This window comes from Metopolophium dirhodum, chromosome 3, assembly GCF_019925205.1.
Source record: "Metopolophium dirhodum isolate CAU chromosome 3, ASM1992520v1, whole genome shotgun sequence".
Classification (NCBI taxonomy): domain Eukaryota; kingdom Metazoa; phylum Arthropoda; class Insecta; order Hemiptera; family Aphididae; genus Metopolophium; species Metopolophium dirhodum.
The window spans coordinates 2,648,270-2,772,050 of record NC_083562.1 but is presented as its reverse complement, the minus strand read 5'-3'; the positions used below and the strand labels follow the sequence as shown (position 1 = coordinate 2,772,050).

Here is a 123,781-nt window from a genome sequence, read left to right as displayed (position 1 = left end):
AAAAATTCGCAGCCGAAAACGACGAAACGCGCGCGGCCGTCTCGACTTTAAAACCGTCGCGTTATAATAATTCAGGTAAACGCGGCCCGGGACTTCGGATACCTAGGTATACGCGGCCCGGGACGTCGGATACCTAGGTATACTCGGCCCGGGACATCGGATACCTAGGTATATATATACCTATCTAAATAACACGGTATCATATACGTGCACATAATATTATTTTTGTTCAACAGCCGAGGTGTATAATATCATAATGTCGTTTAAAAACGGTTTAAACCCGATTCGCAGAACGTAATCCGGCCGCGCTCCACATAATGCACGGGTACCTTTTACGTTTTAATAAATGCGTTCGGTTAATACCAACACGCCCGTGTGGTATACGGCGATCCCTTTGCGGATTTGTGCACGTTATAATGTGTTATATGTGTTCAGACGTTTTTGAACGAAAGCAATAACGTATAGTATTATATTATATAGGTATAGGTAAGTAATAATAATACGGAATAAGACTCGGGCACGCGTATACGATATTATGATAATCAGTTGATGTTATTATTATCGGCTACCCGCGTGGCTGTTATTATATTTTGTTTTAATTTATTTTTTTGGGTAAACATTGCGCACGGGGTTCTCAATGCAGTAGCTTGCGCGGCGGGTGAGATTAGGGGGTCATAATATTTCCTCCCTCCCCATTGTCAACGTTATATACGTCTCTTTGGTACTTTACCACCACAATATTCATTTAAATGTATCGTCACTTATAACGACCCCCCCCCCCCCCCACACCTCATCAGTGCACACACACACAATTAAAAAAATTCCCGGTCTAACCTATCAATACGTACCCGTTACACGTCCCGACTTGTATAAAAATATTATATTATATTATGTTCGATGATCGGTATACTCGGGAGTCAAGCAGTAAGTCCACGCACGCCGATGACAATATATTAGTCGACTTATATAATATTACAATATATATTATTGTGGTGGGTGAGTGGGTTGATACTATTATCCTACCCGCCAACGGCGGTTGCAGCTTTGTCTCTTATCGCGGTGTCGGGTGTGATGAAAAGCCACAAAGTTACCAACAGAATAAGTCTGTCATGCATGTTGGGCAATCCACCAAACGCGAAATATTGACCGCTCTTTCAGTTTCCATAAAAAAAAAAAATGTAAATACCACCGCCGTGTACCTATTGTCATTTTTTTTTTTTTAGTTTTACAATACGTAATAATGTGTTTGTTTTAGATTTTGAGATATCCTAAGTGTACCTAATTGCATATTTTTTTTACTGCTCTTACTTTTCAGCTTGACACGCGTACACATCCGTCTGAACTTCTGAATTCTGATTAATAACACTGATAGCCCTTTAACATAATACATCTGAGGGCATTATTTAGGAAAACTTTGGTTACACATTGGACGAAACGACTAGCACTGGTGAGATGGCCGCCCAAAGTGTCACTGCTTAAATATTAGCCACAATAGCTAAGGTACATATTTTTTGATAATACCATTGATAAATGGTAGGCATTAATTTCGATACCGGTACGGAGTTTTTATTATTACTTATAATTATTCTTACAATATAAAAATGATTTAATTATATAGTGTCTTACTGTATAACAGCCATGAAAAGATTTTAATTTTTGGGAAAAATTTCCTTAAGAATCTAAAATAAACATTGCACCTAAAACTAAAAAAAAAAAATAACAACAGTTATACTTAACTTAATAAATTAGGTAATAACTCATTTCACGGAAATGAGTATTGGCGGAAAAGGGAAAGGTATACTCTTGGTGGAAACGTGTTATGATGGCCAATTTGTGTATAAAGGGTAAATCGCCTCGGTGTTTGTCCGCGTCATTAACATTTTTTTTCTTATCAATATATATTGTGGTGGAATATGGTTTTCAATAATTATTAGAGGTTTGAGAGTCACGGCTCACGATGATTATTATTTACGGTTCATGTATACGTAATATGTAGCGTAATATGTAGTATAGTTTTTGGTTTACTTAAGTCTTAAGATCAAAATAATGACACGAAAATAGTAATAATAAGAATAATAATAATCTAAAAATCTAAGTTGCTAATTCATGAAACAGTAGGTACCTAATCTAAAAGTTGACTATTTACTAATTAATATTGAGTATTCAAATCATTTATACACTTTAATTTGATGTTATATGAGACGCACTGTTAAGAAAGGTAAAATATGTAGTAGGCGAACATACGACAGACATGGAGGACACATTGTAAAAATATCGAATTTTAATGTATTTCGTGGTTCTATAAATATTATGTAGATATCAAATGTATATGGTAGACATCAAATATTCAGTGGCGTCATTGACATTTTCAAAATTATTTTACCTACCCACCCACCGAGCCAAATAATAATAATAATTTCAATAATGCGTTTGATTATAGTTTAATGTTATTTTTTTTGTCTATACTACCTATACGTGCCGCCCACATAACTGAACTATTTCAATTTTGAATTTGTATTGGGAGTCAATATGATTATTACCTACTTTTTAAATTGTTGACAAATGTATGTAGTATACGTATACGATTGTTATTGATATTAAACACACGTCATTATATACAAAACTAGTGCAGCATGGAAATATTGTATTACTAAAATGGACTTTTAAATCTTCTTAAGGACGCCACACCCATTTGTGTTGTTTCCGTCTTACAAACGTACAACATATCAAATTGTACGTTAACAATAATCCATTTTACTCTGTTATTTATATAACTAGAGTGAATTGGCTAATGATAAAATTTAATTAAATGTAAGATCCAGGGCATCTCGGAGGATTTAATTGATATTATTATTTTTAAGTAAGTTATGATTATTTTAAAATGTACAAACATTGTACAGTTTTAAAAAGGTCGTAACTTGTTTCTTAATAAAAATATCAATAAAAGACTCTGAGTTTCCCTAAATAATAATCTTAGCTTTAAATTTTATAACAGGTCAATTCATTCTAATTTTATAATTTATAGAGTAAAATGCATTATTGTGAACTTAGAATTTGCCATGTTGTATAAGACTGAGACAACTTTTGCCATGCAGCTGTGGTGTCCTCTTAAAAATGTAGAGTTACGCTTCGTATGTGTACATTTTAAAATAATGAAAAAAATTACATGGATCGATGAACCTATCTCCGACACAGAATAGTAACAGTTCAAAAGGTTATCGTACGAGGACGGACGCGCCCAAACCTTCCTGCTGACGTGGTGTACTTATAGGATGAAGTTTTCCGACTCGATAGAGTAACGAAGCAGAAGCAGTTGATTTTCCAACTAATCTACAGTTTACAAGTTTTGTTAACTCTGAAAACTTACAGACTGATTCTGACTGAATCCTTTTCAGGTAAATCCCGGGGTACGTGTAAAAACCATCTGCGCGGATGAGATAAAGAGAAATTCGTTTTTTCATTTTTCACTCGACCCACGGGCGACGGAAAACCGGAAGCTATCGCGGGTGCATTATACCCGCTCACACTCGCTGTGTTGCCGAAAACGAAGTTTGAACAATACAACGTGTGTATATAACCCGCAGATGTGTCTTTCCGAGAGGAACTTTACCGGTAGCTTATACCGCGGTCTGGTTTGGTCAGGTATATGTTTTTCGTATTAATCTTACGATCTAGATGAAAAATCCAAAAGGCGCCGATGGTTTGTCTCGAAAAATCGAATACACATATTATACTACAGACTAAGATAAAATGCCGTATCTTAAACAATACTTACTTATTCGTTAATGCTTAGTATAATGATTTTACGGCGTTATTACCTAGTACCCACGAATTTTTCTACTACTTAGATACGGTGTTTTAGTTATTTGATTATTGATAAAAATTTCAGTATTTTGTAATATTTTAGACACAAAAGCCGAATTTCACATTAATTTTTTTCTTATTACCTCATTTTTAATTTTTTTGGGACTTACGGCGTTTTTGCTTATGACGGCAGTATAGGCACCTATACACATTAATCACATTCTTATCACCGCAGGCCTCAAAATTGAACACTTTGGTGTTTTTTTTCGAGTACTAAATATTTAGGCGTAATTTAAATTAATTAATATACAAATTACCGTTGGTATAATAAGTGGTATTTTTTTCTACAACCCTTTATAACGCACTCCTCGTACTTGCGAATCAGGCAGGTAATTATAAATACAATACTTTACAATAATATATATTATACACTGCTAATATTAGATTTACTCTCAAATAAACCATAAACATTTAAAAGTTTAAATATATAACCTATAATTAGCCGATTGAGTTGTATACTTTATAGTTAAATTTTAACAAGCCAAGTCGAGTAAAGTAACGAAAAAAATCCATCTGCAGTAGTAATAATGATGATAATAATAATAAAACATTATATACACGCTAAATTGTTTAAATTTAGGGATACTAACACTCAACATATTATTACAGTATGCAGTAACCATCTCCGATAAATTCTCCGAATTTTGGTAAGTACCCACGAATTAAGTTAATTTGTTTTAAAATATTTTTATTTAATTAGAATTTCACCGTCACGGGGCGTGTTGCGGTTAACGGTAATAACTAATATAATTATAGCAGTAGCAGTAGTAGTAGGTATAGTAGAAATAGTTATACAGTTTGAAGAAGTTATGGTATAGTAGTAGTAGACAGTAGAGTAAACATTAGTAACTAGTAGTAATTAGTAGTAGTAATTAGTAATTGTAGTCGTCTGGATTAGAGATATATAATTATGTATTTAACGGTGGTATTTGAGTATACCTATTGTACAATGCAGTCGTAGTTAGGCATAATATGCGAATATAATTATTATGACATTCCTACACACACCCTGTACAACAGTAGTAGATAGTGGTAGTTATTATTGTTTTTCGTTTGATGTTGTGTTTTTATTTTTCAATATTTTCGTTTCTTATGATATCGAACACGAGTTGCGCTTCGATCTCCCGCCACCACCTCCACCTCCACCGCCGCCACCGCTGTCGTCTTTGCCGCTCGCCTTTTTCTGGAGGTGCGCAAGTTGCGCCGGCGTGGGCACCATCGACCCCTGGCCCGAACCGCCGCCGGACGGCAACGACTGTCTTCGCGCCGAGTTCCGCCGCAACGACGGGCCCAGGTCGTACTTGATCTTCGCCTGGTTCAATAATTCCTTGAACACTTCGCCCACGTTTATGTTGTCCTTTGCGGACGTCTCCACGAAACCGTTTTCCCAGTCCACTTCCACCAGGCACGACGTCTCCTCGTACGGCACCTGTCGACAAAATAACGCGTCAACGTGTATTGTCATATATTACAATATTATCATACCGGGTCGGGTTTGACAATAATGTATATTATTTTATTTAATTATTCAGGGCTCGGATTTAAATGCCCTTTCAAAAAATACATTTATAACCTAAACATGTACTTAAAACGTCGTTAGCATATATATATAGCGTGTACCAGAAACACATCTGTAATAATAAATATGTAATTATAGTTTATACTTTTTGAAATAACGAATGGTTCGTGATAAAAGAATCACCTGGTAAAAACATTAGACTTATAAAGATTATACCTGTAATTTACTTATAAACTTTGGGGTGAACGAGGTGCATGCGAATAATGACGGCTTTTTATTTTTTCGTAATAATCACCTGTTGTATTTAAAAATATGTAATTATATTTCATACTTTATAGTTTATACTACTACAGAACTTTTGGTATTATATTAAAAAACCCACATTTAAGCATCTAACTAGGTACAATAATATTGTTATTTATTACAATAAATTGTATAAATTATTAATGCACCTAATTAAAATTGAATTTAAGTACTGAAACAGGTGTCACATTTTAATCATCCATACTGTCCAGTGTCCACGTATATTCGAAATTCGAATACAAAATGACGCAACTACGCCAAAAGCCTATAGGTATGTAAATAGGCTGAAATAGCAATGCAAATGAACAAATGCAAATGTATTATAAAAGTTAATGTGCTAATATGATGGCTATATGTAGGTACTGATTACTATACAATATAACTATATGATGATGGATGTTATATGTATATAATATACCTACTACCTATAGGCTATATTATATGTACAATTTGCGTACATAATTTATTTGATATTCTGTGTACTGCGCAACAGGTTAATCTGTCTATTGAATAATGTATTTATATCAACTTGTTGCATTGTCTTCTCAGGGCACCAAGTCACATAATACTACCTATCATCGGTCGGTTATGATTTTGTAGATTACCAGCTACTTATCAGTAGTTATCAGTATAGCGGTGCCGTGGTATACCATATCATGTTAAATGTATACAACTTTACTGTCGCGGACAATAAAGTATGAATATATTTTTTTCATAAAAATAAATGTTCCCTCTTATATACTGGGGAAAAAAATATAACAATCATGACGAGGACTCATTTATACGCACTCTCACCAGAATATTATACATACATGTCACGTTCACGCCATGCAATGTACACCGGCTGTACCTACGTACAGAGAAAAGAAGGAAAAATTACAATTTTGTTCGGCGAATTCCGAGTTGAATGCAAACGAAACGATTTGCATAAAACGTATATAATATACTATATAATATACCTAAGTACCCACCCCCTAATATATATAACAAACGAACATTTTACCCTGCAGGCTGTTGCGTATATATTTACATTACTTATATAGTTGGCTGACGGATGCACAATTTTTTTTGTTAAATCCCATCTATGAAACTGACATCAAATGTAGGTACCTACCTAAAGCGTTTATTATACGACATTATATGATATTATTAAAATATATGTGTATATAATGCAGTATTATACTATTATATATATAATCTATATCTATCTTATATATTATTATTATAGCTTTGTTAATTTTTAAGCAATTTGGTACAATAATTTATCGATCGTAATCTTATTTTAATACACAGAGAGGAAATTCGACGACATTGTGGTTAAATTGTAATTAAGTAGGTAGGTAACCTGCCTCAAAACACGATTAGGTACTTTTAAATTTTAATGTACCTATATTATGTATTATGCACCGATGTAAAGTGCAAACTATTAAATTATTAATTATTTTATTCTCTGCAGTTTAGAGGTATTTATATAATATTAAGAAATTAATTATATTATTTAAAAGTTGTTTCAAAACGAGTTTTTGTACTATTGCCTACAATGTTTTGTTATTCGAAATTTAGCGTTGTTGCTCACCGAAGTCTTTTCTTTGGTAGGTACCATATGTACCCGGTACCTACATTTCTACATAACAATAAATAATACATACCTATATTATAGATTTTATGAAGAGTTTTAGTATGTACTTATAGTCATAAGTACCTATTGTATAAACAATTTATTACGATAATTTTATACTCCATATGTGCAAAATAAATATGGCAGTTGTAAAAACATAGGTACCTTGCTAGTGTGCACAGTGTACACAAATTCTAAAATTGTTCACAGAATTTCCTTACATCTAATCGCATTAACCTAAGCAATATAAACGACATAATAAGCTTATATAGTTATTAGTTATGTGGCCATCAAACATATTACTTAGGTAACCTTTATTGAAAACAAAAACAAGAAACGAGAATGAAAATTATATAAAAACACTAATATAGTACATTAAATAAAAAATTTTCCGTTAGTTTCATAACTATCTTCCGTAATACCCTTTGCGTAAGCGCTAAAAATATTTAAGAAAGATATCAGAAATGAATAAAGACTTCATTCTTGTTCTACGCAATGCAAATAAACCACGGTTTATTCGGTCTATAACAACTGTGCGTATTGTTGTTTGCGGAAAAAAAATATAAATAAAAAAATACCGGCGAAGTCACTTTGATGTACCTAGGTACATACCTAGTAGGTAGCTATTATTGCCATTACATAGTGGATCACTTACTTGAATTCAATGATGAATCATTGTACTTACACACTAATAATTATGTGTAATACAAATATAATATAATGTGCAAGGTTCAAGGTCGCCGATAGGTAGTTATGACATTTTATCTATACGGACTTAGTTCAAAGATATTAAGATAATAAGTTGGACTCAATTAAATATCACCGCTTGTAACGACCTTCAATGAAGGAGAATGATGCATTTTTTTCTGCTATAAAAAGTGTCTTTTGACACAAGGGAAAATATATATAGGGGTAGGTACACATTGTAAAAGAAATATGCATTCATTGCTACCCTCTCGCAGAATTTACAACCTTTGAATAAAAGTCTGATTAAATTGAATTGAATTTTTGATTTTTTTTAATATCAAAGAAAACGTTTCTCATAGGAATATTATTGTTTGACTACCACGAATACTAGAAATATATTATTATTCATGGGTAACATACAATTTCTTTTACCTTTTTATAACATTGATGCCTAATGACTGTAGTTTGTGTTATAGTATTCGGGTCGATGGACATTTTATTAAACAGTGATATTGCAGAGAGTCGTCTATATAAAACACAGTTGCTGTAGGTGGCTGACGTTTTTATCATCTTCGTATTATTTAAAAAAAAATCAACGTGGTCCAACCACACGTTATAACTTTATTCACTTACACGGTGATGATTAGTGGATCGTTTGCAGTTTTGGGCATACCTAAAAATATATTTTAAATACCTATATATACGCAATAGAGCGTACCACGACAAGACGAAAAAAGTAACCCTTCGCGCTGTTGTAAGTAAGGATTTAATGTTGAAAAGCGACGAACACAGTACATAATATACTTAACGTCAATAATATACGAGGGTGATGTTGTAGGTGTGTAGTATACGTACTTACATTTTTCCAATTTTAACGAACACGTTTCGGGGCCGGCCACGATAATCATGAGTGACCATCATTATATTATACACGACGGTTCAAATAAAATACGTTTCCTTTGTTGTCGATGATCGACGTTTAGAAAAAAAAAACACGTGTTGCGTAAGCGATCAGTATATATACGCACCGCCATCACTGCAGAGAATGTCGGAAATTGGAAACATTATATATTATTATTTTACAAAGTGTTTGCACGGATATCCGACGTTCAACAATAATTTAGTACCTATGATGTGTACGACGAAGCAAAAATCGGTAAATGTCTGAGCATTTACCGTTTTGCACGCGTGGTATGACGTTTATAATACTTATATAAAACATAAAGTACCTACCTATATACAAAGCCGGAAATGTAATTAAAAATTAGAATGTACTTTTTAGACTGGGATTCGGATATTGTTTCTGCGATATATATATATCTTAGGACATTAGGTAAATTTATTTATATCATGCATGGTAATTTTTTTGTAAATCTCTTACAAATTATTTTGGTGTGATTTCATAGTTACTTTTAGTAATTATTATTTATTTTATTTTTATTTAATAATACTTACTTAATAATAAGAATTTACAATTTCAAAACATAAATTACCAACTAAGGATAACAGAAAATCTAAAAAATAATTACTATTCAGGTATTTAAACATGGTGTATATTTGTAGTTGTAGTTGCATCATATTCATATCAAAACCAGTGACATAAGTTTTCGGGTTATTTATTCATGTTAACCTTATATAGTACCAAAAGTGTATATTATAAAGGTCACTTTTATTTGTATAAATAACCTTTTTTTTTCTCAGTTTGTAACCAACGGCGCCGCGGGCTGGAGTACCTACCTAAAAGTACCTAAAATTTACCCAATGTACCTAGCTTTTTAAAATTTTTAGTTTTTACGTAATATAAGTTAACACACATTTTTTTCTACCTTTCAACGCTAAAATTTAATGTTATTTAATGTTATCATCGTAGTACACATGTTATTTATTTTTTTTCAAAAATCTGCAGGATAAAATTTAAAAAACGTTTATACGAAATTGCTATTTTATAAATTATTCTATAAATAGGTTCATATTCCAACCTTTATATTATATACTTGTCGCAAGATCATCCATGTAGTGTATACTCTACGTATAATGTACATATATATACAAATCCCACGGTGTAAATTGAAATGGGAGTCTGCAGTGCTGCACGGTTCACAAACTGAAGAATATATTATGGCCCACCATTATTACGGCGTCTATAGGTATATAATGATATTTCCATCGGAAAATATTGTTGAAACCATATTATTATATTATAGATAATTTTGTTTTCAGATCTTGCGAATTTGCATAATGGTCCACGCGCACTTATATGTATATGCGTGTTTGAACAAATTAAGGCGTGGTTGAATGCCGGCTGTATATATCGCCCGCAATTTATGTAAATTCCAATCAAATTTTCCCGGAGACGGCGTAAACCATGTTTATGTATTATATTTTATATGTAATAATATTTATATTGTATATATATATATGTTGTGTCTACACGACGGAAGGTGTATGCACGCTTTACATTTTTTTTTCCGTAAATTTTATAGAGCAAGTTTGAATTGTAATAAATTCAAATATATACGAAGATTTGTACAATAGGCATTCACGAAACGTATATATAATTCCATATAACATCCCTTTACGTCGATATTTATTTTTTTTCTCGTGTAGGTACATTCGAGTCGCAGACTTGCAGTTATAGTATTCACGTATAACATATGCTGTTGAGGAATACCTCATAAATACAAACTCGACAAATCACAATTCCACACATATATTTATCATCAATACGAATAAACATATAATTTAATATTTATATTACTTACATAATAAAATATTATATAATATATATTTGAACCATGGTAGGTATTAACGACTGAAAAATAACTATAGGTAGTATAAAAACTTGCAAATGTTGGTGATTTTGACAAATTTCATCAAAGCATGAACTTTAAACGCTAAAAAAAATTCGTGACCGTATTTTCGAATAGTAATTTTATCTAAAACTAGGCGCCGAAAATACTAAACCCCGACGATATGTGTATATTTTATTTCGAAGCACTAGCGTCTAATCAAAAATAAGTAATATCAGTTTTTTTTTTTTTAAGATAAGATTAAGGAAGATAACCAGTGTTAACACCCTATAAGTAATATCATTTAAAAACTAAATGTTGCATACGTATATAAAACAAAACCGTACACAGATTTTAAAACACCGGATATCCCATTACCGCGCACAAATTTAATTGTAAATTTTTCATATGACAAAAAAAAACCATAACTCGGAATTTTGACACGGAGAAATTCTTCGAAACTGTTGGACACTGTTATATAACTAAGAAATAATCTTTCAGTGGTACATATAACTGCATTAGTGTAAGGCGCAAGCTATCAAGTTTTACTGTATAGCCCAGTAATTCGCAGTTCCAGCCACCTCACAAAATGTATTTTTGATTTTCGTTAATTTTTGGTCTACCTTCTGAAAACTGGATGTATGGTCACTCTTTTATATACACGTGCGCCAAACCACAAACAGGGTTTAATGGTTTATATAGCATTATATGCATATTAAAAAATAATTAATAATTGTAGAAATATAATATAATAGTACACTTATAGGGCTGGGATTTTAATATCCTAATAAAAATGCTTTTATGCCCTAAAAATTCTGAATAATGCACTAAATTTTTTTTTTTTTTTATAATTTCAATATAAGTATGGTATAAATGATAATATTATACACTTTAGTATTATAACTCTGAAAAAAGTGGTCAGTTGAAATAAAAATTTAACGGCCACAGTTATTTTATGAGCGTTTGAACTTATAATTTTAAGATATTTGATATTCAGCTGTACATAGCTGTACATAGCTGTACATAGCTGAACGCATATTATTTTATACGTAAATTATAATAGGTATACGACGATGCATACAAATACATTTGTGTAGCGTAAATGCGAGTGATAAACAATAATTTTATTTTTCAGTAAATTTAGGTAGGGCATTCTGTCGTTTCTTCAAAAACCTATACCTATAGGGACGCATTGTCGTCCATGGCGATGGTATATTTTTGACTTTTGACGGAAAGTAAAATCCACCGTACCTATCTGAAACAAAATGTTGCAAACGCCAGGGTATATATACAAAGTAAAAACCACGGCTCATACGCACTACGCCTACACAGAAAATCGCAATTATTAACATACATAATATAATATTATAAATATCGATGGGTATTGTATAATGATTAATATCGATTAATTAGTAACTACAAACTACCTATTTCAATTACTGGCTACCTTTAAATTTTCATTTTTACCCACGAAGGCAGCACCAATGATTATATACTACTACGACCACTATCTATACAGACTAAGTGCTTCCGGATTTTCAGTAAGTGCCATAGACCTAATAATCATAGACAGAGCATTACAGGTTGGCGGCGGGTTGGGTGGAGCGGTCGCAGCCATCATTATAGCAGTGTTGTCATTTCTGACAGCATAAAATATGTTTATTGGCATATTAATTGTACAATATATTATTAAGACACAAAATTAAAAATGAATATTTAAAAAAAAATCATAATCACCATTATAATTAATTAATAATAAATCATATATTCAATAAATTAATGTATTATTCGTTTAGAAACAATATTATTTTTGTGTAATTTTCATCAATCCATTACCATACAATAATTGTTAAAACTCAATAACCGAACGATACCTATGAGTATATAATGGTAGGTACAAACTTTGAGAGCGATACTAATATGTTTCTGGAATCATTTCTGGGATCTTATAAAAGGTAGGTAGAAAGCACTTGAACGGTAGTGGTGTGTAGCATAATTTTTGTTGATCATAATTGTGCTTATTGTTATTCTTTTAATACAAACCATTGTAACATCAATATATCTATCGTTCCGCTCGTATCTAAATTGCAGATCACCTATAATATGCATCAGCAGCACCTACCTACTTTAAAATCACTTAATCTTAATCTCTTGAATTTTAATTTAAAACGGCGAACAATCGTTAAAATAATTAATTTCATTAAGTGGGAGTGATTTAGTTGTGATTAAAAGGGCAATGTCTATATGGGCGTTTTGTATTTAATTTATATTTTAAACGTCTGCAGAGATGCAAATGAACATTGTTGTGTGTAATCCGTTATCGCTTTTGTCGTGTCACCCGATCATTATTCATTAGGCACCACTACAATACGTGTTGCACGGGCGTCTAGGAAATAAACTTACTTACGTTGGACTTCACAAACGTTAATCAAAAACTATTTGTTTCACGAAAACGTCGTGTATAACTTTCGTCACTTTGCGTATTATGTTACGAGAAATTTTCTTGTTTAAATTGTATAAGCTTATCAAGATTCGTAAGTACCTACCATACATATAAAACATTTTTCGGTTATGACTTTACATTTTTCCGATCTTTCGTTCCGACTCCTAGGGGTAGGTATATAATATTATACTTTGCGCAATGTCAATATATATAATAAAAGGAAACGAAATAATAATTGCGAAAAGCTATTAGGGCTACACCGACGGTCCCGTGTATTTATTTGGATATTAACATCAATAGTATTAATCTTCTACATAATATAGACTTTTGCGAAATTTTTTATGCGTTCTCGTACCTATATTATAGATATAATAACAATAAGTGCCAGAATAGATATAATAATAAGTAGGACTCGGATGTAAATATCCTAAAAACCCGATAAAAACGACCTCAACAATTATTTAATGAAATAAAAAACACAAATAACGCCTTGTCGCCCTAAAAAAATGTATATGTTAATGACCTAAGTACTTGAACAACGCTCATAAAACTATTAAGGTTAATAATTTGTATTAATTTTAAAATTAAAAATTACAATTTATAAATATACGCGATTTTGATTTAAATTTAAATTTAAAACTGGTTAGAAAATATCTAGAAACAATCCAGAAAACAATCAAAATTTTGTTTTAAGAAATATTTTTCGTAATAGAAATGAAATTTGTTCGATAGGTGGAAAATTAAAAATATTATGATGAAAAATAATTAACTCTGTATTCTTCTATCAATTATTAAAAAAAAGTAAAAAATTAAACATCAAAGTCACAAAATAAATAAAAAAATAATTTTTTATCGATTTTACATATCATTGAACTCACAAAAATTACATAAAACGATAAAAAAATATAAAATACAAAAAAATCTTATAGATTCGTAATTCGTATGTTATTGAAACACATTATAAGCTAGTTATCGTATACATCGTCTATCATGTTACAAAAAAATATGCAAAAACCATCAACATCCGGGCCCTAATAATTAAATAATAATAGAATATCAAGTGCGTATTACTCAGACCGTCTTTGACTCGGGCCGGAAGTCCCGCGGTTCGTTACCAATTTACCTATACCTATTTCCTATTGCTCGTACAGAAAATATCGTAATATTATCTAATAAAAAATTCGCTTAGATTACTCTCATATTATGTATAATATTGTGTACATCGTGTGTGTAGGGGTGTTGTATACTTACGCTTAAAACGATTTTTATGCACCTAAACTTATGATGATACTATATACCATGTAGGATTGAATGAGATCATCATCGTGATGTATAGGGTCTTATCGAGATACGTCCTCTCGTTCGCCGCGGATGATAAGAGGCGGCTTTCGCGGCGGTGGGTTTGCTCTTGTTGTACCTAGGTATAGCTGCGCGAAATTCTGAACAGTCGCTTAAATGGAATTTTTTATTTCATCGCCTCGCGTAGGTATAATAATAATAATAATAATAATAATATGACGGCTGCAGCGAACTTTATTGCAAAGTGCAGGGGCGCGTGTGTCGCTCATACTGCTGTAGATTGTATGCAATATACATTTTAAGTGCACTCGTAATAACAATATTACATATCAGGTATATGGTTTATAGTGGCAGAGGTATAGGTATGTATAGGTACTATATAATTAATTGTATTATTGTGCGTAAATGTCGCGTCCACAAAATGAAATCGAAAATAATTTTCAGGATCGTACATTTTAACGAACATCTTGATTATACGTATGTCGACATACGATCGTATGTCCAGTACTGGCTCGCGCATGAAATTGACAGATATATTTTTCACAAACAATTAATTGTCGTCTCAGAATGAAAACGTTCTATAACGTAAGCTTCGTAATTGTTCAGGGGACCGTTTTTCAGTGGTTAGAAATAAAATAAATAACTTGTTTCACCGTAATAACTAAATTACGAAAATTTGATGCAGTAGAGAAGAAAGTTTCATATACAACACAACTTTAGCGGCAATTTGTTTTTACCCAGTTATTTATCGGGTAAATAATAAAAAACTGAAATTTAATTTTTAGAGTTAAAAGGTTTCACGTATAGAACTTTTTCAATCAGAAAATAAAAATTATTTATCTAGTTACCACCTTTTCACCCTGAAAGATATTTTATTGATTTAGTCAGAACTTTTTGATTCTGATTTAAATCATTTTTTCCAGTTATACCAACTTTCAAAGTATAAAATGAAAATAGGAGTGATGTGTACATGCCGGAATAATATTTTATTATTATGCCACAATAATAATTAGTATTGTATCATTGCAGATATTATTGTCCTTTGACGATACCTTTACTTTTTAATATGTTACATCTAATATCGTTTATTAGATCTATTACATCCTTAATTATTGTTGAGAATGTTTCGGTTGTAACTGATATGTCTTGTTCCTTATACTTATCATTCATATTTGTATGAGTAAGAAGTTACAGAACTTGGCCTAATAGTGCGGTAGGCAGTGGAGGATCCAGGGCTTAATTTTGGGGGGGGGCTTGATGAGGGGTGGGGCAAAAGTATAAAAAGTTCCAAAATTGGCTAAACACGGTGTAAAACAAAGGAAAACTACTTTGCCCTCCTTCTGGATCCGCCACTGGCGTTAGGTAGGTATTATAACTGCTCGTTTATCATTTCGTGAACTAGACGATGTCTATCTATAATTAAAGCGTATTTTGTTCATACTATCTCGAAAAGTTTCATAATCTACACATCTTGCAATTATTCATATTACAAGCGATCGATTTCAATGTTTTGGTTATATACATTTTTATGTCGTTACCGATTTTGTACCGAATTCGTTCTGAAATTAGAACTCGGTCGGAGATAATAATATAATATTATTATGTACTTACTACTTACGCCTGATCGCGGCGATTTAGCCGCATTTAGATCGCGGTGGTCGGAGTTTTACTGGCGATCATACACAGTAATATTGTACACAACAAAATCACTTCTATACATTTATTATAAGACGTACTACTATTTATAGGTTACAGCTGATATGCGATACTAGAACCGTTCGATATTATTTAGATGATCGCGATTGGATGTAATAGTGGTAATTATATGTGTACACTGTCATGCACCAGATGTGTGAAATCAGATTTAATGAAAAAAAAAAAACGAAAAAAACGTGCAAAAACAATTTGAGAAATATAATATAACATAACAAAAACGTAATATTTGTCTAGAAGAATGTTTAAAAGCTTTAAAACTTTCGCGGTAGGTACATTTTTCTCGATTTTATGAACCTACCTACCCATAATAATAGGTACCCACAGTTTGCCAAATGACGGTAAAATTTTTTCTAGTCTGAGTTTTTTTACTGGAATTGTACCTACTGCCTAATTATAACGTTTACGTTTAATATAATATACCATAAATTATTATAACGCGTTTTACGTCTGCATCAAAAGTGGTATCCAAACAGTTCTACGTCGTTTTCACAAGTAAATATTGCGCAGTATAAAATATAATCTGATCGTTCTGAACGTTATCAGATTATCTTATAGTATAGTATCGTTTTTTTTTTTTATTTTTTTTTTTATCTTATTCAGTTCTCAAACAATTGTATCGCGAGAAAAAGTTTAAGGCTTAAAGTTGTTGATGATGAAAAAATAGCGAAAAGACTATAACCGGGCGTGCAGGATATCTAAAGCAAACGGGGTTAATATGAGAGGTTAGAGTGGGATTTGGTCATATATTCAGAGGCTATGTCTGAAAGGTTTTAAATTCGAAAATTATTCAAATTTTTAGTTTCCCCGTGGAGAGAGAAATAGCTATTTATTTTACAATGATGAGTGTTTTTATTTGTCACGTAAAAAGTGTTGCTTTTTAAAAAAAAAAGTGCTCTATAAGTGTCATTATGAAGTAGCTCCTCTATCATAGTCGAATTTATTAGTATTTTACAAAAAAATTGTTCAAAATGGGCAAAAAAAACCACTAAATCTAAGGCTATAGACCGTTTTAATTATTGAAAATCAATTTTGCTTATTTTTCGCTGTTCAAGAAATAATATTTTGTAGAAACTTGAGAATTGTTCGTGAGTTATATTTTAGAACTTAATTTATTGTTATTATTCCATTATACATTTACATATTTTTGCTGCCGAGTACTATAATATAACCAATAGTTATTTTTTCTTCTATTGTCATTTCGTGTTGACTTTTATTTATATTGTAGGCGAATAATTACCAATACGTTAGTCAAATTTTCTTATTGCAATTTTTATTTTGTTAAACCTAGATTGTAAATATTTTTAATGAAAAAAAAAAACAATTTTATGTGCATGATATAGTTTTACTAAACTGTAAACGGTCTTAACTCAATTTTAAAACGAATACTTTGCAGGCGGCGACGGCGGACCGTTTGTGTTTAACACATTTAACACATTTTTACATTTTAAACTTAAATAATTAATCGACTAAGTACAATTTATCATACAAATGTGCCTCGATGGCTCGATCGATCCCTCGTACATATTGTGTGCAAATTAGAATATTAATTGGTCAAGAATCCAAATCGATTGCGACTTATTGTTGAAATTTGAGCTGTTTGTTTGAGTTTTGTTTATTTATTTAGAATTTATTTATAATATATTTCTTGGTTAGGTGCCTATAATAGGTATTGTTTTTCTAAACTATTATCGCTCTACTATTGAATGTTGGCATTATTTTTCAGTCGACAACCATCAAGTCAAGTTCAATTTTATTATTTTAATTCCATCAAGCTTAAAAATTCATTTAAGTATTCACTTCTGTCGTGTGTACTAACACATAAATGTATTTTTTTTATCTTTCGTTTGCATTTTTTGAGACAAGTTTTTTCAAAAAAACGTATATTGATAAGTTATTATTACATATTCCGATTTGGACGATATTTCGGTATTTCAATAAATCATTTCAACGTCAATAAAAAAAAAATAAAGAACTAATAATAGGTTAGGTTACGATAGATATCATCGTCTCCGAAGTGTTATGTTGTATGTGCGTAAGAGTGTTTCATCGTTGCATCAATATTATATTATAATTTAGTCTTTTCGTTGTTTTCTTTTTAAAATGTTGTTAACCATAAATTGTTATTATTTTTGTATTAAACACTTAAAGGGTATATGCCACACGACCATACAAACAAACAGGTGTGTTCGCATGCGAAACGTAGGCGCTCGAAACGAGCATAGTTCCCTATATACTTTATTATATATTTTAAGGGAATTTAATCCAACGAAAAACAACAAACAACCGTGATCGCGTTCTTTGCATGTCAAAGGACGTTTCGGTGGAGATGGGTATCCTCCTGGTTAGGACTTTAGGAGCGATCAAAACAATTGTTTTATATATTAAATTTCGTGTAAAATAATAAACTTGAGGTAAATACCTAAAGAATATATATTTGTGGTTTGGATACCCGTTAATTAAAAAAAATACGTGTGTGTGTGTGTGTGTGTGTCAGTAGGTAAACACCACAGAAGTGAATACTTAAATACATTTTTAACTTTGATTTGAATTGAAATAATATCACCGAACTTAACCGGAGTGGATAGTTGCCGTCTGTCGAATAATACTAACATCCAATAGAAGTGCGATGATAATTCAGAAAACCAATACCTTTAGGTGACAAAAAAAAAAAACGTATCATGACGAAATCTAAATTTACGTTTAATTTTTACTCAAACAGATAACTTTAGTTCAAACAATATGTTGCAACGATTACCTCGATTTGGATTCTGACAAAATATTCTAATCTTTCACATCATTTACAAGGGATCGATCGAAGCCCATTTTTATAACTGTACTTATTTGATTAAATATTCAAGACAAAGATGTAAAAATGCGTTATATGTGTTAAACGAAAATGATCCGTTGTCACCTATGAAGTACCTATTCACTTAAAAAGTGAAATATTGACTCTGGGCTATTTCATGTAAGCAACTATTTTATCCATGTAGATCAAAAGGTAATATTTTTTAAAACGTTATCTCGATAAACTGTTATTGCATTCAATCCGATAAAATACAATGCAATTACTACGGATTTTTTCCATGAAATAATTGATTTAATATAATATACATCAATACATCATGTTAGCTGTACCTAATCGACAAACTAAACAAACATTACTTAAACAATGTCGAATTTAACAATAAGTTAGGTGAGTAGGTACTCATTTGTTAATTTTTATAAATTATATATCTAACTTGTTTAATTTAAATTCTATATAAGTCCAGTTTATAATATTGTGTCCTGTTATTTTTTTAAAAAATGTTATTTGAAATACATTTCACGTGAAAAAAGTATATTGATTGAATTCGATAAATTCTCAATATATCACCCGATTCCATACTCTCTTTCAAACTTTCATTGACGTATAGACATTATCGAACTAAACTAAAATTCGGTGGGCTTTTATGAAGTAAACACACATAAATATATAATAATAAGAACAGTTGCAATAAGTCATACCTTCTTTAACATTTTTTTCTTTGGGATAATGCCAATCCATTAATCATTTTACAGAAATGACTAAACTTTTCATCGTCCAAAACATTTGTACCTATCCGAGGTCATAGATTTTCAATAATAATATAATATAATCAATAATAATGATTTAAGCCTCTTCCGCGATGAATGTTGAATCATTACCAACAATATTTTCACTGCTTCAAGCGCACCGATTTCAAAATCCATTAGAATACATTTTTTTCTACACAGATTTGATCCTCTTATCAAACGCACTATTCCAAAGCATATCGAAAAAGTTATTTTTATACCATTACTTATCAATAATACTTTACAGATTGTAGTCACCTATAATAGTGAAACGAAATTTTGATCAAGCACATATTTTTTTGTCGTCTAACTTGAGAGTTTATTAAATATGTTCATTAGACTACCCAACAATATACTACTAGGCTTTCTTAGAACAAATAACTGACTTTTAAAAATATATTAATTTTAACTTTTAATTCAATTTAATATTGAATTATACGTTTTTAAAAAATAGAATATTTAAGTATATCTTAAACAAATATTTTTTCGTGGATAATTTGTATTGATTAAAATTTGATTTCCTATTCGAATTAGTCGTCGATTTACAATTCAAAATACATTTCAAAATGTAGTGTACGAATTTTAGTAGAATATTTCGTAATATATCATCCAAATGACAAATATTTTAAAAAAACATCTACACAAATCTACTGATGAATAGTTTCGTGGTTGAAATTCGTATGCGAGATTATGCATAGTTGTATTTTCTATTATTTAATAATAAATTTAATATTATATATGTTCACGTAAATCGCGTTAATTAACTTACATTAATCAATTGGGTAATACGATTTGTTAGAAGAGTCTTATTCCTTACAGAAATCAGAAGGCCAACGAGAAAACTAATAATGTAGGTATTTTTTCTCTTTTCTATTGATCTAATCAAAAGAAGCATTACAGTGAATTTAAAGCAGACATGATTAGAGAACTGATCGCGAATTAAGAGGATATATTAGGTTTTTATAACCATCAGTAGACCCGGATTATGGGATGGCGACTAATTGGACAGTTGTTCAGAGCCCCATATAACAATAAGAAGACCCCCGCTAATATTTTATAACCTCAGGTTAATTGTTTTATACAATTTTAATCATTTAATTTAAACTATATAAGTAAGAAATCGTTGAAAATTGAACAATAAAATTAAATTACCGGATTTTGTACATTTTGAAAATAGGTAGGTATATATAGGTTTACCCGAATGGAAGTGTAATGTATTAACATTTTCCTCTTCTTATTATTAGTGGTTATTGGTTAATATTTGTTGTTAACAAGCCGTATAATTAAGGCGAATGATATATATATATATATTACGATTGTATATTTATAAAAATAATAAAAGTTTTAAGTTCAGTTAGACTTTGGCCGACGAGCTAATTCGTCTTGGGCTATATCGGCCAAATCAAAATCAGCGATTTTATGACGTGCTGCGAATATAAAAATGTCGAAAACCCAAACACAAATGCGTAACGCGATGCAATCATAAAACAAAAATTGTATAAATAAAAACATAAAAATACTTTTAACATGAGCTAAATTGTATTATGACGAAGTTAATGGAAAACCTAGTCAGGTCCGTTAAAAGTTTAAAACACAATACGAATGATCCTTTTTCAAATACTTATATAATGTATTATTATATGTACTGAAAACATAGGTATCCACATAATTAAATAATTTTGTTTAATTCTTATTGTATTGTACACATACTAAATTAACAGACATAAGTATATATGTTATTTATGTGATTTTATTTCAGCCGCACTTGAACACCCATATAGACACACAGTGCAACTTGCACTATGAATTATATTTATATTCTTAAAGATATCGAAATTAAAACGAGTCGGTGACCTTTTACTTTAAATATTACATTGTTACTACCAACCTACTTTTTACCGACACATAAAATAGTATATTATATACATTGTAATATATTTTTATGTTTCTATTTTATACTTTCTAAAACTAAAACAAATACATTATCATTAAATGGTAAAATGTTCTTCCCAGTTTGGTTTTTTAAAAAATGTATTTCACAGAAGTCAAAAGTGTAAACTGTAAAGTAAAAATGTGAATTAAAATATTATAGTCGACTGACGCCTAAACCATAAAAATATATCTGTAATCGGTCAAAATTGCAAGTATCAAGGGTTGTTATTTTTTTAACTATACAACGAAATGACAAAATTCGATTTTATGACAGACGCGTATCAAATCGTTCACAAGGGTTTTTTAATCACAAAATATGTGATCTGAATTCGATCAGACATTTAATGCCACGTACAACAGGTAGTATCTGCTGTGTTATATAATTTCACCTATTTACATAACATTGACAATACAATATTAAAATATTGCGTTTAATATAGTCAAGTACCCATATACCCTCAGACGTTCAGTGAACTTCGGTTTAACGTCAGCTGCAGGTACCTACATATATAGGTACGTCGTTCGCTACCAAATTATGGGATGTCAAGCAATTTGGATGAAGAATCTATTCTCTGGACGAGTTGACGAGAATCTTGTAATTTAATTACGCGTGTATTTGGTTGACACGGCTGTATACATTATAATGGCGTAAAAAGAGCATTTCCCAGTTTGGTGTTTTAAAAAAATTATTTTACAGAAGTCAAAAGTGTAAAGTAAAAATGTGAATTACAATACTATTATATAGTCGAACGACGCCTAAACCATCAAAATGTATTTATAATCGGTCAAAATTGCAAGTATCAAGGGTTGTTATTTTTTTAACTATACAACGAAATGACAAAATTCGATTTTATGACAGACGCGTATCAAATCGTCCACATGGGTTTTTTAATTACAAATGTGACCTGAATTCGATGAGACATTTAACGCCACGTACAACAGGTAGTATCTACTGTATTATAATTTACAATTTCATCTATTTACATTACGTCGACAGTACAATATTATAATATTGCGTTTAATATATTCAAGTACCTATACACGTTCAGACGTTCAGTGAACTGCGGTTGTACGTAAGCTGTGCCTACATTTAGGTACGTCGTTCGCTACCAAATTATGGGGTGTAAAGCAATTTGGACGAGGAATTTATTCTCTCGACGAGTTGACGAGAATCTTGTAATTTAATTACGCGTGTATTTGGTTGACACGGCTGTATACATTATAATGGCATAAAAAGAGCATTTCCCAGTTTGGTGTTTTTAAAAATGTATTTTACAGAAGTCAAAAGTGTAAAGTAAAAATGTGAATTACAATATTATTATATAGTCGAACGACGCCTAAACCATCAAAATGTATTTATAATCGGTCAAAATTGCAAGTATCAAGGGTTGTTATTTTTTTAATTACAACGAAATGACTAAATTCGATTTTATGACAGACGCGTATCAAATCGTTCACATGGGTTTTTTTAATTACAAATGTGACCTGAATTCGATGAGACATTTAACGCCACGTACAACAGGTAGTATCTACTGTCTTATCATTTACAAATACACGTTCAGACGTTCAGTGAACTGCGGTTGTACGTAAGCTGTGCTTACATATAGGTACGTCGTTCGCTACCAAATTATGGGGTGTAAAGCAATTTGGACGAGGAATTTATTCTCTCGACGAGTTGACGAGAATCTTGTAATTTAATTACGCGTGTATTTGGTTAACACGGCAGTCTATACATTATAATATAATGGCATCAAAAGTGTATTTCCTGTTTAAACACTCGTTTTATTCGCGTAAAACGAGATCCATTAAAATAACGCCGTTTTAAATGAAAAAAAAAAAATCGGTTATCGATCACTTCGATTCGATATGATATTATACTTAATAGGTAGTAAGCTCGCCGTTATTATTATTACTTCTCGTGGATATAATGTTATAATATATACAATGTGGGACGCAGGCGCATATACCTACGACACTTTGAAAATAAAATTATCAACGATGGATATTATCATATAACACACACACACATAACTTTAATCTCTCCCTCTCTCGAGGCACCTCCGTTCCACGAATTCTCCCCGACGAAAAAAAAGGTTTAAATAAAAAATTTCAAATATTTTCAATAAAATATCGGTACCTGATACTAATACTACCGCGTACTGCTCATAATATTACGAAAATATATTATACTCATTTATATATACCTACTTACTTATTATACGTCCGTGCTTGTTATATATTGTAAGCAAAGTTAGATTTATCGCTTGACTGGGGATAAACGTCTCTGTGGCAGTAGCCGTATCAAAATATTATACGCTAATCACTAGTCAAAATATCAGAGGACGTATACTTTTAATATATTACCATCATACGATATCATGCGATATGCATATTATGTCGCGAGCAAAATATTATTTCAAAACGATTAGGATTATGCGATGTGATTAATGGCCCCGTGTTGTCCGTGTTTTAATCCGCCGAAACGCTGAATTCTATGATATTATATTATCTACACACAATTATTCAAACTCTTCGATAACCACACGATTAAAGTTAAATTAATTCGATGCGCGAATCAGCGAAAAGGCGAATCTCAACGTATTCGTATCGTATTACCGACGAAGGTGGTATATAACCTATATAGATACCGATTCATCGTAACTACACGAGTAAATTTGGTATAAATTGTAAGCGCACGATTTACTAGTATAAGTACTTACGCGACAAAACAAAACCTTGAAACAATATACCTGAAAATGTACACAATATCATACACGATACATTTAACGATAATCGTCATATAATCGTAAATCAATTAATTTCACACGGTATATAATATATTGTATACTTTTTTTGTAAACGATTTAAAATATTTATCACTTTTTTTCCCTCGTCCTCTTATCCTTTTAATCCAAAACATAATATTATGTCATTTTTCGTACGCCTGCGCACGCGCATAACGACGTTGTATTAATAATTCTCATTATATTGTGCTCACGTGCCCACGTAAAGGACGATCCCGTATTTAACCTGAAAATTCGTCGAGGGACATAATTTTACCCCGAACCCGAAATGTCCGCTTGGCCGCCCGGACTCCTGTGTGGATTATATTATTATATGCTTTACAAAATCTAATTTATTATTTTACCTGCGTAATACAATATTATGTATATCTGTGGCCGTCCAGTCGAGTCGATAATGTTTTTTTTTTTTTTTTTAATTAATTTCGCTCTACTACGCCCCGCGGCTCTGCTGCCAAGACGACCGAAAGTTCCCGCAACGGACCACTGCACATACCTTATATCGTATGATTTATTACAGACGTCCCGCGAATCGAAATGAAATTGCAATATTGTTATTGCAGCTCTGCGTTGTAAAATGGTCGCACTAAAAACCATAATATATATACATCACGCGAATATGCAGTAACGGGTGTACCGTTTATATGCCAATGAACCGCGAATAAACTCAACTGTATTATATATTGTTATGATGTACGGAAGCATAATATTATATAGATATAACTACTTGCGAGATCACGATCTCCAACATATCCCGGGCTGGGGCTAGGCAAATTGGGTCCGCGGTGCTGAGAAGGAAAAGATTCTACGTCACAATATCCGAATCGTTCTGCAGGTGTGAGGAGAGCATTTTTTTGACTTTGATAGCAAATGCATCGTAACATTTTTCACGTTATCTTATATGAATAATGAATATAACCAACGCATATTGATGCATAGACAAACATAATTATTTTCGGGAGCATTATGAGTTTTAAGTACTATATATATAGGCATCGAGTATCGAAAAACTTAATAATAAAAAAAAAAAAACTAAAAAAAAAAAGTTCTTTTTTTAGAACCTTTTTAATCTTCCGAATAATAAATTGATCGTCTGATCTTGTATATGCATTGAACTTTTTGTTATTAAAAAAAAATATCTACAAATTGGCGGAAATTCAAATCGATAACTTTGTTTTTACATTCAAACTACAAATATTATTACGAAAATACTGTAGAAACGATATTATTGTAATTGATATTTTTATCGTATTTTCGACGCATCTTGTGTTATCGATAAAACTTTTTAATACCTACTAACCAACATTGAATAACACGACGACAGAACCTTTTCATATTCACATAAACTTATCAGAATAAAAAGGTTCTATCCAAATCCAACTAAAACTATTATCACGATTAATACATTTTTCATGACAAAGGGCCTTTTGATTTTGTGTATCTCACTAATTATTCCATGTAGAAAAACTGTTCAAAAGACCAAAAAATGCGCAGTTGAAAATATATGCTAAAAATAATTTTTTTTAAATAGTGGACACAGGCCTTTTCATTCTCAGCACACGAATTATATCAACTACTGCTACTGTTGTACATCAATCGTGTATCATAATAGTTGACAATTTGTTTTAAATTTTAATGAGATTCTAACAATATTAAGTTATTATTATTTTTTTTTTTTATTGTTTAACTTGCATCAACTGCAAGGTTTTAACATTAAAATTATTATTATATCTTGAATTTTCGACCATTACAATGTAAACTAAAATAATTATATTAGAGTAGTGACAGAAAAAAACGAGTAAAAATCATGACGTTAAATTTGTAGGCCTGTCTAAAATAATATTCTTGTCGAAATGTCTTTACAGTTTATTCTGCAAATCGCAGAACAGGTTATTATAAAATATATTATGACGCATAAATTGTTCTCATACTGTTTTTGACGTTTATCGTGATGTACGATGCGGTAAACGTCACGTCCAGGCGGTAACGTGAAAAATAAAAACAATGTTTTGTTTACTTAAAATACCTTGTCCAAGGGGCATGAACGGAGATGATTCGATGGTTAAAAAAGTTTAAATAAAACGTTTGTATAGTATCAAAAGTAAAACGAGCGCACTGCTGCAGCCTACAATTTAATAATAATTAGTTTACCCGAAAACGGCAGTGTTAATGTTTTGGTGTTAAGTTCGCGTCTTAAATATTTCAGTAATTATATATTGCAGTGATATAATATAATGTAGACTATTGCAGCAGCGGTGCCGAACTTACCGATACGCAGTTGGACTGGGCGGGGAGAAATCGGCGTAAGTCAAATATGTACCCGGACAACGTGTGATGTTGGGTATACCCATCCCGCAGTGGTCGCGGTAAGCGGTAATAGCACCGTACGTCAAGGCTGGGCAAATTAACGATTTTTTTTTTAACTCGTTAAGTTAAGTCATTTTAAAATAATAAAGTTAAGTTAAGTTAAGAGTTAATCATATTTTTTTCGTTAACTCGTCGAGTTAAAAGTTAACTTTGAAAAAAAAGTAACTTAACTTAGTTTAAAGTTAAAATTTTCTAATTTGCAAATACAAAAAACGTCAGACTCATAATACGGTTTATTAGATAGTTTTTCTTTATCTTTATGCTCAAGAAAATTACTTGAGAAATTTAAAATGATACATCAAACTAAAATCCTCATTTAGATACATTTGAATAAAATTAACTTGAAGTTAACACGATAATCTTAAAAAAAATAGTAACTATTATTAAGTTAAAAGTTAATTCGAGAAAAAAAAGTAACAATTCAATTAACTCGACGTTTTAATTTAATCTAAACTTTCAACTCGTTAATGCTCGGCCTTGCTGTGAGATGCTGTTGTACACTACCTATATTATTAATACCTACCTATTATTATGATATCGTTTCTACGCTGTACCCTTAATTTTCAATATCATTTTCTGAGATAGTATTTTTGTTTGTACGTTTGTATTGCAGACTGTGGCGGCGCCGAACTCTCGCCGACACGGTCGGGACACCACGAGGAGAAATCGGCGTAAGTCACATCTGTATCCGGACAACGTGTGATGTGTTGGGCACACCCGTCCCGCAGTGGTCGTGGTAAGCGGTAGGTACCGTACCTGAGATGCTTGTACAGAGTTATACATTTGGCATTATACCTACCTACCTGCCGTACAAAACAATATATATTATTATTATATATGAACATAGGACGTTCAAAACCGTCGATCCGTCGTAGTACGCCGCCACATGACGTACGTCTAGCAGCGTGCGTGTATATTATGTATCGTGCGGTCGTATTTCGAAAAGAATTATCTTTTTGCACACGCTGCCGATGGGCTGCAGGTCACGACGTATACCTACGAGTTTAATACGAATCCGATATTGAATGAAAGATAATAATAATATATTAAATGACGATATTTACCGTCAGCGTGAGCCGACTTATACGTAGCGTGGCGACGTGGCGTCAATAATCGAACGTAGTACTATAATACATTACGATATGCATATTGTGCCATGGTCTTTGGACGATTTGTCTTGACGCATTGTCCGCGCTGTATACGCGAGGTATACAGTGTGCCCGCGAAAACATGGTACAGAGAAAAAGTGAACTTGTTACGCATGCGCACAATGCAAGAAGTGAAAAGTGTAAAGTAAAAATGTGAATTACAATATTATTATATAGTCGAACGACGCTTAAACTATAAAAATATATCTGTAATCGGTTAAAACTGCAAGCACCTATCAAGGGTTATTATTTTTTTAATTACAACGAAATGACAAAATTCGATTTTATGACAGACGCGTATCAAATCGTTCACATGGGTTTTTTAATTATACAAATGTGACCTGAATTCGATGAGACATTTAACGCCACGTACAACAGGTAGTATCTACTGTCTTATAATTTATAATTTCATCTATTTACATTACGTCGACAGTACAATATTATAATATTGCGTTTAATATAGTCAAGTACCTATATACCCTCAGACGTTCAGTGAACTGCGGTTGTACGTAAGCTGTGCCTACATATAGGTACGTCGTTCGCTACCAAATTATGGGGGGTGTAAAGCAATTTGGACGAGGAATTTATTCCCTCGACGAGTTGACGAGAATCTTGTAATTTAATTACGCGTGTATTTGGTTAACATGGCTCTCTATACATTACATAATGGCATTAAAAGTGCATTTCCCGTTTAAACACTCGTTTTATTCGCGTAAAACGAGATCCATTAAAATAACGCCGTTTTAAATGAAAAAAAAAAAAATTTAACGTAGCGTAGCGTCAATAATCGGACGTAGTATAATACATTACGATATGCATAGTGCGCCATGATCTTGAAAAACAATTTCGACGATTTGTCTTGACGCATTGTCCGCGCTGTATACGCGAGGTATACAGCGTGCCAGCGAAAACATGGCACAGAGAAAAAGTGAACTTGTTACGCATGCGCACAATGCAAGCAGAGTTAAACAATTATAAGCCATAAGAATTTACACGAGTCTCGTGTCCTGCAAACAGAATATTCAAAAGTATGTACAGGTCACTGGAGTATAACTGAGAAATAGAGTGTACCCTGGTCCTGTGGACAAACGGTATAACCATACATTATATAAAATAGATAATAAAATAATCTCTGGTATAACTGCAATCGTGTCTTGTGGTGTTTATAATAAAATAGATGTGGCTTGGGGCGGCGTGTTGGTTGCTACCAGTCGCGGAATGCGACTGAGAGTAAGTAACGCCCGCTGCTACTAGTTCCCGGATGGGTGACCACCCGGGTTCGTAGTTGTAAAAACCTTGCCACACATACACGTGTTTGCTATTACCTACCGTAACAACACTTTACCGTACCAACCTTACCAACCATAGTTCATAATCCCCTACAACAGCTAATGACCATATAGTCACCGGGCTTAAGTTCAATAAAAAATAAAATATAGACTTACCATATAGTCGTACCAGCCCGCCTAACATTATAATAATATACGCACTTCTCTATATCGAGTACACCGCCGTCCGCCATAAACTTTCAGACATCTTGACTAACCTAACTGTTTGAATATACTTTATGGAAATGATAATAAATTATTCAGCTTTTAAAATATGTACATAAATTGGCTCGCGAGAATAAATTTTAATTCTTTTAATTACGAGTTTAAGTATACGCCAAAAACCCGCTATGGACTATATAATTTAATGACTGTGGCTCGTCTCTAATATTATAATGGTATAACGATCGTCCAAAATCTAGTCACAATAAATAACGATTGAGAAAAAAGGCAATTGACCGGTCCAGCGGGCTAGGAGACGATCGTCCCCAACCAGAGTGTTATTTATATGGGGCCCTAATTCGTTAAAAATAGAAAAATAAAATAAAATAACAGTTCAAGGGTAATAACAACATTTGGAAAATACACGGTATACTAACATAAAGTGTACTTATATAATATAATCACAGAATAAATTAGATTATTTGTAACCACTTATTCTGCTGGTTAATAATTTATATTATTTTGTACATTTTAATAACATCATAAAAATAATTAATTGTATGTGCCAACTTAAAACTTTATTGATTCATATAAATTATACTATCGACTATCCTGTTTCAAAATGTTTATATGATCTAAGACAGCAGTCCCCACTAGGATTTTGGAAACGGCCAAATATTATCTTTGAAAATTACTTGCGGGCCGCAAGTAGTAAATAAATTTAAATTTGTGCATAATATTAACCGAAGACATATTTTTTTCCCCGGTACTCGGGTGTAAAGATTCCTAGTTCCTAGATACTACATTTTGAATGATAATAATATTATAAGTTAAAAAGTTTAAAAAAATATGATTTAAATATAAGTATTTTATTTTATTTGAGTGTAGAATGTTTTGGTTTTAATGTGTAAAATTCAGTTTTAGTGCGGGCCGCACAAAATTTGTTAAAAAAAAGTTTAAAAAAATATGATTTAAATATAAGTATTTTATTTTATTTGAGTGTAGAATGTTTTGGTTTTAATGTGTAAAATTCAGTTTTAGTGCGGGCCGCACAAAATTTGTTAAAGTGCCACAGGGGGACCTCCGATCTAAAATCATTAATTGTTTACAACGTCGGGAAATAATTATATAGACGATAAAAAATAAATAACGGGTTTTTTCAACAGTTTTTCGCTATTTAGACATTGGTTTGCGACGGAGATGATTGTGGTGATACACTGGTTCCGGACTTTTGCGACACGCTGTATCCAGTTACGTAATTCGAGGGGGAACAAGATGGGTATATTTCAGCGTATTTTCACCCGTCTGATTTCAAGAACTACAGTCAAATTGTTGGTGAATAAACATCACAATATTATTTTAATTTTTAATTTTGAGCAAACACAATAATATTGTGTAGATAATAGTCAGTTATTATAAGGATAAATAATAATAATATTTATTATAGTTTTAGTACAAAATACGAACTGGTGTTGGTCTTCTGATACGATACGAGTTCCAAATTGTATAAAACAATCACTGCTATAAAATGTATCCACGATTTCTAAAAAAAACTTCTATAATACAGAAGGTATTTACAAATTTTTGATTTTCCAATAAATATATGTCGGGTTGCACGAACAATCGACAAACATCTAACAGCGAGGGCCATAACAGTGGGCCATGATGTTGGTCCATTCGATTTCACCAAACCATTAAATTATAGTAAATTTTCGTTCGACTCCTCTAGAAAAATGTACGATTTCGCCACCGTATATGTACAATAATTATTCGGATTATCCACGTCTTTTTTCCACTATAAAATGAGACTATTTTCGACTCGGATATAAAACAAAGTCGATGAGAATAAGGGAATTGTATACATATTATATCGAAATAAAATCGGAAATAAACTTCTGAGCCGTTTTTTTCGTTCGCTCGTAACATTATTGCGGACTGGTCAAAACTTTCGCCCACTCCAATTATAAACGCTGATGTGACGCCGCACTGTACCGGCAATATTATGTAGGCATATTATATTATTATCGTATTAATTCATTATTAGGCGCAAACACAGTGACACGTATAATAATATATTATTCGTTTCGTTTCGCGTAGGCCGGCGATAATATAATATAATATGCATAATAAGTGGACGTAGGTGGATATAATAATATCGTATAATAATACTATACTTATTACAGTGCAACAATGTATAGTTACACGAACACGGAACGGAACTGCAGCCGATCAATAATCGCGCGTGTGTGATCATATTATTTTGTATAGATAGCCCTGTTTTACACGTTCGAAAGCCCGTGAACGTTGTAAAAACATATTATTATTATATTACCATTATCTTTCGAGTCGAATGTCCGCGATCGAGTGTATGGCATTCGTTCATCGCGAGGTTTACAGCGATTTTAAGCGGGACGTGTATAAAATATAATGCCGCCCACCTGCAGCACAACAATGATATTATTATTATTATATGTTGATCATTATATTATGTGTTACGGGCGTACATATATACGTTGTACAGTACAGGCGTACTATGGTTGGACCAGACGCGACGACCGCGGTATATTATCTCTTTCGTATACCGTACTCCGGGTTCGCTAATACAACATATTATATATACCTCTCTATGCGTACATAAAAAGGGTTTCCTATCTTACCGGACATACGACGTTGTTATATACAATATATATACATGTATGATATATACACGCCGACGTATTTATAGGTATAACCTCTGTCGCAATCGTGCAGACGTATATTATATGCGCGTTGCGTAATTTCGTATAAATCCACCTGCAGGTCGAATAAACCTTATCCCGAGGTTAATTTTATTCGACTGCAGCGCGAAAGGATAAACAAGCATTCGCTATATTACAGTTTCCTTATCCTGCAGGGCTGTCTTGGCCGCGGTTTAAATGATAATATAATATTAACGTATGCGCGTGTACACTGCAGGGTTGTATTCTGCACCGACCATGCTCGTCCCCCTATTTTTCTTCAATAACGCAGCAGTTATTCAAAATCTGATTTTTGAAATTATCATTATTATACTTTTACTCAAACGTCGTATTTTCAAATGCTCGAGATTTTTTGTACGGTTCAAGGAGTGAATTATCATTATTATACTTTTACTCAAACGTCATATTTTCAAATGCTTGAGATTTTTTGTACGGTTCAAGGAGTGGAGATACAAACTCCTGTTTTTCAAACGAGAACACCCACCCATACAACGCTATAAATTATATGGTAGATAATTTTTCTGACATTTTTGACGTATCAAAATCAAAATTCGTAGGTAGGAGTAGTTTTTGAGTTATTTAACTCTGTGTTCTAAGAATAAAAGGTCCACGGGGTAATGGGTCTATAATAAAATATGAATTCCATATGGTGATTTGAAAATTTTAGTCATTAATATTAATCCATCAGTATTAATAATTTGTAAAAATGGCTCAAGTATAAAATAAATACTAGATTCGATTTTACGTCTCTTTTATATTTTCGTAAAACATTTTTAAACCTTAGTGCACCTTAGTAAACTTTAATCCTTAGTGCAAACATTTTAATAACTAAGAAACTACTCATTCAAATTTTGAATTAGGTACATTCAAATTTTCAAAAAAACTGAAGTTTGTATCACCACAGTACACTCCTTAATAGTAGTACAAAAAATTTAAGAATTTGAAAATATGGCGTTTGAGTATATTTAAAAATTCTAAAAATCAGAATTTGAATAAATAGTCATTATTAAAGGAAAAAATTGGGGTGAGCATGCTTGGCGATTCACCCTGTATATTATTATTTTAATACCTAATAGTCAATATAGATACCCTATTTCTGCGGATATAGTTGAAAAAATGTACGTTAGGTTATAATGAGAGTGTACGAGTGTACCACGCTTGGTAGTTGGTATACGTCACGTATGGGTGCCTACGATTACCTCGCGCATATGAAATAATTTATGTAACCATATATACCATACCATATATTATTAGGTCGATAATAAATATAAAACGATTTGTTCGATTCCGTTTCTTTCGACGACGTGTTCGCCCCGAATATAATATAGCGCAGGGGGTATATATTCAACATTTTTGGATCCACTGCTTTTCTGATTTTGAAAAACAATTTAAACGGATCCCATACCAAACGGTTCTTAATTTTTTTAGGCTTTTCGCGTAGGTCTATTAGTGGAGGTTTTTGGTCAGTTATTTTTTTTACCGCTACTACAGCATGTATCTCGCTATTTTTAAAAGTCAGTAAACATAAATTAATATATGCGAATGCATTAGACTATAAAAAAATAATCTCATATAATCTCGCCACCACCAACCATCTAAAATTCATAGCGTGCGAACACAATACAATTCAAACACGATACAATTACTATTAATATTGTCGTGTACGGAAAATATAATATAATATAGGTGGATAATGTGCAAACCAGTAACCACTGACGATTCTTAACGTTCGTTATTTTTTCAACTTTGAGTCGGACACATACACACCGAAAAATAATTTCCGACGTCTCGTCTGAAATTTATCTCCAAATACGCCTTCTCCAATTTATATAATAATAAATAATAATATAAATAAATAAATATTTCGATGTGTTATCTTAGGATTTCTGACAAGTTTGCGTTTAATATATCATATAATTGTCGATGTGAAAAAAAGATAAATTAAATACTATAGGTGGGTATTATGATATCGCGTATAATTAAATTCAGCTTCTGATTAAGTTTCGGATAATATTATTATTATGACCCTCTCGGACACCTCATAATTCTTTATCCGCCGCTGCAATGTACACATTTTAGCGTTCTATCGCGTTCACGTATAATATATTTCCGAGTGTAAAATGTAATCTATTAAATCGAGTGAATATATTTTCATAGTACGAATTACCTACCTATCTACTTTTGAAGGAGAGTTTTTTTTAATGCAAAATAAGACGTTAAGTATTTGGTTTGGCGCGCGGTAAATTTAATGGTTTTATTATAATTTTTTTTTTTTTTTTTTCACAGCGCGCTTCAAAGTGACGTTTGAGTAAACACCGTTTTTAGTCTTATTTGCGCTTATTTATATTCAGTGTTCAACTCAAATATTTATTCGGAAGAAGGTTAATTATTCCTGCGGGGCCGCTAATTTAATATAACTTGTTAATCATCAGCAGGTAAGTATATATATTATACATTGTACACGGTAATAGGTTATACCGTGTCATGCCACGGCATTTTTTCTCAGTCGTGGTGTAAAGTATTTATTTTGTTTTCGGTTGTACGGCGTATTAATTCAGTCTAGTTTAAAAGAATAATAACCGAATGGTCCATTAGAAGATAGTAATATGTCAAAACCGTTTGGTTTTAATTTGAAGTCGTACCGATGACGTATGTTTTCCACGTATAAAGGGTGTGGTTAAAATACACGCACAAATACCGTGAATTTCCCTGGCCAAGGGGGATTATGCAGCAAAGTGTGTATTATCGTGTATCGTGCAGGGCACGAATTAGCTTTAAAAATTACAATCCGGTAACATTAAAATAAACAATATTATATAGACATAATAATATAAACAATAAATAAAAATAAATGTATTTTATTTTTTGTTAGAACACAAGAGTCAACAAGGAATAAAGGTAATATATTTTTATTTTTTATTGGGTAACCCGCGGCAACATAGGCCATTGGGTGTGGGGAGGGCACTGTAGGGTTTTTATATTGGGTAGGTTGATACACGTGTGTTGTGTTTGGCAGAATTTCTAATGGGGCACCCGTAGGTTTCTGCCGTGCCCCGGGGTGGGGGGATGGTGGCACTTGTTCTCCGGACACCGTGACTTGCACGGAGAAAAATGCCACCCAGTGGTCGAGGATCGAACTCGGACCGGCTGTGCCGAATCCGTCGCGTTAGGCCGCTCGGCCACCTCGTCCCCCAAAGGTAATATATTATTATACGACGTCAGTAGGTACTTCACTGTTTATAATAGCCAGGGCAATATTATTATGAGTTTTTGAAATTTGTAATCATTATAGGTATATTCTTAAATATACTAACCATATTAATTTATTGTAATGAGCCGATTGTATACTGACAATGCATTATTGTAGCAACCCCTCCCCCCAAAAAAAATCCTGGTTGCGTCTCTTATCGGTATGCTTTATAGATAGTGTGCGCGAGGGATTTGTGACTTAACCTTATATCTATCTACAGCTGCGATACCGCGAACATGTCCTGTACCTAATGGATTTATCGGCAATGTCTGTGCGTAATAATATTTAACTAATCGATTTGAATAAATAGTATTATATACCTACGCAATCGGACAAAAACTTTCACGGCACAAAATTTCACACGAAAATTCAAAGGTCTTAAAATTTTCAACCATTTACGTCGAAGCGTTGAACTCGTACACGTGAAACGCGTCGACGTTGAGTACCTACCCTAATAATCAAATATTTTAGCCTCCCCCTCACCCCCAAAAGAAAAAAGTTTCTACGCACGTGTGATTTGGGACTTTAAGTGTATAATATTTAGGTATATATATATATATATACCGCAGCGCCGTGATACCACAATACCGCGAACATGTTCTAGGTAAAGGACTAATCGGCAATGTCTGTATAGTGATATAGTAAACCAATCGTCTCGGAATTGAAACGGCACAACATTTGAGACGACAATTCAAAGGTCTTAAAATTTTCCGTCATTTACGTTGCACTATAGTTGAACGCGAAACACGTCATCGTTGTCGGTTTACATAGATACCTATGTATACTTGCACAATTGCACGATTTTCATGCGCTCCGTGTAATAAACAATAATATTTACGATGCATAATATTATTATTATATACTTATCCCGAAATCCGAGCACACTACGTAGGTACCTAATGAATTATATTGTATAACAGGTAGGTTATATATTATGCTTAGAAACAATAATAACAATATAGGAGGTACCTCCGCGTGTAGGTAAAATGCAAATATTTGAACTGGACGGAGGATGATGATAATAATAATAATATTATATCGTCGGGCTAAGAGAAAAAAAAAACAGTCCAGCTGGTAATATATTATTGGATTAGATAAGTCAATATTTGAGGGCGCTTCGACGATATAATAAAGTATTATTATACGGACATATACGCGGCAGCCTGCACGCGCCGTGATTTCAATTATTGTGCCACGTGACGGATAGGTTCTTGTACGAAATATAATATTTCATAATATATATAAATAAGCTTAATATTTGATGCGTTTATATACCATATATTATTACGACCAACAGACTTTACGTGCTTATATTATATACGACAACATCGCCCAATAATTGCGGGCAGTAAAAATATTAATATGATATTATATATGGCTGGTACATCGATCGTGGAGGTGCAGGCTGGTGCGCATTGGACGAACCTCGCGACTTATTGGCACTTTATTTTATACAGCGCATAGCGTATTATATGTACAGACTATAACAGAAATACTCGACAAATCAAATAACTTTTGTACTAATCAATATTTTTTTTTATACATATATGGTTTCCATGATTACTAAGAAACCGCGGACCCCTAGCTAAAACTTAAATTGGTCCGGGAACCCCTCTTTTGTAAATACGTTTACTTTTCAATTATTTGAATAAATTAGTTATCTACCTTTTCCGGAGAAAAATACCCGGAATTCCAAACGGCTAGGTACGCGAATTTAATAATTTCACTGAAATAAAATAAAAACGAAAAATCTCTGCAGTACCACACAACCGCGGTCCCCCTGACATCAACACGTGGACCCCTGGGGATGAGTAGTACCACCGACAAATTTCGTATCTTATTAGGTGGGGCCGTGGGGGGGTACCTATGTTTTTTTTTTTTTTATCTTTCTTGCATATTTTCAGCATTTGTCGTATTACCATTATTATTATTATCTCTATATAATATTATAATCACGGCTAAAATACTGTGTCCCTTGAAAATCAAAGTGTGTCTTCTGAACGACAAATTTGTGTCAAATATTAATGTGTAAGGTAAGTGGTATATAAAAGAGGTGGGGATTTTGGGCGTACAACCCCCACGGGTTTTTTTTTTTGCTTTAGAAATTTGTCAAAGCTCAAAGGTCACAGTTAAATTAATAAGTGTGTCCCCTGAAATCATATGTATTTTAGGCCCTGAATCACGCCATTCTAAATCAGTATTAAAATATTAGTTGAAATTAAATTAATTAACCGTTGTGTTACTATATTATGTATAAATTGTTATGATATATTTTAAATAAAACCACTTAAAAAAAAAAACAAACCGTACAGAATATTGTTCAGTATTTTACTGCACCCTTCGTCTAGTTCTGGGGTCGGCAATAGGCGGCCCGCGGAAGGAAAAAAAATGGACCGCCAAAAATTTTCTTAATTTTCCTATATATCCTATGCATCACTCCCCCCCCCACCCTTCATAACAAAAATTAAACTAATATTGAAATCGATTTTATGAGGCGATGAGAAAATAATAACGGTTTATCATTATCTGTGTTGTTGTTGAACGTGCCGCAGTAATAATGTATTACTTTATAAATAATTAAATACTAAATAATTTGTCTTAAAATGTGTTTTTAATACAAAAATAAATACATTAATGATAAAACTATGTTTAAGATTTTTTTGGCCCTCGAAATTTTTTTTTTTAAATATCTGGCCCGCCACATAAATTAATTGCCGACCCCTGGTCTAGTTGTTCATCGTAACAACTGTTAATTGCAAGTCACTCGCTGTCTTGCTACGAAGCTATTATGTACTAACGTGTAGGTAAGTAAAAAATATATAATAATACGCTCGTACGTTTTACGCGAATCGTTAATGATTTTTCGCGCCGAAGTAATATTTTACAACGCGAACCGTTCGCTTCGATCAACGATTTCTATTATTATTATTCTAATTAATTTACCTACCTATATTAAATCGTATTTTTTTAGTGGGTGTGCATAAATTGGCGTCGATGTCGGTAAACCAGTTTCGGACAGTCGATCTCGGATCGCCGCGTAGAATAACACCAATTGCTGCGGTCAGAATCACAATGCTTGTTTCGATTAGTTGTCGAAAACATGATATACTGCGTTTGATTGTATACTGGTGTAACAGACTACATATTATATTTATTATACGTCTAGATTACCTATAATATTCCAAGATAAGCGAAACTAAGAAATGTCATTTAGGACAGGCCAATTAATGATAAAAGAAAATTCTAAATACAAAATAGGCTTTTGATTTTAATTTTAAATTCTATTAAGTACCTATGTTATCCAGTCGGTATGAAGTCAGTCCGCGGTGGCCTGGCCCGTAATTCCGTTTATGTATATCAATAATCATAGTAAAGCGCAATTTACATTTTATAACACCTCGTTTTTTGGTTCAAAATATTTGGTATAAATCTTTTGTGAACAGTTCAGTTTTTAAAAATAGGAATATAATATACAGGGCGATTTACCAAGTATGCTCACCCCCTTATTATCTTCAATAATGCAGTTATCCGAAATCTGTTTTTTTAAATTTTTAAAAATTTAGAAAATAAAATAAGAATTATAATTATTAAATAATTAAGAATGTATTTTCAAATCCTTGAGATTATTTGTACTACTTACATTTTCTGTGGAGATACAAACATATATTTTTCTAATGGGAACTCCATTTTCTACAGTAAATTATTTAGCAGATAATGAATTCAGAATTTGAATATAAATTGATTTTAAAGGATAAAATGGCGGGGAGCACGATCGGTGAATAACCCAGTATATATGGATAGAAATAAATAAATATGTATTTTGTTTTCCTATATATATGTGTGTGTGAATTAAACCCTAGGAAGTAGGAACATTTTATTTTATATTAGGTACTACCGTGAAAATAATTTAATAATAATTGTACCGTAGGTACCTAACTATATTTAATAACTATAGTTTGATCATATTATTTTTATGCTGTAGTTTGATGGCGTAATGCGTAGTATACGGGCCGGTAAAAGTGGATTCAATTTTACGGTTTATTAATTTTCTCACAAAGCTCTAAAACAAAAAAAAAAAAATAAAAACATTTTTTTAATTTATATTTGGCGTATTTTATTTACGGGAATAATCTGCTGCTCGGTCCTTTATACATCGCATTTTTAAATTGGCCATTTCAGCATCCACTGTTCCGAACGCAAGTTTCAAAATGTTAGCATTTTTCTTATATATATATATTATAACATACCTAAATAAAAAAAGTTGACAAATTTTTTATGTAAGTGATATTATATATTATATTGATAATATTGCCTTGTCTAATTTCAAAAATATCGAACATGTCTAAAGTTTTGGAGGAAAAAATTACATCCGAGTTATAGTCGATTATCTTGAAATACATAAATTATTAACACAATACCCTCGGACCCGGTTATTTATGCAGAACTATACTGCAGGTTACAATTACCTACTCATAATTACCTACTCAGCTGTAACTCGCACTAGGTTTGTCGTCGTATTTAATAATATTATACTATCCTGAGTGTAGTAATATTCTTAAATAGTATACTTGAGTTACCAAACGAAATGTACTACCTAGTCAAGTTTGTATTGATACTGTTCGTTTCAACTATTAATGGAGGCGTTTACAGCAGACACTATATTGTATTATAATCGACTATTGTTTACGCAATAAAAATAAATCGTATTGAAAATCATACAAAATTGAAAATGCCGTAGACCAGAGATTCGCAAAAGTGGGTCGCTTAAATGAATACATACCTAAATAAAAAAAAGGTGGATAAGTGGATGTCGCTCTGCTGTACAGTAGGTTACAAGTGGGTCACTGTAATGGATGGTGTTAAATTTGAATTCAATGATATAATATCATTGTATAAGAAAAACGATTCTGAGCGAAAACGGTCAGTCAGCCTATGATATTACCAAGTATATTTGATGATATTATTGTGAATAAAGTAATTTATAAATAACCTATTTACGTGGAGCCTTGTTTTCAATTTTCAATCCTTAGCTATAAAAGTTGAACATTTTATAAATTTTTAACTACAAAATAATTATTAAATTATAAATTTGATAAATTCTGTCCAAATTTGATCTTTAAATGCTTATAAAAAAAAATTGTGCCTATGTATTTTTAATATTTTTCATCTGCCTTTGAAACAATAACCTAGAAGCCTTCTATTAAATTTTCAAGCTTTTTTACCCAACAAATAAAATTTTATTGATATTTATAGAAAAAAAATTTAAAAAAACTGAAAACTGACAATGTCCGTAAACAGTTCAAAAAAAGTCAAATTATTTTCAAAATTGTATTGTGTATAGAAAATGCAAATATAAACAACCAGTGAAAATTTCATGCATCTACGGTCATTTGTTTTAGAGTTACACCAATAACCAAAATCGATTTTGTTAAAAATCGATTTTGCGTAAAAATTCCCGTTTTTTCCTTAATTTTTCTTTTGTTTTTCACATCGCTTTTGAAAACTACTGGGAAATTAAAATTTTGACCTCCCCAATGCACCAACGATATTCACTTTCCCATCGAACAAGATACTGAAGTCGAAAATCGAAGCATTATTTCGACTACTTATCGTGTACACAGACACAAAAATAAAAAAAAAAATAAAAAAAAAAAAATAAAAAAAAAAAAAGGTGGATAAGTGGATGTCGCTCTGCTGTACAGTAGGTTACAAGTGGGTCACTGTAATGGATGGTGTTAAATTTGAATTCAATGATATAATATCATTGTATAAGAAAAACGATTCTGAGCGAAAACGGTCAGTCAGCCTATGATATTACCAAGTATATTTGATGATATTATTGTGAATAAAGTAATTTATATATAACCTATTTACGTGGAGCCTTGTTTTAAATTTTAAATCCTTAGCCATAAAAGTTAAACATTTTATACATTTTTAACCACAAAATAATTAATAAATTATAAATTTGATAAATGTTGTCAAAATTTGAACTTTAAATGCTTATAAAAAAAAATTGTGCCTATGTATTTTTAATATTTTTCAACTGCTATTAGAACGATATATCAGGAGCCTTATATTAAATTTTCACGCTTTTTTACCCAACAAATAAAAATTTATTGTTATTTATAGAAAAAAAAAACTAAAAAAATTGAAAACTGACAATGTCCGTAAACAGCTCAAAAAGAGTCAAAATATTTTCAACATTTTATGGTGTATAGGAAATGCTAATATGAACATTCAGTGAAATTTTCAAGTATCTACAGTCATTTGTTTTTTAATTACAATAAAATAAGAAAATTGTTACATGAGAAATCGAGTAAATATCAAATGTTGTAAAAATATAAATTTCAGACGCTCATAAAAATTTAATTTAAGTTTTTTCTAGACATTTTTTTTTTGATAAAGGTAGACAAACTTATGAGTAATCTTATATTACATTTTCAAATCTTAGATTTAAAAAGAAAAATTTTTATGAATTTCAACTCAAAATAATTTGCTATTTTTCGTGGTTTTTCCGTATTTTGTCAAAATTTGAACTTTAAATGCTTATAATTAAAAACTGTGACTAAGGATTTTTAATTTTTTTTCATCTGCCTTTGAAACAATAACCTAGGAGCCTTCTATTAAATTTTCAAGCTTTTTTACTCAACAGATAAAATTTTATTGATATTTATAGAAAAAAAAACTAAAAAAATTGAAAACTGACAATGGCCGTAAACAGCTCAAAAAGAGTCAAAATATTTTCAAAATTGTATTGTGTATAGAAAATGCAAATATAAACAACCAGTGAAAATTTCATGCATCTACGGTCATTTGTTTTAGAGTTACACCAATAACCAAAATCGATTTTGTTAAAAATCGATTTTGCGTAAAAATTCCCGTTTTTCCTTAATTTTTCTTTTGTTTTTCACATCGCTTTTGAAAACTACTGGGAAATTAAAATTTTGACCTCCCCAATGCACCAACGATATTCACTTTCCCATCGAACAAGATACTGAAGTCGAAAATCGAAGCATTATTTCGACTACTTATCGTGTACACAGACACAAAAATAAAAAAAAAAATAAAAAAAAGGTGGGCAAGTGGATGTCGCTCTGCTGTACTGTAGGTTACAAGTGGGTCACTGTATAATGGATGGTATTAAATTTGAATTCAATGATATATCATTGTATAAGAAAAAACGATTCTGAGTGGAGACGATATGTCAGTCTAGGTATAAGACATATTATACACTTATCTATGGTATTAAAAAAAAAATTGACCTATAATAAATTCCAAATTAATCATATCACAATATCCATTAGGTACATATAACGCGTTATACATCAACAACAAACCGTGATACTATCATCATAATATATCGATGAAAATATTACAAATTAGAAGTTTCAAGTGCCCACGAATAATATTATACAATCACAACAAAATAACTAAAATAGTTATTCTAGGTTTTTATGTAATTTCGTCCAAATTTGAACTTAAAATGACTATACAAATAAACTGTGCTTGTGTATTTTTTAGATTTTTTGGTAACCGAATTATCTATTTACATGGAATCTTGTTTTAAATTTTCAATCCTTAGCTATAAAAACTGAACATTTTATAATTTATTAATTACAATGGTTGATAATTTTCGAGATTTTGATAAATTCTGTCCAAATTTGATCTTTAAACGCTTATAAAAAAAAAACTGTGCCTATGTATTTTCAATATTTTTCAACTGCTATTGTAAAAATATATCAGGAGTCTTGTATTAAATTTTTACACTTTTTGGCCCAACAGATAAAACTTTATTGATATTTATAGAAAAAAAAAACTAAAAAAATTGAAAACTGAAAATGCCCGTAAACAGCTCAAAAAGTGTCAAAATATTTTCAAAATTGTATGGTGTATAGGAAATGCTAATATAAACATTCAGTGAAATTTTCATGTATCTACAGTTATTCGTTTTTGAATTACAAGAAAATAAGGAAATCGGTACATGAGAAATCGAGTGAATATCTAATGTTGTAAAAATATGAATTTAAAACGCTCATAAAAATTTAATTTGACTTTCTTGTAGAAATTTTTTTTTTGATAAAGTTAGACAAACTTATGAGGAATCTTGTATTAGATTTTAAAATCTTAGATTTAAAAAGAAAATTTTTTATGAATTTCTAACTCAAAATAATTTGCAAATTTTCGTGATTTTTCCGTATTTTTTCAAGATTTGAACTTTAAACGTGTATAAAAAAAAACTGTGACTAAGGATTTTTAATTTTTTTCATCTGCCTTTGAAACAATAACCTAGGAGCCTTCTATTAAATTTTCAAGCTTTTTTACCCAACAAATAAAATTTTATTGATATTTATAGAAAAAAAATTTAAAAAAACTGAAAACTGACAATGTCCGTAAACAGTTCAAAAAAAGTCAAATTATTTTCAAAATTGTATTGTGTATAGAAAATGCAAATATAAACAACCAGTGAAAATTGCATGCATCTACGGTCATTTGTTTTAGAGTTACACCAATAACCAAAATCGATTTTGTTAAAAATCGATTTTGCGTAAAAATTCCCGTTTTTCCTTAATTTTTCTTTTGTTTTTCACATCGCTTTTGAAAACTACTGGGAAATTAAAATTTTGACCTCCCCAATGCACCAACGATATTCACTTTCCCATCGAACAAGATATTGAAGTCGAAAATCGAAGCATTATTTCGACTACTTATCGTGTACACAGACACAAAAATAAAAAAATAAAAAAAAAAATAAAAAAAATAAAAAAAAAAATAAAAAAAAAATAAAAAAAAAAATAAAAAAAAAAATAAAAAAAAAAAACACACATCATTGTAAAATCAATACATTCATCGTTTCACTCAGAATCTAATAAAAAAAAAAACACACATCATTGTAAAATCAATACATTCATCGCTTCACTCAGAATCTAAAATTAACAAATTTGTGATGTAAGTGATATTATAATATAATACATCTAATTTTAAAGATATCGAACGCGTCTAAAGTTTTGGAGAAAAAATTACATCTGAGTTATAGTCGATTATCTTGAAATACATAAGTTATTGACACTGTCCCTCGGACCCGGTTATTTATGCAGAACTACAACGGGCTACGATTACTGATAATTACCTACTCAGCTGTAACTCGCACTAGGTTTCTCGTCGTATTTAATAATATTATACGATCCTGAGTGTAGTAATATTCTTAAATAGTATACTTGAGTTACCAAACGAAATGTACTACCTAGTCAAGTTTGTATTGATACTGTTCGTTTCAACTATTAATGGAGGCGTTTACAGCAGACACTATATTGTATTATAATCGACTATTGTTTACGCAATAAAAATAAATCGTATTGAAAATCATACAAATTTGAAAATTCCGTAGACCAGAGATTCGCAAAAGTGGGTCGCTTAAATGTATACATACCTAAATAAAAAAAATTAACAAATTTGTGATGTAAGTGATATTATAATATAATACATCTAATTTTAAAGATATCGAACGCGTCTAAAGTTTTGGAGGAAAAAATTACATCCGAGTTATAGTCGATTATCTTGAAATACATAAATTATTAACACAATACCCTCGGACCCGGTTATTTATGCAGAACTACAACAGGCTACGATTACTGATAATTACCTACTCAGCTGTAACTCGCACTAGGTTTCTCGTCGTATTTAATAATATTATACGATCCTGAGTGTAGTAATATTCTTAAATAGTATACTTGAGTTACCAAACGAAATGTACTACCTAGTCAAGTTTGTATTGATACTGTTCGTTTCAACTATTAATGGAGGCGTTTACAGCAGACACTATATTGTATTATAATCGACTATTGTTTACGCAATAAAAATAAATCGTATTGAAAATCATACAAATTTGAAAATTCCGTAGACCAGAGATTCGCAAAAGTGGGTCGCTTAAATGTATACATACCTAAATAAAAAAAATTAACAAATTTGTGATGTAAGTGATATTATAATATAACACATCTAATTTTAAAGATATCGAACGCGTCTAAAGTTTTGGAGGAAAAAATTACATCTGAGTTATAGTCGATTATCTTGAATTACATAAGTTATTGACACAATACCCTCGGACCCGGTTATTTATGCAGAACTACAACAGGCTACGATTACTGATAATTACCTACTCAGCCGTAACCCACACCGGGTTTCTCGAGCTCGTCGTATTTAACAATATTATACTATCCTGAGTGTAGTAATATTTATTATATCGACTACTTTTTACACAATAAAAATAATATATCGTATTGAAAATCATACCAGAGATTCCCAAACTGTGGGCATAGCGACCCAAAAGTGCGTCCCAATTTTATGTTTGGCGAAAAGTATTGAAATATGTATTTATTTTTTACGATGTAAAATATTTAATAGGTACCTGACTATAAGCTATATAGTATAATATAATTGATATATAAAGAAAATATATATTTCGTGTGCATAAAATATTAACACGAGTATGTCATTATCAGCTATGATTCAGTATTTTCCGTGTATCTATATATTTTTTTTTGCGTTCTTATATTTTTAGCATATACCACCAAGGTCATTAGCTTATACAATGTATTTACGATTTTACATTATACAATACTGTACATTTCAATTTTTTTAAAGTGAGAAATTATGTCCGGGGTAACTTTATATACTGTACATATTTTATTACTTTGGTATAAACGCAGTTTAGTTCCCGTCACATGATTATCGAGTCGTCGTACCGTAAACATTTCGGAAATGTCTGGGGCAAAGGCCGTTCAAATTTATAGGTCGACACCGCAAACGAATGCAAACCACGATTTCACAGAAACTCGAGTCACTTGAGTACTATGGCGCTTTTTGATATATTATTATAATACATTATTATGTGGCGTTTTTAGATTGTTTTGCACACATATACTATTACTGCGGAAGATGACTATTTTTGGTATCAAGTATTTGCGCGCACACAAAACAATTTATATTATATTATACGCTGTTGTTATGAATTAATTTCGTAACGTAAATATTTATTATTTATTTTTGTAGGTAGTCTTATTCCGGTGTGCGCTCACACGGGAGCCCCCACACGGACGTGTTTGGTTGGGTTATTGTAATAAGTATTTGTTTGAATAAATAAATATCTTTTACATAATAATATTGTTTGCAGAATTAGAAGTATATAGGTAGGTGCTCAGATATAGTAAACATTTGAAAAATGTAAAATATATCATATTACCCATACTTTAAGTAGTTATATTATATTCAAGACAAACATTACAAACAAATATTCTTCTTCTTATTATTATTATTATTAAATCAATGAAATAATGACAAAATACTACCAATAAAAATCAAATACTGTATTAAGGTTTAGATATAATAATAATATACTGGCTATACTTCAAAACGTTTTAATAAAGGTATTTAAAAAATACCTTTATATTAATAATATTATAATATTAAAAAACACAAAATTGGTAAAAAGTAAATGCCCACCTGCAAACTATCCCAAAAGATGTTTATAAATATGCTAGTTATTATCTATATTCTCCTTTGGTTTCTATATACGTATTATTCAAAAAGTTACCTGAACTGTTATCGATTGTTATTGAAATAATATCTGTGTGTGTTTTTAGTAAGAAGTTTAAATTATTTTAATAGGTTATCAGGTTTTTTCTCGCTACTATTAAGTAGGTATTAGGCATAAGTTTTTGTATGCTAACACTAATAAAATTTTTAACAATGCACGAAACTTTAAATTTTCAGTACATGGTACGTATCTATCTATTATAAGAATAATATGCGTCATGAATAAAAAAACGAGATATTTTCGCGGTAAATAAATCGATTTTCTAGTGAGTGCCTTTTCTATACGTAGGCACATGCGTTTACTGTGGTATTATAGTGTATAATAATAGCTATAAAGTTATGGGCTATTATTTACTGGTTTAAAAAATAAATAATAATAATAATATTTTACATTTTTTTCAGCAGTAGGTATAATATGGTTTACCTATATATTATATTTCACGACGTATTTTATTGACATCCCGTTGCGAAATTCGGGAGCGCAAACTAAATTACAACGCAGCATTCGAAAATTCGTTTTATATTACCTATTATTATTATTATTATTATTATTATTATTACTTTATATATATATATATCGTTAGTAATTTTTACGTAATACAATATAATATATTATATTATTATGTTCACGGGGCGTATAATATGGTGGATATCAAGGGGATGGGGGGGGGGGGGGGGGGAGGGGCGGGTTTACTGGATCGTTATACTGTGTGCATTTTATTGTATTTCGAGGTCATGCCGATGTCAAACATATTTGTCGAATTACTGTATTATGTACGATATTATGTTATTATACTTACATTCTACGTTATTACATCCAGAAGTGCGTAAGAGGGAGAGTGTGTGTAAGTGTGAGGGAGTGTAAGTTTGAGTGCGTTTTTATCCGGACAGGCGATCGCGAAGAAAACCTATCGTTTTTGGATGTTATGTACAGGTACAACAAAATACGATCGTCCGGATAAATGCATAATAATAATATTATAGTGTTTGGGAGGCTTATTATCGTGTACATACTATATCTATAGCAGTTTTGTGATGGTCGTCGCCGTTGTAGCACAACAATGAGAACAATAACAACGATAGACTGTGGTTGACTTATCAGGATAATATATTTAATATTATGTGTATTAGGTACCTATATCTATATATTATGTACTTATAATACCATCAAACAGTTTTCGTTCAGCCGTGGCGGTGGGGAAAAAAAGTGCATCATATATTAGTATTGAGCACCAACACCCACGTCATAATTATGATAATAATTAGTGGGCATAATAGGTATATATTGTTTGCGTTCGCGTTGTTATTATTGTTGAACGATTCGAAACAACCATTCGTATCATAGGCCCATATAATATATGTATATTGTATGCGAAAAAAAGTCAAAACGTTTAACTGCGCAACTACTATTAAATCGCATGTACACATTATGGGCACTATTATAGGGCCGAACTTACCGCAGTGTAACGTTCAGTGGGCGTTCGGAGCAAACATTATATTGTAATTTAGTAGTGAAGCGTTTAAACGTGAAACTTTTTTAACTTTAGTCAAAATATTTCTACTAATATTACCCACCCACCCACCAACGATCCCTCGTCCATTTGTCCGCGGATCCCCTCCAAACTCATGTTTGATTAATACAACATAAGCATAACATTATACATTATTTTATTTTACAATAAACATGCTCTAGTATTTCCATATTTACAGTTTCCAGGGTAGGTTTAAATAAATAACACGTCTAAACCAAATTAAAGCAAAGATCTCAATTTAGGTTTCACATTAGATACATTTTGAAATATTCTAATATTAAGCGTTTTATAACTGTTTGAAATTCATAAAATATAAGTTTCTAAATCGTTTGTATTGAATTCAAAATAATCTGATGTAATCACAGAAGAAGACTATAAGTAACAAATTGTTACAGTTTAAAAAAATTATATTGAATATAGGTAGAAACAATATTATTTTTTGGAAATTCAAAGACCATTTTAGCGGTCGAAGTGACGAAGATCCTTAGTACACTCATTAGCCATGTGCGTTCAATTTCTACTTGTTTCACCGTGTTCTAACATTTTGTTTTTAATTATTAACTATTATTCAATTAATTGAAGGTTAATTAAGATAAGATAATATTTTATTGGCCAAAAATAAGATAGTTTAAATAAATACAATAATTAATTACACATAATTTGCAGGCCCAATTCACCACTGAGGTAGTACCTTGTGTTGGTGATATTGGAGTTTCTAGATCATAATATAATATAATACATAATACATTTAATTGGGAGAGAAAACAGACATACAGTAAACAAAAAAGAATATAATAGAATAAAGCAGAATAAAACAGAGAATAATTAAATACAATGATATAATAATAATATTAATAATGAGCATCATAATAGAGGAGTCATTTATTGTAGGTACGTCTTATCAACCATATTATATTAATAAGTTGTTTGTATTTATTATAGCTTTTGCAGTTTATTATAGATTGTAGTATAGTATTTAGTAAGTCAAGACCTATTTTTACAAAGTGTTGACTCGATTTTAAAGTTTTATAAGTTTGTAATTTTATATTTTCTTCCTGGCGTGTATTATTACTATTATAATCAGCTCAATACGTTTAATACGACACAATTAACCAGTGAGATTATCCAAGTCCTATCTTATAATCTCAAAAAACCGGACAACCCCGTCACTGTCGTATTATATTGGTATCCGTCAATGTGTCTGATCAAATATTGTTCTCATTTTAATTAAAATGATCTAAACCGTGAAATTTTTTTTATTCCGATTAAAATTAAAATTAAAATTAAAAACATCGCATTCCAATAAAATACATTTATTTAGTTACTAATACCCATCCATACGATTAATTGGGAATAATACGTACCTATCATTAATTTACATAATTTTGCGCCTTGCGACGACTGCAGACGAGTATTTAAATGTGAATATAGTTTCGAATGTTTTAATTTAGAAGTGAAATATGTAACAACACTTACCGGATTGTAAATGCACGCGTGACATTGAAGTACGAGATTCTTAAATAATATTTCGCTTTTAAGTAATGCAAGACGATTGGCGCGTATAGTATATTATGATAATGATATTAAAATATGTAGTCGTGCATTTAATAAAATATATCCATTTTATTTTAATTCAATACCAACCTCAATTAGTGTTCTAAAGTCTAAACAATAATCGAGGAAAAGTTTTATATTTAAATAATTCTCTGTAATCAAATTATGACTTAACGTTTGGGGTCCTATACGGCATCACACGTTCTTGCACAACGTTATACATTATAATATAGTCATATAGACCTACTTTTAAATATTATCACTGTTTTGAGTTATCTAATCAATGTTTATATAGATATTTACTGTTGAAAATAATTTCCGGGCATCACGTACAGCATTCACTTAAATCGGTTTATGAGTACGTTGATTTAAACTTTAAAATCCGTGGCGAAATCCAAAATTAAATATTATCACCATAAAGAAATATATCTATGGCGTAGGTATTTAAATTATGGTCGTTTCAAAAAACAAAATTCTGAACGAGATCGTTTATTGTTTTAAATATTGTAATAACGACTTGTTCGATTCATAGTTTATATACATACATATATTTACTCGCAAATACTTGAGTTAATTTTAGTTCGTCAGTTATTATAAAATCGGGCGGTTTTTTTATTTTATTTTAAAAGTTAACCACGCTACATTTCGGAAATTAGATATTCATCATTTTAAAAAAGTTTTTTAACTACGTCGTACATTGTTTTAAATATTATGATATATTATACTTTTATACCTCTTAAAACGTTCACAATATTTTTCTCGACGTTTCATTACTATAATTATTATTATATTTTTACTGGTGATACGCGATACGCCAAAATATAATAAATATATTTCAAGGTTACGTTTGTATGTGCTAATGTACGGAATAATTACGAGGTTCATTAGTTACAAGTTACACATAATAATTGAAACTCTTAACTTGAGTTATTCTTCGAAAGGGATGGGTATATATATTTCTGATGAACACGAGGAATGTTTGGTTTTATAATAATAAGTGTGCGTTTGTGTAATTTGTGTTTGTTTTCCGGCTTGTCCGAATATAGAGGTAGGTATTGTTCCAAAAATGTCGTGTCAAAAAAATTATTTAGGCTGTTACCTTTTCAATATTAAGTTATTTTTCGATTCCCATAGTGAAGTTTCTCTATAAGTACAATAAAATAAACTACAATATCAAAGGTTATAATATTTACGGCACATTCAATCAAAATTAAAATCTATTGCTGTAATTTGTAAGACGATGTTTCCAGGTAGCTAGTAGCTACTTAAAATGTCTGCTTATTATTTATTCAAGTATTTTATATTTATTTAAGTATTATCACAAATATTTGACGTTGAACTGTTATCTTGTTACAAAAGCAATATTTGTAATGTATTATATATTCGTATTATTTGCAATATCTTTCTCTATTCCTCCAATCAAATGTTAATACAATTATTATTAATAAATCAATCCGATAAACAAATAGTCCGATATTGGTAAATATCAAAATAATCTTTTTCAAAGTTATCATATTATAAATTTCAAATCAACATTCGTAAGTACAAAACTAATACTTATACTGTTTAAATAAATAAGAGGCGTGCAACAAATTATGAAAAAACCCACAGCGAACGGTGGGCGGTGGCTAAAATTGTTCAAAATAAATATATTAAGCAAAAAACACGAATGATAAATATTTCCAAGATACAACCGGGTTTACCTACAGAGATAATCGCATCATAATCTTACTGGATAAATAAAAATATCAAAATTTACTAGAATATAATATTCAATAAAGTAGAAAATAAATTCAATAAAATATAATATTATAAAGGTGTGTGAGATTGTTTGTCCTATATGGCTATATATATATACGTTTTACAAGTATATAATATTTAAACAACGAGACATTGAATGAAACTCATTTTGTTTGTATATGAATCTCGCATTGAGTTTAAATCCCAAATTTCCGGTTCATTTAGGATTACTACTTTTCTCAAAGAAAACAATAGAACTGATGAAAAAAAATTGATTCACCGACTTTCTCGAGAAGTGTCTTCATCCATTGTTTTGTTTTCCTTTTGGCTGTACCACTAATGGATCATACATGCGATGGGAAAACATCGTAAACCATTTTGTATTTTGGTAATTTTCTAAAAACAAATACACTCTTATAAATGCAATTTGTTTATAACAACTGGGCCGAGAATGTTTTCGCAAGTGTCGTCGGCCGCGACCGATCGGCTGCTATCCGGCACAATATACTGTGACTCCATACTGCAAAAATAATATCGAGAAAACCATCGTGGGTCGAATTATGATCGAAAAGAAGAAATCGCAGCAGGGCGCCGCACGTACCGACCGTTTTCTAATCGCGTTTATAATGGTAATTTAATAACACAACCTATAGTTTGTAGGTGGACAATTATAATTAGGCATACCATGTCAACTATACCTATTTTATGGACTATGATGAATGTTGAAATATTATGAAGTGTATTATTTTCGTTACTTATAACAATTTGCATATCGTGATAATCGATATACCTAATAATTAACATACGAGATCGTTTTTTATCTGTTAACTCTTTATAGTGACGATTTATAAAGCAGGTATACATAATATTATAATATTACGATGAAAACATTTTTTTTTAATATGTTCTAAGATAAATTTACGAGTAGGTAGTCTACTAATTTTCATTGTTACGTAAATACGAAATGTTCACACAAAACCGTTTGGCACGGAAAAGAACCTTGAACACTATACAACTTCAGTAGTATAGTGTTACGAAATCTACATTTAAATCGATCATCTGTGCCGAAATAAACAAATAAAAAATAACCTTTCGCCTACACCGAATATTATTGATCCAAAAAAAGTAAAACTGTACCTACTAGTTTTCAATTATCAATATATTTTTACCGTTTTATGATAAGGTACAAAAAAAAGACCGCTGCAATATATTGCGTGAATAAAGTTCTAATCTAAATATTCAGTTGTTTGTCTATAAGTATAGTAATAATATTATTTCACTTGCAGGAACTAACGCATATATTTTATTTCTGTGAAAATTCTAATAAATGAAGTATTTTGAAATATTTTTGTATCTACATATTTCTAAAACCACATTTTTCACATTAAAAAAATATATAGTATATATGTATGTCACAGACACGTATAACATTGTCCGATTTTCTGTTGTGTCATATTATACAGGGTGTAACAAATAGAACATGACAAATAAAAAAAATTGATACCTATAGTAGGTAAACGTATGACAAAAATTTAAAATTATGAAAATTAAATGGACATTAAACAATTTAAAAAATATACTTACGTCAGAAAATTCTCAAAAATGTATTATTATTTTTTTGATTTTATAAATGTTTTTTTTTATTCAATCTGTTTAAAATAGAACAATTAGAACAATTGATGGATTTATAAGAAAAAAAATGAAAGATAAAACAGAGTGTTGAGGTTTCTAGTTGAGGTACTACAGTACCCAAAAAAGTAATTTAAAAAAATAGTTATTATAGATACGCTTCAAATTAATTTATTCTAAAAATTGATTTTTCAAAAAATAAAAAAAATAAACTTAAATACATGTTTTTTCCATCAAAATTTGTCTTAAAATTAGACTTACAAAATGGTAATTTTGAATTTTTTCGAAAAAATTTAATAAAATTAAAAATGTTTAATATTAAAAAATAAAAATTAAAAAAGTTATACTGTACTTGTAGCGCAAGCGCTTATAAATTATATATACCTATACATACAAAAAATTGTTTGAATATTGAATAGAACAAAGTTATTTCATTTGTAAGGTCTTTCTGTTACACGCCTTTACACATTATATATTGGCACGTATACTGTCAATTTTAACAGAAATAGAAGTGCATGCGTTTATGAACGGCTATATTTTAAAACAAATTAAGTTTAATGTTTACATCATATTATTATATTAGTTACATTGAATCGTGACAAATTTAATTATGTTTTCGTGTCCCGAAATTAAATCGCAATGATTATATCATATTATGTTTGTTCACAGCAACTATACATCAGTAATTTTAATGTACATTGTACATAATACACAATAATATGACGATTCACCACTAATCGCTTATGTAATATTATATTTACTTAATCACAAACAATTAATCGTTGATTATTATTACGTTTAAAATTGAATTCACACGAGAAAAGTGTAATAGTATTGTCTAATTTCTGCTGTACGTGGTTCGCGAGTATTAATAATTATTGGTGATACACAGATCGGACAACAAATGACACCAAATGAAGGTCAAGTGAAATGTGAGCGAATATAATATCATATACGTTTTCAACAAAACATCGATAATTGTCGAATAAAACGAACTGTATCGGATGTGATATTATGTTATACAGTTTGACACGACAGCGTCGTATTTCCGACGAAACAATATATTTTATATCGTTGCTTTCTGAAAGATTAAAAATACACGACCGACCACAGAGTACCGATACTTGCGAAAACTGTCCGACCCCTGCAACATATTATATTATAACAACAAGCGATACAACAAGCGCACATATTCCTCACTCCCCCTTTTCATCCTTTAATCATCCATTTTTTTTTTAATCTTGGTTTTTGGAATTATCAACAATATCGAGAGACTTTATTTTCAAATAGGTATTTAGATTTTTTACAATTTAATGGGAGTCTATCGTGGCAATACAAACTTCATTCCGAATTATTAATCTAAATGTCCTAGTCCTGATCGTATTAAAAAAATATAAAATAGATAGTTTTAGTCTAGTAATGATATAATATTATACTGACAGTTTTGACCTATTATTTGACATTCTAGTAAACTATTATTAAATCACCTTGTGTAACGATTTGGATGCATCAACATTTTCAAAATAATCAACTACCTCACAATTTACAGTAGAGAGTTTTTCATTTCATATAAACAAATGTGTAAGGACAATCATTATAAATGGTATTTTAAAATATATGGTCTTTATAGTACTTGTGTATACTTAAAATATCCAAAAATCATAATTTAAATCAATTTATAATTAAAGGAAAAGTGGGAATGGAAATATAGTTGCAGGTGTATCAAAATGTACCTACCACCAGACCAATTAATTCATACATACCTAATAAGTTAATCCTAATAAGAAAACTTTTTTTGAATGGCAATCCATTTGTAAATATAGTTATATGTAAATATTTATAAGAGGTAAGCGTGCTAGAAACGGCTGATTAAGTTTTGGAGTGAGACGACTTCAAACGTTTCGAATGTTTCCATTTTGAAACACCATGCATACGGACACGGTCACACGGTCGTATTCGGTTTATACCCAAAAGTTTCACCAACTTATTTACATATACCTACGGGGTTAAATAAAAGTTGTGTGACCAGGCTAATTTCAACCAGATATACCTAGTAGGTACCTGCAGGTGGTTGATCCATGCATCACAGCTGCACGCGTTTTTCTCTAATCCCCGAGTTTTAAAACTGTTGTTTCGTGTCGTACGATAAACGAAGGTTATAATATGTATTTTGTATATCATAATTTATGGGGTACCTACCTCCATATCTTTGTCGTTTGTTTGTTTCCGATATTACTTTGTTTCTTACTCATAAAATAAAAATTATTTTTAAAATCATTGATATTGTTTTATCACGGACTACTGAAATGTTATTTATCCATGTCGACATGTCGTATGATTAAAACATTTGATATAAGTACCCTCACAAAGTTTTTAAAATAGTTGATTAATTATAATTTCCTAATTTCCTAATAATTATATATTATGATCATGGTGTGTGCATGCATGTATTAATAAACATATTATAGAGTTGTGAATAAAAATTTTTTTTAAAAATATATTCTTTATATGCATATTATATGTAGTCAACTCATAAGCCATAACAATGAATAATTTTAATGGAAATAAGTAATTTCACTTAAAAGAAAAACAAAAACGGTTGGATTTCAAATTGTAGCTATAACCTTATGGCTTTTATAAAATTAAATTTTAAAAAAATGTTGGTGGAGACGAACACAGTATTGCACAATGTCACATGCAATTGAAAGACTCTGCATTATAATTTATTGTTGATTTATTTAATATTGTATCGCTGCAGAGTTGTTTTGACAATTCTACACGAAAATTACCTTTAAAAATGTCGAATCCCTACGGCGTTGTATATCATATAACATTCTTTTTTTTATACGCCTCGCCATCTCGCATTTATTGATTTCCATAAATTGTTTGTATATCATAGATTCAATGTCTTTAATATATAATATAACGTGCGTGATGTACCCTTTGATATTTTTAGTATCTATAAAATGTATTTTTCAGTGTATTTCGTTAAAACTCTTTCTACCACCCGTCCGCTAATGACTCCCACCACCTTTTATTCGGCTGGGTTTTATTTTATTTTTTTCACTTTTTCAGAGATCATAAAAGAAATTTTCTAGTAACGTCATAAATAGTTATCGGAAGTATACATATATCTATATATATATATATTGTGTACATATACGAAAGATTTCTACGGAACACAAGAAAATGAAAATATAAATTCGAGGCGAAAAAAAAATGGTAAAATACTCCGTCTACATTTATTAACCTTTTTTCGTTCTATCTATCGATTTTGTATAAATATAAATATTTTACTCGTATAGGTATATAAATGTAGCACCTGTTTGTGTAACATCAGTTTTTGATATTCATTGAAAAATACGTAATTTTAATGTTGTACATATTATACTGTGTATAGTGATGGCTAAACCTATTGTATAATAACGTATATAATAACGTATATGCCAATAACGTACGAGGTTGAACATAAAATACATTACATTTTTTTTTATGAATTATTATGAAAAACTGATTCTATGTATGGTTATTATTATTAGGCTGGTGGTTATTTTTTAGTAAAAAAAAAACATGTCGACTGGCGATTTAAATGCACATCATCATACGACCTAACAACCGCGTGGGATTATAACGTATTATCATATAATTATCGATCACTTTTTTAATCCATAGTCCATCTACCGTGGTATAATAGCTGCGTTATTTGTCAAGCATCGAAAAAATTACGATTATCTGTAATTCTAATTGAACGTCGTATGTGGCCGGATTGTACGCACTATAATATAGGTTTGTACAATAATGTACGATCAATAATTATTGTTTTGAGGGTTCAGCGTACGACTTGAATGTGTTGATGCACTTTAAAGATAATCTATAGTATATAGTATCTACCGAATAATATTATAATCGTGCGCAGTTTTAGGGGCGGCAAACTTCGCGGGAATACTTGTTTATTATATATTGTAATACATTTATCGCCAAAACATGCCATGCTACAATTCATATTTTTAACTTCAATAACAGTAGACGGCGACTATTTAGTTAAATATATTATAATACATTATAAACAACAAAAACAAAACGAAACCGGTTTGTTTAAATGTTGTCCAGGAGCGTTAACCGTTTGACTCGAAACACGCCCATGTTGACCGGTGTTATTTTTGGAAAGACGCGAAGGCGGTACCTACATATACATATTTGCTACAATTTTTTAGACTAAATATAATATTCATAATATATCGGACGGTCAAGTAGGTATATTGCGTACACGTTATACCGCCAACGGATTTGGACGCTTTGTTGGAAAAATATAAATTTATAGGAAAGGTCAACTTTTGAAATCTTAAGCTATGACCGTGAATTAATTTTAACGATTCGCATGAATATATATTTTGACAATGATATATTTTATTTATTCAAATCGTGTTATATTTTTCACCAAATATCTGCACAGTTGCAGTGACAGTTATCTGGTCTGAAACAAAAATGTTGCGATGGTTTTTATACGTGATGTTCTTAAAAAGAAAAAAAGTCATTAAACCGGAAGAAGGAAGTACATTAGTATACAATATTACGATATATAGTTAAGCAAAAAACAGCTAAATTCGGTATATTATATTTTTTTTTATGTAAACGACGCACGCATAATACATATTAAGCTTTAAAGCTATTTTTAACCCTGTACGCGCATTGGCGATTAAAAATTCTCAATATTCCAATGTTTTAAACTATTCCTTGTAAATTATCTCGTTAAACCCTCTCGTGACTGTAGAAAAAAGAACGAAAAGCACGCGAGGGGCTGTTAACCTTTTCCGGTCTTTTGTTCGAAAACATTTCAATGACTTGACCACCATTGTATGTATTGCTCCATAAAATAAACTCTATATACCATATTTTTGATTCAAAGGATTTCTCTTTGAGCATTTTAGGCCGTTGTCGCATATGCGTCCCCTCGGTGGGATATAAAGAACATGCTCGACGAGATTGAATTATGGTACTCTTTTGTCGGGAATAATAGTTATGGAGCCAAAACCCAAATATAAGGAACAAACGTAAAAAAAACTGCTCTTTTCAGAGTTGTTGATATAGAAAACAAAATATAAACATGTTTGAGAAATGATCGCGGAGGCAATATAAAGTATCAATGACAGTACATATATTATTATTTATTATCTGTTGTCTGTCGACCATACAATTGACTGACCAAAAATAAATACTAAAATCGTTTACCCTTTACATTTTATTGACAGAAATCTCATAAGTTAATATTTTCGCCAATATAAACTATAATATATTATATTTGATGTACATAATATTTCCTCGATAAATAATATTAATCAACGTCGAATAATATTATATTTTAAAGCAGTAATGATTTAGAGTTTTAACCAATGTAATTAATATATATATTGAAAAACAATAATATTCGTCCATCGAGTGGGTGAGAATATTTATTTCGATTTTTATATGTGTAAATTATGCGTTGTAATGATTGATTGGATACAAATTGACGGAGAATCGAAGAACAAAACAAAACTGAAAAATGAATCAAATGGCTTTTTTTAAAAACGGATTGAAACGAATTACAGTTGTATATAAAACTGACAATGTAAATATTTACACCCATCGCGTATAAATATAAATATTATATCATCAGAATGTGATAATATAAAAAAAAGTATAAAAAAAAATGCTAAATTTTTTTATACTTTTTTAAACCTTCGTGTATTCTTACTCGGATATTATAATATATCTTGTGATTCATTTTTTTGTGTGATTGCGTTAGAATGATTTTCTCATAATATACATAGATTTAATGATTTAGGTTGTTATGATGAGCTTGTAATTCATATACCTACAACTTACATACGTCATACTTATATAATCTGGAAGTGGGATAAATCTTATAAAATAATATATTAATATATAATAATATCTAATTTAATTTAATGATTTGGTTTATCAAAATTACATTAGGTAGTTAAATGTATTGTCGTTGTAAAGGCAAAATGTACGAATTTATACCCGCAAAATAGGTCGACGAAAATGTTGAAGATTCGTTTCATCTTCTATAATACGACGACGCGTCTAAGAACACCCACGTCGGAAACTTTAATTTCCGTTTTATTTTTCGCTAATGCGTTTAGAACAAAAAAATAGCAATAACAAAGAATTGTGTTTTTATTTTTGTATAATACACGTCTCCAAGCGAGTTAGACTGAAATGTTTTGACAACTCGCAGTATGGGATCCGTCACGAGTGCATTGTGTGCATACTAACCCGACACCACCTGCACTGCGCATCGTGTTCACAGACATCGAAATCCGATATAAAATTTCAATTGATCAATAATTAAGACGGGTGATGATTATTTTTTTACATTTGCCATCTCGTATTACATGTCTTACATTATACGCGTGCGCCGGAGTAAAATAAAGAATAATAAAAATATCGCATAATGGCTGTATCGAGTGTATACACGATATAATATATTATAGCTGATGGAAAATAAAAAACAAAATCGTCTGAAGTCCACTGCTGCAGGAGTGTCACTACGACGCAACGTTGAGGTTTAAAATTCGATATATATATATATTATATAGCGATTCGTCGCAATAATTAATCAAGCGATGACGGTGGTAAAAAAAAAAATAATAATAAAAATAACCTAACCTAACCTAATACCGGCCGTAACATTCCTATCGTCTATAATCTATATAGTCGAGCGCAAGTTCAACAACTCGAAAATAATACGCAAAGAAGTTTGGTATAGACCGCCGGGGACCAGTTCTGCAGCCTCGAGCTGTAGTTATGCGTGTTGGTATATACCGCGGCGACCAGTCCTTCGCGTTTTGCGATTTTATTCTCATTTTTTCTATCTATAATTAACGACTATATATACATCACAAAAAATACATTTATACAACAACCTTGTTATTTATTTTATTTTTTTCGCTTATTTGGATCAATCTTCGTGCGTGCGTGCGTAAAATAAAATAAAAATATACCGCACTGTAATAATTCTACCGCTTTTTTTTTTCTTTCGCTACTGCCGAAGACAGCTGACGCGATGACCGCACCCTTCAATTTGAAACGACCGACTCAAGGGCAAACATTATATTATTATCTATTATATAAAACCGCCGACGACGACCAAGAAAAACGTGTTGGACAATAAACATTGATATTATAATGAATCCACGGGCAACCGAGAACCCGGCTGCGTACGAGTCGATTCACTGGCTATGTTTACCTAATTCCGGTGACCGGTGAAATGATGCCCGGGCAATTAATAATAAGAAATTATTTACGAGTCGATTCCTTTTTTTTAGATTGTATATCAGTGGACAATTAGAAAAAAAAAGTAAATTTATCGGGAAAATGATGCATATTCAAGTATATATACTTATATAAACTTTATACTATAGTATAACCAAATCATCATTGGCTGTAATTACTAATTTTTTAAAGCATTGTGTTTTCAATTATTACCTTCCCGTCAATATAAGTAGTCCCTAATATTATATTTAAAAAAAAAAAGCCAAAAATGACGATTATTGATAGCATTTACACCAGTGGTCACCAAATAGCAGCCCACAGACAAATTGTATTCGGCCCGCAGACAAGATAAAAAAAGTAAAACATATAATATTGTACCACAGAATATAACAATTTATAAATACTAGAGAGTGTTGTAATTTATAATTTATGTTCACCGACTTCAACAACAATTTCCAGATTCCTAATGTAGCCCAATAAAAATATGAATAATTGGTTACTCCTGATTTAGACGATTAACCAAATTTAATTACTAAAAAAAATAACTTTAGGACTCGTCAGACAACCTCCCCGCCGCCGTGGTGTCTCCTGGGTAATGCTATAGTTGACAGAAGTTCAGGAATAAACTGGTATGCGTGTGCTTCAGGAAATCGATTCATACGTCCCAAAATCAACTCGGGAATCGGTCAATATACATAAAGTAAGTCTCGGGAATCAACTCGCATCAACAACGGAAAACCCAACACTCTTGGTGGTCTTACGTGGTTTTAGGACATATTCCTGTTGTTGTGTAGGGCACGATTTGAAGTTTTCAAACATATCTTTTGTGACCTTACATGACATATACTCATATACCTGGTACCTGGTACCAACGCACAAAATATATATAACATATTATGTGACACAAACCCGTGATTTTTTTCCAAATTTTCCGAAATGCTCCGCTTTTTGACTGACTCACAGACTAAAGTCATAACATTGTGATTTATACCCACCCGACAATTTTCCGGGACCGTTTGTAGTCGATATGATATTATGTAAATATCAACTCGATTCCAATCTTGAACGAATAAAATATGAATAGCGATATATATTCCACCCTGAAAATGTCCCCAACAAAATAATCTACATATTATGTGTATATTTAACCACGTATTCCATACGAATTGGCGGCAAAGTTAGGGGAAGGGCTCGGGAGGAGGGATGTGCCAAAATACTGAGTCATATAACGGGGTGCCGGTGCTCGAAGTTCAAAATACTTATGATGAATTTTTATTATTACAATACGTTACATTAAAATACATTATAACTGTATACAGTTGAACATGTATATTGATCAAATAAGTAATACGTGAAAATAAAATAAAATATATAAAGTGAGTGTCAAAAGTAACATTTTGGCAGCATACTATAATTGCACCCAACAAAGATACTATACAGAAAATGTCTAAACCGAATTCAGTCCGAGTTTTTGTGCGTATAACGTGCGAGATTTTTCGCGTTATATCTGAGTAGTGGCCTGATCAATATATTTATTATTTTAAGATGTGTTCATCATATTATTATTATAATAGTATCGTTGACTGTTTAATAATGACAGTTACATATAACAAATTAGAATTTATAAAAATAAATATCAAACAGGTTTTTACCAGTGCCATTATAAAATTAGTTTTAAAAAAAATATATGGCAAAAATTCAAAAAAAATGTTTAATAAAAACTGCAAAACAACATTGTTAATCTACCTGTATTAATAATGCTACACGCTATGTCAAAATGGGAACGAAAATTAAGTTAACATGTAGGTAGTATTTATTTTATATTTTATATTTTGAATTAATATGTACCAAAAAAATAAGTGAGTCGCAATTCGTATGTACGATAAAAAAAACCTAGTCCACAATTCGGAAGAAATTTTTACGAAACGCAACTATAGTAACCACCCAAAATGTCAAAGGGGCTTAAGTTCTATGAACAAATGTATGATAAGACTCGTTTTGGGGCGTTAGAATTTGACAAATTATTGGGGGTTATTTATGATATTGTGGGATACTATACGTCATCTAGCACCTTATAATAAATTATTATTATGTCTATGTTATTAAATGTTAATGGAAGTTGTTAATGCTACTCCATTGTGTACCTGGGGCGTCATATTCTTAAATACACCACTGGTTTTACATAATATCCTGAAGGTTTAAATTTATATATGATTTATAGTAGATATAAAAATATACAATATTATATGTGTTATCATATATATTATGTTTGCTTGTTTCTTGCAGTGGTTTACTGTTAGTACTGTTACACATTTGATTAGAACAATAGTATTTAAACTAAAATTATATTAGAAAGTGTCATCGTTGATCGTGTGATATATTATATAATAGTAGTAAAAGACAAATGTATATTATATTAAAACTAGCAAATGCGTATCTATTCCCTTAACCTAAATTCTCCAACATATACCTACATCATTTCACCCGAAAATATGTTAGGGGCAGAACAACAAGATTAATGTACGTATTTAAAACTATAGCTATAATATTCGTGGAGGCAGAATTTACTGTAAGTACATCGACTCGTTTCAACTAAACACCATTTCGGGCGGAATTTAAATGCACAGTTCCCTCGTGTCATTTGTACGATCGTGAACATTCATATATATATATATATATATATTATATAGGTGAGCTATCGTACATTTATATTATATCCGGATTTGAAACATCATCGAACTATATTATAGTCTCAGTCTACCGCGAGCGCAAAGACTATTATCGGCAGACCATTACACAGTCGAACGGAAATCGTTACAATGGTATATTCGTCGAGGTACCTACCTGCCATGCCATCGTATATGGGCAGATTTCGGGTAACCAGACGAAGGGCTGTGTCAAAGGTAATCGTCGGAGATAATGGTTTTACGACCGCGTAACCGAGGAGCTGGTATTCGAGGCAATAAGCAAGACAGGATTGAAATGCTATTATATAAATTGTATCGATATATGCAGTGAGAGCACTCTCTGGTGGATGGGGGGGGGGGGGGGGGGGGGGAGGGATGGAAAGTGAGAGAAAGAGAGAGAGAGAGAGAGAGAGAGAGAGAGAGGGAGGGTATATCGCGAGCACAAATATGTATACCGCGGATATAACATATTATTATACAGACTGAGATTATTGTTTTTATGTTGTTCGATAAAACGCAGGTATTTCCATGAGCCACAATAAAATATGAGTCGAAAATTAAAATTTTGCTAAACGAAAATATTATTTTACGGGATCTCGTCGTACAACTGTATCATAATAAATGTACCTACGCGCAAACAGTGAAACGATCAGCTAAAACCAAAATAAAACACGAAATACTATATACTTATGAGTATAGACAATAACTCAGATAATGTAAATCAGGTAAAATATGTTAATCGCTTGCTTTACTTAACAAGAAAATTAAATTAAAAATAAGTTAATACATAGGTAGGTATCTCAAAATCGTATGTACCTACCCATCGTGTTGTTTCAGAGTTTATATATACGTTCCCTACAGGTACGTAAACATTATTGACGGATTAAATTTTAACTTCTGAGATTGTTAATTATGATATTATTTTAAACTATAGGTTGCTATCAAAAACAAATGCAAAATCCAAGTTAACTTTTTATGCGTTATAGTTCATACCATCTTGTAAGACGTAATCTGCGGTAGAAGGTATTTGATTTAAAGAAATTTAAAAAAAAAAAACTAAACTATAATATAGTATAACCATTGTGTATGTTGCGTATTTGTGCAATGTTCTGACAAAATCTTCTCTATAATACGATGACAAAAATTGTTTTCAAAGAAAAAAAAATATTATATAATTTACGTGCCGTCACCGTTAAAACTATATGTCTTCATATTATTCTTTAACACGATTCCCAAACAATTAAAAAAAATATTAAATTTGGTTTTGTCGTCTTTTATAAAAATATATCAACCCATAGCAATAATAATATTTTATTAATTTAATTATCATGTTTAATACGCATTAATATCCTAAAGGTACGTTTTCCCTGCAGCGTCAGACGGTCAGAAGAGACGCCGACCACGTCCCAGACCGGTGTTGACGCTAGACAAGTACCTATACAGACGCTCCAGGGAAAACGTACCTTAAAGGTTTTTATTCTAACAGATTAATATGCTAAATATACGATACGCAACGCTGATGAAATAATTTTGTGGTTGTTAGTGAGTGTAATATTTTCCCCGACTGTTGGTCGAAAATCGACTTTAAACCAAGATCGTGTATCTCGTACGTATAGTAGAAAAATATTTAAAGTATTAATTATCAAACCAAACCGTTCAATACTTAAACGATTAAATAGTAAATACGTATAAATAGACACAGTTTTACTTAAATAATTAAATATTATTCATTAGTAGAATAGAACTCTATTTTTAGAATTAAAAATGTTGATTAAAAAAAAGTATCATAATATCAATAATTTTATTAACACACGCAAAAAGATTTATTGTCAAATCTTGTAAAGAAAAACATATACATATTATTATATTATAATATTGAACTATTTAAGTATAAAATAAATGCACAATACTATTAAATAATTTTATAAAATCTAAGAAGAATTGTTTAGAAAACTTAAACACGAGTCACGAAGTACTCCAATATGTATAAGTATACAACATCCGATTGACAACGGTCGAAGAGTTCAAAAACATTCAAAACACATTAATTTTACTTAAAAGTTTAAAAGTCACGGGTTTAAGGGAAACAGATAAACATCTTTACAAAATCAATAGTTTGCTCTAGTTATTTTGAAAGCTATGGTCGCATATAGTCGACTACAGTCGTACACGTGCGTCATAGAGATATTATCTACAAATATAAATATCGTCGCGACAGTTTTTACGACATTTTATCACTTTTATTTTAATACTATATCGTTTTATATAAATTGTAGGTATATTATAATTATTTATTTGAACTGATTTCTAATCGGTAGTATTGTATACACTATATACCTACTAACGTCTAACACCCCTATTTAAGAAAAAAAAAACTGTCTTGGAGTAAACAATATTATGCTATACGAACTAGGTACTAATTACAGTTGAGAGTTTGAGACCATTACGCATGTGGTGCCAGCAGGACGATGACAAGAAAGATGGAAATAATTAGCTACTTTCGAACAAAAGAATATGTGGACCAATAAGAAACGGTAAAGTTGAACCAGGTAAGAACAAACCTAGAAATAGAAGAATTGCCAGTAGAGAAACAAATATATTATTATAGTTGGGAATCTAGAAAAAAAAAACCAGGAAAGAAAACCCTAAAATAAAAATATGGTAAAAAAATGGTTAAAAAATTGTAAAAAAAGCCCTTTACTAATACAAACACTAAACATGCAATAATTACGCTCTAAATATTCCAAACTTCCAATTGTTATACGAATTATCAGAATAATTGTTATTGGTATTATTTATTAATCAATAATTATGTAACACTGTTTTAAACCTAATTTATTGTCGTGCTTTAAGTAAGTTTAATATGATTATTTATTTTTGTATTATTCTATAATCATATTATTATTTAATAACAATAGGTAAGTACACACATCATTGTTTGTCATTACCTAATCATATAAAATATGTATGTCCATGATATATATAATATTATTAAACCTTTTGTAAACTATCATATGAAATAAAAATAAAAATATAAAACAAGAAAATAGCCAATAGTATATTAAAAATGTATTACTTACCTAAGTTAGGTTGTTAGGTAAAATCACACATTTGCACTTAATTTATTAAAATTTTTTTTTTTTTATTTATTCTTCAAGAAGATAATGGTCCCCACTGAACATGTTCGTAGCCCATGAGTTCACAATTTGAAATATAAATACATTAAATAGTTCTTATAAATTTAATAATATAAATAATTATAAAGAAAAAAAATGACATCTAATATAATATGACATTAAAAATAACTAATAAAGAATAATAAACTACGTAATTAAAGGTAATTTTTTCCGGGGCATTATTTTCCTATACCGGGGCTTTTTTTTTACCGTATTTTTATTTTAAGGCTTTTTTTCCTGCATGGGGCTTTTTTCCTGAAAATCACAGTCAGAGTCCTCGAGATCAGAAGACTATAAGTTGGCCCGGCCATGTTTGGAGGTTAGGAGGTGCCTAAAAGCTGGACATAAAACAACCAAGAGATTGTTCACCATGTCAGACAACAATGGAGCGGTAACGATTTATCACTGTTAGGAGTAGAGAATGGAGAACAACCGTCGAATGCTAGGGGGAGAGATGGAGGCGTTTGGTTGTAGGGGAATTGGACATATAATGACTCATAGAAACTTTAGACTAAGAAGAAAAATATACTCATGTGACAATTCGGAAAACTATTTGTGTAATAATTTATTCAATTTTAATGCCCAATGGACAGAGAGTAGACGTACAGATTAAATTTAAAATATTTATACAACTCGGTTCTCCAAGTATTATAGTAGGTAGGTATAGTTATATACCATATCATTATAGTAGGTAGTTTAACAAATTAAAATTATCAAAGATGAAATCAAAATTATTCAAGTAACTATTATAATAATTTGAAATACGGTTTATAGTTAGGAATTTATGTTGAAATTTCGGATTCCTCAATATTATCAAGAACGGTTCCACTGGGATTGCCGGTACGATTCGTCCGCGCCGAATTCGTATAGTAACCAATAAAAAGTTACAGTTTCTACATAAGCAGCAGTAGAGATATATTAAAAATGTTTACTTCCAAACTTGATACACTTTGTAACACTTTTTCGTCACCTGTGCTGCGTTATACTAGCAGAATAATTATTATTACTCAGTGATGGGTTATAATATATTATGGTAATATTATAAATTATAATACTAATAAAAACATTCCGGGAACGAGAATACTTCGAGAGATTTCATTTTGAATAAGCCATTTACAAAAATGTAAAAAAAGGAACCAACTAGAAAATGTTTTACCACACACATATTTTTATAGGTAGCTGACGCTGCAGACACAAAAATAATTGCACGAAATAGGTTGTCAATTCCTGTGCACACTCGCACGCACACACAATATATTTATAATATATATATATATATATACATATATATATACATCTCATTTGATAGTCTCGACAAAGGCGAATGAGATACGCGATTTTCTTTTGTGTGACAGCTCGACAGACGCGCGCACACGAATTTTCTCGTCGTTCGCTTTTCATTTTCTTCTCGTTAAAAAAAAAAAATAATAATAATGATAAAATGAAAAATAAAATATAGGAAAAAAATCCGTTTGAACTCCGGTTCATCGGGTCCGCGTGCGCATCGCAAACGGATAAAATATAATATAATATATTTACAGGTATGGCCGCGGTTAAGGTCTACGCGCATATGACACACCGTGGCGGGAACTCATTTTAATTAACAATTATTATTATTATTATGCTTTTGTCGTAAGCACCTCCGCCGCCGCACAAACAATCGTTTAATATAATAATCATTATTATACGATATAGCTGCTGGTGTTGTATACGGTAGGTTTGTATGAAACGCGCCTCGGATTACCGCCAGGGTTCACACAACCCCGGTTAACCGTGTATACACGTTGCTCGTCGTTTTATACCGCATACCCGGTTTTTGGTATAGACTGTAGTAATATTATCGTGTCGTATACGCCGGGCAAGCGAGCGAGTCCCATTACCGAGTGCACATGCTTACGCGGCGCCATACCTACAAATGCTATTATAATATATTATTATTATATAATATATTGTGTGCACATCGTAATAATTTTATATGAATAACACGACTCGCGCACAAAACGTTTTATCCGACGAACGGGTCCCTCGGGGGGAAAAAACGAATATTTATCACGTCCGACGCAATTTTTAGCCACTGCAAATATCGCCACTGATTTATTAGACGTTAACGCCGCTGTGTTTATTTTCCACTTCTATATTATATTATTATTTTTGTTGCTGTTATTATTATCAAGGGATGGTTTTAACGACGGACTTTTATTACTATATACTTCATCTGTAACATAATAATATACACGCGTGTATACGTCGTGTATTGCGTATATTAAAACGTTATAAAAATATATAATTGGACAACATTTTGCAGTGCGAGGCGAGTCGTGATTTGGTTTTTTTTTTATGAACTAAATTTTAATTTAAACCGTGTACCACGCAAAAGACGTATATATTAATGCGTTAACATTTTTTTTATTATTCGTCCGACACGAGTATTGTTGATATCTGCAGATCATAATAATATCTATGTTTATCGGTTGAATAAAAAGTATACGAAATGGCAATTAAAAAAATTAATTAAGTTTCGGAGGACTACTTCAAAATGAACGGTGTCATTTATGCCAAACACAATTTGACTGATATAATTGTTTCGTTTTCTATGATGTAGTTCAGTTGAAACCAACGTTGAAAACAATACTTAATATTATGTATCCTTTAAATATATTTTCCCATTGTTTAATCTCATCTCATAGGTAAAAATGTAACGATTTTGTTTTTTTTTTTAAGATGTTCAATCGGCTGCAATAATGCTGCAAAGTATATTTTGTAGGTAGTAATAAATTCGACGGTATCCTGCGACCCATTTCGGGGACTATGTCATAATTATCGGTGTTATACAGTTACTATAATATTGAGTAATATCGAAAACAATATAGTATAACAATAGTTATTATAACCAACAACAGTGTATTTTTTTCTTAATATTTTGAATTTTAAAAATTATTATGATTCTTTCATAGTATTAAATAATAATATTTAATAATTACGATTTATATTAATTTTAACATTATCGAAGAAGCATTTAACTAAGTAAAAAATTATTGACTATAATTGACATAATAATATTATGTATTTTTTTTCATGGAGATATACTTAAACTTCCATATAATAATATAATATACCTAATATATTTCAGTTAAAGTGTAAATTAGCCTTATTCTTTTAAATAACAAGTTTGTTTATAAGATAATGTAACGGTATAGCCGGTAGGTATAGTTAAAGTGTTAAATGTATACTTTAGCTATAGGTAGTTATTTTACATTGATAACGTTCATTACGTTGCAACTTGCATTGTTAATTAATTGTACAAATTGTTTTTTGTTAATTTACAGTATAAACGACATACACATTTATATTTCAGTATTTGGATAAGATTAACGCCATAGTCGTCACTCTTGTTAGTCGTCCTACATGTCGGTCATATGCCGTATATACACAATATTAATTATTAATTATTATTTCTATAGTGTGTGTTATATGTATACCTACTTTAATGGGAATCAAATTAAATAATTACTTACTATGGATACCTAGTCTCCAGTATTTCATTAAATTATAATTATCAGCATTTTCAATATATTCTTTTCTTTATATTATTATAACTATAACCTTTCTTTATAACATTGTATACTTTGTACATTAACAGAGTGCATTAAAATTATCAATTTTAGTATCAATTTTCGGACGGAACTAAGTTATAAAAAAGGGTAGGTAGGTATGCAAAAGTGTACTGTGATGCAAATATATGACCTGATTTTGACCTTTTTGTTTCGGATGCAATTTACCAATTAAAATATATAACCTGCAACTCGGACGCAAGTAGTATGCATCGGTTCAATCTTAATCATTGCACAATGTGCATAATACATGTTTAAATAATTGTGAACAGACTTATCACTGTTCAGATATTTTTTTATACTAGATCATTGAATTTGAATTGGTATATATTATAATAATACAATATATAAAACTTATTAGTTTGCACTGACATGATTTTCGAAATCAACTACACCCTCTTTACTGAGTACCTAACCTATAAGGGCCTTCCGGTTACGGCACTATATGTATATTAAAAATGTAAAAAGTAATTTAACTACATATTTTACTGCACATCAATTTGGTTACACAACAATCTCGTTTAATTTCAATTCTGCTGTAATCTAGTAAAATTATAATTAATAGTTTATAGGTAGTTTTAATTTATATTTAAACTAAATGTCGAGTATGTAGATTATTTAGATATTTCCTAATCTTTCGATTTGTTTTGAAATAATGAAATACATTAGATTAATATGTTTATTATAAATTGGTTTTCTAGATGCAGTTACATATTATTATATGTACATCATACAATTATTCAAGGAAAACGCGAAAAATAGCATTACGATACACATAGATAGGTATTCATATTATTATTGTTGTCAGGTATGAAATAAAAATGAAAAGATTAAAACATAGAGCAACCGTGCAAGCTTCATTATGAATTTTAAACTTCGATATTATTGTTATCGACGAGACATGTTTTGTTTATTTTCGCAAATATTTTATTCAGTATTTTTATCCATACGCGATATCACTGTAATCATGATGGTGTATCACGTAAATATTTTTCTTCTTCTTCGATAAAATACATCTGTCACATAATATGCAGAGCATTTTATTATACAACATTTTGTATTCGAAATGACATTTTTTTTAAAAATTAATAACGAATAACGATTAAACAGATTAAAGTGTTCGCCGAACACAATAGGTATATTCGTTTTGAAATATTATGTTACTTAAAAGTTTATTGTACCATCTTGAACTACATTCAAAACAGTTGGCTTAATGCGCACGTCTTATTATACTGATTAATACACGTTCGCCTTGCGTATCGGATGTTATTTGCTCAACAATAAAATATGAAACTTACAAATCCGTCGCCATTGGTATCGTAACCCACTTCCATTGATCATAATTTAAATTTATCGGGGAAACACAGTAATACTATATTTTAGGTTTTATTTTCGACGATCGTTTTTATTGTTATTTGTTTTTTACTCGACCCTGTTATTTTACGCAGTGATGGACACTGTATAACAATTATTTATTTTTCAACAGATATTATAATATTATAATTTTAATCCACAGCAGCCATGATATTATCTAACAAACAAAGACTGCAAAACATCGTTGAACAATTTCTCCACGGTCATTTTTGTTCATAACTTAATTATGATAATCGTTGATGCGCCTACAATTTCTAATTAATTAGTTTAGGATAGTATATCAATTTGTCACTGTAATCACTAATCACTGCAGCAGTAGACCCGTGATTGATTGATTGAAATTTGACAGTATGTTTTGAATGTCCTTTCTCCTCCATTAGTTTACTGTTTAATAATAATTATGTAAATCAATGGTGAATCAGGAATCTGAGTATTTTTCAAATATTTAAAAAAGCTATTTTAATGTATGACAATATGACTAATGAAAATGTCGTTCGTTGTTCGTATGCATTATAAATGGCATGCTACCAATACTAAATATTTTTCCTCTTCAAAGAAAATTCATATGTTTTGGGTACAGTGCAGTGGAAAAATATCTAGTAACATGCTGCATTTTGTTAGGAATTTAAACATTTTTATGTTTTTATTGTTGATGTGCGTTTCTATGGCATTTGCTGAGATACAAATCGTTACAAAAATCAGCCTCACGAAAATCGATTAGAAAAATAAAAAATTGAACTAAGTCCAAATATATAATAATTATATCCATGTTAGAAAAAAAATTATAATGTACAGTAAGTATATATAGGTATCATGATATATGATTATCAAACACTATAGGTACCTAGTCAAATGTCTATTGTTTCTTTTAGTTATTATATATTTACTAGCAATTTATTATTTTGCTTGGAAGCATTTATAGTACTTTTGTAACACAATCGTTCCTTAAATATTTTGTAGATGTATTACTTTTGTAAACATTAAATGATTTTTTTCTCTGTAAGAATATAATTATTTTGGGTTGTGTGTATCCGTTTTATTTATTTTTATTTTGATCATTAACAAGCAATAAAAATATAAAAATAATTATTTTTTTTCCTTTTTGGTTTGACGTTCTCCTTCCCTGAGGATTAAAATTTTCCCATTCTATATTTTAATTGTTATTAATGATTTGCATTTTTATATTCTCATCAGTTATTATTATTTAAAAATGATGACCTCAAAGTATTTGAAGTAATTTAATATTTCCTCCGAGAATTATATTTATTAATGCAAGAGGTTACATTAACCATTCAAAATGTAATGGGCATAATTTAATAGCTATTATTAAGACTATAACAGTTTTTATTTACGTACCTACTATTTTGGTTCTTTGTTTACACCTATTGAATTTTATTAAAGATAAACTTAAAAATATATTATTTATCAATATATAAAATAATATATGTGAAATATTTCAAACTGTAACTTTCTTAAATTAATTGTATTTATTGTATCTCGAAAATGTTTTATCATACAAAAATTAAGAATGTATAATATACTTAAGTAGGTCCCATCATCGTTGTGACTGTTCCCAATACCCATCAATACAATTTTTATTTATTTTTTTTTAACTATTTAATTAATTTGTCGATTACATTTATTATTAATTTGCATTAATGCCAGGTTGCATGAAAAATCACTAAACATTCAACATGAATCAATAGCAATCTAATGGTACCTTAAAAAATTATTTAAGTGTCCCGCATGGTCCCGTTAATTTTTAGAGAACCATTAAATTAATACATTTTTTAAGCAACCGGGCATAAGGATATTAATTATTCATAATCCATTATGTTCTGAATTTTTACATTATCAAAAAATTTGTATCGTATAATTAATATTGGAAATTCATTACTCTATATGAATACTTAAAATCGGTGCTGATAAATGATAATTTAACTCTTAAACCGTATGGAAAAATTAGAGTAAAACAAAAGATATTGACGGAAGTAAACGCAGTAAAGAGACATCACCCTACATATTTTGGTTTTTTTTATTATCAATTATTTTCTTTCATTATTTTTCGGCAGACGCTTTTAAACGAAAATGAAAAGACAATTGTCTTAAATGAGTGGTCCGGGTCACAAGACGAATTAGACCAATTAATTTATCTGTAGATAGCTTAAAAATGGGAGGGTAGTAGATAATAAATCTTGTAGGCTAAATTCTTTTCGTTATCGTGATCTTTAATGGGTTTAATGCTGCACAATATTACATCTGTTATTCATCCATCAATTGTATATCTCGGTTTACTCAATCGATTAAAGCCACTTTAAAGTTTTTTTTTTGACCTAACCTACACAATTGCTTGAAATGTGTTATCGTTGGCATTTATAATAAACCCTTGAAACAAATGGCAAGAAATTAATTTTGCTAGCTAAATATTTAAACGTACCTACGTATAATATAATCAATATCTATTCCGAAATGTCTACAGTTTACCACTATGGAACAGATCTATTAAATAATAAAATGTTACAATAGTTTATTAATATATATATACTATAAATATTAATATATATTAATAAATTATATATATTTAATACGCTTATTATAAGTAGGCAGCTTGTTTAGTAACAGTCTAAAATTTAACCTATTATGAAATATATTATATAATATTAGCTACCTAACCCATCAATAGTACACGCAATTAAACATGAGTACCAAAAGTACTGCGCAATAATTATTATTTAAAGAACAAAATAGATATGACCATGTATTAATTAACAATATATACTTGGGGATAGGTCAGGAGGTCTGGTATATTTTATCGAATTTTATTTTCAACAAAAAACTAATACATGTGAAGATTTTAGTTGATTTGAATACACTCAGTACGAAATGCCATATATTATAGAGACGCGTTGGTTGTACCAATGTAATATTCGAAAAATTGTAATATTGAATTCGAAATTATTTGATGCCAGAATAACACGTTGTACCTATGTCGAACAAAAATCGATAAAATAGGAAACGTATAAAAAGGATACGTATAACTTTTAAACACTTTCACATTGTTTTTCCATGTAAAATAAAACAACATTATACATTATTTTAAAAAACAATAGTTTGCTTGCTCTCGCTCTAAAATAGCATAATATACGACTGTAAGACCTTCTAGTATCAAATAAACTAGACACTTGTCATTGCAAAAAAAAAATAAAACAGTAACAATAAAAAAGATTTATTGGTATTGTTTCCCAAACATAAAATAACCAAAAAATGTGAGTTTATGTTCAGGAAAAAGTCGACCTTATTTTGCTGTTTAATATAATTAATATGTATATATATACATTTTAGAAATATAGACGATATTATGAATTTTTCAAAATTATATTCTGTTATAAGCGCCATCGTTAGAATTTATAATTCATTGTTTTCATTTCGAATACTCTCCGTGAACAATTTTATTGTTAATCTTATTACAGTTAACTTGTGTCATTAAGGCGTGTCTGTTTCATAAATTATAACTTAAAATGATGATACAACTCTTGTCTTTCAGTGGCTAACCAACTAAATATATTTTTATTTTTTCAGAAGCTCTTTAACAAACACTATTTGAGTCGAGATAATGAAATACATTACATTTTTAACACCAAGAAGTCCATTCCACCTTCCAACCATTCAGCCTTCTAAAACTCAAGTTTACCAATTTGTATCATTATTGTTTTCGTGCATTAGTACCTAAATACAATTTATTAAATATTATCAAATGAGGTAAGTTAGCCTCAACAAATTAATGAAGGTCATGATTTTACATTTTCATTTCGAGATCTTTGTTAATTAGTATAGTGTTATTAATTATATTAATAATTATTATTTTAATACGTTGAGAGTGAATGATGTAGTTTAAAATCATTGAAATATAAATAATTATGGTTTTTGTTACGATTAACAAGGCTACAATCTATAACTGTATGAAGGTACCTAGCACCTACATCTACTATACAATATAATGTACTAGCATACGATTTTAAATTATCTTTAAGGCATCGAATACAAATATTAAATACTTTAATCGGTTTACTTACTTAATATTATCCAGTATACATATAGGTATTCAATTACAAATATACATATGTGATATGTCATAGGTATTTTTTTAATTTTTCTTTTAACTTATAAATATTGACCATCACAATAATAATATTATAAGCCTTGAACATTTAAGAATAAAAATGATTTTTTTCAATGCAATAATCGCTTAGTCACGAACTTGGACATTTTTTTTACAGTAATTTTTAAATAAATATTAAAACGACATGTTATGTGTGTTATGCAATATTATAATACATAAACATCTATCACTATAAGAAATGGACGTTATAAAACAGGTTCTAAAATACATAGTAAAGTACACATTATATTTTATACACATAATATTATAATATAGTTTAATAATATTATGCGTTGTACCTATATTAGGTATATACCTCTACTGTGTAACATTTTTTTAATACGAACAAGACAATTTGCGAATGTTCTATTAGAAGTATTATATAATGTATCATGCGCTTTTGTGTTTTTAAAATTATTTTTCACTGTCACAATCCCATTTATATTTTTAAACCTCTTGCTAATGGATGTTTGTATAAGTAATTTGCTACGTGCGACAATGGATCGTTTCAAGATTCACGTACAATATATACATATTTATAACGTCGTCTTTGGTTTTGTGTCGTGTCGTTTGGAGACGAATATCCGCGGTCGTCGTTCCGCGTGTCAAGAGATAGAGAGAGTAGGCTTAGACGCCTGAAACTGATTGATAGTAGATTTCACGGGTATTTATTGATTCAAGTTAACAATTTGCAATAGTGTTTGAGAAAAAAAAATATATTTATTTATTCGATTTAGTCGTCACTCGTTGCCATACGTGAGAAGTTATTCGCTGAAGATAAAAATATATCGTACGAAATCTTTACAGATTAAACTGCATTGTTCATTTCTGTTGAATATAATTATATCCACATTCCGCACAGAAAAAATCGAATAATCCAACATTTCGAAAATGATAAAATATATAACAATATTATCAAGTCGACATTTTCAACACGTTCCAATACCTACCTAATAAACCATTTCTATGAAGTTTGCCGTCCCCCCCCCCCCAAATGTTGTTCAATTTTCTCCAGACATACGTCAATAGGTACTTTATAAATAATTTGCAAACAAGTTTAAACGTTTCTTCAAGACTAGTCTGTCAATGTAATATAATATAGAACTAATTGACATGCATAAGCCAAATTGTTAAATTCCATTAAATATTCAAAAATAGTAATTATTAAAGTCTTAATAAAGTTTAGACAGGTATGATGTGGAAGACAGGTATATTCATGTAGTTGACGGGTGGGTCTTACGGTACGGGAACAAACTGCGTGACACGCTTGTACACAATAGCTTATATTAAGTGCTTCGATCGTAAAATATAATATTATAACAATTTGAAGGTACATCGTAGGTTGTATAATATTAATTGTGATCATAATATTATAACAATATCATTATTATATACGAGTTCAGTTGAGCGATATAATATACAAATATTGTTAATAGATACCAAATTGTTGGTATCACCTTGTATATATAGACTACCTATGATAATATTATCATACATCGGCGAGTCAGCCTATAATCATATACTATTTTGAATGACACCTGTAAACTTAATGTGTCCTGTGTGGTCTATATTCAGATTGGGTATGTGAAGCGAATGTAGGTTATTATTACCGCGGACAAGAAGTGCATCGCGGGAGATAAGTGCATCGTGGACAAGAAGTGCATCGCGAACGAGCCAGGAGCGCGTACGCTCATCGCTGCATCAGTAAACCTCCGTTTAAATTATATAATACTATATGCACTACAAAGCCGCACGTACGGGAGACTATTATGATGCATTTTTTTTTAAACAATCGATTCGAGTACTATAATGTAATCGTATGTTCTGAGAATTCCACTGGTAGACACATTATTGTTTGTTATAAACATTGGAAATATCTGAAAATTCTGTGCATTGTCGACTAAATGTCCTACGCGTTATAGGACGTTCATGTATGACTGCTTCGAAACATATTATCATTGATTATAAATACTATATTACTAGATACTGGATACTAGTTTTTATAATCAATAATATTATGCATACATAACAAAGTCGACGGGGAGATTATTTTTATGGAAATTATTGTCAAAACACGTCATTATAATTGGTGTTAAATAAAATATGTTTTTGTTTAGGTAAACGTGATTATCGCCCAGCAATACATACCATACCTGCTAGGCAGTCTTGTACTTCTTTTGTATTTCAAATACTTTTCAAAAACTTAAATAAAAATTACACCAAGAATTAACCAATTACACCAATTATTATTTAGTATTAAATACGTATTCTTAAAAAGTATTCTCAACAAGACTCCTCATAGGATAGTCGCTACTGTGCGGATAGAGGATATACAGTAAAATCAAACTTTTTTAAAAGTTGCACCGTCGATAAACATTAAATTAACACTAAATAATAATATATTGCTAATAACTATAATAAGGTAGGTACATCTGAAATGTCAAGTGCTCAAATTTCTATACTAACTCGGAGGAATTACAAACGTTTTGTGGACCTGCGCAGGTACCTATATATTATATTCGCGTCACAAATTATTTCCTGTACAAATCAACAGGATTCATTGTTTTTGCAATCCACCGAAAGGTCGCGCGGGGGCTCGAATGCATGATTGGCCTTTGAACAAAACGGCCAGTGAAAATGTCACGACTATAATGTAGGTACCTACCGTAAATCTCGTGATAAAAAATAATATTTATAATTTAATTGATAAATCGTGCGTTCTAATAATATTATGATAAGCGCATCAGTATTTACCTTTCGGTCGGAATTGGCCAAGTCGAGCTTGTTGCCGACCACCACGATCGGCACGTCAGCCGTGTGCTTGGTCTCGATGATCTGGTCCCTGATGGCGGCCGCCTGCTGGAACGAATCGGGATCGGTGACGGAGTAGACCAGCACGAAAGCGTCCGCTGACGATATGGACAGGGCGCGCATGGCCGGAAACTCGTACGCACCGGAAGTGTCCAGTATGTCCAGGTCGATTTTCACTCCGTCCACCGTGAACTGGCCGTGGTGCATCTCCTCCACGGTCCGCTTATACTTGGACGAGAACTTCCGGTACAGGAACTGCGTGATCAGCGACGACTTTCCCACCCGCGCCGCGCCCATCACCACGATCTTGTGCCGCGTCACGTCAGCCGGGTCGGACGACGACGACGGTGGTTGCAGCTGGTCGTGATGGTGGTGACCGCCCTCAACGCTGCCGCTGTATAAACAAAAAATGTTTTTTTCTTTGTCATTTTCATTAGATTTTTGTGCGTGACTGTGTGTGTGTGTCCATAAAAAATCAAAAAATATTATGCAATTTCACAATAAAAACATTAATATATTATATTCGGGGGATGGAGTGGCCGAGCGAACTAAGGCGTCGGTTGTGACGCACACCGGCGATGGTTCAAACCTCGGTACACGGGTGGCATTTTTCTTCGAGCAAGTCATGGTGTCCGGAGAACAAGTGCCGCCATCCCTCACCCGGGCATGGCAGATACCTACGGGTGCCCACTTGAAAATCTGCCAAAACTACACACACGTGTTTACACCTACTTCCCTCCCCCACAGTTTAAAAACCACCCAATAGCCCAAGTTGCCACGGGTTAACTAATAAAAAAAAAATATATATATATTATGTTCCGCATGGTAGTAAAAATAATGAAAATAATATTATCATCTTAAAATCCTTAATATGCGCGTAGATAAAAAATAACAATGTATATTGGCGTTTGTTGCGAGTATACTTGCAATAGTTAATAAATCGAAAGTTTAGCTTTTTTGTCAATATAATATTATGTCATTATTCTCATTGTAGTTATAGGTAGTGCTATAGAATGCATGAACATAATAATAAGTCATAACTATTCAAATGGTGAGTACACTGACGTATTTGGGCACGGCTAGTGTTTATAATATTTTGTATCAAAAATGTAAATTGTAAAATACAATCTATATATTCTGGATATTCCTCCCTTCTTATCTTTTAGAATATATTAACTACCCATATATGATTGAAAGAGGTTTTCGTACGTATCCAATAGTGTAAGTCCAGGTCAACATTAGACCATTTACACATAGATCTATTTTATACGACAGGTTTTACTATTGCAATCATCATCTTTAATAAAACGCTAATTAATGATTATTATTTAAAGCTTTTAAAAGTTACGTCCTAACCATAATTCATAGTACTTTATAGTCACATAGGTAGTACCCAATACGACCGATGCATTTAAATATGATGATGATATAAACGAGTTAAGTGATTTAAATGTTCACAAAGAAAATATAACACAGATAGTAATATCATTTAAGTATTAATATATATAACTACCTTCAAATCGTAAAAGGAGTAGGTTGGTAATAATGAAATACATGTAATAAATACATGATGTAAAATGTGTACAGCATATTATAGATACCTACACATGTTTAGTTTTTTTGGCTTAAATTTATCGTTCTCATTTGATTGTATTATAATATTTGTAAAACAAGAAAAAAATTAATTTAGGTCAATGTTTAACAACAGTGTGTGGGGAGTGGTTAGGGCGGTAAAATGTATCTTTTTAAAATAAAATCGTGGTACACCAAATGCCTGAACATGTACTGTATAGGTGAGTACATAGAATACTTAAACAAAAAAAATACAAAAAAAATGAGAAATACTTAATATTATATTTCTTATGATTTAATGTAAACTTTTATATTAGGTGTATTCTTAAAAGTTTAAAATTCTTCCACATTTTTATCCCTGTTATCCTGAAAAAAAATATTTAAAAACATTAAAACTGGACTTTGTACCTACTTACTCATGACAGTATGACACTAATCAACTTAAAAAAAAAAAAAATTTAAATTGCTTGTCCAACTCGCGGGGAAGGTTAGAAGATTTATACCTCAGTTTCACATCTTGAACGCTTCGACCGAAAAGCGGTAAACACAACAAAGGAAAAAACAACAATAATAATAAAAAATCAAATTACGTTCGTCCCATTTCAAGGGAAAAAACTTGGATATATCTATATATATATGTATTTATTGTATTTTTTTATATAATATTGTTTGATGTACATTTGTATTCCTAAATGTGCCTTGTTAAGAACTTTACAACACTTTACGTTTGTATATAATAAAGTTACAGGTTTTAGTAGACTTGAGTTCCTTTTATTATGTCGTGTGTAATGGTGAATTATATAATATATATATATATATATATATACGAGAGAGAATGCAATACTCATCAGTTCACGAAAACGTTGTTTCATTTTACACGTTACAGTAAAACTAAAATTTATATAGTGACATGATTAATTTGTTTTCGCATTAACCTTGCATACTTGGCACTTGTGTGTTTCACACGATAGTAATACATATCTAATTCGTTTTCATTACGTTTTCATCACTAAAATTGTCAATTATATACAATATACATTATACTTATATAAAATTTAATTTAAATTTATTCATGACTCGATGATGCATAATTAGCTTGATTTCGACATTTTTTTTTTTTATTACGATACCGGTTATTATTTATTTTATAAACAAACCGTAAAACGGTGCTTATTATTGATATACATGCGGCTGTAATAGAGTAAATTATATTACTAGATGATTATATGTGTTAAGCTATATTACACGGATTAGTGTTGTTGATGATTGTTTTATTTTGAACAAATAGAAAAAATATTCACAATTATAATAATTTGTACTAGGTAATAAACGTGTTATATTTATAAATATAACTGTTTACATTATATTATATTACTGTCTTCCATTTGTAATTTGTTCCACAACTGTCATTCAGTTAGAACTATATAATATAACACCTATAAAGATACACATAAATTGATGACATACAGCAATAAAGCAAGGTACTTCGATAAAAAAAAAATCTTCGCAATCAGACTGTAATATTATGTGGGTGGTAGAAAATTTAAAATACATAATGTAGTGACACGTCGAGTGCGCGAGATGAAAAAAACATATTTGAAAACAATACGCGTTTGTTAGACCCAATTGTTCGCGTCCACAATGCGCTACATCATTATAAACATTTATGCGGTAGTACGGTACCCACAGTGCCGGATAAACCGCCGGCGCAAACGGTGCATTGCACTGGGGCCCCGTCGCTTTGGAACAGTATAAGGACCCGAGATGTTATTATGGATATCGAAGTACCTATCGTAAATGACGATCAAAATAAAGTGCAGATGACTATATAGATGGTATAATACACACTATTGAAACTAGAATAATATTACATGCGTATACATAGTATAATAATATATGGATTATTTAGATGTTGATTTAGAATATTGTATATATATATTGTATACGGAGTGAAAAACGAGACTCACAAAACTGCAGTTTTTAGCTGTGTCTCCCTCGCACTCCACATACAACCAACGCGTGCGAGTGAGAGGTCTGAGCTGTCTCGATATCGGGTCGAGTCGAGTTGTTGTTTATTTTCGGTGTTTCTTACGCGCAGAAAGGAATCTCTAGTGATACTCTTCGATGGTAATGCGCAGTTCATAATACATTTTTTTAAAAAATAAGTTAGTGGTCTCTTTTTAGAGACTCTAATCGTGATTCGATACTGGCAGTAACGCGCGGAAACCGTGTTAATGATTATAGGGACAATAATATATAATTTACGCACATCTATATCACGATATACCACTGCACCAGATCTAAATATATAATAATATTACACCGATAACGCGTGCTAAGTTCCGGTTTTTATACATCTATATCGTCGAAGATATTTTGTTTGTGTCGCAAGCGGATATATATATAATATATATTATGTATTCTGTGTTCCGATTTCATTACCTTAACCAATACGCACATGCCTATATTTTCGAGAAATGTGATTTTGGGTCTTTGCAGCGGTACAGTCTTTGCAGTTGCTGTGATGGGATTGCTTGGGATATTATACACCGTTCGATACATCATGGTCGGTGGTAAACTCTCCCGATTTTAAGACTAGCAAACCCTCCCGATGGTAAACCCTCGACCCGGATCAACATATTATGTTTACCCGAAGGAAATGTTTGAATTCTCCCGAGTAATTTTAAAACTATACCGCAAACAATTATAGACTATATTATATATGGACCACCAAATAAACACCATAAGTTTTTTAGAATCTATATGTTCATATTATTTTAATAAACATTAAATTATAGTGTACGAACGAAGTTATTACTATATCATTACAGAACCCGTAGGGCTTACGCGTAATCTTCAGGTAGTACTAATTAAGTAGACCCGGACGAGTTTACGTCATGTATTCGTCAGGTAGTACTGCAGCCAGTCTGCAGGAGTTGGCCGGGCAGAGTTTATCATCGGTGAGTTTACGAGTTAAAATATGGCTGGAGCCATTAAGTTACAATATACCAAAATACAGTCCGGGCCACCGAGTTAAACTCGGTAACTCACGCTGGTCCTATCGGCTATCCGTGCCTCGCAATAATGCAAATGACACCGAAAACGTTAATGCGTCATACGAGCGTATGCCGGCGCGGTGGCCAAAATGGTACCTTACAATGTACAGCTGGGTTTGTCCGGAGAAGGTTTTACAGTCGCTAACATAATTTATTTCTGCTGACTTGCGTGTTTCGGTTTCATTACCAACACGCACATCTATTTTCGGGAAATGAGATTTTGGGTCTTTGCAGCAGTGATGGGATTTCACCCCGTGACGTCATAAAGTAAGATGCAGCAGTCATCGATGGTCGTTAAAATTTCGATACGAGCTCGATGGTCCCGCGAGCAATATGTATAAAAGTGCAGAAACTGAAGATCTGATTGGTAGGTAGGTAAGTTTTGTCGACAAAAACGTATTTACATCGCAACGAATGCAGCAACATAATATATGCACCCACAATTTATGTACATCTGCGGGTTTGCAGTCCGGAGAACATTTTACAATAATCGCTCACACGTCTTATAATAATAATAATATCATAACCAGACAACACACACATACGACCACATGTATTATATTTTTGTATACATCAAGACGTATACGACGAACGATATATTATGTTATTATGTCGCGCAATCACAGCCTCATTGTGTGATACAGCACATATACATTATATAAAAACTCGTCAGTATAATACGAATTAAAATAATAATATGTAGCTTTTAATACTTCCCGACAGCCGAGATTTCAATCGGAGTGATTTCCCGATCACGATAATATTATACTATTAGTCGCAGGTGGTTTTCATTAACGTGACCGCTATCGCGGTATACAGCTAGTAATATAGACGTCTATAAAGTTATATCGTACACCGGGCGGGGTAAATCATATATTATTATTATCTCGCACCGTATATATAGTTTTGTCGCCGTCGATTTATATAAACGTAAAAGCGGCAAAGACTCTGCGAAACTTTAATCGAAATAAAACAGTAAGTGCGTTGCGTATGTGCAGCGCGGCACAATAGTTTGACACTGAAGAAAAGCGATGTTTTTCACGGTGATATATATAACAGCTGATACGATTATGATATTACTATTATATTTGTTTATAAAATGCATATATCATCGTTACACGCCGTTAACTCTGTACGTGGGAGTAGTGTTATTAAATTTCGACACAACAATATACGACGTAATTTTATTTTCAATTTATCTCTACAATAGGACATAGGCCGTATATAAATACTCATAAAATATGTGTAATATTATGTTAGTCAGCACAGTGCAGTATTATAATGTTGTTTGAATTCACCGATAACGTATCTTATCCTTACGAACAGATAGTGGTACCTTGAACGTTATATATAGCGTTTCGGGCAACACGATACAGTCGGTGGCACTAAATAAATTTATTTACAATATAATATACGAAAGTAGTCCAAGCTTTAATTCTATTTGCATTTGGTCAGGGTCGCAGCTGGTTCTATATTCGATTGTCGTTCAGTCACACGAAACGGACGTGGGATCTACCTATTATATACCTAGGTATTATAATATTTTATAATATTATGTTATAATATCGTAGCCGCTTTATGCGACGAATAAAAATGAAGATACCGACATTAAACCCTGACATAATATTATAATAGTACTGCAAAAACTCTTGGCCAAGCCGGGTATAATATTATATAGCTATTATTTTCTGGTAAGTTAACACTTCCAAATTCCGCAAATTCCTATACAATTCTTATATTGTGTATTGGCAATTGTTGCACGTTTTAACGTACGATTAAAATATTTACAGTATTCGAGAGAACAAAACAAACTTTTAAAATGTTCCCTGCAATGTTGCACGCAAGTATAATATTATATCAGCTGATGTTCAAGTGAGAATTTAATAAAAAAACAACATTGAATATTCCACGTCGATTGTTGTATATTATATAGTTAAACATTTACATAACACTTGAACGGTTCAATGACTATAAACTGCGATACATTGTGTATGCGGCGTGTTATATATTGGGTGGTTTCCTTTTTGTAAAATGACGCGAAACCAAATTAAACTTTCACGCAATATACTTGCAGGCCCTGCGTGTAATACGATAATCGAGTAGGAATAACTGGCACTCGTTTACCCTAACCGGCAATATCGCTTCACGAGCATACGTGTATTTGAAAATTTGAACTCGTATATATAATATTCGAAGTTTATTCTAAAATAAAAAGACGATGTGATCGGATTAGGATAGGTCCAGAGGTTATTATAAAAAACGCGCAATAGGTACGCGATTATGGTATTTCTTATTGTGGCGGAAACCAAAAAAATAAATAATTTTGTAAACAAATTAAAAACCCGTATCAACAGTTAATACTCATCTCGCGACGATCGCGTGCTGCACTAATTTACCTAACCGATACTGCTTCACAAGTTAGCAGCACAAGTTTCTGAAGATTAGAACATATATATGTGCGAAGTTTAGTCTAAAATAAAACGAAGAGCGGATGGTATGATAGGATAATAATTTTATAATAGGTTAGGTTAGGTTCTTCTAGAGTATGACTATCCCCGGCGTAAAGTACGCGTGAAATATTATAGTATTTTTTGTTGTGGCACAAACCAAAAATAAATAATAATATTAAATTAAAAAAACCAGTGTCAAGTTTCGCTCATCTCGCGAGACGATCGCGTGTTGCGAAAAACAATATTCGTACCGCGAAAACAATATTATAATGCTTAAAAAGGGAAAAAAAATGAGACATTCGCACGTTTTCATATTATAATATATTTTATACATATCAATACACACAACACATAATACGCGTGTATTTTACATGATAAATTGTGATGACGAGACGACCTAAAGTCAGTGACCGTGACCGTCTGCCAGTGTGAAGCTACTGTAGCAAATCATAAGTCCCGTGAACCTGAACGAGTCGTTGTTGTTGTTCTTACGCCCAAACCACGTAGATTTGACGTAACCGCCGCCGCCAAAACTCGGGCTCGAGTTAAAAAAAAAAAATTTTAATTCCAAGCAAACAAAGAAACAGCGCGAACGGCGAACCCGACGGAAAGAATTTTATTTGTATACGTGATAATTTTATTTTCAAAATACCCTTATGAACGAAAATTATAAATAACGTCCACCTCGACTTTTTAAATGTAATCGAATGATAATTATTAGTAGGGCCCGCGTGGATGTTGATGACTTTTGCATCTTAGAACATTATAGACGATGATTTCCCAGCTTAAAATGTGTGTCAATAACATATGAATCTATAGGTATATATAATTCATTTTTATATAGCGTTTTTTGCGTTTTTTTTGTCCTTATATAATTATCGTCTTAAGGTCATTTTTTTAAGTACCTATTAAAGAATTTTTTTACATTATTATAACAATTGAGAGGAAAATCAAGAGTTAATTAGGTATTTGTCATCATTGTATTTTTATATTTTCCACAGATCGAAAACAAAAACTACAACTTAATTGGCCCCTAATTATTATTAATAGGCATGTAGTTGGGAAAATTAGAACCATACATTCGAATGTGGTTACGTACCCTACCCACTTTTCAATGAAAATATGAATTTTTTAAAATTAATTGAGTCGCCAAAGTTACGTGTGAACAAAAATCACAATAATACGCATTATTAAAACATTTATGTTCAAACAGTTATTTTTTTGGTTATAAATCATGCCCGTCCAACATCGCATATAAAATCTCATTTTTCATAATACATTATATTATATTTTTATATTTTTATTATATATTTCTAACATCTATACCAATTTTAATCGCAGTATAGTGCCATACGTTTATAACTAGGGTTTTAAAATTTCATGAAATTTTCATGAAATATTTCATTTTGATGAAAAATAAAAATAAAATGTTTATTATACCTAAAAGTTTATAGTCGTCTACTTCTAAGTGAATATTTTTAAAAGCTGGTTTATTATATGAAACAAAGAAAATATGTAACAAATTTACATATAATTTATAAGTTGTTGTTTAACAAATCTATAATGATCTAAGTATTAAATAATGAGTTCAGAGCACCTTCACATCACTCAGCCACATACACACACATATTATACGACTTTTGTACACTTTATAATAAATTACTGAAAATATACTATTATTTTATTCATTGTTGGGATTGACTTCAACTTTATTTCAAACCATTATCTTTTGGACCGCTGATAAACAACAATATTTTAAAACTCATGTAAAAAAATGTTTTTATTCTCAAAATAATGCCAGGAATATTTTTCCGCACTATATAATATAGAATATACAAAAATGAAATAATGAATTAACAAAAATAATATGTTTTTCTTTAATTCTAAGTTTGTAATCAATTTATTGTTTCTAATCATCTATAACTGAACGTAATCTATAACAATTTTTCATAATTTCATTGAAATATTTCAAGAACAGTGAAATATTTCAAATTTAGAACCCTATTTATAACTAAAGCTTGAATTTGTATACATTCGCATTTTTGCACTGGTCAATTTTACTGTATGCTAAGTCAGCACAAAATATTATGTTCCATGAAAGTGTGGTTAAGAAATGAAAATGCGAATTATTTTGGAGAATATAGTTTATGCATATTTCAAAATTTTACAATTTTTAGAGATATTTTACAATTTTAAGATCATATAATATGGTTATTTTATATGGCATAATGATATATTGTAATACTTTGTAACGTATAAGTAAAAACCTTACGTACAATTTCGATAAAATAAAATTAAAGACTGTCAGTTCAGCAAGACTGAAAAAAAATCAATGCCCATATATTATTATTTCTTAGAAATTATAACTATATAATAATAAATGGTTAAATAAACATTGCTATGACTTGTTTTATATTAGTTTAAAACCAAAATCGTACTTTAAAAAAAAAATATATATAGTTTTTATGAGTGTATTTTACCGCATAATATGGGTGCGGTAATGCATATTTCAATAACATATTTCGTGATTTTAGTGCATATAAATCTAAGGCATCTACAGTCATCATAACTAGAGCGCGGATTTATATGCATTAAAAACCAATCAAATATGCTCTAAAAATATTAAATATATACATTAAAATGTTGAAATATACATGAAAAATATTAAATATGGAAAAAAAAATGTGTTTATTGAACATTTAATTAAAACAATATATTTAAAATTATAGAGCCCAACTATAAATACTTTTCTTCGTTTTTTTCTTCACTTTCATAATTTTGTAGGTAGTTTTAATTTATAAGAAAAAAATAGAAATCAATTAATATCAAAATATTTTTGGAAAACCATTTATACCTACGAATATACCTCCTACCTATTAATTTATTTTTATATTAATCGAAACTATATAAATATAATATTTTTTTCTTATATTGCAATAGTATATATTTCAAAAATATCCTAAAACAGAAAATAAAACATCGAAATATGCACTAAAAGATGAAATATGCAATTGAAATTGTAAAATAAGTCCTTATTAAAGTATATACATGTCAAAATATGCAAAAATATGCTCTAAAAAAGTTTAATTTTTAAATCGTTATGTAATGAAACAAATTTTGTGTTCACTTGGTATATCATACGATCAACTAAAATAAATAATATGAAAATGCATACAAATCCGTGCTTTAGTTATAACTTATAACTTACGAATACTATTATTATTTACATTAAATATTTCATAAATATACAAATAAATTAACTTTTAATAATATTAAAATAATTTATGTAATAATAAGTATTTAAAAATTTAACCACCATCGTTGTCTTTAAATTTACAAATTTCGAGTACAATTTAGATAATACCTATTGTTTTTTTAAGGAACAATACTTTTTATAAAATTATAATTAAACAAAAGTAAAATGTCCAACAATTTAAAGTTGTATAATAAGTAATAACGTGTGTAATATATAACTATACTCGAAAAACCTGAAATTTCTAACTTGATGAAATATAATAACTTTATAGTAGAATACCTACTTAAATAACTTAAAAAACTAATAAGTACCTGCCTGTTTTTAAATTTGGATAGTTAATGTAACATTATTTGAACCATTATATTTATTAATTATTATGCAGGGTTAACTAAACTTCAATAATTTTAAACACGATTTTCACGATTCAAGAACTATTGTTCAATAATACCTTACACAGAAGAAAATGTCTATAGCTGTACGGCGTACGTCAAACGCTCGACTCAGAATAAACCATCGACAAAATATATATTTAAAAATTCAATGTCAATAGTGGTCTATCTCTTATAACATCATTAGCTGTACAATCGCAATATTGCACTTATTAATGTGATAGGTACTGTTAAAGAATCAACACGCGGCGCCGATTTTAAGGTCACGTAATATATAATAATAACTGCCTGATTACGACACAATAACAATATTATATTATACTGTGATCGATTTACATCCTACATCATTCATATAAAAATGTTGAATGTCTTATCGTGCTGGAAAAAAAACCGGAAAATTGTGGAAAACATTGCGCTGCTGTATGGTACACGACTACGACATGATAATAATAATAATATATCTTTGCCGGAACCGATTTATAAACAATATACGCACATATTGGAATTATATAAAATAGGATTCTTCTGTGTCATTTCATCTCTCGCCGAATCGGACTTAACGCGTGCGATCATCAAACGCGCGAGACGGGGCGAGGCACATTTTCCGAAATTCTTCGTGAGCGTGGCGATTATTCGTCTCTCGAATATAATATATTATTATCATTATCTCGTGTTGCCAAACTATTCACCAGCACCCAAAGATCGTCTTCGGGTGGAAGGTTCGTCGCGTGCACAGAAATTACGAGTACACTATATTATAGTAATACATATAGTATATTATTGTACATACGGCCGTATAGGCGTGCGCACTGGAAATTGTCTTAAGACATGATCAAATTTTCGTTTTTTTTTTTAATTACAATGCATAATATCTATGTTATAACTAATATTGCACGTTCATGGAGATCGTGGACATTTTATTTGTAGTGAACTCGTGATAGTGTAATAAAATAAAAAATATTTGTGGGTACCCACCATAATTACACCAATTTTATTCGTGTAACAAAACCATTGTGTACAGTAAATATATTAATAGCCGGTTAAACAATCTATGACATATCGCGTTCATTAAATATTGAGATAACCGGACCCGCACCCGATCGAGAATGCACAGCTCCACAGAAAAACCGCATACCTTTGCAATAGCAAATGAAAGACTGCGAACTGTCCCCTCAATAATCTTATCGGTATACCTATGTGAATACCGTTTACTATTTAGTGTTTAATAATATATATTTACATTTTTGATATGCACTGCACACAAGTAAACCTATTATGAGACATTAGTATTATTAATTTTATATCGATGACACAGTATAGTTATTAATTTACAATTAGAATGTATTTTGTCGATGAGTTTTAAAAAAAAAGGTACGCTGTCCAAGTACCTATTAGGGCATTGATTGTTCCAGGTTCGACTAGAAATTATTGAAGTTTATGTACGCCTATGTCGTACTCGATTTACTACACTGCAATGTCAAACCATACGCATTATACCGCGCACGGTATACATTATGAAAATAATAATAATATTGTAATGAGGTGCGACAAGATTCTGGATTCTGCACCCAACAAACCGCGTATATTGCGTACATCGTCGATATTAATATAATGTTATTATAATGCCCACGTCCCGATACGTCCACGTATAATACGTCCGGCAACGCCTAATGGGGGGACTTCACGATCTTAGATGTTTAATACCTACCTCTATATACGCGATATTATACTTTATATAAAATAATATTATAACGTATATACAATATTATACCAGATACCTATATGGCTATATTTGTATATATATATATTTTTTTTTCCACCGTTTCGGTGTTATTGTTGTCGCATATTCCCCCCGACCGCCATGATCACCAAGGTCATCATCACTTCTGCCGCTCTTCTGCTCGATCCGGATCTTGGCCTTTCGGACCGACAGCGAGCATAGGACAACAGGCAACGCCCTTGCGCCGGCGGCCGACGGGTAGGGGTATTGACTATGGTATACGGTCCATCGGGACTCGCGCATATATAAGGACCGCGACGACCGACGTTGGCATCACACCACATCCCGAGTACACATCGACGACCACAGGTTGAAGTTTGCAGATCAGTCGTAGACAACCCAAGAAGAAATCACCAAAACAAAAATGGCATCTTTCAAGTATCTGGTAAGTCGGATTTTATTTCATAATTCCACTGGCTTCATAAAATATCGTCGTTCGCACATTAACCGTTCATGTTCAAAACCGTATACAATATCACAGGCGTAGGTATACGACCGATTCGTTCCACGCGTCTCGTCGCTCGTCACACGATTATTATCGACCGGTGTCTATATCATCGGTAAATCCGCGTCAAGGGCGATAATATAATATTATACTATATCATGTATATGGTTTCAATTACTATATGTCCGCGTATTCTTCGTAAGATTTTCGGCGTCGACCAGATCGCTTTGATTGGTGGGCTGCACGGCGACGATCGTTCGATATTTACGGAAAATATTAGACAGTCCCTCTGCGATAACAGCTGCGTAGGTTACCACAACTATGTAGGTATCAGACCGCGGCGATACTGTATTGTATTATATCATACTAATTTGAAACCAAACTATATGTTTACCTACCCGACGACTTCGACAACGATTCAACAGTGTTTATAATTCGATGTAGGTATAGAGTTCGCTCGCGGACGATAATATACAATTACGATTGTCGAGAAAACGTGTACCTCACATATATATTATTATACATTTATACCAAAGCTTTAATGGAAAAATGTATGACTTTTCGTATATAATATAATAAAACGCCCGTGCCACCGCGTATACAGGCGGTATATGAGTGCGGTACCAACCTATATGTATACGATACTACGATACGTGTCTGGCAAGCCAAGTTTTCGTAAATCTAGGAGCAAATGAAACTCTCGGAATTAATTGCCCAAATCCATTATTTTTCCGTCCGTATAAGAACTCATCGCCTCCAGATCGGACCCTCGACAATTGAGCAGCGATTCACAGGCATATAATATCGTGTGGGTATACTCTGAAAATGGGTTAGTTAAAAACCGTTGTAGATACGCGTAAATTTATAGTCCGCAGTCGACCGAATAATATATAATACGATATTTATAGGCACCATCGCAACAAAATCGATCGGTTTTAATCTCAAATTTTTTTTTCGTAGATATTCGTCGCCTTGGTCGCCCTCAGCGTGTACTCTGCTGTCGCCGAAGAAGCACCAAAAGCCGAAGAACAAGTTGGCGCTGAAGCCGCCAGAGTGAAGAAACACGCTTACATCGCTGCCCGTAAGTATAAATTATTATTACAATATTTTAATTACAGACTTGTGTTTCAACATCGATCGTTTTAAATAATAATTTTTACGTTTGTTTTTTATTCTTACAGCAGCTTTGGCCTACTCCTCTCCAGTCTACCCGTACGCGTACTCAGCTTACCCATCGGCTTACCCATACTCGTACTCGTACCCAGCCGCATACCCGACCGCTTACGCCTCTTACCCGAGCTACGCTTACGCTCACGATGATGGCAAGTACTGGCCAGGCAAATACGAAGCAAAGGCATACTACCCAGCTTACAAGTCTGCCTACCCCGCGGTTTACCACTACTGAACAAGCTCTCCTGACAACGCCTTCCAAGTCTTCCGGAAACACCCGTAGTTTTTAAGATAAATTTATAACAATTTTTTAACAATAAAAATGTGATCTTTTTTTTTCAACAAACTGACGTGTCGTTTTAAATCTCTCATCGTTTTCCTTGGTATACCTATACATCTTAGTCACGGTAACTGCGGTATATAATATTAACTGCACAGACCACGCTGTTCCAGTGGCGTCGACAAATATTGCTATTTGTTTATTTTGTAACCAATAAATCATTAGTAACTATAATAAATATAATTGCAATAAAACGCATCCTGGTTACACGTACATAATATTTAAAACTGTACATATAGATATACATCATAATTAAATATTACTGTTTGTTTAGAATATAATATGTATATAACACAATAAAATTGTTATGGCGTGATGGTTAGCCTCAGTCACTAACGTGGTCGGAGGTCAAGCATCAGTCGGTGTTGCTAATTCCCGGATTGGTGACCACCTGGGCTTTTAGTGATAAATTCTCGCCACATATACCTATACGTTTTCTAACCTACCGTACCCTCCTCAATAGTAAAAAAAAACCGTCTAAATAACCTTCAGGTTAATGACCTTAGATGTTGAATCCTTAACTCAATAAAAAAAAATAATAATAATATAATAATATTGTTGCACTACAAGATATAATATATAAAGTGCTAATATATTATATAACTATGCTTACACCTCAAGATATAATGATATTGTATAGTATTGCAGATAATGTAAGTATTATATGTTCCCTAGGCCATTTTTTAGTGAATAACCACTGCGTGTTAACTCATCCACCCTTAAAAATAAGTTTCACTAGCAGAAAGACCCCATTTTATTAACTCAGTAACCTGTCCAGTTACTTCCTTAACAGTTGGATTCATATATCCATGGGCCATGAATCGTGATATAAATAACTATTTCTACACGGAATTAAAAGAGCAGCACGCCGCGCCACCACACGTCCTTCAAATACTATTTATGATAAAAAATAGTAATACCTAAATATCAACTAATAAATATATTTTACTTTTATCGTTTATCTGCAGAATGATAAATAAGTATATATTTTTTTAAGAATCTAAAAAATAGTAATAATATTAATATAGTAATATTGTATAGCTATTATACTTATTAGTAACTACAATTTACTATTTATTCTAGTGGACGCAAAGTTAGTAAAATCTTACTCTACTGGATCTCCATTGGACATTGTACTGTGTCCATTTGGACACAAAAAACATCCTTAAAAAATGTCCTGAATTGTTTCCAATTTCTTAGGAGAGAAAAAAATTTTCTCATTTGCCAAAAAAAAAACGGTTTCAGTAGACCGCACGTTGTAACGAGTTTGACTATAACCGCAGCAATAATTAGGATGAACGTTCGTCGTTACCTATAAATATTGTTAATATATAACATCGACTATATGTCTATATAATATAACATATAAACATATAATACATAATATCGAGGATTCTTTGTGCTCACTGCACTACATTGTTTAATGTTCAGAGTTAAACGTGTAGCCTTATCGTCCGTACACGATCGGTATGAACACTAAACCGTATTGTTAATGACGTGCCATCTTTGTGTAGAGTGTCAAATTAAGTTAACCTAAAACTTTCGAGGCGCTCACAGAAAGTCATCTGAAGTTGAAACGCCCAAATGACGTCTTAACTCGCTCGAAGTGAAACGTGTATTGTAAAATGTTCTAGATTTGGAGCGGAAACTTTGGTTTCAAAGGAGATTATAGTAAAAAAAACTTATAATCATTAACTATAATGAAGTGCGTGCCACGCTCTATAGTTTGTCAAAGTATAAGAAATGAAAAATTTATAAAACAATGCAAAGACAAAACAAGCTTCAATGATTTCAAACAATCGATAAAATGTACGCGTTATCAATCACTACATGAATAATAATTAATCATTATAAAGACAAAAATAATTGTTGCCTAATTATTATTTGATATCGAAAAAATATAGAAAAATGTAGTCGTGAGTCGTGATACAATTTTAGTCTTAAAATAATAATTTTAAAAAATCGTATTAAAATACAAATACAAATATTTTTATTAAAAATGAAAATTCTTTTAAGTATTTTGTATACTTAGCATCGTTGAGTAAATTGACGTTCTGTGTGCTATTATTATTGTTAGTATTTAGAGTCCATTCCTCCAAAGCAGGTAACATAAAACATACATTATCTGTCTTATATTAAAATTATAATCCTTGACAATATTGTATAAAGTATAGATTATAATACATATTATATTATTAATGTTTGTTTTTTAATTATTTTATTTGAGGATGAGTGTTGACGTCAATATAACCATTTATAATTAGCAGAATTTGTTTTAATGATTTTCTATGCATTTCAGCAAGTCAGAATTTACTATATTTCAGCTAGTATAATATTCAATAAATTGGTATGGATATTATACTATTAGTTACTTGATATTTATTTATGCCATTATAACTATTAAAATAAATCAACAACATTACTCATTAGTAGTGTATCAGTCGCAACTAAAATGTTGATTATTGGCTTAAAAAAAAAAAAATGAACTGAAGCATCCGGATACCTATGTTCGAAATAAGAAAATATGAAATATTGTCAAACAAAATACTAGATATGTAACAAAATTGATTTGAAAGTTATTATATATACATCAGTTAGGTTATGACATTTAGTAATTTATAACTTATAACAAGAAATTATGAATACTGCAACTTTTTTAAAAGTAATTCTACATCGAATACTCGAATTCATTATACTAAGTGTATCGCCTTCCGACGTTATTATTTTGAATGAAAAAAGTATGAAACTTTAATTCAAAAGATATTACAAAATATTATCATACATAATATTTTATTGAAAAATCTGCAGTCGCAACTTTGATTACATTGCATAATTTTGATATTGGTTTCTTCTGCAGTTACCTTACAACCAAATTCCACCTTTAGAAAAATGTTAAATATAAGTTATTAGTTATTATACTCACCCACAACCAATTAACAGTTTTAGTATATTTAAAAAACTATATTTTCGGTTTTAAAAAATAAATAAATTACGATAATTTTTTTGAAAATTTGTAATTACAGCTGTTAGAAATTTGGTTATATTAATAATATGATACGTATAATTGAAAAAAAGAACCAAGGTCAAAAATAGTAAGCTATGTAATCAAACGTAGTTATAAAACTGACTTTCAAAATAATTTACATATACATGTTTGAGATTAATAATAATTTCCTATTTATTTAACGAAAGCAAAAATGCCGGAAAATGACATAAGTACTGAGAATATACTACGGACAACGGGTAACTGGTCACTAAATTAGGTATGAATAATTTACTGTTTGTAATTGAAACACGTGGTGACAAATATTTGCGTTCCTATTTAAAAAAAAAAATGTTTATAAGTATCTTCATATATGCACACGAATCGACTACATATTTGCATTTATTTATTTTATACATTTGTTAGATTTGATTATAAAAGTGTATCCGTCATTGTATAAATTAGTATTCTATAAATTATAAAATGCATATTAATACGACATAAAATTAACCAACTTAGCCATCTAAGAGGAACATAATTGACCGTTTTTTTTTTACATTTCGCTCCGAGAAATTTCCACCGCAGCTATAGTATTCGTCAGTTACGTAGTTGGTCATAAAAATAAAAATAATCGTATTATAGATACATCATCGTAATCGAAATCATATTAATAATATAAAAAGATCATATTATGCAAATTTAATAAAATCTTATAACCGTATAAATAATAATAGTATGCATGACAGCTTTTTTTAATTTAAAACAATTATACCAATGTAACAACATTCCGGAATCAAGGCGTATACCTGTATATTATATTTGCGCAGCCTGGTTATTATTATTTATTATGCCGAAAAAAAAATGTAAGATTATGTATTAACAGTTTCTGTTGCTTCCCATACCGACCTCCCACGTCCCATCATGCATTAAATTTAAAATTTAAATAATTCGTGAGTATATAAAGAGGGCAACGCCTGACATTGGCATCACACCACATCCAGAGTTCGCATCGACAACCACAGGTTGAATTTTGCAGATCAGTCGCACACAACGCAAGACGAAAACACCAAAACAGAAATGGCCGCTTTCAAATATCTGGTAAGTCAGACACATTTTTATTTCATAAATTCGACTTGATCGTTGATTCGTTTTAATCGTTCCTTCAAATCCGTATAATCCGAGTAATATTCGTATAAAAATGTAAAATATATGATAATACGACCGATTCGTTCCACGCGTCTCGTTTATCGTCACACGATTCTTCGATCGCCGATCGTGTGTCTACATCATATTATTATGATATGATTATATGAATCGGAAATTCTACGTCGAGGACGATAACTTTATCTTATATACTATATAATAATATTATGTCTGCGTATTATTCGTAAGATTTTCGGGGCCGATCAGTCTTATCGTACATTTGTGGATATCGTCGGAACGATTGTAGCAACGATCGAATCGTTCGATATATTTTACGGAAAATATTAAATCATCCCTCTGCGATAACGTCCATGTGGGTGTGTACCCAGAGTGATATATCGAAATCCGCTTGCGGTACATAATATATCATACCTATCTGATAGCGAATACTATGTTTATCTTACGGTTTCAAAAACGATCCGAGCGTGTCGATATTTATTTTTATTTTACTTTTCGGTCATGGACATATAAGTACAAGTGCAGTAATATTAAAAGATAGAAATAACAAAATATATCTTAATAAGTAAAATTAAATCGAATGTACAGTATAAAATAAAATAATAATAGGTTACAATATATATTTATCAAAGAAAAAAGCCAGGGTCCAGGGATAACATACTACATCTAATGGAGACGAGTGGAATATATAGAGATCATACCCGACAATAATAGACAATTACGATCATCTAGTAAACGTCCATACGACTATACATGCTTATTATATTATAAATATTATTATACCTACGCTTTAATGGAAAAATATAAACCTTTTCTAGTATACATATTTTAAGTATCTGTATGATATAATGAAACGTCCGAGCCACAGCGTATGTAATCTACAGTGGCAGTAGATATGAGTGTGGTACCTGCCTACATGGTATTACGATATGTGTACGGTGACCCAAGTCTTCGTAAATCTAAGAGCAAATGAAACTCTCTGAACTAATTGCCCATTTTTTTTAAATTCGTACGAACTATTCGTTAGATCAGACCCTCGACAATTGCACCGCGATTCACTGGCATAATATTAAGTAGGCACCTACCTAATGGATAACTACTAATAACGATAGACACGCGCATTTATAAAGTTTGCCAATAGCATAATATAATACAATACTTGAGTAACATGACAGAAATATCGATCGGTTTTAACTCTCTTATTTTTTTTCCTCTCAGATATTCGTCGCCTTGGTTGTCCTCAGCGTGTACTCCGTCGTCGCCGAAGAACAAGTCGGCGCTGAAGCCGCCAGAGTAAAGAAACAAGCTTTCATCGCTGCCCGTAAGTATAAATTATTATAATATTTTAATTACAGAACTCTTTCTGTGTTTCAAATGCTGTTGTCGAAAATTAGAAGTGTAACCGCATCGATGGTTTTAAAAAATAATTTTGGTTTTTTTATTCTTACAGCAGCTTTGGCCTACTCCTCTCCAGCCTACCCGTACGCGTATTCGGCTTACCCATCAGCTTACCCATCGGCTTACCCGTACTCGTACTCGTACCCGACCGCATACCCGACCGCTTACGCCTCTTACCCGAGCTACGCTTACGCTAACGATGACGGCAAGTACTGGCCAGGCAAATACGAGGCAAAGGCATACTACCCAACTTACAAGTCCGCCTACCCGGTTTACCACTACTGAACACGCTCTCCCGACAACGCCTTCCAAGTCTTCCGGCAACAAACGTAGTTTTTAAGATAATTTTATAAAACTTTTCTAACAATAAAAATGTGATATTTTTTTCAACAAACCGATTAGTTGTTTTATATCTTTCATCGTTTTCCTCGGTATACCATGTGGTCGCAGCTGTGGTATATATTATTACACAGACCATAGTGACGTCGACAAGTAATGCAACTGTTTGATTATAGGTATAACGTGAATTGTACTAGGTACTTTAGTGCGATATAACGGCGTTTTACTTGACCTAGTTTGATCTTAAACTAACAAGTAGTAAGGATCCTAGACCCCATATAGACATGGTATGTTGTAAGGGATTGAAATCACTTTGATTTATTATACGAACTGCACATTTCTTCAGAAATGGATTATCCCTTAAGGTACTCTATTGCACTTTGGTGCGAAATACTTTGGAATATGACTCCATACAATTAGTGGCTCTGCACAGCATTGATTATAAACCTATATAGCAACAAGACTCAGTTTAGCTTCCTTGGCTGATCGCAGACATTTGGTCAACCTTCAGTTTTTAAATAATATCCTATCTGGAAAAAACAGACTCACCTACTCTCCTATTCTAGATTAGTTTTAAAGTCTCTAAACGATCTGTTCGACATTCTGTCAATTCCGCTATCCTTATCAAACTATGTGTTAAATGAACCTATTCCTTGCTTCTCCTTCACTATTTAAATTGTTAAACATATTATATTAAGTATCATTATATAAATCTTAGTATACTGCAAAATAAGTATTTGTTCTAGTTATTGTAAGAATAAATAATATGTGTAACACAATAATAATTGTTGTACGACAAGAAATCATACAGTGTTGATTTTTTTTTTTGAATTTGAGCACGGCAACTATGGCTGTTAATTATTGTAGGGACTACGGTAGGGATGGTACGGTTGAAATGGTAGGTTAGCAACACGTGACGTATATGGGGCAAAGTTTATGCCACTATATGAACCAGAGTGGTCACCCATCTGGGAACTAGTGGCAACATACGTTACTTACTCTAAACCACGTTGCGTGACTGATTTGGCACTCACACTGTTGATATTATACCTACACTTACACTGCGAGAACAATGATATAGGTAATATTTTTAATAAAATATATTGCAATTTTAATTTGTTAGGAAAAAAATAAATATTTTCTCATTCACCAAAAAATAAAATCGTAATAATACAACATAAAATTAGAGAAGTAATTGCCCATTTTATTTTTCAAATTCCCCCCCGGGCTGTTTCCGCTACAGTATTCGTCAATTATGTTTGTCGTTAAAATAAAAATAATTATAATATTATTATAGGTACCTATATCGTTATCGTCATCATCGTCGTTTAATATAAGAAGATCAAAACATGTGCGAATTTATTAAAATCCTATTACTGTATATAGTAATTTTATACTTGACTGCTTTTTTTAATTTAAAACAATTACCAATATAACAATTTACCGTAGGCAATCATGGCGTAGGTATACCTGTATATATATTTTTGCAGTTATACTATTATTATTATATATTATGCTAAAAAAAATATATATATAATTAAGTCTTAATAGCTTATGTTGCTTATACAGCCTCCCGCGTTATATTAATTAAATTTATATTATCTTCAATAAAATTGGTTAGGTAATTTTATTTTTCATCTTAGTAAATTCAATTTTATTTTTAATTAAAAATGTTGTATAAAGAACAAGTTTTAAAATGCCGTCATATTTATGTCAGTATTGAGATGCTTTGTTGGTAAAATGTCTAATGTTTTCAAAGTTTAATATCTTTGTTTAGTTTTTTATCAACTTTAAATAAAAATCGTTAAATGTTGGCGTTTTATGTACCTGAGTATACACACTTTTAATAATGTATAACTATATTACTCACCATCATAATATTATTTATATATAATATATACCTACTGCAGTTGTCTGGTCTTAAATAAATTATAAAATATGTATATAGACGAGTAACAGCTATGAAATTAGTATGAATAGATCGTAAAAATTGATGGCGTACAGTACAAATCAATCAATCAAGTTTATATATCAAGGCGTTAAATCGATATCTTTTAATTTACAATAGATGTATATTATATTTTACGCCCCGCTATTAAACATAGCTGCTGAGTGGGTAACTAAAATTAGTTTTTAATTATTTTTTTTACACAATGCTGTATAATAGAGATATTAATATTACCGTACACATAATGTTGCATTGTTTTTATCAAACCGTTTAAAGTTTATAAAACGATGTTTCATCGCGTTGACTTGGCGTAGTAGTTCGTACACGAAAATAATATTATAAGAACAGTGTCGTATGCCTTTAGAGTTTTAGATATTTTATTTATAAATTACTATACTAATATTATGTAATATAGGTACTAATAATAGGTACAGACATGATTAAAACGTATTTAAAGATAAAAAAAATAATATTTATAGATAAGTTTGTAGGTTGTCGGAGAGTTAGAAAAATACCATCATCACAATATCGACTACTACAAATCGGAGTTCATATCATATCATATAATATTATTAATATTTTATACTATTACTTCTGCTCGATTATAATTTGTGATTCAGTCACTTATATTTCTATTTACGATGCACCAGATATTATATTTATTGTGGGCGGATTATGTGTGGTGTGTATGTCAGATTTTCTGTTTTGATTAACAGCCCCTCAACGCTTTGCAGCGATGCTATTGTTTTTGACTAGATTTCAAGAGCTCTAGTGTAGGGAGTACAGAAATTTATGTTTTCCAGGCATTGATTATATTTCAAAATATTATCAGGAACGGGAAAAAAAGAACTTTTAAATTCTAACTTAACTGATTTTTATATTACCGAGTTGGATACAAAATATGAATAATACTATGTATTACTGGAGGGCGATTAACAAGTATTTTCTACCCTCATTTTATCCTTTAATAATGCTTTTATTCAAATTACTATTTTTGGAATTTTCAAGTATACTAAAAGATCATAATTTTGAATAGGTACTTAGGTTTTTTATACTATTTAAGAAGGGTCCTGTACTTCTGTGGTGATCCAAACTTCTTATTTTTCAAACAAGAACCATTTTTACTGTAAATTATTAAATACATGATTTATTTGAAAACGTTGATTTAAAATTCAAACGAGCAGTTTCTGAGTGATAAATAAACTTAATGTAGGTGCTTATTAAGGATAACAACCCGTAACAATGTTTTATACCAAACATAAAATTGATGTATCTAATATGGCATACACTATTCTATAATACTGTTTGTACTTTGTCTATATATTTTAAATCAACCCACGACGTGGTTATCACGACGTCCCGAATATTTTACATTTAATATTATGACGAGCGTGCGAAATAAATTGCTATCATGCGATAATGTTACGTTATAATTTGAGATAATTTAAATAATATTACTAGCTGTGTATAGTAATAACAATACCATGGCCCAAACAAACGATGACTAGAAGGGACGAGGTTAAATTATTTGGTCTAAGTATTATAAGTCACATACACATGCGGCCAAAGAAGATCCTCCATGCCTGCTTACTCACGGAACATTCATTAAATACGGTAAAGCACTTATATTTCATTGTGTTTAATTACTATTATTTACACATTAAAATAAAAGTGGTTTGTATAGTTTAATAATATAACAAAACTAATAATTTAATTTGTGTTTCACCTTAATTCTATAAGAATACTATACGCTTTTTGTGTGTTATTCATGAAATATTGATATTATCTTGACGATTGTTATAAAAAAATTGATTTTTATAGTTTTTATAAGCAAATCGACTAATGTTACTGCCTGTTTTTAACGATCAGATTATCATTTATATTTATGAGCTAGAAAGCAGAATGGTTCAATAATGTCGTGTGATATGCGTAAATCACTATACATCTAATGGAAATTAAAGTCATTAAAACGATTATCGATGTGTAGCATATGGAGATTTGATTGAATTTTAGGGAGGGTTAAAATCTTTCTTTACAAATTAATAAGTTTTTTTTTTTTTGGGGGGGGGGAAGTGGTGGCAATTTAATTTTAAAATAAAGCGGTTCTTAATAATTCCTGAAGCATACTTATTAAATATTATGACTATATATAGTTTATAACTTATAGGTATTTATTATTAGTAGAATAATGATAGAAATGTAATTTTATACGAATTCACAATCAAATAGTATTATCATGACGTCCAGTGGCACCCAAGCCATATTTTTCAGGTGTAGCAAGATATAGTTTTACCAACCCATCAAAAGTTATTAAATATTTTTTTTTAAATTACCGTTACATCAAGTAATAGAATTGGGCTAAAGTCGGCGAGTGATCTATTTACGAATATAATAACGCTTGCGATAAATGGCAATCGCCTAAGTACTTAACTTGTTATTAATGATATGTTGTTGTTACATGGCGATTGCATACCATTTATTTGTATGTTATACTGTTAGGGGCAGCCACACTGATGCTACTGGGGCCAAAGGGTAAAGGGGGTGAGTGCCTCTATATTTTGATTTGCTTACCTAAGCCTATCCTGACAAATTTAAATTTAATTAAAACGTTTAAGAAATTCGTGAATATTGTTTGATAATTGATATACTACATAATATATGACATAACTAGCTAAGACATTATTTTTGTAGTATCTGAATTTGTTGTGTGTAATTAACTTAAAGGTAACTAAGGTATTTAGAAGGATATTGATTTTTGATCATCTTCTATAACTTATATTTTTATGTTTTGTTGTATGAGAAAATATTTTTAAAAAATATATAAATATAAGGGAAGGCATAACTATAATATTGAAATATTGTATATTTCAATATTATACGATAGACATTGAAAAATAATATTTCCCTCGAGAAAAAAAGGTCTTGCGCTATCACTAATTTTACATGTACCTATATACATTATACCTAATTAATTTTTTCGCATTTTTTAAGAATTTTGAGATCATATTGGTTGGAATATTTCAAGGTCTTTTGATGCATGATTGCGCGTCACTCGTTAAGTTTTGAAGGACATAAGCCTTGGACGGTACATTTTCACAAAAAAAATTATTTATCGTAATTATTGTTGTATAATAGTTATATCTAAGGTGTGATTATCTGTGTAAAACACTAAAATGACAAGTTTATGGTACCCCTTCAAAAGTATTTTAGTCACTACTACTCGACCACTCATCTTAATTTAAAATGTTATTTATGTGAATCAATTTGTTCAATAGGTATCCGATAATAAATCAATATACATTAGAAAACTAAATTCCGATTCAAAATTTTAAATTAATTTTAAGATTGTCACAAAAATAAAAAATCATGCCGGCAACATTTTTTTAAAATATGCAATCTTTTTGTAATGGTATATTATATACAAGCCCGGATTAAGGATCAATTGGGCCCCGGGACACCAAACACTTAATGGGCCCCCTTTCAACTTTAACTTCAAAATTATTGTATCATTACATATTAACGACTTTATATTATTGTATAATTTTTTACTATACAAAAAATATACAAGAAGTATCTTATGTCATTGTACGTGGCTTTTTTTTTTGACAATTATAACTCGATGATATGGAATTTTGTTAAAACAAAAAAAGACGTGTTTCTCTATTTTTAACAGGCAATTTTTTTATAACATTTTCAAAATGTTTAAACACGCAGTTGTAAAAATAATAAAACCGACTTTATTTTTTCAAATGGTAACCACCATATTTTTTTTTTGGATTCTGGTAAAGTTTTTTTTCTTCCCCCCCCCCCCCCTCTTCATCCGGGCTTGATTACACATAACAATAAAAATATTTTTGACATAGAAATAATGCGACCAGTGCATGTAACCAGTGAAATGGATCACTCCGTTTACTAGTTTCAATATAATATTAATAATAAATTATTAATACAAGAAACTTTTATAATAATAATACCATGTAAGTACGTCCAATCTAATATTGTATGTGTCCAGTATGATTCTTTTGACTTGCCCAAAGATTCGATATTCTTAATATTAAGTTATCCGTAAAAAAACTTATCGGAGAAAATTAAACACTTATAAAAATGTAGTTTTATAGACGACCGTAAAGAGATCAAAAGTCAATGCACATATTATAAACACGAGTAAATGAACGAATCTATTAAAACTCGCTCGCTCAGAACATGTTGTTTTTGTACATATTACGAATTAATCCAAATTAAATCTAAATGTATTGTTAAAATGTTTATGTATGAGAAGGATGATAAATATACACATAAATATGCCAACATGCATGAATTATTTTTCTCATAGAAACTTTAGAGCTATCCATTACTTTACCAGTACGTCTTTCCGTGGTAGGAGGACTCCAAAAGTTTTCCATAGCTTCTTTTAGCGTTTCGAATCGGACACAGATGATAGTTTAAAAAAGTTGTTTTGAATACATTTTCAGAGAAAACTCAGCACACACGTTTTTATCAAAAATATATTTTCGTTGTTTTGTTATGATAATAGGGAGTAATAACAATATAGTCATAGATCCATAATTAGGTTCCTACAATAGAACATCATGAATGATTATATTTTATCTGTGGCAAAAATAAAATTAATATCGAATATTGGTCGGTGATTTTATTTTACGAAAATTAAATTTGCTACAAATATAACTCTTGACAGGTATAGATAAGATCAGTCCGCACTGCCGTCGATACATTGTATAATATATTATAGTAATATAATAGTTTGTCAAAAAGTAAGAACAAGATATACCTAATAGAGTAACCTCTTCAGCTAAACAATTTTACGTCTGTAACGTGCTATACATAACGAGGCGCACAGAGCTCAGTCGCACACGAATAAATAAGTTTATTGTGCCTTATAGACTATGATGATGATGATACGTATCTTTGTTACACCTCGTGTGCACAAAAACAACGTACACGTGAAAAGTAGAAGTTGTCGCGCATGCGCAAAATATAAGAGTTAAAATAAAGTCATCGAAATTTATGATCCAATCATAAGTCTATCATGTCCCGATTTCCCGCAAACAGAATTCAAAAATATATGTATGTATAGGGTACTAAGCAATACAATAGTATCCAAGTTATAGTGTCCCCGTCTCTGTGTTATATACTTAAATATTAATATAAATAATACAGCAGAATTCGGTCATTACGATGCCGCCCGCGTATATAACGATATTCCGGATAAAACGCGATTTCCAGTCATGTATTTGCTGGTTGATTTTATAGCTCACATACGTTTTCATCATCAAGATATTACGAAGTTTGGATACAACGATCTGATTCTCTAGGTCCCTCGAAGATCGTTGCAAGTGGATTGTACACCAGTACAATACTAAATTATATTGCAATGCGATATCAGTTATAGGTAATATATGTATAATATTATATAACCTGAAAGACGCGTGAAGCAGAATTTATTTCATACAAAATCACATCGAACCAAAAGATATTCCCGTATTTTAGTCGATTGCAGAAACAATATTGAACCATGCGTGAATTATATTATATAACGTTAAAACCCTCAGTAATGGTTAAAATGGTTCCTTCGCGTATTTAATATTTAAATATTATATTACTATGCCTCGCGAGTATGGTCGTACCTATTCGTACCTGGAAAACGGTTGACTAACCCGTAAACGATGCTGTGCTGCCGCCGAAGACGGTGCAATAATATATTTATACGAATTATGATGTGTAATTTATAATTATAATTATTATTGTTATTATTACATACATACCTATTACCTGCTTAAGTAACGTCGGCGTATGATAAACGTCACGTCATTCCGAAGTAATAACTACAGCACGCACACTGCTTTAAGTGTGCGTAATTCGGGAATACGATCCGCCGATACGGTATATAATATATTGTATATTATAATTATAGGTATGTACCTAAGTTCTATTATATTTGATTTCCGACAGTATATATTCGCGGAGTGCACAGTCCTCTGCGCATATAATATAATAACATAATGTATATGAAACGCTTATGACAATAATGATGATAATAACGATAATCTGCAGTCGGCGACCTTAACCGCAGTCGACAAAAAAATTAACGAAAAAAATAAATAAATACAAACGAAACGGGGCAATTAAAATAATTGTTATCGTTACGTCCAAGGATAGCCGCGGCGCCGCACTCCCGAATTTCCGCGCCGTGATAAGCGATATCGACGATAACGATTATAAGACTATAGTGTATATATATAGTAATAATATACCTATAGTACACTGCAACAGCATTGCCGCCGGGTTTTCGCGTAACAATCGTAAAAAACGAATGTCATTATAGGGAAAGACTAGGCGCCATGGTGATATATAAGGACCTACCGTTTGCGTTGTCGAATCATTCGTTTCGCCTCCCTCGGTCCTGCAAGTGGTCCAAACCGTAAAAATTATAATCGTTTTTAGCAGTATTACACTGAGATACACCTACACGTCTTTTTTCCGCGTCCAATTGTTGCAGACGAGATAAACGCGAACGACTTGATACTATATCATATCATCGACGACTAATCGGCAGTCACCTCGTAAAAAATGGCATCTTGCAAGTTGATGGTAAGTAAATAAGAAAACGTACACCGGAAAAATCCTATTGTTGCGCCGCGATGGCAGCAGATTCTCGGTGTTTTTTTTCATAACAATATAATAATATTTATATATTATTCTCGAAATGAACATCACGCTGTTTTTCTGGTCGCCGCAATAATAGACGTCTATCAAACTCGTGAATAATCCTCGTCGTTTCGTTTTTTTTTATGGTTTTTTTTTTTTTGCCAAAGTTTTGTTTTGCCGCACTGCTCCTCATTGTGTCGGTCTTCGCCGAAAAGGATGCACCGAAAACGGCCGCCGAAAACGAGAGGGTGAAGAAAGCTGCAGTAATCCCACCACCTGCTTCAGGTACGTTTGTATATATATATTTAGTGTTGTACTGTTATAGCCTTACGGTTAGGATTATGTTTATGACCTAAACAAATATTCTTAAAAAAAAACACCCCCCGTAAATATAAACCTTACAAATATAAAAAAAAATGCACTAAAAATAGCTTTAAAAAAAATGTACTTTAAAATGGGCTCTATATGTGTTTGTATTGATGAAATTAATTTGATTTTCCTTTTACACGATGAATGAAATAAGTAATATAAAAAAATTATATTGTTTAATATAATATAGACTGTATACGGTAGAGATTGTATACTGCATACTGTATACTCTATAGAGACTAAATTTACGTACATGTCCCCATCATCACCCATTTAACTTTTCGCAATTTTTTTCGTTCTAATAGTACGCCATTCCAGTAAATCCCTGTAGGTAATAGGTTTCAGAATTCCTACGAAAAATTTTGGTTGCAAATAAATTTCCTATGGGTGGGAAAAGTATGGAAAAGTTAAATGGGTGGGACGTATTCAATTTATGGTTGTTGGAAATCATCGGAATTATCACATATAATCTCAACATAATATTATCAATCAAAAAAGAAGATTAGAGTTTTGTTTATCTGAGTTCACACACACACACACACACACACACGGCCGTCTGTATAATGCGTTAAATTCACTGACCAGTAATAATTTACACCGTTAAAACGAATTTATTTCTAAATCTTAATAGTATACATTTAATATCTCGTATAAAAATATCATGCATTAGCAATATATTTACTTTTTTCTCAATAGTATGAATTTATTTTCCAAAACCTGTAAGGAATCATATTAAACAGACAACACTTAGTGTGTGCGAGATCCAAAGAAAAAAATAAACGAAAAAGTCATATAAGTATTGATCACATTCTAAATAATGTCCCTAACCATAATTATTATATAGGTACCTAAAACTTATTCACTTATTACAACTATCTCTGTAGTGTATGTGTAAATTATAATTATTTTATGCGCCCGATTATTAAGTTCAACCGCGGTTCCGCGTTAGTGGAGTAAATCACAGACAACTGCTACTACCTACCTTTCAAATCAGATTAAAGTCTCAAACTTTACGCAATTAAATACACGATTCGAATAATTTGCCAACGTTTGAAAGTCAAATAACGGCAGTTTATAATTCGTTCTACTGTGAAAACAGATGAACGCTATATATGATGGCGAATATAATAATTATATGAGCAAAGCAATTTTATCGGGTATCAGACTGCAAAATTAATAAAGTCAATATGTAATAATAATATTATGTACTCGGTCGGTCTATATAATAATATATTATATTCAGTGCATAATTCCCACGTATAATGTTTACTCATTCCAGTCATTCCTAATCGGATTGTTGAAATATTTAGTTAATTTTCATCGCTGCACACCGTCGTCGAAGTTTTCCGGTTAAATTTTTATTAAATTGGTACCTATTATACTATTGTTGCCTGTCTTATACTTTAGAGCTGATAATAACTGTAATACTTCTGTAACAAAATAATTGAAAACGTAGTTTTAATAGATATGAAGAAAAAAATGAATACTATTAATGAAAACTACTAAATGTGTTATAGACAATTTGTCATCACTCATCATAAAATATATGAATAATAAAGTAAATAAACCTAATAATAAATAAAATAATGACTGTGATAGGTATATATTAATAAATTACCGACTGAAATCAAACTTCGAGCGAAAATATTTTTGATCTGATGAAGTAAATACTAGGCTTATAGTTACATGACGAGCAGGTCTCTAACATTCACATATTTTGTATTGGAAATATAAAAGAAAAATTGATTTTAAATTCTCTGAGAACAAATTAAAGCTTAACATAGTCTTACGCGCAACTCGACGTCATTCGCGTTATTCTCGATTCATGCGATTGGTGTTCGTGATATTATATTTTTTATTTTAGTCATCATCGCGTGAAACGTTTTATTTAATATTATGAAAAAAAAAAAATGAAAAATCTATGGTAGAGAATAAAAATTGTCTTCTCTTGTAAAACATATAATATAAATTGTACAACGAGGTATAATATAATAATGTATGCGTATTGTGTTTCGTTTTACGAATAAAAAAAAACGTGATAATTTTTTCCTTTCTTTAAAAAAACATTAAAATCTTTAGCGCTCACTAAAAAAAAAAAAACTATAAACTATACACTGCAAATACATGCTGTGGTGGAACACTGTTTGCGCTCGAGACGACGTGCAGACAATATAATAATAATATATCAAAATGCACGGCTAGTTTAATAGCGTTAGTAATAATAATAATAAAAAAAATCGCCCACTCTAAAAAACGCTCACGGTGGCTCGTCAAGCGATATATTATAATATTAATTTACTCCCGGGGAACATCGTAAAGTGAATAAAAATGTAAATGCCGGCGGACCGGCGCAGGAGCCGAAGGGGCGGCGTGGCGCCTCGTTTGCGATGGTTTTAAGGAAATTAATTGCACTCGAAAATCGCATAGAGATATAGGTATAATAATACAATCAATAGTTGCTTCGTCGCGCCGGAAAGACGGAAAGTCGTAGCGAAAAATAGGCACACGACGTATGTGTGCACGTGTGCACGATAAAACAATAAGTAATAAGGATAACATAGAAAAGTATAATATACAAACATGAATCGCGTGAAGTGGAGACCGTTCATTAACAGAACCTCAGAAAAATACTTATGTAAAAATACCTGTGTAAAAAAGTATAAACCTTACTATAGTGTTGTATTTTATTCATACGACGCGCCCGACAGTGTACCTCCCGCCTGTTTATGTATCTGTTTATTACATTCTTATAGTCATCGCTTCGTCTAAAAATAACGATTACTATATTTGGTATACTATTTTTATTCGTACGCTTTTCATTTTCAATATTATATTCCGCTGCGTTTAATATTTTAAAACCGAACTGACGTTTGGACTACGCGACTGATACGAAAATCCCGGTTGCCATAATATAATAATTAATTTACATATTATTTAGTCATCCGAGATTATAGCGTGCTCGGTGTTTTAGCGTCATCGAAAAAAAAAATAACAATAATATGATTTTAAAATATCCCCGAATAGTATAATATGGGGTAGTAAAATCAAAACGGAGATGATTTCTTTTTTTTCACGTCCACGCGTGACGTTTTTCGCATGAAAATAATATTATTTATCGTGCGGGTGTATTATACGCACGCGGTACGTACCTGTTCACTTTTAGCCATAGTGGAATTCATAATTGACTGAAAATGCACCATTTCTTCCGAGTGATTAATTTTATTTAATGTAAAACACTCATTATTTCAAAAAATATTTCTTTTACATGGTTTCAAGACGTTATGAAAAAAAAATTATCCTTATAACTTAAGGACTTATCTAAAGTATTCTAAACGATAAATGCTTATAACTCATATACTACTCGTCCTAAATTCGATTTTTATGAATATCGAGAAACTTGGAAAAATATTTTACTTTGGAATATTAAATTAAAACTGCGTATATTGTCATTCAAAAAAGTAAAAATTATAAGGATTGAACATTCTAAAAAAAAAATTTTTTTTAAACAGTTGTTTTTCAAAGTCATGAAACAATATAAATTTTTTTTTTCTAAAACACTAATATACTTTTTGAAATAATGAGTGGCTAGTGATCAAAAAATCACCTGGCATATTATTCGATCAGGTAGTGTATGTGTATACGCCTCGCAGTGTATATTATATTGATACGCGTATATTATATCTGTTCATCGATTTCGACTTCAAAATACACTATATCGGCTATAGGAATTTATGACATTTTGAAATTCCCCGATACGTATATCTATATTTCATACATAATTTTCAAATTACTATAACTATAATTATTTTAAAGTGCTCAGGGTCAGCGTTTTTATTGCCGGCGAACATTTTTCCGAACGACTATATCCGAAGCGTCCCATTGATCATATTATAATAATATGGCAGGCATCGGTGCCGACCAGCAGCCCCTAAAACCTGCTCGCCCTAAGCCAGACGATAAATACATCACAACGATATTACCATCGCCTGTGCGTGCAGGGTTTACTAATCCGCTCCAGGCAAAATATACGTCGTTCGAGTGCTTGCCGCCAATTTTTTTTTAGCTAAAGTTGATAGTAAAAAATATATTCAGTGTAGCGCGTTTCGAAAGTGATATGATACGACCGAATTCGCGTCGGCGCGCGGGGTTATTCCCGGCAAATTTTAGTAAAATTAAAATTAAATTAAATTACACTCGTAAGTGTAGAGTGATACACATATATATATACATCGTATATAATGTTAAGTGCTTTTGCAGACGTTATTCACGATCAAACCTATCTCTGCATCACGAACGATATACCGTCTATACCGAGACGGCGTCGTTCATTCGTTCAATCGTATATACCTAGTGTAAAGATATTATAATATGATTGCCGGACAATTAATATCGTGTGTAGTATAAATAGTAATGAAAGGTGTAGAAAAAAAAATACCATTGAGATTAGCATAAAAGGTAAAAAAAACTTGACATATTAAATTGTAGACATATCAAATTTTAAATTCACATATTTTACTAGATGTATTCAAGAGACTTTTATATATAGCCTGCCTATTACTAGATGCTAAGTTTTCTCTACGGAATTTTTTCGTATCTATTTTGTACAGAAATTATTGCATGCAGAAAAAAACTTGACATATTAAATTGTAGACATATAAAATTTTAAATTCACATATTATACTCGATATATGCAAGCCACTATTATATATAGCCTGCCTATTACTAGATGCTAAGTTTTCTCTACGGATTTTTTTCGTATCTATTTTGTACAGAAATTATTGCATGCAGAAAAAAACTTAACATATTAAATTGTAGACATATAAAATTTTAAATTCACATATTATACTCGATATATTATACAAGACACTATAATTATATAGCCCGACTATTACTAGACGCTAAGTTTTCTCTACACATTTATTTTGTACCTATTTTGTATGATCTCAGAAATATTCGATATCTGAATATTTATAATAACGTTTCGTTTCGTGTTTAGTTGCGGCCGCTTACGGATACTACGGCACTCCATACGGCAGCCCTTACAACACCTTATACGGCAGCCCTTACGGTCAAGCTTACGGCCAAGGTTACGGTCAAGCTTACGGTTACCCGTACGGATCGCACTTGCAGGGAAAGTACGACGATGGCAAGTACCATCATCACGCGGCTAAGTACGACGATGGCAAGTACCACCATCACGCGGCCAAGTACGACGACGGCAAGTACCACGCTGGAAAGTACGGCAAGGCGACGGTGGCCACAGCACTGTACAGCAAGCCGTATTCAACCGGACACGACGCGTACAACTACGGTTACAACGGTTACAACGGCTACAACGGCTACAACGGTTACACTGGGTATAACGGTTACAGCAAAGGTTATGACGGTTACACCGGTTACAACAACGGATACAACTACGGTTACAGTGGTGGATATCCGTACGCCCAATATCCATACAACCTGCACCAATACTACAATCACCAACACGCGTCGTACCCGTACGTCTACTAGGCCGACCTCTCCATCCGGACGATTTGATTCGACAGATTTTTTTCTTCGGTCCCACAAAACACTATTGCAGTTACCACGGATAATACTAATAATATTGTACTCTTATGACCATGATCGTTATAACGATTTTTCTGTATACGATTTTCCTTATAAATGTATAATAGAGTTTATTTTAATATAATTATAATAATATACTTAACGGTAATATTACGTCAAAACTTGGATTATGTATTCCGTCAGATTTTAACGCGAATAAACATTTTGGACATTAACTGTTATTGCTATTAGTGTATCGCGTGCTTATATTACGATGCGAAACGCTCACGGGGACGATGCGATATGGCGGCATTCGCTATACATAATATGTATACTTATAAAAATGAGTTCTTACCTAGCGATCGAGTGGCTTGACGACAGTGAATCATCGCGGAAGAACGACGACGGCTGTAGGCTGAACCGCCGTTTAAATTGATGTTTGCCTTTGGCCCCGTCTCGAGGCATTGCGGCCCGTTGCTGGAAACGAAAAATGCCATCACATACGTTAATAATAATATTATAATATTATTATGTTTAAGCGCCTACGGTGTGCGAAAGAAAAGTGTATCGCAAATATTATACCTACTGACTCTGTGCACAGCATAATATTATGTGTTTATGTACGACATTATTCAATTGTACATAATTTGTACGTCAGACCGGCAGTCAGACCTCAGTCCTGTCATGGAACATTGATGCTCTATAATGGTCCCGTGCAAGTCGAACCGGGCATATCCACTTTTTTTCAAATGTGACTTTTCCATGAAATCGTATTCATGGAGGAAACCGCTACAGCCAGGTACAGCAACCATATAAATCCGATTATTATTTTCGGGGTTTTCATCGTTAATATCGTTAATCATTTTCCATGGCAGTAAATGAGATCATACATTTTCGAATGGTCGCCCTGAACAATTTCTAAAAGTGGAAATACCCGGTTCTTGTACCGGACCCTTCATATTATAGCAAAACACGCATTATTGCGATAAGCGTTAGTATATTATACCACGGTATAAATCAAAACGATTTTTCCACAGTGGAAACTGTACAATAAATGATATGTAATAGGTCAATGCAGAGGGACCTCGATAAATCGAACGTCTATGAAAGTCGAATTTTCGATAACTCTAAGGCGAACGTATTGGTCCCTGAACCTATGTGTATGTAGACTGTAAGGTCATCATACCATTATTCTTGTGACTCGAATTTTTTTTATTCCGATCGATTCGAACCATTGAGGAGGTTCCGCTGTGTTGCGATACGCTGCAGAGTTGATGATGAGCGAAACGCTGTTAAATTTAAAAACCAATGATGAACCGCAGTTTTACGTGGCGAAAAAAAATCTAATCGAAGCCTCATGGGTTACCAGTAGATCGGCTCTGCAGACATTGTGACTGATGGTTGCTTTTTAATAAAATTCATATGTTTCCACGATGGATTAATATGCTAATCACACACGCGCGTGTAGTCTCCACCGTGAAACATGACGAATTTGCGTTCAGCCTAAGCAAATATGTGTTGTCATTTTCGATATTACTCTCTTTATTGTCAAACTCAATTAACGCAAGAAAACTATCCGTGTTTGTACGTCGTAAACGATATTTTAATTTCCAAGCTGGTTATGAGCATTTTTAAATTTCAATATTTTACGTACCTACTCGCCATAACTCGCTTGAACATTTAAATATAGTTAAAAATCTGACGTACGGACACAGACAATGTTTCTTACCTTTAAGTTTGCAGATAATAGGTCGATGTTCACTCCCTTAAACCCATTACGCACAAAATATTTGTTCTGGTGAACGCAAATTTTGTTATGTTTTACGCGCGGTATAACACGACATGCAGGTGCGAGTGCACCATCACGCACGTACAAATTCACAATTTTGCGAGTAGGTAATCCTCGTCGTCGATCGTGTCGAATATAGCCCATGTATTTGAATTATGTATCAACGATGATTTATGAGCGAAAAATTATTTACCCTACACGAACACGCACGTGAATCCACGGGAAAAATTGTATGCACAGGCGCCTGTATAATATTTATCGACGTCTCGTGATACGCGTATTGAAATGTTGACAAAAAAAAAAAAAAGGAAAAAGGAAAAAGCTGGGTAAAAAAAATTTAATTTATTCCGGCCGTGTAATAGATTCGGTCCGTGTAATAGATTCGGTCCGTAATATCCGCACTAAAACCCGCAAGTGGGTTGTGGGTGGTCCGGAAAAATCCTATTAAAACGCGACGGGGAGCTCGCCCCGTGGCTACTTTTTAGACACTTAAAACGTACAATTAAAGAAATTCACGCTGTTCGCGCACGTATCGAGACTAAACTAGTTTCGTTTTCCGTGCCATATACATAATAGATAATAATATTAGTAAGAACAATAACAACAACAATATGACCGATCCAAACTCGGGGTGCAAGTATACTATATGTACCCATAATAATATATACGTATGAGTATATTGAACTATATAATGTGCCATTACGTCCACTCCCTTTTTGTGCAGTCGAAAATCGATTTGTCCGTCGCGAGTATACTAAAATAGTGTGCATAGAAATGTGTCCGTAGAAAATCCAAAATTATTATAAAATTATTATCGTCATGTGCGCGAAACAACAATAACGCTCGAAAAATATTATTCAAACAACGCGCGACCAAATCCGGATTAACTCCACCATAGATGATAGATGGTCGATACTTGGTCGTGGTGGAACGATGAAAAAAAAATATAGCCTCATTGGTCCGTCGAGGATTTTGACATTGAGCGACATCGGTGACCCAGGTTGCCCTGCGTGCTCCCGACTTTATAATATTTCTAACAATGCGGCCATTGTAAAATGCCCGGAAAAAATGCCCACTATAAGATAGTAAAATGTTCACAAAATCTGATTCGACGCATAAAAATGTTATATGTCAATCGTTTATATAAATAAAAATATGAATATAGCGATTATATACCTAAAAGGTACGACGTATATATAGGAACCGCAAATTATGAACTATAATGTACTCATAGATTAAATTGATAATAATAACAATTTAAAACGAACATGATATAGTTAAAATTTAAATAGGAAGTGTTAGTAAATAAATCATAGAATATTTTATTTTCAGTTGTCTTTTAAAATAATTTGTATGATAATAATGATAATAATAATAACAGTAAGTGTTACTTGTTATTTATTTTTGTACTAAAAAAAAATTATAAACGATCGTCACCTGATTACAATTTTAGGCCGGGCAAATATCAACTAAGCCTGCGATCACCTTTTTTGTTGTAAACTCGGCCGGGAAATTACATTTAATGGAAAAGGTTGCTTGTAAGCTCAGCCCAATAATTTTCACCGATAAAATACAATGAGCATGACCCACAATACTTAATCGGAAAACTATAAATAATGGTAAATATAAATTATATTGTATACATAATATTTTATATAATTAAATTCTACTATAATGACGAATTCGCGTACCTTTTTTTTAATAATATGGAAATAAATCGAAATAACTTTTTGAGGATAATGAGAATCGCCTCCTCGCGCGGTGTCCTTCCTCTGGGTATAATGCTAAACGGATCTCAAAATTATTATAAGATAAAATTATTAATTAGATACGAGAAGATCAGTGCATATTATTTTTACCCGAAAAAAACCCGGGCCGAGCTTACAATCGCCATTTGGGCTTGACCACCTAAGGGATGCTTATATAAAATGAGTGTAATCTTATAATGTGCCATGCGGGGACCCTTAATCCGGTGCTCGAATGCACCCGTCGGAAATACCTTTGGAATAATGCGCAAATATAACGATGAGGACAAAAAAACAAATATGGGTAATATATAGTCATACACGTCATATTTTATAACAATAGAAATGTAAAATTACCTGCTTATACTCGGCTAATGTGTACAATAACAATATTATGCACCGAGGTTGAGGTGACCGAAAATTGATGAGCCCACCACGAGACCCTTTCGCGTTTTCGACTATTCCGCACCGAATCGCACTGGGCCGGACCGACGACGCGTATCTTAGGTATTAGATTGTAATATTTTAGTGGCGTGGAAAACCTTATTCGTATGTTTGATGACGGAGCTGCGAATCGACTCGTTTTTCGTTACGAACTGATGTCGTATGGTACGTGATCGCCAGGGATGATGTACAAAATTCGAATTCAATTATTATATATTATTATCAATCAATTATCGCGGCGTGCGAGTGGTTGTGGAAAAATAATTTACGCGGCACCGCGATTGCCAATAATACACTCGATCCGGTACTACGCACATGCCGCCGATACGGTCGTCATCCTCGTCGCGAAAATACTATGATATTGTTGTACAATTTGTTTTGTTGACAATTATTCAGCGATGAACCGACGTTTTCATTTATACCGCCACATATGCTCTATGTAGAATACAAATGCATACGCGTAATGAGTGGATGTAATTATGCCTACCGAATATGGTACACGCCGCGGTCGCGAATTACAACTGTACAGTCAACAGGTGTCAGAGACGCGAAACCGACTTAACGGGGTCAAACTTCTCGTCCCCGTGATCGCGGACAGAGAGTGCGATGATGTCGTTGCGTGTACACAGCGAGAAGGGTTCGCACGGGGCGACTGGGGAGAAATCTGCAGGAAAAGTGTTTTATCCCACCCCCGTCTGCCGGTGCGCATGCCGGTCGCAGCGCGCGAATCCCGTCCCGTCCACGGTCGCACCCTCTGGCCGCTTCGCACCCTCTCCGCCAGGTGCCACCCCCTCCGTACAGCCGCCGCGCGCATCCCCTCGCCGCGGTCTCTCTCGGTCACCACCGCTGCGTGTATACAGGATAGTCGGTTTCCTCCGCTCGCCGCCGTCGCGCGTCCCGCGGCGATCCTCGCATAACGTTATACTACATATACACATCGCACATGTATATTATATACGTATATACATACACGTTACACATTTATATTATATATATATACGTACACATGTACAATTTACGTTATATATATGTATAGTATTTTGTATGTACGCCGTGAGTATTATAATAATAATATTATGTCGCGCCGTGCACAACAGTAGAACGTAATATATATATATAATATATATAGATAGGCACCCGTAAAACTCTATGTGTATATTGTGTATTGTCGATAATAATTATGTAGATAACAATATGCTTGCGTTATACCTGCAGGGGCGCGCATAAGTCGGTTTTCATAAGGGGGGAGGGGGGAATACAAACTGAAATAAAAATATATTTACACTTTACGGACTGTATAGGTTCTTCTTATTGCAGGAGAGGGACGTTCGCGAGCATGGCTTGGGCCAGCTGTAAATCACTAAATTTAGTATTTAGTATTTACACATAAAGTATGATGGGAATTCATACTTTCATGATAGAGTGGTTAATTATTTATTACTGAAACAGAGGAATTTATAATATTTTCCTCAGTACACAAAAATAATTATTACTTATATATAGAAACATATAGTACGAGATTAATATTAAATTAAACTTGTTTTTCAAATATGACTTGGTAATTTTGACAAAATAATGTATTAAACAATTGAACCACAGAATATTATGTTACATAAAAATACGTAAGCAAAATCGTTCAAACATTAAAATATTATTTATATCAATTAATAAAATTGTAAATATCACTTCTGAAGATAAGATGTATTTATTTATTTTTTTATATTTTACAAGGAATGAGTGTTCAATTTAAATTCTATAAATTAGGTGCTTTTATAAATGAGTATTATGAACAGAAACGTTTGAAAAAAATTATATTTTGAATATGAGAAATAGTTTTTAAAAAATTATTATCCAGGGCTCAAACGCAGTGAAAAATGGTACTTGATTCAGTGGAACATTAAACATTTTGCATCCCTTGGCACCAAGTTCCCAGCTCCAACCTATCTTTTACAAATTATTGTTGTTATAGAGTATATCATATACATAATAAGCGTATAATATAATATAATTCGTGTTTACAATTTATATAAAGATTTTTTCAGTTTCACAATAATTTCAATCAAATAGTTGATGATAATATTTGGACATCAGCTAAAATTTGGCAACACTGAAAATTCAGCTTTAGGTTTATAAATACACCTTGCATCGTCATCCCTCAAATGTGTTACCTTGTATATATATAGTATCTGACCGCAGAACACATGATTACGCCCGACGGTCTCGTAAAATTCTGCAAACACACAATTTTACCAATCCGTAGGCTATTATTACAATTTGATTTGCCGTCTTCGCACAAGAAAATTTCATTTCATTTTATGGCACTTAATAGCTTTAGTATCTATGCCGTTTGTTATCTACTACCCAGTTCATTTGATTTGTCTACTAAATAAAACTGCGCAGGTAAGTACATATAAATATCATGTTTAAACATTTTGCATTATTTGGCACCAAATTACCGACCTATCTTTCACAATATTATTGTTATTGAATATATTATCAAACATAATATGTGCGTATAGTGTAATAGGTACCATATTGGTATAATATTATAGTGTTTACAAATACAAAACTTTTTTCTGTTTCACAATTATTATTTCAATCGCTCATGATAATATTTGTACGTTAGTTAAACTTTGACAACACGAACAATTTAGCACCTAGGGTATTTATCCCACATCGCCACTCCTCAAACGTGTTACCTTATAGTTTCTCAATGACATATTAATATGATTATGTCACGACGGTATCGTAAAATTTTGCAGATAAACAATTTTATTAACCATAGTGGGCAATTATTGCAATTATTGATTTACTGCAGTCATCGAACGCGAAAACTGAGTTTATATTACGTTTTATGGGTCTCGATAGTAAGTTATTAATTATATCTTTGTCATCAACTACCCATTTCGTTTAATTTGTTTACTAAATAAAACGGCCTAGGTATAAGTACCGACTTCGCGCGTGAGCTACCGTTTTATCGTCAAATGCAATATTATTATCATTATTATTATTATTATTATTATTATTATTATTATTATTACGTCTTTGAGTTTTATTCCGTAAAGCAATATTAAATATTAATGCCATGATAATTGTCCACTTAGTTATTTAAACAGAGGTAAATGTATTACTTTAAGTCATAAAAAACGCGTACAACCATACATTTAATTTCAATATTTTGTGACAGTGGTCCTATCTATGTGGTTCATAATGTTATAATATGTCTATTTTGTTATTATAATTGAATTAATCTCGTTTTCAAGCCAATCAACACTAACAATGAATAAAATAGTTAATGGTTTTTTTTAAAGAGGCCTATACAGATAATTTCGTCTACTGCAGCAGATCTCTGAAAAGAAAAAAAAACATCACAATGAGAACATAAATAAGCCAGTCGTCTGTCATTATACATATTTATCATGACGCGTTCGCATTTTTAGGCTATTTTAGAAACGGACTTAACGTACCCCTTTAAACTCTTAACACTTAACAGCTGAAAAAGTCGCCTCATATAGCGTTAAAAGCGAATATGATGAATGATTGTATTTTTTTTTTAATACGTGCGTTACGAACAGATATCATCGTGTCTTGTTTAACTAGAATATTGTTCAAATCTAAATATATTTTTCTGATCATTTTCCAAAAATAAATAAATATTTATAATATTTAGGTGATAATATTATAACATCCATTTTTTTAGTTTTCGTATCTGTTGTAAAATAAAAAAAACACGAACAAAAATATAAAACATTTGAAACGGTAAAATATGTGACCAAGCTAATACACACATTACGCGTACCTGTGTAATAATGCATATCCTATTTAATTTACACGTATAACGTGTTAATGAAATTAAAATTAAAAACAAATAATTTATAGCTTACAGCGAATATATAATTTAGGCCAAAATAATCTTCCCGCAGTACTAACATGATGTACAGCGCACCGCGTTGTTTTAATATTTTGATTAAATCTTCGTACGAAATCATTCCAACTTTTAATTAATATTTTCGAATGAATATTATATTATAATAATATAATGTAAATATTTTACTGTGAAAAATAAAACTTTATATTATAACGAAATTTGATATATTATTTTAGGTGTGTAATACCTAATAAATACTTAATAATAGTAATTGTTTTTTTTTAATGATTTTTGATAATATTAATTTTGATAATTGTAAATTTGTAAATTTAATTAGCAAGATAAATAATATTCACTAAGAGTATTCTAACAGCCCCTCACACTATATAGATGTTTCCGATCGAATTTCAAACTAAAATTTCATAATGACCGTCAATTTTCATTTTATGAAACCAATCTAAGAACTAACTGTTTATAGCTACAAACTTTTTATATTCTTATTTTATTTACATTTGTGAATATTTTCAAATATTTGAAGTATAAATTAATTAAACAATTTATAAACATAACATTTTTAAACTTGGATGAATAAAACTACAAAGATATTAATAAACTTTTAACATAAGAGTTGTTTGTGGACAATAGACATCCATAAATTATACTAAAACCTCTGAAGGAAATTTCTAAACTATAAAATGAATTTCTTGACATAATAAGGTCAATTAATTTTAGTCACATTATATGGAATTTCTAAGTTTTGACTTAACTATATTCTATTGTATTAGACTACATATTTCCATTAAATCATATTTATTTTAAGGAAATTATAATGTTTTTAGTTATACACTTATATTAGTTATATTATTGTCAAACTAGTTTTATATTAATAACATTAATAATGCTTGATTAATTAATTAATGCTTCATTTCAAATTTTTAAAACTGAAAAACTTATACGATATACTAAGCATTTAGTTTAAGTTTTTATTATCACAAGCTAGTCGTCTTATTGCCAAGTAAATTAGTAATTACAACATACTATAAATAGTATAAAAAAACTTAAATGCAGGTGATATTCGAATGAATCCAAACCATAATTCGTTTTACAAATAAAATGAGTGCTAAAATATAAAACAATAATAAAGCTATACCTACATTATCTATAAACTTATTTTTGGTGTATTTTCACTACGTACGAGATTACCAAAAGTGTTAGTATTATTATTAATTATATATTTTTTTAATTAACCTATTACCATTTCCGGATGTAAGGTTATTGTCAAATAAATGATGAAATTTTTTGGGGATTTCAAAATGTTTGGATAACCCCTCTCCACCACTCGACTTCCATATTATAATAAACTAAACAGATGTGTCTCCAATATTAAGAAATATGTTGAGACATTAATTTTGATAATCTGAAGTAGGTAATAGGTATTCATAATTCACCCCTTGTGTCTGCTATACATGTATAATCGAACGCGTCCTGACTGGTAAACGCAGAATGTTAACTATATGAAAGCTAAGGACTTGATTTTTTCCACTATGCAATGGTGCACTAAGAACGGATTTTCCAAAATTAGCATTTAAATAAAAAGAGCATACACAGTCATACAAGGATTTTGAGATTCACGATGGAAATCGCGTTTTGTTGTTGTTTATAAATGGTTAATATTGGTTACAGATTATAATATTAAAGTGATATTAGAAATTAGCATTTTTTTTTATCGTTGGTACACAAAATAAATTTGTTATTGTGATTATGATTGGATATCATTTTAACCTGTATTGCTATTTAGCCACCATAGTTTCACCCACGTAGATTAAAATCATAACCGAATATTTCTTTATTTCTGATAATAATTGGTTGCCCGTAAGAAAATATGATACATTTACTGATTTAAAATTAAATATTTCAATTTTTTCAAAAATGTTGAACACCATTACTATAAATATCGAATAAAGAATTAAACATAGTTTGAAACATGTAATAATTGGCATTTTTTACAGGCAACGAAGTGCATGGGGACAGTTATAATATATTATATTTACATAAATCTTAAAAAAAATATATATTTATAAAATTAACAACTATAAAGCGATCAAACAATCGCGATGAAAATAATAATAATGTTTTGGACAGTAGTTATAAATTTACAGTAGGTATTAATAAATACAAAATAGTTGAAAAACAAAATATTTTTAAGAAATTATTTTCAATCACTCTTTCGCCTGTATACATATTGAGTGGTAATAATGTCTCACCGCAAATATTCATAGGTTTTATTAAGGAAATAAATAAAGAACAAGAACGAAAATAAATTATATAAAGTTTGGATTGTGAGCTGTGGTGCTGTTGATATTAGAGC

The 123,781-nt window shown here is 31.3% G+C and overlaps 4 protein-coding genes across 5 annotated transcripts; 3 read left to right on the top strand and 1 right to left on the bottom strand.

The window, feature by feature from the left end:
* Positions 1-4,763: 4,763 nt before the first annotated feature.
* On the bottom strand, positions 4,764-118,182 carry LOC132941950 (ras-related protein Rap-2b-like). 2 transcript variants are annotated; one of them, XM_061010215.1, is made up of 4 exons: positions 117,459-118,182; positions 113,923-114,044; positions 78,642-79,092; positions 4,764-5,293 (listed from the first exon to the last, which is right to left on the bottom strand). In XM_061010215.1, exons 2-4 carry the CDS (start codon positions 114,030-114,032, stop codon positions 4,955-4,957), a joined length of 900 nt encoding a protein of 299 aa, XP_060866198.1. In that variant the 5' UTR covers positions 114,033-114,044; positions 117,459-118,182; the 3' UTR covers positions 4,764-4,954. The 2 variants fall into 2 exon arrangements, with proteins under 2 accessions (XP_060866198.1, XP_060866199.1); XM_061010216.1 differs by lacking the exon at positions 117,459-118,182 and adding an exon at positions 114,150-114,244.
* LOC132941953 (adhesive plaque matrix protein-like) lies at positions 91,435-93,162 on the top strand. The gene is made up of 3 exons (XM_061010218.1): positions 91,435-91,586; positions 92,607-92,727; positions 92,828-93,162. Exons 1-3 carry the CDS (start codon positions 91,566-91,568, stop codon positions 93,049-93,051), a joined length of 366 nt encoding a protein of 121 aa, XP_060866201.1. The 5' UTR covers positions 91,435-91,565; the 3' UTR covers positions 93,052-93,162.
* LOC132941954 (adhesive plaque matrix protein-like) lies at positions 97,085-99,092 on the top strand. Its single transcript, XM_061010219.1, has 3 exons — positions 97,085-97,237; positions 98,519-98,621; positions 98,751-99,092. Exons 1-3 carry the CDS (start codon positions 97,217-97,219, stop codon positions 98,981-98,983), a joined length of 357 nt encoding a protein of 118 aa, XP_060866202.1. The 5' UTR covers positions 97,085-97,216; the 3' UTR covers positions 98,984-99,092.
* On the top strand, positions 107,373-113,803 carry LOC132941952 (prisilkin-39-like). The gene is made up of 3 exons (XM_061010217.1): positions 107,373-107,594; positions 107,819-107,936; positions 113,017-113,803. The coding sequence occupies exons 1-3, from the start codon at positions 107,574-107,576 to the stop codon at positions 113,529-113,531; spliced, it is 654 nt and encodes a 217-aa protein (XP_060866200.1). The 5' UTR covers positions 107,373-107,573; the 3' UTR covers positions 113,532-113,803.
* Positions 118,183-123,781: the final 5,599 nt, after the last annotated feature.

Excerpts from the sequence above, each read along its gene's own strand:
- LOC132941954 (XM_061010219.1), top strand. The coding sequence starts at position 97,217 with ATGGCCGCTTTCAAATATCTG. Across the intron at positions 97,238-98,518 it reads TGGCCGCTTTCAAATATCTG|ATATTCGTCGCCTTGGTTGT; the intron begins GTAAGTCAGACA and ends TTTTCCTCTCAG. Across the intron at positions 98,622-98,750 it reads ACAAGCTTTCATCGCTGCCC|CAGCTTTGGCCTACTCCTCT; the intron begins GTAAGTATAAAT and ends TTATTCTTACAG.
- LOC132941952 (XM_061010217.1), top strand. The coding sequence starts at position 107,574 with ATGGCATCTTGCAAGTTGATG. Across the intron at positions 107,595-107,818 it reads TGGCATCTTGCAAGTTGATG|TTTTGTTTTGCCGCACTGCT; the intron begins GTAAGTAAATAA and ends TTTTTGCCAAAG. Across the intron at positions 107,937-113,016 it reads AATCCCACCACCTGCTTCAG|TTGCGGCCGCTTACGGATAC; the intron begins GTACGTTTGTAT and ends TTTCGTGTTTAG.
- LOC132941950 (XM_061010215.1), bottom strand. The coding sequence starts at position 114,032 with ATGCCTCGAGACGGGGCCAAAGGCAAACATCAATTTAAACGGCGGTTC. Across the intron at positions 79,093-113,922 it reads TCAAGCCACTCGATCGCTAG|CGGCAGCGTTGAGGGCGGTC; the intron begins GTAAGAACTCAT and ends TTGTTTATACAG. Across the intron at positions 5,294-78,641 it reads TGGCCAATTCCGACCGAAAG|GTGCCGTACGAGGAGACGTC; the intron begins GTAAATACTGAT and ends TTTTGTCGACAG.
- LOC132941953 (XM_061010218.1), top strand. The coding sequence starts at position 91,566 with ATGGCATCTTTCAAGTATCTG. Across the intron at positions 91,587-92,606 it reads TGGCATCTTTCAAGTATCTG|ATATTCGTCGCCTTGGTCGC; the intron begins GTAAGTCGGATT and ends TTTTTTTCGTAG. Across the intron at positions 92,728-92,827 it reads ACACGCTTACATCGCTGCCC|CAGCTTTGGCCTACTCCTCT; the intron begins GTAAGTATAAAT and ends TTATTCTTACAG.